The 144,179-nt window shown below is 42.8% G+C and overlaps 3 protein-coding genes and 1 long non-coding RNA gene across 6 annotated transcripts; 2 read left to right on the forward strand and 2 right to left on the reverse strand.

The window, feature by feature from the left end:
* Positions 1-2,529: 2,529 nt before the first annotated feature.
* TMEM67 (transmembrane protein 67) lies at positions 2,530-56,292 on the reverse strand. Its single transcript, XM_019495741.2, has 28 exons — positions 56,051-56,292; positions 48,320-48,408; positions 45,777-45,870; positions 43,586-43,685; positions 42,759-42,828; positions 42,568-42,642; positions 39,102-39,164; positions 37,855-38,009; positions 37,612-37,720; positions 34,598-34,684; positions 32,727-32,792; positions 29,511-29,667; positions 28,206-28,329; positions 23,310-23,415; positions 21,424-21,480; positions 21,230-21,328; positions 20,154-20,252; positions 19,690-19,776; positions 18,446-18,545; positions 14,858-14,997; positions 12,382-12,522; positions 11,815-11,895; positions 10,288-10,404; positions 9,349-9,465; positions 9,135-9,239; positions 8,665-8,767; positions 6,865-7,007; positions 2,530-5,288 (listed from the first exon to the last, which is right to left on the reverse strand). The coding sequence occupies exons 1-28, from the start codon at positions 56,238-56,240 to the stop codon at positions 5,208-5,210; spliced, it is 2,955 nt and encodes a 984-aa protein (XP_019351286.1). The 5' UTR covers positions 56,241-56,292; the 3' UTR covers positions 2,530-5,207.
* Positions 56,293-56,513: 221 nt separating this feature from the next.
* RBM12B (RNA binding motif protein 12B) lies at positions 56,514-62,294 on the forward strand. Of its 2 annotated transcripts, XM_014611669.3 has the most exons (3): positions 56,514-56,618; positions 58,810-58,855; positions 59,554-62,294. In XM_014611669.3, the coding sequence occupies exon 3, from the start codon at positions 59,581-59,583 to the stop codon at positions 61,693-61,695; it is 2,115 nt and encodes a 704-aa protein (XP_014467155.1). In that variant the 5' UTR covers positions 56,514-56,618; positions 58,810-58,855; positions 59,554-59,580; the 3' UTR covers positions 61,696-62,294. The 2 variants fall into 2 exon arrangements, with proteins under 2 accessions (XP_014467155.1, XP_006265108.1); XM_006265046.4 differs by lacking the exon at positions 56,514-56,618 and having other exon boundaries at positions 56,656-58,855.
* A 1,784-nt stretch (positions 62,295-64,078) lies between these two features.
* CIBAR1 (CBY1 interacting BAR domain containing 1) lies at positions 64,079-107,526 on the reverse strand. 2 transcript variants are annotated; one of them, XM_059723880.1, is made up of 8 exons: positions 107,425-107,526; positions 100,513-100,747; positions 95,601-95,669; positions 90,070-90,171; positions 80,884-80,988; positions 78,958-79,071; positions 75,824-75,943; positions 64,079-67,522 (listed from the first exon to the last, which is right to left on the reverse strand). In XM_059723880.1, exons 1-8 carry the CDS (start codon positions 107,454-107,456, stop codon positions 67,415-67,417), a joined length of 885 nt encoding a protein of 294 aa, XP_059579863.1. In that variant the 5' UTR covers positions 107,457-107,526; the 3' UTR covers positions 64,079-67,414. The 2 variants fall into 2 exon arrangements, with proteins under 2 accessions (XP_059579863.1, XP_059579864.1); XM_059723881.1 differs by lacking the exon at positions 64,079-67,522 and adding an exon at positions 68,894-75,328.
* Positions 74,375-86,264, forward strand: LOC109285207 (uncharacterized). Its single transcript, XR_002092867.2, has 2 exons — positions 74,375-74,456; positions 85,354-86,264. It is a non-coding gene; the product is annotated as an uncharacterized LOC109285207 (long non-coding RNA).
* Positions 107,527-144,179: the final 36,653 nt, after the last annotated feature.

The raw sequence follows: 144,179 nt of genomic DNA on the forward strand, positions 1-144,179 counted from the left end.
GGCTTTGACCCCTGCAGTTATTTCATAACTGTATTGTCTGAACCTGAACCTGTGTTGTCTGAACCTATTAGCCTGTTACCTAAATGCCCAAATAAAGAAAAGCAGGGGATGACACCTAACTAATGCTGTGAGAACTTTTGTATACTCATTGAAAATTTGTTTTTGACAAAAATTATGCCCCTTCACTAAAACTCTTCCAAACTGAAAGGATGCTAACATTTTTAAATGCCCTTTCCCAAACTAGCAATTAATGGTATGTATAAACTGAAAAAATGGGGTTGCAATTCTAGCAGGGGTAGGCTTATCTGTTGTAGCTTTAATCTGTCTAGCAAAGGTATCAATATCAGTGAAGATGTGGCAGCCTGGGCTAGCTTCCAGAGCCCACACCCAGGATCCCTAGAGGGCCTGCTCGTTGGTTAATAATCTTCCCAAAATCTAAGATATCTTGTTTTTGCTGCTACTGTTACAAGCTAGATTAAAGACACCACGGGTATATTACTAAACATTTTTCATTTTACATATGGACTTAAACCAAGTTACTACGTTCTGGTGAATTAAATCTTCAGCTTTTCAAAGGGGTATGTCTATTCAGGAAGAACAACCTCTTGATAACCTCATTTAGCTTCTCCAATAAGCAAATTCTCATTTCTCCTAATCTGAGACAATTATGATGATACCCATGGCAGGCAACAAAAAAGCATGCAGCCCCTCAAGGACGGTTCTACAAATACCTAGTGTCTCTCTAAATTTAAAATTACTAAAATGGTTACAATATGATAACATTTTGGAAAATGCTGTTAGAAAAGGAAGAACAAGGCAGGCTAACTTACCAACTGTGTTGAAGAAACTTTGATGCATCTAGAAATTATCAATGATTTTCAACAGTGAATGTTATTGGAGGATCATTAGCACTGTGAAATGTATACTTTTAAGATGTTTCATTTTGTACTTGAATTGTGACTACAATATGTGGAACTCATAGCTGTGGGAGCTTGCTATTTGTTGGTACAGGGAGAGCCCGGGATAGTGATCCCTGGGCTCCCCCTGAACTGGCAATAAGGTGTTATAGAATCTTATCCTGGATCCTACAATCACACCTCCTGCCATGCACAGGTGGCATAGCTTGAGGCATGATTGTGTGGACTGTACATTAGATCTCATTGTGCCTTTACCTGCATCTGTAGAGGGGGCCTTTATGACTGAACTGCCTCCATACCAGGTGACCAGACTGCTTTAGTGCTGCCAATAGAGTTAAAGCAAACCATTGTAGTATATAGTTAATACAAAAACTTAACTTATTAAGCTTACAAAATACAAATTAAGAGGTAAAATAACTGACTAGCTATGATTTAAGCCACAAATAAAAACATTATAGAATACAGAAGTGACTATGTAAAATGGTACTTTGTCAGCAGATCTGTACTGAATCCATTTATGATTTACTCAATACAAAATAAGTTCCCATAATCTTTTATATTTGTTAGTTCTATGGGGAAAACATAATTAAATGAGCTAAACCATAGTCTATCTTGTATATCAACAAAAGAACTGATTAGTCAGTTCTGTTAAGTAATATCTGTGCAAATGTATTAAAGACCATGGGATGGTACAAATACCATGACAGCATAACCGTAGCTTGCAGAAATTTTATTACCAGCCAAAGTTTACAAGATGGTAAAAGGCTCAGGTCACAAGTTTGGCACCAGAGGAAAACTTATTTATATTTATGAAGAATATATCTGTGGAGCATGAAACATTTGTGAAGCATCTCTAAAGCACTGAGAAACAAACAGCACTGTTACCAGATTTGCCTGTCAGTTTGGGGTGTGCTCATTTATTAGGGGTACGTTTCTGTGGTCTCTGTAGTAATATCAGTGTGCTGCTTATGTTACTTGTGTTTCTATATGGAGCTGTATCTCTCCCTTGTGCAAGTCCTCACTCCCAACTGACCTATCTTGCAGGACTCAGGTTCAATGGGGCTGGGTTCCTCCAACCACTGAATCAGTCAAACACACATACACACACAGATTAACAGGGCACACCTGAGCTGGGCTGGGTTATTCAGCATTGACAGGCTAACACCCTCATATGCCTTGAACTCAGTTCATCAGGGCAACAATAAAATGCAGTCAGACACAAGCACGTGGGTTAACAGAGCACATCCGAGTCAAGCCAGGTTATTCAGCATTGACAGGCTGACACCCTTATGTGCTTTGAACTCAGTTCATCCCTTATTTCAGAAGGACAATAATAAATGCAGTTAGACACACACTAACAGAGTCAGGCCCAGCCTGCTCAGACATATCAGCACTTTCAGCTGATACCCTCACACGCCTCAAAACTCAGCACTTCCCAATCTCTTGTCACAATGGTCCTAGTAGTAACTCCCTTGATGAGCAGACCCCACCATAATTTTGGGCATTACAGGGATCTTTGTGTTAGGTAAAAGAGGCGTTGCTGCAGAGCAAATGGGGAGGTCAAGGGGAAGGAAGAGTAAGTGAGGTTCAGACAGAGAGTATAGCAACCATCTTGACCATAAAAGTTATTTATTGCCAGATATATGAACTTATGATGACACCAGTAGTAACAGCCATACAAGAGAGACCAATAAAACAGTTACAATATTACATAGTTGTAATTAGGTATTTGGGGAGAGCTAGCTCAAGTTTGATCAGCAAAAGTCAGGCTCCTGGAGTCAGAGAGAGAGAGAGAGAGACAGACAGACAGAGAGAGAGAGAGAGTTGGGGTCCCACCACTCAGCGAAGCTTGAACCAGTCGTGGTTCCCAAGTGTTTGTTGGAGCTTGCAGACAGGCAGAGCCCTCAGCACGATTGATGAAGGGGTTCCAGGCAGAAAAGGAGTGGAACTGGTGCAGCTTTTGGATCCAAGCACCAGGAAAGAAACTTGAGCTTGAGTAGGGGTTTTTGTAGTGAACTAACAATGGCTGAAGGGAGAACACCAGGTTTGTTTATGGGTAAACAATGGCTCATATGCTGGATAACACGAACTGATCATTCCTGGCTATGGGTGGCATAATTCTGAGGGAGCTCACAATACAGACAGGCAGATTCAGTGTTTTGGGTACCAATAAAGGAGTCATTACTAGAATTGGTCTGATAAATGCTGAGCTGGGTGTGTGTAGACGTGGGCTGATTACAATGGGAGCAGAGATTCCCCCATCATGCAGTGCTCCCCTGCTTCTCTGGTCCCAGAATTGAGTGCGGTCCTTGCCTTGGAATCTCTGTTCTCCATCCTGAGTGCTAATGAAGGTACTTTCCGGTCTCATTTCCCATTTAAATGAGTTGTCATCCGGTTTCATCTCTGATGCAAATGAGACCAGGGTAGTTGCTTCACTCTTATCACACTTGTTTGGAGCGCTTTAGATGCGTCTCCCCCTGCATCTTCATTGTTTTTTGTAAGTCCTTCCTCTAATCAGTTCTTGTTCAGGTGGGTGGTGGGGTGGGGGCTGAGTCCATTGCGAGTCAGACAGGCTGTGCACTGTGCCAGGGTTCCCCAACAACACAGAGCTGAGAGGTAACAGCACAGAACCTCACATTGTCACAGAACCTCATACTTGTTAGGTCAGGGGTAGATTCACAGTTTAGTTAGCCATCATAACAGTTAACTGAGTTACTGTAAAACCAAAAGGTACTGTACCTGGTTTTCAAGCTATGACCTCCATTTTGTCCAGGCCAACACATGTATTGTTATGTGAACTAGCACTAGCTCATACAAGTGTTGCATTTTTCACATTCAGAACCCTTTGGGATAGAATGTGCTCAGTTAAAAGTACTATGCGTCTGAATACAATAATAGACTCAACCATCTCCATGCATAGGCAGTAGTGCACAGAAAGCATGTGCATAAGTAGATGGCTGTGCTAAGCTACATGTCCCTTAACACAGATGTCCCACTGGGGGAGGGAAGGGGAAAAAAAAACCTGAGCAGACTCTCCTAATGTACCCTGACAACTGGAAATTCATCATGCTTTACCAAATGATGGTAAACAGGCTGGACTAGCAAACAGCATTTGTTTTTGGATCGCTAACAAACTTGAGACTTAAGTCTATGAGATGTTAAAGATGTGTTACCACCACAGTTAAAAAAAAAAAATTACATAGCATCTTTACAGGAGTGTCTTTGTGTATATATGGAATAATTGCCTCATTTCAGGGAAGCACACAATTTATTTTAAAATACAATAAATTCTACTGACTTCAATGGGACTTAAAACCAGTTTAAACACTCTTTGGTTGAATAGGTAAGCTTACCTGCATTGGTGCGTTTATAAAAAAAAAAATGTTGTTGCAAGGTCCTGCTGAATTAGCTTATGAAATAGTTACAAAATAGTGAAACTATTACTTCTTTATTGAAAATATATATATTATATTTTTTAAAAGACAGTCTCAGGGAGATGTTTCAAAGGAATACATAGTAGTTGGCACTTCACTATCTCCTGGACTTTAATCTGCCTATAAACCTTAATAGTTGTTAAAAAGCCGCTTATTAAGTGGATTAAATTCCAATGGTTGAAACAGATCATACGGACATGTTCCTCATGTTAAAATCATAAGGGAAAAATGTCAGAAAAGGAGATAACCAGAAAACACGTTAAAAACTAAAGTACAGCAAAAGAGGCACTTATGCAATATTTTTATCCCCAGATCTGAAAACCGTCCTGAAAGGTACATCTCACTACCTCTATTTTGCCAATCTAGAAACATTAATTTGGAATTTTGGGCCAATCTTTTGTTGTGTTCAAACTGAAATATACTTGATAAACATTTTTATAGTAAATTGAAAACAATTCTTTAAGCAATTATGGGAACACATGTAAAAGAAGATTATAACTCCAGTTAGTGTCAGATGTACTGAAATTCTCTCTGAAAAATACACAATTCACACTCTTACTGAAGGCAATAAAAGGATTTTATCTTGTGCTAACAACAGTGCTAGTTTAACTTCCTACAGTGAAGACATGCCAAGGCATAATCTACCATTCCCTTAAGACATGTGGTTTAGTGTCCCAAACACAAATGTATCTGCAAATTGCAGAAAAATAAAAATCTTCTGCATACAGTATAAAATGAGACAAAATTGAATTATTTACATTAAATATTTAACATAGTACTGCAAACTAATATGCAGTTAATAAACCTTTAAATCCATGATTCGCTCTTGGAAAAGGTCTTTCATCAAATGAGTCAATTAAATAAGAAATCTTTCATCCACCAAGGTTTTGGATGCCAAATTCTTCTGCCCCACTGTATTTCGAATAAATCTAAAAATCTAAAAAAAAAGTCATCAAAAAGAAAAACATTTAAAATAATTGAGTTTAACTCAGGCAAAATAATACATCACTTATTCATTGTCACATGTTTGGACTTATCATGACAGTACATCCCTTATTAACAGTGTACCATAATAAAACAAAAAGTTTTTTCTTCTTTTTTTCAAAAGCAATCAAATGTTACATAACAAATATTATTACACCCTAGCTGTTCTGACACTTAAAAGATTAAACCAGGGGCCTGTAAACTGATGATAATGATAACAAATGACCTTGTATGTTTCAGTATTGCATTAATAAAGTATGATACAAGATATTCTTCCAAGAGGGAAAAAAAACCTGGCTACTTATCATCATGTATAGTGTGAAGCCTTGCATGATTGTTAGGGCATTTGATCCCTTATGAGGACAGAAAAGAAACCACAAAAATTTTACTACATCAGAAGTTTCTAAACATATTACTCTCCTTACAATCTAAGTTGCAAAAATCTTTACATCCAGTTAATGACATTGAGTTGTAGGGAGAAAAACAAACACTTTTGTCATGACCCAAAGGTCTGATTTTGTGTGTGCTTCGGCACTAGAATTATCCCCATGGGATTACAGCTTCATTGCACGGTGGAGTTTTGCTGCACAGAGAACCCGCGTGCAAGGGAGAGAGTTCCTGCCACTTTGCAGCTGTCTTTGCAGGGTGCATTTTCTTTGCAGCACAGAAATGCACGGTGCAAAGAGTTCCCGCTCTTCGAATGCAAATTTGTTCACCACTATTGGCTAGTTCTAAATTATTCCCACGTGGCAGCTAGCGATTGGCCTGCTAGCCGTATAAGAGGCTTGAGCGGTTTCCGGTTTCGTGGGGACTCTGGGTACGCGGCAGGGTAATAGAAACCCTGTGTGAGATCCAGAGGAGTTTGGCGGCCTGATCCACCGCCCACCTCTTCCCGTCTTTGTGCGGTAACCTTCCTTAAGATGTATCTACGAGTTCTTTGTGGCGCACTTGTCCTGGACATCCGGAGTTCTGTTTGCGTGGAGCCTAGCAAACTCCACATGATTGTTCGTGTTCTTTCTGTTTGTAACCGCAACTCAAGCAAGTTTTCAGCCTGCACCGCGACCATCTCGGTGTAAGTAAACAATCTTAAAATCTATCATTACGTGTCTGTGCCTAATTCTAGCTTGGCGCCTGCCCTCTCCGACCCGGCATGCCCGGGCTGCCGGCCACAGCCCACGTGCAGCGTGACAAGGGCCGCGGGTTTGCACCCGGCCCGCACAACTTTCATAAAAATACATTCATTCACTTAGGACTTGGGCATACAATTCCCTTTGAAAGTCAGCCTTCAATATCATGCACTATTAATTTTCACTGTTATTCTTGTTTTCTTTTTGATGCTGTTATAGATGTCCTTCATTTGCATGGTGGTAGTTGCATAGTAAAATCATCCATCTCTTTTTTGAGAAAAATTCAATACATTTTTTCTACAAACTGTTTCTTACTTTTCTGATAACACATTCATTATGTGGATTATGTAACCTGTTTTGCTAAGATGTGTTTTAAAAGTTTTTTTTAAATGCTAAATTTACCTCTTGTTGCACATAAGTGAGAGTTGCTGCTAGCACAAAACTTTGGGAAGCCAAATCCACAACAGAGAAAAACAGCATGTCAAAGATGAGAAGTGTGGCCTCATTCCCGTAATAGAGCACATCACTGAATGAATGTCCTTCATCTGCCAAAAAAAGAAAAATGAGTTGAAAATGTATATTAAATTTGGTGACAGCATTATCTATGAGGTTCACTATTACAAATCAGCCTATCTAAACTTATTAATGGAAAATTAGGACAAGGAAATATACCACTGCAGTATTATCATAATATCACTCCAAAAATAGCATACAAAATTTTTAAATATAGTATGCAATACGGCTTTCCACAGAATGCAAGATTAAAAAAAATACACATGGCCAGAGTCACAACTCTGTTCATATATACCCAAATCTGAAAGTCAAAAACCAGACTGTACATAGACCTGTTTGGGTTCCTTATTCCTGACATGCTCAGCAAAGGCCAACTCTGTCCCTAAGTCAGTAAACCAATTAAACATATGCTTAAATGTTTTTGCTAACATTGGGGTCTCAAAGTGTGGACATACACAACAGATAAACCCAGAGATTACCGGTGTTAAAATACAACAGGCATACATGTACTGCCATATGCTGGAGTACGTCGCTCCATGGAGGGCTAAAATTACCCCTCAAAGTCAGGAGTAGCTGTGTGATGTCAATAGCTGTTGTCAACTTCATCCTAGTGTAGCTCTAAACTAGTGGTTCTCAATCTTGTTAGACTCAAGGCCCCCATTTACTAGATTCAAGGCATCTCTCAGAAAATGCAAGCTCTTAGTTTTCACTCATTTTTTCTGACAACAGAAAAATAACAGCAATTTTTCTGTTGCAGACCTCAGAAAGACTACAACAGGTCAGATGGCTACATGGATCCCTATTTGTAATCTCTGGGTTTATCTTGTGAATCATACTTGCACACTTAAGTGTGTTAACCTTACATGGTACCCCAAGGCACCCTTGAAAAGATCTCAAGACATGTCAAGGTGTCATGGCACCCTGGCTGAGAACCACTGCTCTAAGCCAGTGGGGGCCAACTTTTTTGGCAGGCATGCCACAAATTAGCCCTACATCCTCCCTGAATGTCACTTCAATTCCCTTCCCCTGCCCAATCTACTGCTCTATTTTCTGCTTCCTGCCTATTTGCCACTCTGCTGCTGTCCATTCTCTAATTTGTCACGTGCCACACACACAGGTTGCCTGTGCCACTGATGGCTCGCATACTGCAGGTTGGCCTCCCTTGCTCTAAGCAATGCAACTAGGTATTAAATCGGCTCTCACACCACCTTGTGGAGAAACACTTAATACCAACTACTGCTGGTAGGTATCCCTTCCTATTCCTTATCCTTAATCAACATACCTTATTCCCTACAGAGAAATCAAGCATGAATTTAGGCACAATAGTAAGACCATTCTTTGATATCATTCTTTTACATAATTAGGTGTATATATTTCAGCTATTCTTTACTTGGTCTGTAAATACTTTTGAAACTTTTCTTTGCTCCAGTGGTTTACTGCTTCCCTCCCTTCTTAAAAGACCAGTGAGGTTAAACAAAAGTAACTGTTCTACCTGATATTTAAGCTTAGGCTATATCTGCTTTCCTCACCCCCGCAACTTAAGGAAGGGCATTCTCCCCTAATTATTTGGTTAGTCTAAAATTAAAAAAATATAGTTGGGTCCAGCAAAATCCCACTTCTTTTATATTCACTGGCTCATCATAGTTATAGTGCTACTTATAAATAACAAATCAGAAATTAGTTTGATACCATTGTAAAAGATACTTTTTTCTATGGGTTCCATGAACTCCATGCCAAGAATTCGTTCAAGCAGCAACTTGTCTTTTACAATATAATCCATTTCCTTATGAACCTATAGAGGAAAAAATATCAAACAGACAAACAAACAGTATTTCGTATTTCTGGCATTCTCCCCCGTAAGGATCTCAAAATCCTTTACATAGATAGAGTATATCTGTTTAGAAGAGCACCATATATTGAAAGAGCACTGCTCCATTCTACTATAACATTAATACACATTGCAAAAGGAAATGCCAGAGGCAATTTGTGTTGCATTCCTGATCAATCCACTTATTTTCTCTCTCCTGAAAAGCAGCACTGCAGTCCCAATACAATTAACAATAACCAATCTTTACCACATATACTACAAGGTAAATCAGCATTTCTTATTTCTCACTCAGAATACTTTTTCCCTTTGTGTATAATTTCAGTATACATACATGATCAATAAAGGAGCCAAGAAACTTGTTCATCGTGTGGTATGCCTTTGTGCTCTGCTCAAAAGTATTTGCAGATGAATCTAAAAGCCTAGTAGGACCGTGCTTCTGAAAAATAATGTGACAATGAATTTTAAGGGCAAATACATTCTTTGTCTATTGTTTTTCTACGTAACATGGCAAAATCTCAGTGTATTTACCTTTATATTATACTTACTCTTGTTAGGGTTTCGTGAATCCTATCATATTGCTGTCGCATTCTCCTTGAAATAGAAATCTGAAATGTCTGGCCATCTGTGTTGGGTAACAAACCTCTTTGACTACACAGATTTTCCTGCACATTTGAAATTGTAGAATAAAGAAAATATAATCTATGCATAGACCAGAAAGGGCTAGAGCTTTTAATCTTCTCTATCCTATGATACACAGGAGTTTAAGAATCTGAATATCTGCATTCTTTGGCATTGCTGGGTTTACCAAGAGAATGTTAGGCCAAGAAATACTGACTCCATCTATCATTAAACGTAAATTTCACTTTTGGTCTGCCTACAATGTCAAGGTTCTAGAACACCTTTTGATCTTCATACACTTTTAACTTGTCATTACAAGCTTATAGTTTTGTTTCATTCTTTCCCCTCACCTTTGTTCTTTAAATTCTTGGCTCTTTTCATCATTTCCTTTAATCTTACTTAATCTCCCCCCAACAGAACAGATAAATATATATTTTTAAAATATATTACCAAAAAGTAAAAACATACTTCTTTTAAAATTAATTTGCAATAGGCAATTATGGGGAAAATAAGTCAATTTGTATACAAATTGAGATTTGCCTCTTTATCCACATCTCTTTATAAATATCTCTTTACACAAGACCAAAAGATTCTAAGACAGGCTGCAACATAGCAGAAAGATGATACCTAATTAACTGAGAAATAAATATATTTTAGAAAATCTGGACTTTTACAGCATGGACAGCAGTCTTTGCAGCACCAGAACTAATATGCAATTTGTTTTCTCAGGACAAACCATCACACTTCACTCTCCCCACGAGTTCAATACAGTGCCCAAGTGTGCACCCACAATCACACATTATGCATACAATTATATACAAAAAAGTTAGGAAACAGGAATAAAAAGATTAATTTCCTTTTCATACCGCTTCTCTTTTTAGGTTCATATTCATTTCTTCCATATTGGTATCTGCATGTCCATGCACAGACCGACCATGGATATAATATCCAAAGCAGTTGTGTGACAAGAGAAATACTGAAATCTAAAAAATAAAACAAAGAGGCTGAAAAACAAATTTTAAATACATTATTTCTAAACTTTAAAGGCAGTGATGGATACCAACAAAGACAGCCTTACTTCGTGTACAAAACAGGCAGTGATTTAGGACAGTGGTGCTCAACCTATGTGGCCTCCTGGGTCAGATAAGTGGTATAGGGTCAGTCTGCAGGCTGGATCCAGTGTGGGGTTGGTGTGCCAATGTGATCTGGTAAATGGGCCAAGCCCCAGGCTCTAGATCTGGGCACAGCATCCACACTGGTCCATGCCATCTGGCCTGTGGGGCTCCTCACAGGTCCAGAAATTGACTATAGCTGTGGCAATTAACACTTCCACCACTCTCCTACTGCCGAATTTCCAGATCCATAGGAGGACACGTTAAAATGTGTGGCATAAAAATGTCTGGCAACAATTTATAAGCAATATCTAAAGTTTCACTTGAGTCAGAGATCCATTGTCATCAGTTCTAGAGTTCAGATTATTAACCAGCAAGTGCCAAAAGCTATTCTTTTAAAAAAAAGTTCTAGTCAGGAACTTTGAAAAAAAATCTCCAACTTCTATTCTCAGACAAGAGACAAAAAAAATAAGTTTGATTGTTTTAGTTCAACTCCCACTGATTTAGGCAGTGGACACTGTTCATTTATACCATAAAACATGGGTTCTTAAAACCACCTTGGTCTACTCCATGCAGGAAACATGGATCTGGATTCAGTTCTCAAACTCTGAAAGCCAGCAAAAGTTTTATGGAGAAAGTAAATGCATAGAAGGAGGGCTCAAAAATGGAAAAGTGCTCCATGCTAAAAATGGGGTTGTTGCAATGCAAAGTCTCACAGTCAGAGGGTTTACATTGGGGAACTGCGAGGAACTCAGGTGGCAGACACTAAATGAGAATGCAAGGGAAAAATGGCACAGTTCTTAGGAAAGGAAACTAAGGGACAAGAAAAACTCACAGCAGAAACTGTAACCATGAAAATATTAAAGCAGAAAGGGTCTAGAAGGAAAGAGCCCCAAAGTACAAAAAACGCAGAGGTACAATAAATGGGCTCCAGGCTTTTCTTCTGTCCTGATTTGTTATTGCTTGATTCACAAATATGGCCATGAAGAATCAGTTGCAAGAATATTCTAGAGACATATGTCTAAAGCCTTATATGATATTTATAAGTGATCGGTTTTTAGAAAATAAGCGTCATTAAACAAATAATATGAAGTCTTCTTGTAGGACACAGCAAGACAAAACAAAACAAAACAAAACAAATCTGCAAACATCACATGAGTTGGTTAAGGATATTAATTCAAGGAACCTCTAAAACCACACAAAATAAAATTTCTTAACATTCTCTAATCTATTAATCCATTAAAAATACCAATAGCAGGAATGAGAAAATGAAATACTTACATTGCTCATAGAGCATAAATCAACAAATTGTCTTATTTTATCTTCTATGAATCTCTCGTAGAACACAGCAAAAAATATCAACTGAAACAAAAAGAAACAAACTAGAATTTTTCTTATTCATTCAAGAGCTTTGACTTTGTTTTTGTCTACAGTGCAGCTGGCTTAGCACTGTGTAATTCACATATGACAAACTGGAATTGTCAGCTGTCCCTGGGCTCAGTGAAACTGGACTACCAAGGAGCAAAGCTCTAGCAATTGCTTGTTTTTAAAACTTGAAGCCAATTCAACAGGACTGAAAAAAACCAAAGGCGGTAGATGACTTTTCCTCCTTCAGAGAACTGAAGATGACAACCCTAAGATAAGATCTCGTAAGTCTGTGAGATTCTTTGAGAGTCTGACCAAATTTAAGAGTGATAACATGCAAAATAAGCTACATGTCCATCATATGGCAAAGCACCTTTCACACAAGCTTACAGCTTTGCTGAACAGGGAGGGGGTACTGATGTTCTTTAAATCAAATATCTATAAGTGCTTTGATAATTCAAATCACATGTACTAGAACTGTACCTGTAACATGGCAATGACAAGCCAGACAGCAGAAGACACACCAAATCTCAGAATGCAGCTCCAGGGAGCAATGTAACTCTCGCTGCTTCTTGTCAGACTTGAAGAAGAATCCATTAGAGCCAGGTTTGAAAACCCCACAACCTGAAGAGATTAAAAGGAAGTCTAAAAGCCTCATTGGGGTAGACAAATACAGCAAGGAATAGCACTGGTAAAGGCTCTGCTGTTTTGATTGCAACTTCATCTTCTCTATAGTAGTAAAGTAAGTTTAAGTGGGCTTACTTTAGCTTAAGTAAGTAGAAAAATTACAAAAAAGCAGGGAATGCTGATACATGCATTATAACATAGTTCAATTATGTGATCCATTACTTGTATTTATTTTGAAAGCTCAGCTGTCAATAGGCTAATACTTTGGACAACTCAAAAGTGCTGTTTATTGAGAGAATCAATAAAACTTTTCCTGCATGAAGATTCTTCCCTGCTGGTGAGTTAGTGTAAGAATTTTTTTTCAAAAAAAGAAAAAAAAAAAGGATATTTTCCCTAATTCTTTCATAGCCGAATGAATTTTATTGACGCTAATCTAAAAAAAAAAAGAAGGGAAGAGCTACAATTTCAGCCCAAGTGAATGTTATGCAGATAAGAAGCATCTGACAAGTTGAATTAAAAGTGCATTAGCCATCTTAATTAGTTTTGTTGCTAGAGAGCCATTTCTACCACTTGCATGTTACAGACAGAGCAGGTAGCAATGTCTGTAAGTTAAGAGTTTTTCCAACATTTTCCTTTGTAACTCCCCAGTTTCAAATGCTTATAAATCAAGCTTCAATCTGAGACTGTTTGCATATCAGTTTCCTGTGCCAGGCTGAATTTTTGTGGAAAATTTCAGCAAAAACATTCACTTGTCTTTCAGAATGAAGTTAGGAGGAAATGAGTCCTTTTGCCCATGAAGATAAAATACTTTCAATTGTCTCATTGGGATGTTTTGGGGCAGGGATGTGAACTTCAGCAGGAGGTGCTCTTTGGGCCAGGGATTTTGCCATCCCCAAGAAAATTTGCCCAAATTATAAGTCTTTGAGAAAAACCTCAAGATTTGTGTTCTGTAGAGACCTGTTCATATGAACCAACTACATTCTCCCAAGGTTCTGCACTGAATACGATTCAACCCAGAACTGAACATACAAGGGCTGAACAGGACTTTTTTTTGCTTCTGTTTTGTTTGTGCTCCCAATGCTTCTCCAAATGCTGCCTGTTCAATGGCCTCAAAACTTGGTCTTTTCCGTTTACATTCCGTTAACCATGGTGGAGGACTAGACAAACCTCCTAGCAAGACTTCTTACTTGAAAGGTCAAATTTTGAGCGATAAAGTAGTACTCCCCTTCCTGGGTCAGGGATTGTACGTAAAGTTCTCCCTGTGACAGACCATGGGTAAAGGAGTATGGGACAGGAAACTGAACCCAGACTTCCCTTGTGGCAATGAATAGCATTGCCACCAGGTACCTAAATTAGTCCTTTCCTATCTTTAGACACATGCTATAGTGAAAAGTGGAAATACTGCAGAGAAAACAGCAAAAAATGCTAAATTAAACAGAAGGAATGGGAAACATTACAATATGGAAACCAAAATATTACATTAAACACATTCTTCACTCTAGTAATTGTAAGATAAGTGTTCTATGTTTATATTTACAAGAGAAAGTTCTTCTGGCCAAGAGCAGCCAACAGTACCGAGTTGCCAAATCATGCACACACTACTGTGTTTACGCTGGCACTACAATGCCTCACTATGAGTATCTGTCAGCTGAAAGCAAGGTACTTCATAGATAGCATCCCACTGAATCCTGTGGCACCTTCTGAAACCAGGGAACCAGTGGGTTTAGAAACAACACATTACAGGAAGTTGATGTCACACTGACTGGAATGTGGGTGCTTGGGGTCCACCTCCCATAATGCCTTTTTCTTCACAACTTCCTTTATACAGGGATGTCAAAAATAGAAATGACCAAGTAATTTCACTTCCCAGTTCACAAAGATTGCTTGATAGCTACTGCTCAAATTTAATATGGGCAATGAAGGAGACTATTCTTGGATAAGGAGAGCACTAGAAATAGCTTTGTAGATTACTGAATAATTGAATGCATACAGAAAGAGCTGAAAGACAAAATAAAAATGCTGTTATCGCATACAGTATTAGGTAGCTAGAGTTCATGACTCCCTTAATCCATTCAAGAACATTTTACCCATGAATGAGATTTCAATCTGTAAAATAATTAAGGGGGGTCTTTTTTAAACAAGTTCCCATAATGGAATATTTCAGTGATACAAGTGGTAAGGTATACAATGGCCCATACCAAAACAGTGGGTTCTTCTACCAGGTCATCTTTTTCAAATGAATGTTTGAAAGTCACCCATCACTTCTCTGGGGTTGCTAACATCAACAAATGACCTTCATGTTATGGAAAGAATATAAATATTTAAAAAATACCTCCAAAAAGAAAAGAACTGCAAGTACTTGAAAGAGTGGATTTATTTTCCTCACAGTCTGAATTTCATTCCATTCATTGGCTATAAAATATGTCCTCCAGATGCTCACAGGTGCAGTAGCACTTCTAATGCCACCTTCACCTAAAAATTAAAAATAGAGTAAAACTTTAGATTTTTATACTTTGAAGATGCTTCCAGATGAGAGCATGTGATTGTGATGCTACAAGAGACATATGCTGGAACATAAAAAAAAATTCCCCAAGCTGCAAATTTGCAGTATGGGGGCCAAATTAGACCCCTGGCCAGGGGTCAAAAAACATCCCAGGCAAAGAAAAGCAGGGCAGGCCTGAGGCAATGGAGGCTCAGGTCCTCCACAGAGCTGCTCTGGCAGCTAGCCAGAGTGTCTCTACGGCTGGCCCTTGCCCCAGTGCTGAAGCATGCTGCCTGCCTGTGCAGGGCAGGCAGTGTGCCAACTTCCGGGAGCTGGACCAGGGTTCTGTGCCAGGAGGTAGGCAGTGAGGGGAGCTGGAGGAGTGGGGAGGGGACCATGGGGGGACCCCCGCTGGCCCCATCCCCTGCCCACTCCCCCAGCCCCCCCCACCCGGATTGCTACCCTGCCTGCTCCCCCAGTCCCCCCCAAATGGCTGCCCCGCCCAGCCCCATCCCCACCCACTCCCTTACCCCTCCATCGACAGCCATCGGTGGGGGGGAAAGGGCAGTGATTCGGGGGGCTGGAAAAGCAAGAGGGGTGTGGGGCTGGGTGGGGATGGTGGCAGCCCCTGCAGGGGTCATATGGCAGTCCCCGCCCCCCGGCCTCCCACAATCCACCCACAACTACACCCCCGCCCCCATAGCCTCCCACATCCATCCACATCCCACCCCCCCGCTTCTCACCCCAGTCCTGCAAACCCCACATCCCCCCAGCACACACCCTGCATGTCCAGCTGCCAGATAGGATGAGACCTGCTGGCAGAAGCTGTAGCTGTAGGGGCAGCTGTCCCCACATCCTGGTTCGTGAAGGGGTCAGGGGGAGCTCTAACTGCTCTATGGTAAGAAAATCAAAGGCAAACAGCAAAACATATAGATATTTAGAATTCATGTTATTATGATGACAGAGACACGGGTAGGCTTCCAAATTGCTTTAACACTGTAGATATATAGAGTAGGTTCAGATTAGACATCTGTAGGAACTACTTCACAGTTAGGGCGGCTAGGATCTGGAACCAACTTCCAAGGGAAGTGGTGCTGGCTCCTACCCTGGGGGTCATAGATTCATAGATGTTAGGGCCTGAAGGGACCTCAATAGATCATCGAGTCCGACCCCCTGCATAGGCAGGAAAGAGTGCTGGGTCTAGATGACCCCAGCTAGATGCTTATCTAACCTCCTCTTGAAGACCCCCAGGGTAGGGGAGAGCACCATCTCCCTTGGGAGCCCGTTCCAGACCTTGGCCACTCGAACTGTGAAGAAGTTCTTCTTAATGTCCAATCTAAATCTGCTCTCTGCTAGCTTGTGGCCATTATTTCTTGTAACCCCTGGGGGCGCCTTGGTGAATAAATACTCACCAATTCCCTTCTGTGCCTCCGTGATGAACTTATAGGCAGCCACAAGGTCACCTCTCAACCTTCTCTTACGGAGGCTGAAAAGGTCCAGTTTCTCTAGCCTCTCCTCGTAGGGCTTGGTCTGCAGGCCCTTAACCATACGAGTGGCCCTTCTCTGGACCCTCTCCAGGTTATCCGCATCCCTCTTGAATTGCAGAGCCCAGAATTGCATGCAGTACTCCAACTGTGGACTGACCAGCGCCCGATAGAGGGGAAGTATCATCTCCTTGGACCTATTCGTCATGCATCTGCTGATGCACGATAAATTGCCATTGGCTTTTCTGATGGCTTCGTCACACTGCCGACTCATGTTCATCTTGGAGTCCACTAGGACTCCAAGATCCCTTTCCACTTCTGTGCCACCCAGCAGGTCATTCCCTAGACTGTAGGTGTGCTGGACATTTTTGCTCCCTAGGTGCAGCACTTTGCATTTCTCCTTGTTGAACTGCATTCTGTTGTTTTCTGCCCACTTGTCCAACTTGTCCAGGTCTGCTTGCAGCTGTTCCCTGCCCTCCGGCGTATCCACTTCTCCCCATAGCTTTGTGTCATCTGCAAACTTGGACAGAGTACATTTCACTCCCTCGTCCAAGTCACTGATGGAGACATTAAAGAGTATCGGTCCAAGGACCGAGCCCTGAGGGACCCCACTGCCCATACCCTTCCAGGTCGAAGCCGACCCATCCACCATGACTCTCTGGGTGCGACCCTCCAGCCAATGCGCCACCCACCAGACTGTGTAGTCATCCAAGTCACAGCCTCTTAACTTGTTCACCAGTATGGGGTAGGATACCGTATCGAAGGCCTTCCTGAAGTCTAAGTATACGACATCCACCCCTCCTCCTGTGTCCAGGCGTTTCGTAACCTGGGTCTTTAAGAAGCAGTTCGATACCTACCTGGCTGGGGTCACTTGAGCCCAGTTTCCCTCCTGCCCAGGCAGGGGGTTGGACTTGAAGATCTACAAGGTCCCTTCTGACCCTACTTCTATGATATCAATAAAACATTGCCCAACTGATCACTGTCTCTCTTTCTCTCACTCTCTCTATATAGTGGTCCTTTGTTTTAATTGTGGAGGAACATGGATTTTGGAGTATTTTACAGAGTGACTTTGGGATTTTTTTATCAGGGATTTTTCAATTTTCAAATAGGGAACATCAGAATTTCTGCTAGGGAGGCAAGTGGCAGGACCCAGGCAGAAGAGGCTGCTCAGAGTTGGCAACCGGGACCCAGCTGAAGGCAGATGACCTCCTGGCCAACTAGGGCCAGGAGGACATGCTTTGACAGTTGAAAGCAGGACACCACACTGGGAACATCTTCCAGGCAATAGCTGCCCAGATGGCCGGGCAGGGGCACACATGGCCACACAAAGGCCAAGTCTGTAGCCACAGCCCACTGGCAGCTGGCCCAGACTGCCTCTACTGGCTGTGCAGTCCCCATCCAGATCTGGCAGGCGTGCAGCCTTGAGGCCACATGTTGTCGTAGGTGGCAGCAGGTCATAGCCAGGCAGCAGCGCCCAGTGCCAGACTGCTGCAGTGGGTAAAGGATGCAGGGAACTCTCAGGGCTGCTTCAGCAGTCCAGCTGGCACAAGGGGTATTGTCCCCAGGTACCAATTGGCCAGGCCCCAGAAGCTCCAGAGAGCAAGCAGCCCTGAGCTACTTGCCAGGGTGGCTTTTTGTACTGATGGGGCCAGGACAGGGCAGCTTTTTACACTGCTGGGGCCAGCACAGGTGGTGGCCCCAGGCTCTAGCTCCCCCTGGTTGCAGATCTGGGAGGAGCCAGGCAGGGTTATTTTGCCCCAAGTGGCACAACTTGCACTACACCAAAGTGCATGTCTGGGCACGTGCACCAAGGCAAAAAGCCCTGGCTCAAATTTCCACCACTTCTATTTGAACAGCTGCAAGCCCACGTACCTGCATGTGTGGATGCACCCTGAAAGGGCAACATCAGGATTCAAGTGAAGCTAACTATATAAACAAGTTTACGTTCAGTTACCTTCAACAGCTTTAAGTACTTTTCCTTTCGGTCGTTCCCAGTCAATAAAGAAAATATCTACAAGAAGTTGTGAAATGAGTTTATGCAAGAATTGCAGAGCCTAAGAAAAATCACAGAACAGAGTATAAATGCAAATAGGACTGTAGCAGAATTCAGGCAAAGATGAAGAATTAGTTATTACCACCAGGCACTTTTTAATAGAGCAAACAAAAATATTAATACCACTCATCCACACATGAGATTGTAACTTCATTATAAAGTTTGATGATATAATAAAATCTGTTTGTAAAGCATTTGATATTTTTAAGAGCTAAGTATGGCTCATGAAGGGCACTCCATGCTTAATTTTATTCAATTTATATGCTGCCCTTCCCAACAAAGGCTCAGGGTGGCTTATAGGAAGAAAACAGAATAACTTAAAAATGGAAGAGTGGCAAGAGAACAAAAACAGCTTAAAAGTGAACTAGAATATTAGAATATCAAGATAAAATAGAGACCCCCCCCCGGCAAAAAAAAAACAAACCCCAAACAAAAACAAAACAACATTTCATCCTAGCTTTGTTTGGTAAATGCCTGCCCAAATAGGAAGGTCTGGCATAGTTGGCAAAATGATGATATGAGATATCCAGCATTGTCAAGACAATGGAAGCAATGTAAACTACATAATAAAAATGTATTCATTCTGGTCACTTTACAGTGGAGGAAAACTGTTTTCTGATGGTACACTGCAGCATGTCATTATTTCCAGTAAAAACATCTAGTGTAACTGAAACACTAGTTTTCCTCATAGAGAGAGAGATACCAATAGCTGCTGAAGCCTACAACCATACTGGCATTCTACATTCTACTTTAACAATTTATCTTTTTGTTAATGTTTACTTTGATCTCTAAAAGAATGCAGTCCTAAATTCCATCTTACTTGGGTCCTTTTCTACCTGTACTTTTAAATGAATGAGTCCCTATAGTACAGGTAGAAAAGGACCCAAGTAAGATGAAATTCAGGACTGCATTATTTTAGAGTACATACTATACAGTATCATTTGTTTTTCTCCAAAAGAATCATTTTTCTCCAAAAGAAGCAAAATTTTATGGGCAAATGATTTCACTCACAGGGATAAAATTTAAACTTTTTCTTCCTTTCTTAAAATCTAATATTCAAGACGTCTGGAAATAAGGATGATGAAAAAAATACAGAAGTAGTAAAACGAATCACGGCTACCAAAAGAACAGAACAGAATTCTTACCTTTAGAGTAAAAGCACATCCTATATATGTAACAAAATGCTTTTCTTGAGATGGAATTGGTAAAAGAACTGAAACAAATTGCTGTGCCTGTAAGCAAAGACCTGCAATTCAATTATGCAGTAACAAAGAGCTCTCACGTGTCATAACATACTAAATTCTAGAGCTGATTACAAAGTCCTGAAGACTTTTTAAAAACCATTATCCATTGCATAGAATTATGAACATTGTAATAATTTTCCAATTTTTGAAAGATTTTGGCTAAGTACCAAAAAGGTAACAGGTTGGGAAAAGGTGAGCGTGAAGATTTAGACACAGAACACACAATATCATAGATAACTTGCCTCGACAGTCTGGACAGAAATGCAAAAAAAAGGAAAATAAAAGTGTGTGTCAAAACATAAATGGAACATTTCACTTTAAAATTAATCCCTATCAATCTCTACAAATCTGAAAATTGCACTTACTTTGAAGAAAATAAGCCAATAAATCCCTGTTCCCACTGTGATGATAAAGAAAACATTGGCAAGGTCTCCAGCATAGAACAGCAAGAATTTAAAAACAGTCTGTAATTATAAAAGTATATTACATACATTACACATAGTTCTCTAAAACTAGAAATTATTTTATATGCACAAGCTATACACATGAATTATTCATTTGGTAGTGAATATCATAACTGAAAAGTGGTTTCCTTTATAACCTGTTTTCATATGTTCATATATTTCTGATATAGTCCCCTTCTGAAAAGCAGAACTTCTATGCCTGGCCTCTGTTCGAAGGGGGATTATTCTGAAGATTTTGGGAAAAATCCCTTCAGGTATTTTAAAATTATGGAGGACAGTTTTGATGAAGAGCCTTTCACATAATTTTGTTGGGCTATGTTCTAAATGGCAAAAGCAGGGCCCTTGGCACACATTCATTTAAAAGACACCATGGAATGACCAGAAGCACAGTTCTGAGATTGGTGATCAGATCGCAATCATGTCCTTCCTACTTTCCAGTGCAGGGCGAGCCAGGGTTCACGAATGAAAAGTTGAAAGTCGGGTGTCTGCAGATCCAGGGCCATGACCAGTGCTGACTATCAGTTGACTGTCGACTCCAGCCAGGGACCACAGTGGGATCTCAAATAGGTCCTGGTGGATCCAGGGGTTGGGCCTGAAGCTGACAATCAGCTTATTGTTGGTTCTGGCTCCAAAAACTGAACTGGGGCTGATTTAAGACCCTGGCAGAGTCCCTGGTTAGGACTTGCTGCTTATGCCACAATTACCATACTAATCATGGTGTAAGTGTAACACACAGGGGCCCAGGATCCAGAATGGACAAGAAACCAGCAATACTTTGCCCTCCGGTGATCATTCTTTCAAACCACTACTTTATGCAATGACTTTAAAGGGACCTCCAAGAAGAAAACTAGCTCAGCTGCTAGGAGGGATAGAAGTCCTGATTATAACAAAGATATGTAAGAGAAAATTATAACAAAGATCCCCTTTAAAGAGAGAGTGCACTGTGCCCCACATTTAAAACTACCAGCCACTTATACCTGCAAGTCAATTACAGAACTTCCAGTACGCCTCTTCCAGCCAGCAGTCTTAAGAAGGGACCATAAAACTGCCAGCCCACCCAGCACACCCAACGCAATCTAGAATACGAAACATTATTTACAGTTATGTTTTGTCTTTTTACTGATGTTAGCAAAGAACTAAACTGACAGAGGGAAGGAGGGATGTGACTTACATCAGTCTGGATTTGAGCCTCTGATTGACTCATTTCATAATTGACTGAGAAGGAAACCTGCTCATTAAAATACAAAAGTAAATAAAAACATTTAGTAAATCAACTACATTGATACATAGCATTCAGTGTTGCAAGGTTTTCCCCATGATGGTATACCCCTCCAACTCTAAAGGTTACAGCAGGCTTGACATGGCCCCTTCATGACATTAAGTAAATGGAATTGACTTGTGTGAGATGGAAAATGTTAACTCTTAATGGAGTTCAGCCACTCATGATTTTCCAAACATAGGAAAACCAAAAAGAAATTCTTTCAAAGGATCTAAAATTGCTTTCCTTAGTTTATATATTTATCTTAAGAAAAAATAATTGGCCATGGTCTAGAAGACTGTGTACAACTGAGCCTTTATATGTTTAGCTGTGTGACACTAAGAAAAGCTAGAACTAACAAGAATGTGGAAATGTATTATATATTTAATTTTAAAAAAGACTGAGGCAAGTGGCTGATGCCTTGGTTTCTGAAAACATTTGCTATATTAGCTGGGAGAACAGATGTTGTCACTTTAAATGACTTGTAGAATAAATTAGTTCAGTTCAGAAAGTCAAAAGTTAATAAGATTCAGGGTAGATTTTTATGAATGTTTGTGTTGACTGTGCAGGGCTCATGTAAAATTTGTCTAAATGGGACAAATGTGGTGCAAAACTGTAACTGAATCTGGCCCCCAAATTACCAGGTATTTTTAGCTCCCTGTGAACTGGAATTTTGTAATTTCACCCCCTACACTGCCAGCTGTATGAAAGGGCTTTTCTAAATGAGTGCTTCTTTTCCAACAGAAAAGTGACATTGTTTTAGACAACATAAATTGTTCTGTTATCTAGTATTTTCTGCTTCTGCTATTTCCAAACTCCTTTTAATTCCCTCATGCCACTGGCATTTGACGTAGGGAATACTTTCAATAGCGCATGTTTCTAGTCATAATCTTATCAATATGGGAATTGTTTAGGATGACTGAGATGCATGTGGATTATGGACACACAAACAAGTTATAATGATGTATGCCTGGGTAGCACATCCACAGTACCTACCCATATGCAAGCTCTAATACTGTAGTAGAGGGAAGGCAGCTTCTCTCTCACCAGGAGTCAGGTAAACTACCTTGCATTTTGCTACATGGTCAGAGTGTGCCTATAGGGCAGTCCTTATACAGTAGCTGATGTTCACACACTATTTGCCATCTTGGTAATTTATTACTGGCCCCATACTTTTAGAATGGCAGATCTGACATCAGCACTTTCTGTATATTTACTCATTACGGAATAGCTATCTTGCCACATGAAATCTCTCTTTTTCGTTCTTTAATGCTTATTTCTTGAAAGTGATACACTACTAACAGATAAGACATAACACTGATGGGCATTTTAGATCCATTTCCTCACTTTAAACTGGTTACGCCATGAGGTTGACCCAGAATGTCTATATACCACAGCAACCTCTTGTTAATAAAAATCTATTAAATAAAAATAGGCTATTTCTTAATTTAGAATAGTATATTCAATGTATTTAGTTCATAAAAAGTTGCTTCCTTCTAGTCATTCTTCATATGTACACATATTTTTTCTTTATAATCTATTGGCCTTTCACACTATGAAAGCAATCTTGGATTACCATTTTTTTTTAAATGTCTAGGGAACTTAAAGAAAGTGAAAAACGAAAATACTTGACTGATTTGACTAAAAGCATATTACTGATAATTTCAATTTTAACACTGAACATCTGGGGATTTTTTGTTTATTTCATATTTAAGTCTGGAGAATATTTGATTTCATATTTAAGTCTGAGCAGAATTAATAATTCTGTCCAGTTAAGATAATAACAGTGAAGAACCAACCGTCACACTCTGGGTATCAGGATTTTGGACCAGAAGATCAGTGTAGGCAATGGTAATTAGAGGAGGATAGATAGCTCCTCTTTGAGTGTTGGGTACCAGATGAATACTGTAGAAATATAAATAAAAGTATTATTTTTAGTTGGGAAAAAGCATACAAGCTGAAGAGAATATAAAATAGTAAATATAAAATGTGATCAATATAATCAGTAAGAAATATAGCTACAATGTACTTTCAAAAAGTGACAGAAATGCAAAAGGTGCACTTTTTTCCTCTCCACAAAAGAAATTTAATACAGTCTTGATTTTTAAAGACTATTTCCCATATAGAGCCACACAAAACCCCGCTACTTGCTCAGTGTCCAGATAGTTCTGAAAGTATACAAGGGGGAAATCGCCCTTCACTGCTTTCCAGTTTTCTCTTCCATTACATAACAGATTATAAAGAAATGGAGGTGTAAAGGGAAATTTTGATTCTATATGAAAAATCATTTTAGAGGTCCACAGGTATACCGTTTGTCACAGGCAGGGTCCTACAGGAGGGCCGTGATCTCCTCGAGGCCCCTTCCCGTGCTAAGTTGGCCCAAGGGCACTCTCAGTTTCTCGTCCGCCACGTCTTTGATGTTGAAATACGTTAGGGAGGCTGCCTTTTCCGCCCTCTTGGGCATGTCTTGCTGTAGTCTCTGCCCTGTGGACTCCCGGACCCCTTGTGGGTCCTGCTCTACAAATGGGTGCTTCCGGGGCACCCTAGCCTTAGGGGCTATGTGTGGCTCCAAACAGCCCTTATACAACGCCCCAAGCCTCACAGCTGGAATGGACGTTGTCCTGTCCAGGTCTACAATCCCTCTGGCGCTCGGGCCCTCCGTGGCCCTGTCTCTCTCTGCGCCCTCTCTCTGGGGCCTTCTCCACAATGCTGCCCCTCTTCAGTTTTGCCGCCCTCCTCTGGGGCCTTCACTATAGCACCGCCCTCTCTCTGGGGCTCGTCTGCAGTGCCGCCCTCTCTCTTGGGCCTTCTCTATAGCGCTGCCCTCTCACAAGGCCTTCACTATCGCACTGCCCCCCTCTGGGCCTTCACTATAGCGCTGCCCTCTCTCTGGGACTTGGCTGCAGTGCCGCCCTTCTCTCGGGCCTCCTCTGTAAAGTCGCCCCTTCTCTAGGGCTCCTCTGTAAGGCCGCCCCCTCTCTGGGGCTCCTTAGTAATACAGTCCCCTTCAGCAGGGTTCGCTGCAATGCTTCGCCCTTCTCTGGGGCTCACCGCATTGCTGCCCCCTTCTCTGGGGCTCGCCATGCCCGCACTGGGGCTTCTCATTAATGCTCCCTCTCTGGGGCTCGCCACACCCGCACTAGGGCTTCTCAACCGCCCCTCTCTGGGGCTGGGGTCTATGCACCTCGTATGCAGCGCCCTTACTGGCGCTGGGGCCCCCACACCACTGTGGGTCCCTTATGAGGCCTCCTCCAACCCCTAATAGCCTCACTCAAACCACCGGTCATAAACGGCAATGCAAAATACAAGCCAATCGGCTATAACTTAAACAGAAGCCGCCTGGCCATAACAATGCTCAAGCCTGCCAGGAAATACTCCATCCCTTCCATGAGAGAGCTCCTTCCTCTTTGGCAGCTGGCAGGGAACTGCTAGCCTGGCCTCAGCCCCTGGGCTTTATGAGGGCCAGGCCCTGCCCCTTCCGGTCAGCTGACCTTCCCTGGTTGCCCCGGCAACCCACAGCTGGGCTCCTTATTCATTCACTGCTAGGGTCCCTTCCCTAGCAGTTTCTCCTCCTTAGGAGCAGGGCACCTCAGTGCTCTGCGACACTGTTGAATAACCTTCTCTTTCAAAGCCTGTCCCACCACTCTTGAAAGATAAACCACCATCAGTAATGATCCAAGTGGTGCGCAATTAAAATTGACAGCAAGATGCTCTCTCCCAAATTAGATACTGCATTAGGAGGGAAAGCTGACAAAATTATATTGCATAAGAACCTATATAATTCTACATACGACCCTTACACCCTGCAGGAGGCACACAATGTAAACATTTAACAGATGCTACCTAGGATCTCCTTGAATGTCCTCTGGTATTAGGCAGGCAGCAAAATGTCTTTTCCAACTCTCAGCATTTATGTATGCATTATCTGATGCGTCCTTTGGTCTAAAATGAACTTAGATTTTACCCATACATCCCACAAAATGTTCAAGAAAAATTATTTCGCCTACACAGACTTAGGCCTCCCTGAATAGCTAAAATGTGGGCATAATTGTTCTTATAGATGCAAACTTCAGGAAAAAAATATACAAGCACTTGGGGAAGGACAAAGAAACACTTCAGCCTTACAGAACCAAAATAGCATGGATCAGCTTTCATGCAAGTATCTCTTTAACTACGACAGGTGACTAGGGCAGATACCCAGGTGCGGACTTGGGAGGCAGAAAAAGGCAGCTGCTACTGCACCTGTGCAATCACACCAGCCACATGGTGGCAACTGGAAATTGCCATTGCTCCTGTATGTAGCAGCTGCCCCAGGTGCCTGGCTGTGTTATTATACTTCTGCTCTTCAACTTTCTGTGCTGATATTCTGGCTTTACAGAAAACATAGCTGGTAGACACAACAGACTGAGATCTAAAAAGGGGATGCAAGAGTTCTACAAGAATCTTATTTAAATCTTAAGGCAAACGTGGATTGTAGACATAAGGCAATAAATGGAATAGTTGTAGAAATGTGGTTACTGTAGGTTGTCAATCTGTTAAGTTCTTTTGGGTGGAAGGGGCGGAGAAAGTGGGATGAGATGAAATAGCCAAGTGTACTTTGAAAGCTCAAGACCGGTCTGATTATTTTAAAGTGATATATCATTGAAGAAAAATAAACATTTGATGCTATTGGATCCAATACCTCTTCAACTATCCATGTGAACAATCTAGTCCAATTTAATAAGTAGATCTGGCAAGTCAAAACCTAAACGTCACAAAGGATTTTTTGGATTAGCAAAATACTAATGATACCAGTAATTCAAAAAACAAGTTGTTAGCAAATCCATTTCCAAGCACTTGGAGAAGAACAAGGTAATTAGGAAAAGTCAACATGGATTCACCAAGGGCAAGTCATGTCTGATCAACCTTACTACCTTCTATGATGAGATGACTGGCTCCATGGACACAGGAAGAGCAGTGAATGTGATATAACTTGAATTTAGCAAGGCTTTCAATATGGTCCCTCACAAATTTCTTGCAAGCAAGCTACTGTAGTACAGATTGGATGAAGGGACTGTAAGGTGGACAGAAAACTGGCTGGATCACTGGGCTCCCAGAGTAGTAGTCAATGGCTCAATGTCAAGTTGGCAGTCAGTATCAAGTGGAATGCCCCAGGGGTCAGTCCTAGGGCTTGTCATGTTCAGTAACTTCATCAATGACCTGGACAATGGGATGGAGTGCACCCTCAGCAAGTTTGCAAATGACACCAAGCTCGAGGGAGTAGTAGATATGCTGGTGGGTAGGGCTAGGATTCAGAGAGACCTAGGTAAATTGGAGGATTGAACCAAAAGAAATCTCATGAGGTTCAATAAGAAGCGCAAAGTCCTGCTGAGGTGGCCAACAACAATTTGGGCTACATTAGGAGGAATGTTACCAGCAGATTGAGGAAAGTGATTCTTCCCCTCTATTTGGGGAAGAATTTGGAGTACTGTGTCCAGTTTCAGGCTCCCTGTTACAGAAAGGATGTGGACAAATTGGCAAGAGTCCAGCAGAGGGAAAAGGAAAATGGTTAGCGGGCTGGGGCATATGACTAATGAGGAGAGCCTTAGGGAACTGGGCTAATTTAGTTTGGAGAAGAGAAGACTGAGAGGGGCTTTAATAGCAACCTTAAGCTACCTGAAGGGTGGTTCCAAAGAGGATGGAGCTAGACTGTTCTCAAACAGAAGAAGGAGCAATGGTCTCAAGCTGCAGCAAGGGAAGTTTAGGTTGGAGATTGGGAAAAACTTTCACTTGGAGGGTAGTAAAGCAGTGGAACAGGCTACTCAGAGAGGTTGTAGAATCTTTGGAGATTTTTAAGACCCAGCTAGATAAAACCTTGACTGGGATGATCTAGTTGGGGATGGTCCTGCTTTGAGCAGGGGGTTGGACTAGATGGCCTCCTGAGGTCCCTTCCAACCCTAATTTTCTATGATTCTATGGTCGAGGCACTGCAAATGTAGATAGAGACTCTCACACTTATCATGAAACAAAAGAACCAGCAGACTGGGAAGTAGAATTTGCAGTACTGACATCAACTACAGGGCTCCTTATACATGTATTCTGGGGGGGGGGAAGAGAGGCACTTTATTTAGTGAGGCTCTGAGAGCTGCTCCAATTAAAGCACCAGAAGCATCACATGCATCAGCGTCCCCGCACTGAAAAATGGCAGCGGGGGCAGTTTAACTAAAGCTTGGTTGCAGTAGAGCAGTTCTAAATTATAGTACATGCATATGATCCTCTTGGGGAACTTATCCCAGTGAAGAACAAGGTATAGTAGGACACTATTACACTGCCTCTTCAATGCCAAGGATGTACATGCAGCTGGCACAGAAAATAAAGAACTGCTTCTGCAAAATTTCTGCCAGCTGAGTGTTTTCCTGCAAAAGAAGAATACTCTACTGGATCTCTCCCAACATTTTAAGTTTATATTGCATCATTTATTTGGTACAAAAAAGGCTTAGCAAACTTCAGAATTCTACCTGCATTCTCAAGTGATGGACAAAAACCAGAGTGGCCCGAGCTCCCGCAAGATGCATTCAAAATGCATATTCTCATTTTAATGGAAGATACTCCTCAATCTGCCCTAAAGAAATATGTCTCTTTTTTCTTTTAACTCTTCAACAGAAAAGGTAGCACAAGGTATATTAGGACAGATGACACATCCTGCACTTATTCACCTGATTGTTATTCTGCTAGCAATTCGAATGATTCTTGGTTGTTTTTTCAAGTCATTCTCTTTTCCACCCAAGGCATCCACCAAAAAAATTCGACGGGTCAGAAGCCAGTTGTTTCTATTACTGCCTTTGAAAGAAAAATAGCAGTCAGGTAATACTTAAAATTAGTAACTGAAAGCCACAAGAGTGAAATCAATTACACCAAAATAAAAGCAGTATGCATTATTGTATTCATGCACTCTTACATATTTTTTGTTGCTTCAATAGAACTATATTAAGAAATTCCTGAGATTAATCGCTCTGCTAAATTATGTTTATTTTAATGTTCATAACTCTGTTTCCAAGAGTTACCACTATCCAAAGGTCAGACTACTTCCAGAGAGAGAGAGTGCACAAAGAAAGAGGCTGCAGGTAGTTGGTGATCATTTAGTTTCATAGTTGGTAGGGCTGGAAGGGACCTGAGCAGATCGTCAAGTCCGACCCCCTGCCATGGGCAGGAAACAATGCTGGAGTCAAACAACCTTGGCAAGGTGTCTAGCTAGCCTCCTTTTGAAGATCCCCAGGGTAGGAGCGAGCACCACTTCCCTTGGAAGTTGGTTCCAGATCCTAGCCGCCCTGACTGTGAAGCCTCCTGATATCTAGCCTGAATCTACTCTCTGTCAACTTATGGCCATTTTTCCTTGGTACTCCCGGTAGTGCTCGGGGGAACAGGGACTCTCCCATAGCCTGCTGGTCCCCCTTGGCCAGTTTGTAGACAGCCACCAGATGTGATTCTTCTCTGCAGATATTGTTTAGGAGTCCAAGATAATACATACAGAGCCCAAATATGACCTTTATTTTCCATATGTACTACTTCAGACTGAAGCAGCTCCCCATGCCATGTGAGAGAACAGACAGAAAATCAAAGTTAACTAACTCTATTATATATAGACTTCAAATCCATTTCTACATATTAGGATGCAGGAAGGCCCATATACTTATATGATCTCTTTTCAAATTGCCTTCTCCCTTCCCAAAATGAAGTCTTCCATGACCTTTTCAATATTGGCTTAACTATATATAAAATCAGTCAGGCCATTGCAGACCCAGCATATGAAGCCAAAGCCTCTTAATATTGCACAGAAGTGGGTAGGTTTTTGGCTCTGAAAGATTAAGTTTATAATACTAAGACACCTTGTTACAACAATGGTGAACTGTGATATCTTTAAAATGACTTAGTGATTTTTCAGAATACATACAAACTATTTCCAGTGATGATTTATAACCTAATTTAATTCACTGAAAGCATAATTATTATAACATTCCTACCTTGATTCACAAGCATTTCATTGTATTGAAGGTTTAAGTTTAAAACTGGTATAGCCCAAAGATATTGTTGTCCATTATCTTCAGGATATTCAAGGTACACATCATAAAATATTGGCTTAGGAAAACTCATTAAAATCTTGGACACAGAAACTGTACACTATAAAAAATGTGATTAGAAAAGGTCATGTTAATCATCTAACCGTTTTATTCCATATTTTAGAGTTATTTATTATTCCCTATAACTATTCAGGTATCTGCCCCTTGCAACTTGAATGAGACAATGCATTCCAACAATATTTAATTTACTAAAAATTATGGATTTAACTAATAGTTGCAATTTGTTTCAAGGGCAGAATTTCAAACTCTGAAAGCAAAGCTTTGGCTGTTTCCTTTTTCCTCATTTAAAAAAAAAATACTGAAAAAACTACTATGAAAGTTCATAGAACAAAACCTGTATTAACAGAAAGCTGAGTTTGAACGAATAGGCCCTCAAATCAGGAAATATTAAAATGAAAATGAAAATGTTAATTACATTAAAGTGAAAATGTTTTTTCTTTGTATATGTGAATTAAATTGTAGTCTTAAATTTAAACAATCACACAACACTTCTTGGACATACCATTTTTTTCCAATGGGTTTAGAGAAATACCACAAGAAAATACTGTGACATATACAAAAAATAACTGATGTGAGAAAAAACATAGTAAGCTATCCTTATAAAATATCCTGCATATTAAACATATAAAATGAAGCAGTAGCAAAAATTTACTAGCATGTCTATGTCATCAAGACTCATAATTAAACGTTAACTGTCTAATATTTTTCAATATTTCCAAATAGGACTATGGTACTCATTGAAGGAAATATATATATTACATAGTATCATAGTAGCTAGGGTCAGGAGGGACCTGAACAGATCATCTAGCCTGACCCCCTGCCACAGGCAGGAATGAATGCTGGGTTCACAAGACCCCAGACAGGTGATCATCCAACCTCTTCTTGAATTTGCCCAAGGTAGGGGCGAGGACCACTTCCCTGGGAAGTTGGTTCCAGATTTTGGCCACCCTAACTGTAAAATATTGCCTTCTGATCTCTAACCTAAACCTATTCTCCATCAGCTTATTACCATTGTTCCTTGTCACCCCAGGTGGTACTGGGGAGAATAGGGCTCTGCCTATTTGCTGTTGATTTCCCCTGATGAATTTGTAGGCAGCCACCAGGTCCACCCCGTCAGCCTCCTCTTGCTGAGGCTGAACAGGTTCAGGTCCCTCAGTCTCTCTTTGTAGGGCCTGTCCTGCTGCCCTCTCACCAAATGGGTGGCCCTCCCCTGAACCCTCTCCAGGCTGGCCACATCCCTTTTGAAGTGCGGCGCCCAGAACTGGACGCAGTACTCCAATTGCGGCCTGACCAAAGTTGCACAGAGGGGGAGTATCACCTCTCTGGACCGGCTTGAGATGCACCTTTGGATGCATGACAAGGTATGGCTGCCCTTGCTGGCTGCGGTCTGGCATTGGCAGCTCATGTTCATCTTGGAGTCAATAATGACTCCAAGATCCCTTTCTGCCTCTGTGCTTTCAAGAAGGGAACTCCCCAGCCTGTACGTATGCTGTGGATTCCTTCTTCCAAGGTGCAGCACCCTGCGTTTGTCTACATTGAACCCCATCCTATTCTCGTCTGCCCACTTTTGTAGTCTGTCTAAATTTATTTTTAAAATCTAAACATTTAAAAACAAATTTAAAGAAATCTAAAATTTAAAAAATGTTACATTTTTTTTATTTAAGGTGAGTTACTACCTATAAAAAGATATATTAGAATTATAATGAAATCAGTGGAAAAATATGGAAATGTTTAGAAAATATTACTTACATATTACAGATTTAAAAAAAAAAGCCATACAGTACTATATTACTAGTATATGGAACCTTAGATTTGGAATTTTCTAAGATTTGAGCATTTCAACATGCAATATGACCATTTAATTCACAGTTTAGTTTTCCTTTGTCTACAGAAATCTTTTGTTACCTTGTAATTTAAGCCTGAATTCAAAACTATTTAAAATATTAATCAGATATAAATACAATTTTTATGGCCAGGTACAGACATTACACTTTTACTGGTATAAGTGATTAGAAACCAGTCTAGACCCGCAACAGAACAGAAGTTCACCACACATAGGTTTAAAAATGGTGGAGCCTGTTTTAAGATTTGCCACCCTCTGCCTCACCAAAGGGCAAATGTGTTCTCTGTTCATTACTGATCTAAACTACGCTGTGTAAAGAAAATTGTGTAACTTGATCGATTCTGCCTTGGGCTTTTTAAATTTCTGTACCTAGCTAGCCTTTATGGGGTTCCAACTAGTCAATCTGTGACTCAATTTGCTGAATTATAGCAACATGAGTCTTAGTAGGACACACGTTTTCCTAGTCACAATGATAGCAAAGAGCAATTTCAGCAAGCATGGACCAAAGTATAAACAGGCACACAAACTATAAAAACAACACCAAGTTGAATGAGATCAATGATTAACAACAGGAAGTACGATTTTATATCTTTTTTCAATATCTGACCCCAGATAGTAGGACTTCACATTTTTGTTATAAAGGAGCAAAGACAGCTTAGACTTTTACTAAAAATAATTGGATTAAACACTTCAGAATGTAAAGACAAAATGTTGGCAGCAGTTGTAGCTTAAGATTTTCCCAAAATGCAACCAGCATAAACACGTAATGCACTTTTCCAAGAGCAGCTAAACTAATAAATTATATTAATGGATAAATAAATGTATACTAGATTCTGTAGACACATGGAGCATTTGGTAAAAGTTAGCTGCCTCCAAGAAAATCCCAGCAGGTAAAATAAATACCATCTTCCCCATTTACAAGAGAAAAACAGACAAGTTAAAGCTGGAATGTAAAGGATTCAAGTCTAGGGACTTCAGGCTTTGTGCGAGTCAGCATCAAGTGAAAGATTTAAACATTCCCACACGTGCCAAGCCTTGTGCTCATTTTGTCTGATTTTAGTGTACAGACACATAGCATTATTATGAGACTTAACAAATAAATGTATTCACTCTATAACTATAAAAGCTGAGTAAGCAGATTCACAACAGTAAATTCAGTGCCACAACTCAAGGCTCAACTCCCACACTGCCTTCACATACACCCTATTACTGGCAAGATATAAATATTACCATATAAAAGGTTATTTCATGCTTACACTTTGTTGATAAGTTGTTCCAAAAATATAAGCAGCATCCAATCGAGTCAGAGTGTCTGGACAAAGCTATACAAAACCAATATGAGGTCAGACATACAAAAATGTGACAGTCTCAATCTGTAGAACATTTATAAGGACCTGTGTAATTTCTCTCTCTGAAGTTCTAATTAAAGGTTTACCAAGAGATACTGTTTTTAAATTCTGAAGAGAGGAAAACTACATTATTTACCATAATACCTTTTGTGGTCTGAGAAAATTGCCTCGACTTATTTACATTTCTCGAATGCTCTCTATTCTACCACTGAACTTCTTGAACCTTGTGGAAAGAAATGCCCAACCAGACTGCAAAAACATCCTCTTGTGGCATTGAGCACTCCTGCCTAATATTTTTAAGTTACTGCTGCCGCATCCAAGAGTTTTATAGGAATGAGTGGGAGGCAAAGATGGGGGAGTGGCGGCAGAGGCAACATTCTCAGAGCAGCAAAATGTCTCCGGCATGTAACAATATTCTTTTCTTTGAGGTGGATTCCACATTTTCCCCACTTGGAAGCGTAGCAAAAAATGTAGCTCCCAGAAACACAGGCTTCTGATTAAACAAGGACTGAAGAAGCATCTAAGCAAGACAGGAAGCAAACATAGATATCAAATTTAACTATAACTCCAGGAATTACACCTATACTATCCATATCACTTCAGTCCCAAAACATATAACTAGCTAAACTTTTAAATTATGCATAAGATTAAATGTTAAGTAGACACTGGGTATGCCTACATGAGACGTTTACTGTGGAGCTGACTAATTAGCTTGGCAGTAAAATCTCAGCATCTACACACAGACCTATTAGGCCGCAGTAAACTAACAAATACTACCGTAGGATAGTATTTTTAAACACAAGTGCTATTTATGGCAGCATTATTTACTGCACATGCAGATGCTGATGGGGCTGGCTGGGGCATGAGGGTGCCTGTAAGACCCCACACTAGAGCACCCTTGTGACCCAACCAGCCCCTCCGCAATGCGCTGAGCTGGGTCAGAGCAGCCCCAGGCTGGCAGGCTGACCCTCTGGACACTCTGCCAGCCAGGGCTGCTCTGACACAGCTCAATGTGCTGTGATCCTGGACGCACACGTCAATGCAGAGCCCGGGAAGCAATAAACTTTAGCGCAAACTACACCAGTTTATTGCTTCGCATTAATAACACATGTAGACACACCAATTGAGTAAAAATGGCATTCCTCTTACACAGATCCCCAAATATTATAAAGGAATTTACATTTGGGAAATTAACTGCAAATTGACCCAGTTAAAATCTCAAGACCATCATAACATTGAAAGCAGAGTATAGAGTTTCAACTGGGTAAAGAATTACCATGGGTATAATGAATTTGGAGTTAAGCAATAAGATTTAGGTGGAATGGATACTCTACTTCTGCTGTAAATCTGGGAGAAGGTAAAAGCAAGTTTTACCTTGACGGAATACTATTAAAAAATTAGTTATTAAAAACTGCATCTAATTCACCCTTCTGCAGACCCTGTGCATGTTTATGTGTACCCATACCCCAGGAGCTGTCTTTATGAGCGTGCGAAACCCTGCTTTTCCTATGCTCAAGATTTATAACACTGATGGTGGTGTGGAGCATCTAGAAATATGTACATGGAGATTCAAACTTGAACAAAAAGAAACATCTAAAAAGATAATTTATTAGATATTCTAATACTGTAGTCATGATAGGATTGTTGTATAGTAATTGTAGTTATTTGAACATTCATGTGCTATACTAATGCTTCTCTCTTTCACCATTTAGGCTCTTTGCTAAAGGTACCTAGCATTTTATATTAGTAAACTTTTTGATGCACTATATCAAACTTACCTGTAAGACACCTCCTTCCAAACTCTGCCATTTAAGAAAGTTTCCCTCTATGTCATATGAGGCTGCGATAAATTGCAGTTTTATATTCTGACAACAGAAGTGAAAAATAGTTTTGAAAGACTGAAATAAAGTTTTAGAGACTACTATGCTGTCATCCAACATATTCTCAGTATGCCCCATGTAACATTTAATTTTCTCTTTCTTATTTGTAAAAATTAATATTAATTATAATTCTTGATTATAGAAGTGATTAACCTGCTATTGTAATTTACTTTTTGGTGTCTCCATGATCAGCATCTTAAATGATATGAGAAGTAGATTTGATTTGAACAGTACTGATACAACAGTTTTGTTGTAATGTCCCACTTGTTCTGAATTGAAACATTGTGTGGAGGCAGTCTGATGAAGTTCTTCTGGAAGCCAGACAGGGCTCTAGCGGATCTCAGGCTGGTGACTCCAAAGACTGTGTCCAGATGAACATGGCCATGTGGTGTCGCAAACAGATCTGTGGCGTCACACACCACACATTTAGATGTTCTCTGTGCTGTGAGGGCGTGCTGCCCGTGCATGCGTTGCTCTTTTTCCTTGGGATATCTAGGGCTCAACCCCCCCCACCGCCCAAACCTGCAGGAAAAAGACCGCAGAGCAGCGCGCACACAAGCAGTGTGAGCTGTTCAAAAAGCCAGGTTGCCCAGAGCCATGCTGCAGGCTCGGGAAGCCACCAGGACCCCAGGTAAGGTTGCTGGAGCCAGCCCAGTGCTGGCCCCAGTTTCCCCTACCCCACCCAGGGTAACTTGCTGTGCACCAAAGCACGTGTGGTATAGCAAGGTGGATGGCAAGGTGGGTGGCACTGCGTAGGTGGCAAGCTGCGCCACCACTACTTGTCCCTGAGGAACCAAACATCCATACTTGTCTGGATGTAGCCAAAGAGTCCAAAATCCCTGACTTAATAGAAAAATATGGATCTTTCAAACATTAAAGAAGCTGCATTGCAGTATTACTCTAGTTAAAAAACACTAACTGTAGATGAAAAGTTGGTCTGGTCAAAGTCTTTTTTTTTCTGATTCAGCTGTAAAAATTTTAAGACAAACATAGTAATATAATAAAAAAACAGGTTGTTACAACTAGTACTTATTTTTGATGCTTTACTCATATTTTACCCACCTAAATACATTCTATAAACTTCTGAAGACTGCTTGCAAAATATGGAACAATTTCAATTCCTGTAGGAGAAAGGGTGCCTATACATGTGCAGAGTAGGCATTTCCAAAGGTGCTGTAACTTTTGAGCTTTACTTAAAGTTTTTAGGTACAGCACCTTAAAACTTAATAGATATTCCTAGGCTCAGGGCAAGTCTCATGCCTTGCTGTAGTTCTGTGGAGTAGGAGGCAGGGGGTACCAGAAGCTGCACAATGCAGCCTGAGACTCCAGAGCTAGCTACACCTGGAGGTAGCAATTAGTAATTACCAGGGATTTTGGCTTTCTCCATTTAGAAATCCCAAATTCTCTGATTTAAATAAAAAAACAAAAACAAAACACAATTTCCCAAATTCTCTGATTCAACCCCCGCAAAATCCACATTTTCCCGTGATTAAAATGAAATGTCACTCTATATATAGGTATCCATTGAACACAAGGTTTTGTTGATATGTTAAATTGATATTTTAAAGTAAGTTGGAAGTCTACCAGTGCCTCAATCATTATAATAAAATAAATTTTAAATACTTATATATTTTGGTATTTGATTTTGGTTTATCATAGAAAATCAGAGCTCCCCTTGCCCCCTTCGCTCACCAGGATGTGGGTCCGGCTGTGGCTGTCACCCCACTGCTTTGCGGTGCTTAGATGTCTCGATATGCTGGTACCCTGCCTCTGATGTTGCCTCTCACTCCCAGGCCACAGGTCCCCCAACCCTGCCGGTGCCCCTCGCTCCCAACGCAGAGCTCCCCAGCCCTGTGCCCTCTGGTGGCACATGCCGCCCCAGATTTCTGTGCCCATAGTGGGACACGGTGCTGCAGCTGGGCCAGATCATTTCTGGGCAGAAGCCATCTCCATGGCCCAGCAGGAGAGACCCAACATGGGAAGGAGTGCTGTGCCACCATGGCTGCCAAGGTGAGGTGTAGCAGCAGCGGCAGCACAGATTTGTGCCTGAGCTGCTGCCGGGTGCCCAAGGGGTGCCTCAACTTGGCAGCCATGGCAACACAGCGCTCCCTCCTGTGCTGGGTCTGCCCACTGAGCCACAAAGGCAGCTTCTGCCTGGAGCTGGTTTGGCCTGGCTGTAGCCCCACACCCTGCTGTGGGCACAGAAATCTGGGGAGGAATGTGCTCTCTCACCCTCCACAACATGTGGCTAGTGGCCCCCGCAACATCCTGATGGCCTGTGGGCCCCTCCCCTCCCCTGCACAGACTTACCTGGAGGGCCTAGCTGCCAAATGCATACATGTGCGCACATACACGCGGTACCTCCTGCTCCCCCCCCCCTTCTCCAGCAGCCCTTTGCAGGCTGGAATTCTGCCAGCCTACAAGAGGAAATGTTTCTCCTTTAAAGGAAAAATCCATGTTTTCCTCCTTTAAAAGAGAAAATCTGTGGTTCTCTCTTTTAAAGTAGAAAAACACAGATTTTCTCTGGCAAATGGAAAACCCAGATCCCTAATTACTCAGAAAACCCAATAATTACCACTTTGAAAAGCTCCAGTTAAATACACATGCAATAAGGACAAACTAGGTAGGCTGAGAAGCACTACTGCAGTTCACTTTACATGTAAAACACATACGGTGAGGTTTAATTAAGGCATCTTCTGCCATTTAAAAATGTTCTAAAGTCACCCATGTGTATTGGCAGCTTTAGAAGGCTTTAAAAGGCAAAAATCATCACTTGTATAGGCACCCATAAATTATGACTTAGACAATGGGCTGAACAAATGTGCGGTACACAATTAGCTTTAAGAATGATACTGGGTATGAATTTGGCTGTTAAATAAATATAATAACTGCCTATACCACATAATGCTTACCTTATTTGTTCCTTTAAAACTGAAGCCTGTAGGAAACTGGGTTGTATCAAGTACTTGAGACGCTAACCCTGGCTGGTCACCATAGTAGATCCATGGCAGATAGTGTCTCCTAGAAATAATTAGATTTTGTTTAATATCTAGGAATTTAATGTTTATTGTTAGACTTTCATTTTTAATACCTGTTCTATGAAAACACTGATATTGAAAAAATGTGTGGATACATTTATAGAAGAGGTAACATACCAGAAGGATATTGAATGAACAATGCCTAGCCCTGCTGTATTTGTGTAGATATACTGGAACAAACCACATGCATCAGTACTGGCAGAGCTTAGAGAGTTCATATTCATAACACACATATTTCCCAGTGCTTGACATGAAGTTAGATTTGAATAGAGCTGCAAAGAAAAATTAATAAAAAGAATTATATTTAAGGTCCACATTTTCCGGCATGGTATTTAATGTTCTGAGACTTAACCATAAGGCTCTTCTCTCTCTCCTGCATTCTGTCAAAAAATGGTCCAATTAATCAAAGCTGAGCTAATAAGCAGTGGCAGCAGCAGCTACAGTAAGAAAAAAAATCACTGAAGATTTAAATTAAAAAAAAAAAAATCACTGGTATATATAAATGAGACTTCCTTTCCTTTTTTGTGTCCGTGATGAGGTACTTAGCTGAATTTGCAAATTTGTTGGAATGTGACAGGCCACACTGAGCGCTTCTGCTATGCAGCCATGTGCCTTAGCACCCATGCCACCCCAGCACCCATAAATGGGACTAGAATCCCAGGAATTATAGCTATACTATTCATGTTGCTATAGTTCTAGAACAGTGGTTTTCAACCTTTTAACATTTGCAGACCCCTAGAAATTTTGAAAAGGTGTAGACCCCATTAGAAATTTTGAATGATGGTGCAGACCCCTCTGAATTGTAAGTGTGGGTATTCACATACTTTTGATTGATCATAGTCATCTTTCATGGACCCCTTAGACAGTCTGTGAACCTCTAGGGGGTCCACGGGCTCCAGATATTCAATCACTGTTGCAGGACTTCTAAATTTAATGCCTTAACAATCACTAAAGATTTACATTTAAATCTTAACTGTCAAAAAATATTACTTTACATAAACTACTCAGAATCCTCACATTTAACACCATTTTTTAGGATAAATCAAACTCAAGACCTACACATTCCCAAACTTGTATTTTTCTTCTGGGAGTGTATTCAGAAAGGATATTTCACTTGATTTGGAATAAATTTCCTATACACATGTATAGTTCTCACTAGCACTAAATATTGCCTGATATTTTTAAGATTAGTGTATCTTCCCCCCTTTATATATACTGCTATCATAAAATAAGTTTTTAAAAAATAAACACATTCATTACCAAAAACTGAAGTCCAACGCATGAGCTATTTCAAAACTTAGATCAGAGCGCTATTTCTTCGAGGTAAAATACAAGATACATGTTTAAAGCATATTCAAACTCACCCAGCAAGCAGCTGCTGATGCTTGTAGATTTTTTTGAAACCATGCTGAAGTCACTGTTATACCCTGTAAATAAAGGAATGTTTTTGTGCTCTTTATGAACTCTGAATTGGACAAGTAATTAACACAATATGTCACAGTCTGAAAAATAATACTGTGTGTCAACTGGAAGATGAAAGATTTGGCACAATTTTCCTGACTTCTAAAAGTTTTGTTCTTGAGAAAGATCAATTCCAAAGGAAAAGTATATCTTTTGATGATACTAAACATGTCATCTATAGCAAAATAATTGGTTCTGCTTCAACAGATTACATTTTGCCTAAGACATAACTGAATCAAAGAATAAGAAAAAGACACAAGCTTCCAACCAGCATGTTGTTCCATAGGGGCAGACTTCAAGGATAAGGGTCTGATTATATGGAACAGCTTGAAATTACAGGAATTTATTTGCTGAAATTTTTTGTTTTACTCGTGGCAAACAAGGTTCTTTGGTTAGACGTGGCATCTTTTATTAGACCAACTGAGTAGTTGGAAAAATGTTCTTTGCAAGCTTTTGGGTGCAATCAACTATCTTCAGGCTTAGGGAGTCTCTGCTGTTGTTCTGTTGTTTTACTCTTAGCTTTTGATAACTGTAACCATAAGAAGAAAATGCAACTAGATATATGGGGTGGGAAAGTTTTTTTTAATGAAATGTGAACAAATGATGGCATGTGCTTTCAATAAATGCATATACTATTTAGAAGCAGGCATTTTCAGAAAGTGTGACTACAGCTTGCTTTGAAGAAAAACAAATTTTCTATTGCTGTCTTTTCCATACAGTACTATTCAGTTCTGCTTTAACCTATAAAAACTAGTTTGGCACTCCTGACTTCAAGTCCTACTGATATTTTTCCAGACAGCTACCATTTGAACAGGTTTCCACAAACAATATACATTTACGACACTGAAGCTGCCAATTATTCTAATATCAAAAACATTTTTTCTTCCAATGAAAAGAAGATATTTGTACTGTCCTTAGCATTTTCACAAACGACACTGATTTACTACACCCTTCATTAGTTTTTTAGTATTAAAGGGAAATGTGTACAGAGATGATGATTCAATCTAGACCTTCATTTGGATTTTTAAAAACTACAATTTGACACTGAAATGCTTATGATCCCTTATGAACTGTGTAGTTGGGAATGTATAAATTCTGTAGAAAGGTCCTTGGATTCTGTGGTACACTGTTGTGGAGGCCTAGAAATAACAGCAGTAAAATTTAAAAAAATATGGATTTCAAAATGAAAAGGAAAATAAAAAATACAATGAATACATAAGACCATATATTTATTTTTGTATTCACTTCAGTTAACTCTTAAACCATCTCCACATTTTCAGTAGCTACATATTCCACTAGTGGCTACATACTTTGTTTCTGCTTTATAGACTGAGAACACAGCACATGTTGGGATCTCCATTTATGGTGCCATTCCCCCCACAATCTCCTTGTGTGCCACCTTCCCTTCCTTTATGGCACTCACTGCTCCCTCTTTCTCCTTCCTGATGTCAGAGATGTGTGTGCCCTCTTTTCCATCTCTTCCCACAAGAGGCTCAGAAGCTTTATTCTCTTCCCCACCAAGGTTTCTGTGTACCCCCACTCATGTGTGTCAAGCATTAGCATAACAGGGATGGGAGAGGAAGGAGGGGCACCAGCCCCAAGAGCACAGAAATGATATCCCCACTCTCCTAGAGTCTTTGCTGCCCTGTCCCCTCTGGCCACAGGAGCCGAGCTGGAGAAGCTCCCCACCACTCAGCTGTAGGGGCTGCATGCCAGAAGACAGCAGGAACAGCCCTCAATGCCCAGCCCTAGAAGCTGATCAGGGGCAATCCACAGCACATGGTTACAGGAGCCAGGTGCAGGGACATGGCAGGAGCAGCAGGGGTCTTTGAGTCTCAAGGGCAGGTAAGTCTCTCCTACAGCTGGGCAGTGCAGACTGTTCCAACTCAGCTTCAAGGGCTGGGCAGCACAGGGCTACTCCTACGGTGTCCTGACACCTAGCTCTTACAGTTAGTGTGAGATTTCTCCAGCTCAGCTCCTATGGCTAGGGGAGCATAGGGCTGCTCTAGATGCGACAAAGGAGTGCTCACTTTCCCCCTTCTCCACCAAATTTTCCCCAGGGAACTAACATTTAAACTTGCACCTCTGGTGTCAAGGCCCTCATTCTTCCCTGTTTCCAGGAGCTGTGCATCTCTTTCCCTCTATGATCATTTCCCCCACCATATAAACTTCGACATCTCACCCTAAGGGGATTCTGTGACCCACCCATTCCAGTGGTGTACCAGGGTTCCTTCCCCCACCCTCTGTACCAGTGCTTCTCTTTGCTCTTCATTTCATTCCCATACCAGGATCCCAAACTTCCCACACCATGTCAGAGGCTGCATGCACATCATGTTTCCCTCCACATTAAGGACCATTATTCTCCCTCCCTGTCTAGGGTTCAATGTGCTCCTTTTCCCCTCATATGCCAGGATATTGTTCTCTCACCCTTTGGTAGGGGCTCAATATGCACCCCATGCCTAAACCCTTCTACCCACAATTTTCTTTTTTTTCTCTCTTTTAGGAGACTGCTCCAAATTAGCTGACCTGAGAAAGGGCATCTGATGCCCAAAAGCTTGTGCTCCCAGACAATACAGTTGGTCCAAAACAGGGGTTGGTAACCCACAGAGCTATTTGATGCATCCTACAGACATGGGGCTTAGGTAGGATTCAGTGGTGGATGGCTTCAGCAGCGGTTGCTCTTCCCATGTTGCTGCAGGAGCAGCTAGATTCTAGCACTCCTTGTCTGCCCATCTCTAATTGGAACTGGGTCAATCTGACTTGCAGCCTTAAAAGGTTGCTGACCACTGCAGTAAAAGAAAATCACAAATAAAGCCTTGCTTCTCATTAAAACTTAATAAATAGCTCTTTTCCAACTAAGCGGTAGAGTGGTTTCATGGCTGACCTCTGACACTCCCTTACAAAGTGCTACTGAGTGATGATTGATAACTCATGTCCCAGAACACAAAGTATTTTTCAAGAGGTAAATGAACATTATTCCCCTTTTCACTGATGGGGAAATGGAGTCACTGAAAACTACTGTGTCTTGGTAAAGGTCTCACAACAAATTATGGGACATTACTTGAGTTTTGTGAAGTCCAGGCTATAATCAGACCACTTACTGCTCTCCTTAAAAGGTAATAATTTAGCACTTAAGCCATGCTATCATCTATGTAGCAGGACAAAACAAAGCACGGAGAGTAACTAACTAAACTGACTTTGTCTCGTGTATAAGGAAGATAGATGAAAGTACCAGCAAAGAGAAAAGGTATCACTTAAGTTAAATCAGGTAACAGAATTCTACCTTTACTTAAAAAATACTTCACAAAAAAAATTGCATACAGCATATATACAGACAGCTTTATAATGTTTTAGACACAAAACACTTACTAGCTGCCCATAGCGAATAGTTGCTACTCCCTTTGGAGGGAAGTGTCCACTGCTACTAAAGCATAAACCCCCTGTCTGAAAAGACAAAATTAATGAGACATAAAATCTAGTTTAGAACAAAATACATAAAACATGGTACAAGATAATTTTCTTCTTCCATATTTCTACAGAGACTGCTTTGTTATACTTACTAAAATATTTGGCTCTGAACAGTCACAAGACTTGCTTACATTGATGAATGTCTGTTCACATCTTATACACCTATGTCACACAAAAAAAATTGGATGAAGCACCTGAAGATGGAGTTAATGATGGGACTTCAAATGAAACTGATAGTGAGGTATTTACTTCTGATAAAACAGCAAAGTATTTCTTAATGTTAGATTAAAATATGTTTATTCAGTATTGAAGAGTCCATAATTTGAACAAGTAGTAAGGACTACATAATCTCTTCAAAATCTCTCTCAAATAATTCTGGTAATGCCATTCAGATCAAGTAAACAAGGTCAACAGTTTTTTTTATTCACAGCAAAATGCTTAGGAGAGACTTGTACCCATTCCCAATGAAGTCCACAGGAGACTATCCATTGTTTTCAATGGAAGCTGGATTGGAATCTAAAAAAAAATAAATATTCCCATCTAATTCAACTGCCATTCATTTACCATAAAACAATATACTGTCAAGCTAAGAACTGTTTCTGCTCCACAGCCAGTTAGAAAATAAATTAGAGACTTACAAATTTAGGATCCTGGTCCTGCAGGGTGCTAAGTGGCTTCAACTCCCACTGCATGTAATGAGTTTGAGAGTTCTTATTTCCCTTTTTAAACTACTACAAAGCAACAGGGATGGCCCTAGTATATTCAGTAAAACATTTCCCTATTAACCAGAAGTACTAATGATATCCAACAGGATATAGTTTTATTCTGGACAGTGTTCCACGTCAAACAGATTCTCTCTCTTATGAAGACTCATAAGACAGATTCAGTTATATCACTCTGAAGAAACGAGAGCACCTACCTATTTCCTAAGACATCTGAAGTAGAAAAGGATTGTTCACTTCCATCACAGTGTATACATAATGCTTCTTTTAACAATGTTCCATTAACATCCCTTTCCACTACATGAAAAAAATGTAAACATTGACATGTTAAACAATATTCCCTGCAGGTCAAGAACCTAGGTACAAAAATAATGCTTAAAGAACAAGCCTAGGGCAATCCTGTTCTGATTTTCTATTTATTTCAGGCTACATTTTCTAAAAGTCTGAGGTCATGATTTAGTTAGCTAAGTTAAACACATGTATTCCTTGAATACAAGATGCTTTTTTCCAATACTGAAATATTTCTTTAAAAAATGGCCTGTACCTTTAAGGTATGTAAAGATAAATACTCTTAGATACACCACTGAAATTATATAGTTCTAAATGTCTTTATCTGATTTTTTTTTCTAATTTTGAGCCAGAAAATCTAGGCATGTCTTAAATTTAAGGGTATACTTGATGAATGATAGTATTATTCTGCTATGCAGAAGGCAGGGCAGGGTGCACCTTACAGGTTACCTCCTCCAGAGAGGCACAAACTTTTACTAGGCATTTGAATTAATTTAATTATTAGTTTTAACAATGAACTTTGGGCAGAAATGAAAAATGGTTCTTGAAACAGCATATCTGCTTCAGCCCTGACCCAGAAAGACCCCCTCTGCAGGACTGAGAAGATTATATACTAAATTATCATTTGCTTTTCTGCTGAGATGGGCAACAAAGATGCCAAATAATACCAATTAGGGGTGGTATCAGATGCGATAAAATACCTCTCAATTGGCTTGTTAGTACACATTTCACAAAGGGCATGAACAGCCATCAGACAGTAACAGTTTTTTTTATTACTATTGACCTCTGTACCACATTCAAATGGATATTACAGGGATGGATAAAAATCCTACTTTTTAACTCCTCTCAGGTTAAAGTTGGAGATTTTGCTGCATTTGAATTGTTCTTAGCTTGTTCACACAATCTACCAGTTGCTGCCCCTTTGAAACATTTCCCCTTTGAACAGTCCCATGTTGACAGTTCAAAATGAGTTAGCTCTGGCATCAGAAGGAAACTTGCTCCATTAGCATAGACCTTTACAGAGGCTAATGTACTCTGTTTCTAAGACAACACAGAGCTCTGTACTATTGTGACTAGGCTCCCTCTAATATCTGAGCTACCACATTCAGTGCTTGATTAGCTATTTCTATACTACACTGTAGTGTTCAGTGCAGACATACTCTCAGAGGTGAAAGGCTCTGTATTTTAGTGAAAAAAACAGAGTTCTTCTATAATTTTTACTTTCTAATTCTGGGCAGAAGCTGTGCACATCAAGTATGCATACATCATTGCACTGTATGCCACTTTACACTGTATTGTCCTTGCACAAAATACAAGTAAGAGCTAGATGAAGGGCTGAGAAATATTTTGAAAAGAAGAATTTACTGATGCTGAGGAAAAACTTCAAAACTATCTTCAAAAGAACTGCATACTTAAAATTCTGCCGTTCCATTTCAAATAAAAGTAAGCAGTCTTAGGCAGGATTAAAACTAGAGTTGTGCAAATAATTAACTTTCTGGTTAGATGGCCCAGCTCAGAGGAGAACATGTTTTGGATTGACCCCAAATGATTATTATGTTGTTAGTATTACTGCAAGGAAAAAAAATAAAGGAAACTTCAAAATGATCTCTCTTTTCAAAGCAAAAAAACGTTTTTAACTTTTGGTCAAAATTATTCATGAAATTTGGCATGAATTAAGAAGTTTCCAAAATACATATTTTACTAAATAAGCTAGTCATCCAAAAAATATTCAGCCATCTCTAATTATGACAGACACAGATCAATAATAGCAAAGAAGTGAAGTACACAGTACTATACAGACACAAATAAGACGTATACATATTTATATTTTTAAGTGTGGTTGTAATTTTTCCCATTATTAGCATTTTACTCTTCAGACTAAATAATGATTAGATAAAACAGCTTTTCCTGCTGCGAATGTACTTTGTGGGGGTTAGAAAGGGAGACTTAAAAACCAAGATTGAAAAATGTGCATTAAAGCTTGAATGGCATCAGCCTCCTATTTCTTATTAATTTGCTAGTTGAGCAGAATGTGTTATTTTGACCAACTCAGATATCTAAAATCAACACTAACATTTATACTACACATACATTTCTTACCTAAAATTTCATTGTTGAGGCATTTACATTTTCCTTCTGTAGTTAAGCCTTTAGGACAAGCAATACAATTCCACCCATCTTCAGTGACTCCATTCTAAATAAAGTTTAAAATAGTTATAGAATTTTTTATTTTAAAAAGAAGTCTACTAGGGCACCTGGAAAAACGTCCAACATATTTAAGTCATCTGAGAGAGACATTAAGGCATTATTCAGGTTTAACAATCATAAAACTGTCTGAACTTTGTCATATTGAATGAAATAGTTTGAATGTTTGTAATGGTTGCCCATTAGCCAGTTTCAGGAAGAAGATAAGATTTATCTCCTTATCTAGGTCATTGTTTTGGACTAAGTGTGGAAGATCCAGACTTTGCTTAAAGTTTAAACTCTTGAATTTTATCTTTAGAAGTCTTTTACAAAGAGAACCTAACAATGATCCTTAAAGCAAATATCCTGAGTTCCGAGAGATCAAACCCTAGAGCCCTTTGACCAGATTGGTAAGAAAAGGTCACTTGCAGTGGTATGGAAGTTCCCCAAAGTAATTAAAATGATCAACAAAAGAAACTAATTACTAAGCAAAAGAATCTGTTGAGTAAGATCTGAGCCCAAATTTGGGGGTAATGACAGGTTTGAGTAGGAGGAGCCCAAGACGGTAACTCACTCAATAAAAACTGTAACTTACTCTCCCAAATTGGAGGTGACTATACTTGCAGAACAACGAAGGAAGAATCGCAAGTGTAGCCCAGATCAGACTGATCACCTGAACCACCCTCTCCGTGAACATGAATCTCTTAGTTCACGCTGAAGCCGCGGAGCACCTGAAAGGGACTGAAGGAAGGGGACTTAGTCCTATCACTGCTGAGGCCAGCCCATTGAATCATATTGCTGAGGCAAGCCCATTGAACCGTACTACTGAGGCCAACCCGTTAAATTGTACTACTGAGGAATGAAACCATATTTAGGTGTTTGGCTTCTCGGAATTCTAGGATTGTAAGTATATTATGAAAAATAATAGTATTGATTCGAATTTAACTTTTAGTTGTAATTGTAGTTGTTTTTGTAATACTAATTCTTATAGCATTGTTTGGGAAGGAAGTGCATTTGGAGCATTGTTTCTGATATATGTAATTATTGTGTTCTTAATGTTTGTGGTGTTTCTTAAAGCTAAGCTGTGTTATATACGTAGCAAAGAATTTTAAAATAAAATTGTGTTGTATAAATTAAGTGTGTAATCATTGTGAAATCGTGCAATCAACTAACTACTCCCCCAGCCAGTGCATCAAAACGAATCAGTAAATTGTGTGGGATTTTCTCTATTCCATAACCCTCTAGAGACAAACTTAACAAAGATTTGTTTTAGTAGGAGTACATTCAGATGCATGGCTTTGCATTTTAGACTCTACGTGGTGGCTGGTTTACAAAGTGACAAGTAATTAGATATAAAGGGGGGTTTAAAACTTTTTTTTTCTTTGCTTTAAAGATGTTGAATTGAATTAATCTGATCTTAAAAATAAAAAAGTATTGGTTAAAAGTGATTTGTATACAATAGAAAGAGAGAATATTGTCCCTTAAAATTATGCTATAATACTTGGCTTTTGAACATTATGTAGTACAGTTATTCCTAACCAGAGTGCCATGAGACCCTTCCAAGGGTGCCACTTCCTGTTAGTGCTATTACAAGTGTGCATACAGGATTCACAAAATTAAACCAGATATTTCAAAAAGGAATCCAGTGTTAAAAACATTTTGACCTGTTGTGGTCTTTCTGAGTTCTTTACAACCGAAGAACTTAGTCAAAAAACAAACAAAAACTAAGAGCTGGCATTTTCTGAGGGGTGCCATGAATCTCTTGAAGGGTGCTATGAGTCTAAAAAGGTTGAGAAACACTGATGTAGCATTAATACATTTGATGTCCAAAAGCCTCTAAAAGCATTTGATAGTATGAGAGAATGGGCAAACCAAAAAATCATTATGAATAAACTTATGTTTGTCTATTAATTTATTTACATTGGTTTTTATTATTTATTTGATTATTGCAATGCCTTAGAATTCTACTCAGAGACCCCACTGCAATATACACTGTACAAGCTCAGAAAGTTATTCTAATGCCTACATTAAGCATAAAGAATTTTTGTTGGCAATGACATTTTCACAGATGCACAACTCAAAGCATTTAAAACTAGGCAAGTCAATTTTTGGTATGAAAGACAATGTGTTAATACTACTTTTACATGAAGTATTCCCCATTCTGGTTATAAAGCATGAAAAATTGTTTTAAAAAAAACATAAATATGACTTGTGATGATTTGTGTCTTATAGATGCCTGCATGTAAGTTGCAAACATGAAGAAAAGACACTGCTGATATAACATTAAGTTTAATTGCTAAAGTAACATTGCTAAAGTTGAGTTCTCAAGTCAAATCATAATTACATATATTTATTTTTGATTTGTCTTACACTAACTTATTTAATGCTTTGCGAACTATTTAAAACTGAAAAAAAAAGATTGTAATGCTACATCAAAACACATAAAGCTTAATACTTACCACATTTTCAGGGCACTTTTCACAAGTAACAGATGGCCCACCATTATTAGAAACCATCTTGAATCCTGGTAAACATACACATGAAGTACCTAAAAAGCAAGGGATAAATTTTATATTACATACACTATTCCAGTATTGCATATATTTGTTACAGTGACTGTATTTGGATCTTGGGGAACATTGAATTTGCAGCTATATACAAAGCAGCAAAGCTGCTAACCACGAGGCAGAATAATATATTAAAAGTAACATTGCAAGACGCTTAGGCAAGCATTTTCCTAACAACGTGGTAGTGTGTAGGACATATTGCTCATTGTGTAAGGAGAACAGGATGCAGCCCACCAATTATTGATAGGAGATAAAGCAGAAGCAAGACCTTGGAGATGGTGAAGAAAACAGCAAGAAACGGCAAGTGACCGAAAGAACCTGAGGTCATGGTTTTAGGCACGCGTTCATAGCAAATAAGTGAAATGCATAGGCAATTCCATGCTAAGGAAGTAAACAGTAAACAGAGGCAGAGCTTAAGATAGGAGGGAATATGGGTGGAACAAAGGAGGGACAAAGGTGGAGTAAATGTTAATGAGTATGAACCAAGGTGTATAAATGTAGAAAGAACTAATGTTCGTGGCTGCTCCCCAGTTTTTTTGGGATCTCGCCTGAAGCTGTCTCCATTTTGAATAAAGCTGTTGCTAGGAATGTGTGTTGGTGTTTGCTCTCTAAACAATTGGATCATCATCTCCCTAGTTGTTGGGCGCCGCATGGAGTCAGGGTCTAACAATATTATTTATAATATATATGCATAATTCTGGATAGAATTTATTCTAAAAGTTTTAAACATATTGCATAATGCTGGACTTCATTAAGAACATAAAAACTCATCAAAATATGTAAGCTTCCAAGACACTAAAATACTCTCAAACTCCTGATCAGCAGTAATTTTTTTGGAAAGAGTAGTAGTCAAAGTTATGACCACCCTAAAATAATTCCTACTCAGCTGTTCATCAAAATCATGCTATTCATCAAAATCATGTACTTTTTAAAAATTCCTCTCTTCCCTGCTTCCTATTGATTGAAGATTAATATATTGCACTATTGTATTGGGAACACTATGTCCTAAGAATACAAATGTAAATTTAAAGTTTAAAACTATTTAAAAAGAAATGCTAACCAGAAACACCAAAAACATAGGTCTACAAACAGGGCCGTTGTTACAACAGGATGGGAAACATATTACAAATTTCATAGATTTCATAGACATTAGGGCTGGAAGGAACCTCGGAAGATCATCGAGTCCAGCCCCCCGCCCAAAGGGCAGGAAGTCAGCTGGGGCATAGGATCCCAGCAAGATAAGCATCCAGTTTCATCCTGAAGGTGTTCAATGAAGGCGCTTGAACAACCTCCGGTGGCAGGCTGTTCCAGACCTTGGGGGCTCGGACAGTAAAGAAATTCTTCCTTATGTCCAGCCTGAAACGATCTTGTAGTAGTTTGTGACCATTCGACCTCGTCATCCCTTGGGGTGCTTTGGTGAACAAACGTTCCCCCAGATACTGGTGGTCACCCCTGATAAACTTGTAGGTGGCCATCAGATCACCCCTGAGCCTGTGCTTTTCCAGGCTAAAGAGCCCCAGGGCTCTCAGCCTGTCATCGTAGGGTCTGCTTCCCTGACCTCTGATCATGCGCGTGGCTCTTCTCTGGACTCTCTCAAGCTTCTCCACATCCTTTTTGAATTGTGGAGCCCAAAACTGGACGCAGTACTCCAGCTGCGGCCTCACTAAGGCTGAGTACAGGGGGAGAATGACGTCCCGGGATTTGCTTGAGAAGCATCTATGGATGCAAGCCAGCGTTCTGGTCGCTTTACTAGCCGCAGCATCGCACTGCAGGCTCATGTTCATCTTGTGGTCAATGATGACCCCCAAGTCTCTTTCTTGCATAGTGCTAGCCAACATAGCACTGCCGAGCCTATAAGGATGCTGCGGGTTTTTTTTCCCAAGGTGGAGAACCTTGCATTTATCGGCGTTGAACACCATCAGATTCTCATCCGCCCACTTGCTGAGCCTGTCCAGGTCAGCCTGGATCATCCGCCTGTCTTCTGGTGTGGATGCTTTGCCCCAAAGTTTGGTGTCATCAGCGAACTTGGCCAGTCCGCTTCTGACTCCCGTGTCCACATCATTAATGAAGATGTTGAACAGTATGGGTCCAAGGACAGAGCCCTGGGGGACCCCACTGGTCACAGGACACCAGGATGAGTGACTTCCATCAATTACTACCCTCTGGGTCCGACCCCAGAGCCAATTTTCCAGCCAGTGGATCGTGGAGGACCCAAGGCGACAATTGGCCAGTTTCTCCAAGAGACGATCATGGGACACCAGATCGAAGGCTTTTTTGAAGTCAAGATATATGACATCAATCTCATCTCCCTTGTCCAGGTGATAGGTCACCTGGTCGTAGAAGGAAATGAGATTGGTCAAGCAAGACCTACCCACAACAAACCCGTGCTGGCTATCCCTTAAGATGTTGGCGTCGGCCAGTCCATTAAAGATGGCCTCCTTAATAAACTTTTCTAAGATCTTCCCCGGGATAGAAGTCAGGCTGATGGGCCTATAGTTAGCCGGATCCACTTTCCTCCCTTTCTTGAAGATAGGCACCACATTGGCCTTCTTCCAGTCTTCGGGCACTACACCAGAGCGCCAAGAGTTTTCAAAGATCCGCGCTAGAGGCTGGGCTATGATGCTCGCCAGCTCCTTGAGTACCCTGGGGTGAAGATTGTCAGGGCCGGCTGACTTGAAGGTATCCAGCTTCTCAAGATGTTCCTTCACAAAGTCAGCATTAATGGAGGGCAGGGGATCACCCTCACCTGGACTTTTTGCCCAGTAGCAGGCACGGGCGTCCCATGGGGCTGATGAAAGACCGACGCAAAGTACCTATTTAATAGGTTGGCTTTTTCCTGGGCGTCAGTTGTCAGTTGCCCCATCTGGTTTAGCAGGGGTCCAACGTTGCCCCTGCTTTTCCTCCGGCTCCCCACATATCTGAAAAAGGACTTTTTATTGTCCTTGATGCTCAAAGCTAGCTGGAGTTCAGTTGCAGCCTTGGCTTTCCTGGTCTGCTCCCTACAGGACCGGACCAGTGCAGAATAATCCTCCTTGGAGGTGACTCCCATCCTCCATCCTTTGTAGGCCTTTCTTTTTAGCCTCAGGAGGTCTGCTAGGTCCCTGGAGAGCCAGGGGGGCTGCTGTGCCCTCTTGCTGCCTTTCCTCTGAGATGGAATAGACTTAGTTTGTGCATTGAGGATCGCTCCCTTGAGGAGTAACCACTCTTCTTGAACTCCCCTCTCCCTGTGGTCACAGTCCCTTAGGGCCTCACTGACAAGCCTCCTGAGCTTGTCAAAGTCGGCTTTCCTTAAGTCAAGGACTTCCGTGTTGCTGACTGACTTGCCAGCTTTTCGGCGGATGGTGAAGGTGATCAGCTCGTGGTCGCTGTCACCCAGCTTCCCATCGATCACTAGGTTGCCAACTAGGTCATCCCCAGTAGCCAGCACCAGGTCGAGCAGCGCTTTGCCTCTCGTTGGCCCATAGACTTCTTGAGTCAGGTAGAGGTCATCCACGCACGAGAGGAAGCTTTGTGACCGCTCAGATTTTGCTGAGCGATTCTCCCACGAGATGTCTGGGTAATTGAAGTCACCCATGACAACCATGGTCCTGGAGCAAGCTGCCTCAGCCAGTTCCTGGGCAAACTCCTGGTCTAGCTCAGGACTTTGGGTGGGAGGTCTGTAATAGACTCCCACCATTGTGTCCCCTGTGCCGTGTTCCCCACGGATTTTAACCCAGAGGGTCTCCAGCCGTCCACCCTGGTCGCCAATATCGGCTTGCAGGGACGCGTAGCTTTTCTTAACATAGAGAACTACACCCCCGCCCCTTTTCTCTACACGATCCCTCCTGTACAGGGTATAGCCATCTATCCCTGTGGTCCAGTCATGGGTGGAGTCCCACCAGGTCTCCGTTATCCCTATGACATCGTAATTGTTTGCACTGAGCAGGAGGATGAGCTCCTCCTGCTTATTCCTCAAGCTCCTGGCATTAGTGTACAGGCAGACAAGTGCCCCCTGGGGGGCTCCTTCCTTGCCCACAGATTTTACCAGGGCTGGGGCTGGGGTGGGCTCCCTTGAGTGCTGTGATCCGCTGGCTTTGCAAGGATTGCTCAGCGGGCCAGCAGTGGCGGTAGTCCCCCCGTCCCCCAGCGGGCTTAGTTTAAAGCCCGGTGGAGCAGGTCAGCCAGTCTGGCTGAGAAGAGCCTCCTCCCTAGAGGAGAGAGGTGGAGACCATCTCTTCCCAGCAGCTCGCTGCCTCTCTCGCCAAAGAGCGGGCTGTGGTCATGAAAGCCAAAGCCTTCCTGACGACACCAGTGCCGCAGTCTTTGGTTGACCACATAGATCGTCCTGTCCCTTCTCAGCCCATAGCCTGAGACTGGGAGGATCGACGAGAACACCACCTGTGACCCCAGACCCTTAAGCCCCGCTCCCAAATCCCTGTAGCGCCTCATGACCTGGCTGGGAGTGCTCCGAGCCGTGTCACTGGTGCCCACATGAATAAGGAGCATGGGATAGTGGTCTGTGGGTTTGAGGAGCTTGGGGATCCTCTCCGCAATGTCCCGGATGCAGGCCCCTGGGAAGCAGCAGACTTGCCGGGCTAAGGGGTTGGGGTGGCAGATTGGCCCCTCCGTCCCCCTCAGGAGGGAGTCTCCCACAACAAACACCTTACGTTTTGTCTTGATCTAACTTCAAATCATTGAAGTTAGATCAGGAGTGCTCAACCTGCAGCCCAAGCAGCCATTGCATCTGGCCTGTGGGGCTCCTCACCAAATGGAAAATTTGTCAGAGGGGAAGCAGTAGCCATTAATATGCCAAATCCCCAAGCCTGGTCGAAGCCAGGCCACCACCATCCCTGCAGCCTGGACCATGCCTCCTTCCCCCTTCCCACACTCCCCTTCCCCCCCGCAGGGCCAGACTGGGGCTGATCATGCCTCCCCAATCATACTCCTTTCCCTCACAGGGCTGAGCCATGGCCCCCACTTTTCCCAGGTGGGGCTGGGTCACGCCCCCTCCCCCTGCAGGACCAAACCATGCCCTCCCATGAAGCCTCTTTCCCCTTTCTGCAGAACCAAGCTTGAGCTCGGCTGCAATCTGTCCCCTCCTCCTGGACCAGTGGTGTCTGCCCCTGGGAGCTGGATAGGAACTACTATCCAGGAGCAGCAGACCAGGCATTGCCCATGAGCTCCCACAGGGAAAAATGTTGAACACCACTGCCCTAGACTGTTACATAAAAATAATACAACAAAGTTTCCAGGGTCATAGAACCATAGCTTCTCAGTGCTGGAAGGGACTTGAGGTCATCTAGCAAAATACAGGCCACAGGCCAGATCCAGCCCAAAGGATTCTATCCAGCCTGTGGCAGGTTCCTTGGCCCTGCTAGCCCAGGAGCCAGCCCAGGCACACATGGCAGGGCAGTGGCAGAACAGAAGCCAGACTTGATTTCCTGGCAGCCTCCATGGCAGGCTGCTGCTGCCTGCATCTCTGCTGCTGTCACCACTGGTGGACCCAGCCCCACTACCTGGGCACCCTGGTGCATCCACTGCCAGGGATGGTGGATGGAGCAGCTGGGCGGGGTCTCCATGGAGATCAGCCTGGGACCCCCCACAAGCAGGCTATGCTCAGCTGGGTGGATGGGATGGGGCTGCAGGCAGGCAGGAAGCAGAGTCTAGGAGCAGGATCAGCAGGCAGGGCTAGGGCTGGGATCACAGGGCAGTGACAGTGTGGGGTCAGGGGCAGAACTGTGATCTGCTCCCTGCATGTCCCTGTTCCTCATCGCAGGGATGTGCAGGGACTGGGTCATGGCTCTGCCTTGTGCCCTGCCCACCCTTCCCTCTCCACGACACTACTCCCCACCCACCTGTGGTGCCCTCCCATTTGTCCAACGCAGTGCAATGAATGGTCTCCATGGAGACCTTGCCTGCCTGCTCACATTATCTGGCACCCCCAGCACAGGGTGCAGGGTGGACGCCAGGCTGGACAGGATCAACTGCCTCCCCTCCCCTCCAGCACCTCACCAAAACTCCCTAAAGAGCCCTCCAGCCCGAATCATTGTCCCCCTGCCCCCAGATTAATCCATCCCTACTCAGTGCCTGCCTATTCTGCTCTCCCAACTGCACATAGATGGAGGCTATGCTGTCGCTGTGGGCCACCTGCTCATTGTTGCCAAGAGTATAATTATCATATTTGTACGATAATTTCAACCCTTGTACGATCTATAACAGCAGAAGTCTTCAAAATGTATGATAATTTTTGAGGCAGCTAATTGATGCAGCAAATTCTAAACCCAAGTCACTCTCAGGGAGTTTCAACTGACTTTAGGGTTTGCTGCCAGCACTTCCTTATGACCAAGGATCCTGGTTTTCCCTGATTTAAGAAATAAATAAATAAACAAAAAAATTGCAATTTCTCTGATAAAACACCCTGGAAAATCTGCGATTGAAATGAAAGGCCACTTGTCCCCCCAATCCTGCTGGTGCCCCTCATTCCTTCCACGGTCCCCCGGCCCTGCTTGTGCCAATCACTGCCACCCCCACAGCCCCACCCAGCCCTGGCAATGCATCCCCAGCGCATGCGGCAGCAGCGAGGGGCACAACGCCATGGTGCTGCCCCTGCTGCTGCCTTGCGCAGAGGGCATGTCACTAGGGCAGCGCGGATCTCGCAGCAACAAAGAGATCCCTGCATGGCCCTGCCGTTCCCTGAACCACTGGTTCGCACCTGTCGGGCTGCAGATGCTCCAGGGAAGGGCAGCAAGGTGGGAGCCTGACCCTGCAGTGTGCAGCCTGCACCCACCCTGCATATATATCGGGGGGGGGGGGGGGGAAGGGGGGCACAGGTCCTCCCTGTTTCCTGGGAGTGTGCGTAGCGGCAGGAGCTGGCCTTACTCTGCTCACCCGCCAGACAAGCTGTGGCCTCATGCTACTCCCCACCAAGGCCCTGTGGCCACACACTGCAGCCCAGGGCCACACGCCCCATGCACTGCCCGGCTGGGACAGCAGCACCAGCCCTGCCCTCCCTATGGGAGGCCTCTATTCCCCCAACCCTGCACCTACACCTAGGAGCTGCTCTCCAGGCTGCCCAGCAACTATGTGCGCACACACGCACACGCTGCCCCCTGCCTGACCGCCCTCCTCCCACCCGCCCCAGCCCACCTGCAGAGCGCTCTTCGCAAAACTGCAAAATCTTCAGGTTTCTCTGATAAACATGAGAGATCCATGTTTTCCACCGGTAAAGGGGAAAATCCGTTGTTTTCTCCGTTTTCCCACAGGATCCCTGCTTACAACTGCTTGCCTCAAAATAAAGAAATGCTTCAGCGTTGATGACCCAGTTCTTGCTCGCTGCCTGGCTAAGACTTATTTACATACTTATGTGCATATTTTCAGCATACAATCGTTTTTCAGCCAATACAATAATTTTGAGCTTCCAATAGGATCATTTCATATTTAAGACCCGGCAACGCCGTGCCGCTACGGCGCCCTCCCGGGCAGGACCTGTTCTCCCCTCTCCAGCAGCTCGAAGCCGCGGCGCCCCAGAGAAGTCTCATCTCCAGGGCTCCCCCGACGCGCTCAGGGGCCGGGGCCGGCAGCCGCACGGCAGCTCCCCTGAGCAGAGGGCGCGGGCGGGGCGACGCCTTGCACCTCACCGCTCACCCGAGGCGCTGCCCCGCTGGTGCGGCCCGCACGCCCCGCACGCCAGGCTGGCGGTGTCGAAGTAGCGCGGCTCGCCGCAGTCGCGGGGCCGCCGCAGGGGCAGGGAGAAGCTGTGCCCGGCCGAGGGCCCCGCGCCCAGCAGCAGCGGCAGCAGCAGCGCGACGGCGGCCCAACGCCCAGCCGTCGCCATGGCGACCGGGATCCCGCTGGCGGGGGTGGGGGAGGTCCGTAGCCAGACGTCGCTGCGGAGCGCATGCGCGCCGTCTGTAGCAATCACGGCTCCCTATAGGCCGCCTGCGCGCGTCCGGGATGCAACCCGCCTATGCGTAGTGAAACCTGAACCTAGCACGCACGCGCAGTTAGCACCGGAAGTGACGCAACGCAAGCCGTACGCGCCTCCTCCTAGCGGGAAGCGGTTGGAGGCTCGCGCGTCTGTTGGCGGGAAGGTCAAAGGGGAGGGGGTCGCGCCTGCGCGATGCGGCGAGGTGTGGGGCGGCGCCATCTTGTTGCTGCCTGACTTGGGCGCTGAGTGAGGGGACGGTTCCTCGCGCCTGTGTAGTGGGCACCGGTGTGTACGGCGGCGGGAGGCGGCTGCTCGCGCTGGGCCGCGTCGCCTGCTGGCTCGGAGGGGGGCGGGGCGGGGTTCCTCGGCGACCGGCCGCCCCACGCTTGCAGAGGGCCAGAGGCGGGGGAGGGCGGGAGCGGCCTGTTCTCCCCGCCGGCCCCAGCGCCGGCTCTCGGCCCGGGCGGGAACGCGGGATGCGCCGCCAGCCGGCCCGAGCGGGCCGAGGAGCGGAGGACGGGGGCGGCGGGAGCCCAATGGCTGCGCACGGGAGCCGGGAGCCTCGGGCAGCAGGAGCGCGCGGCTGTCGCGCTGCGGGAAAGGGACCTCCTGCTTCGGCGTCGGCCACTTCTCACACCAGCCCCGGGCGCTGGTGCTTCGCTGCGTCCCCCGCTGGCTCCTGTGTGGGGCTCCGTCCTGGCGGCCTGCTGCGGAAAGGAGAAGGATGGGCGGCCCGGCTGTGGCACTGTGGGCCGGGCCCCGTTCCCGTGCGAGGAGATCGCTGCCTGCGTTGTGAAGTGGCATCAGAAATGGAGCTTGAGCTACGCAGGGTTTTAGGCTTGGAGCCGGTGGCTACCTAGGGTTTCACAAAACCCTTCCTGCTCGGTCTCTCTCAACCTCCTCCTTTGAAGGCTTTGCTCAAGTGTTGATCTGTTCATAGGTATTTAAAGAAAAAAGCTTTCTAAGCTACCTGTAGCTTTGTTGGGTCGTTCCTTTAAAGCACTTGTTGCCTTGCATGCACTTGCAGCTGCTGGTTGCATGGATGGACGGCTAGTGGAAGTTCATTGGCTGCACTTGGCTCTTTTTTTATCTGTGGGACAACTTCAGTTTCACTACTGTTGTGATCTTTGTCTGGTTTAAAGAATAGTAGCTGTATGTTAGGCCTGGGATGTATCGCAGGGATCTTGATAGTTATCGTCACAGAAACGTCGCTGATTCTGGGGTGAAGACAGAATATTGGGTAATAATTGGTATGGGAATGCAGAAGGGAAGTAGAAAACTGCTGACATACTACAGACCACCAAATGAAATGCAGGCATACGGATTTGACTTCGAGTCGAAGGTTTGTTGGGAAAATTGGCTTTCCTGTTGAATTCTTCCCTTGCATGTTGGCGTTGCCATTTTATCGATTGAGAAGATAGCTGTACAGATGTGGGAAGCTCTTTATCTAGAAGTGTGATTTTCAGACATGCAGTTGTTTTAGCTTGTAGCTGTTTTTCCAAAACAAGGATGTAACAAATTTAGAAATTGGCACTGGATTTGCCAGTTACAGAAACGTTTTTGGTTTTATTTTTTGTGCTAATTCAGGTGAAGCAATGGGCTGTTCTGGTTATGAGGTGGCTGTGCAGATCTGTCTCTTCCCTGGTCTGTTGCAAGTCTTGCTGCATAATGTTGTATGCTTAAACAGTTGTCAGCCAGAGTTTATTATTGCTAATGATATGATGGTAATTCCATGCATAGGTTTACCTTGTTTCTGTAGGGGAATATGCTATGTAGTCTATGGCTTTCATGCTATAGGAATTGTTTAAAGACCAGGATAAGTCTAAGATTCTCAAGGTAGTGTTTTTGGTTCTGTGATTGAAGGACAGTAGGTATTTGGGGGGAAATACAAATGAGTTTAATTTGTAACTTCCTGTACTCTCCGGAATTTCTGCTTGTTGAATTTTTTTGCTCTGTCTTATGGTTTTCTTCATTATGTGTCTTCAAGAATACCATGGTGGTGAGTAGCATATTCTGTCACGCACTTCAAAAGCAGGTGGATTTCAGAAGAATTGGACATTTAATGTAATCTTCAGTGGGACTTATGCATCTTTCAAGGACTAAACGAAGAGGTTTTTCCTTTTACCTTATTGGCCATTGTTTCCTGTGAACAGTTCAGTGTGGCACAATTGATGACCCATTAATCTTGGCATGTTTTCATCATTTGCAGAAGCAACTTTACCTTTGAATATTTTACTTCTAAATGGATTCACAGGCAAAAGTGCAAGGCATAACATTTTGCTGAATTACATTGTCTGACTTGTATTTCTCTTGGAACAAGGAAGGAATCCTCTCCATAACAACCCAAATCGTGGTTTCATTACAGTGCTTGGCTGTTAATATTAGCTATTGATATGGATGTACAATAGCAATGTGGCACAGTATTTTAACCAGATGTGATATCAGCCATTAATTATGTCTCATTTTCTTTCCACAGTTAAGTTGATTTTACAGAATTTATCAGGTCTTCCAAGCAGAACCAGGTAAGCTGCCTAAAGGCTAACATTTCTCGCTCAGTATTGTCAAAAGACCACGCAAAGCCATTTCTCACAGACTTTATGACTGGGAAATAGGAAATGCTTTCCTGAATGCATTTGGCTGCTGCAAGAAGAGAGACAACGTTGTTGCATTGTTTGTTATATATACGCATTTGTAAGCAGAACTGGTTAGTTGGTAGACAACTTGTCTGAGAGCATAACATTCGTTACAGTCACTGAAATGCTTTTTTGGTGATGTAGGGGTTTTTTTTTTCTTCTTTTTTCCCCTCATCTTTTATTTTCAGTTTTTTCAGTGCTGTGATAGCAAGTGCCTCTAACACAAAGAGAAGACTTTGGTTCTTAGCATCTCTGACAAGTAGCAGCCATGCCAAGAAAGACTTGAGATGGTCCTTATTTATCGTGGATGGTGAGGAGTTGACTCATGTGGATCTTGTTGCCTTTAGATAGGGAATATTGACAGATTGTGCATACTTCCAGGTGGAATAGCTAATGGTTTTGACTAAATCTACTTCAAGATTAAAACAGGATTCAATGATTGTGGTGAACTTGTGAGCTTCTTGCTTGATTTCATAAAGCTTGATTGAATCAGGGATTTTCATTAAAAAGGTGTTAGTTTAAGAGCTTAGATACTGCGATAGATGAGTACTAAAGACTTGCTATCATGTGTACCTTTTTGTCTGCAGGTGATTTTGCTGTGAGTTGAGCGCAGCATGGCTGTAGTCATCCGTTTACAGGGGCTTCCTGTTGTTGCGGGCCCTGCAGATATTCGCCGTTTCTTCTTGGGATTGAATATTCCTGATGGAGGAGTGCATATTATTGGAGGAGAAACTGGGGAGGCTTTTATTATTTTTGCAACAGATGAAGATGCACGACGTGCCATGAGCTGTTCAGGAAGCTTTATCAAGGACTCCCGCATAGAACTGTTTCTCAGCAGCAAAACGGAAATGCAGAATACTATAGAAATGAGCCGGAAAAGGTTTGATCGTGGAAGAAGAGAAACCACATCTGGGTCTAGACGAACAAGTCTTAGTAATTCTGGTGCCTCGAGCGTCGGCAACATTTCACATTTAGTTGCGGCTATTACAAAAGGAATGAGTAAAAGTCCATCAAATCACACAGATGCTGGCTTTCATAGCAATGGTACAAGACATGGTGATTCAAGCATAGCAAACTATAACCAGTCGAGGAAAGAGTTGCTTTCAGGTAACCTTTATTTATTTCTGAGAGGTTTACCGTACTTTGCAACTGAAGAAGAAGTACGTGTTTTCTTTTCTGGGTTACGAGTGGATGAAGTGATCTTCATAAAGCGTCGCAATGGTCTGAATAACGGAAATAGCGTAGTAAAATTTGCTACACCTAAGGATGCTTTGGAAGGACTTAAGCGTAATAAACAATACATTGGCTCAAGATTTATAGAAATAAGTCCAGCCCCAGAGCAATGGATCAAATACTGTGATAGGGCTAGCATGAAGAATGAGATTGAGATTGAGATGGAAATGGATCCCTTTTTAAGTAAAGAGCATTCTCCAGTGAGAAGTTCAAATTATATACATTCAAGGAAGCATTCTCATTCAAGATCTCCTCCAAGGAGACAAAGAACACGAACACGGTCACGGTCACATTCGCCTCATAGCCAGGATTATTGGATACACTTAAGAAATCTGTCTACAAATCTTGAGAAGAGAGATTTGAGAGCTTTCTTCGGAGAGCTGGATATATGTAGTAACCAAATCAAGTTTTTAACAGACAAATATCAAAGGAGAACTAGAGATGCTCTTGTGATGTTAAAGAGTGAAAGAGATTATCAAGCAGCTTTGGGATTTCATAGGATGGTTCTTTTCAACCGTGCTGTGTACATCTTTCCTATTTCTAAAAGATCGATGTTGAAACTAATTGAATCTTATGAAAAGAAAAGATCACAAGAAAGAGATCGGCCTGGGCAGACCGTACTGGAAAAAGGTTACCGAGAGGGGCATGCTGGCCCTAAAATGTGCATCTATATAAGAAATTTTCCATTTGATGTGACAAAAGTTGAAGTGCAGAAGTTCTTCGCAGGATTTGCTATTGATGAAGATGATATTTACTTGCTCTACGATGACAAGGGAGTTGGGCTGGGGGAAGCATTAGTGAAGTTTAAATCTGAAGAACAGGCAATGAAAGCAGAAAGTTTAAATCGGCGAAGATTCTTGGGAACAGAAGTGTTACTGAGACGTATATCTGAAGAACAGATGCAGGAATTTGGTATAACTATTCCAACATCAGCACCAGGTGAAAAGATACACGGTCATTCACAGGCATATGACAGAAGTGAGCATTCTCGTGCAGTTGGCTCATCATCTGGACCACCACAAGGACCACCTCAGCATTCATTTGGTCCTCCTGGGAGCTTTAGGCAGGGTCCTGATTTTAGACGCCCGCCTGACGATTTCATGTGTCCCCCTGAGGATTTTAGAGGTCCCCAACATTTCATGGACTACGGTGGTGATGGCAAACACTTTGGGAGAATGGAATTTGGAAACAGGAACATGGGGGGCTATCCAGAGGGAAGATTTATGTTTGATCCAAGTTTTGGTGGTGGTTCTGATCATGGAGTACCTATCCAGTTAAAGAATTTACCTTTTAAAGCCACCCCTAATGAAATTTTGGATTTCTTCTATGGCTACAGAGTCATTCCAGAGTCTGTTACTATACAATATAATGAACAAGGATTACCTTCAGGTGATGCCATTGTTGCCATGACAAATTATGAGGAAGCAATGGCGGCTATTAAGGAACTAAATGATAGACCAATTGGCCCACGCAAAGTTAGGCTCAGTTTACTCTAAAGGTTAATTGCCTCTAAAATGAAAAAACCTAGACTTCACAGTATTGATGGATTCTTACTGACAATTCTGTTATTGGAAGAAGCAGAAGAAACTATTTCCATAAAAAAAGGAAGTTGTAAATAGTGTCAGGTTCAATTTTCCATTTATAGTTTTTGGTTCAAATTGATGTTTGTAAGGTAAGACATCTTAGCACTGTATTAGGTTAACTTCCTTCTGTGGTGGGGGAGAGCCTAGTAATCTTACTGAACTGTTGATTGACTTTTAATACCAAGATAAAATCTTGGAGCTGTAATGCTTTTGAAGATTTTTAGTGTGCTTCATTTCACGGTCCCATGATTCTTTATATCTTATGAAAATATAAGTGCTGGCTAACTGACATAAGAGACCGTTCAAATTGGGTAACTTTAATGTCATCTTCATTAACAAATTACCTTGCATTTTTATCAAACCTACATATTTAGGATAAATTGTAAAGATGAACAAATTCCTTATGTGCACACTTAGTCTTTTTTGTTTTCCTGTGGTCACAGGTACCTCAAATAGTTTCGTGTTCAAGTTAGCCAGCCTTACAACTTTTTAATAAAATAATTTGCAACTGACTTTTTGGATTACTTGTTTAAGCTTTTTTACACTTACCCATCTCAAATTCACTTAAGTTGGTCATGGGAGCCAGATATGTTTGCTGCTGAGCTAGATTCAGAAATCATCTTAAAGTTGGGTCATCTTAATGTTTCTTATCCATACTTGAATCTAGTATTGGGATTTAGGGATATCTAAAGAGCAAAAATCACTTGTCTAATTATCTTGCTTACGCTGGTGGTTCTCAGGCGGGGTGCTGCAAGACCTTTTTGAGGGTGATACAGTGCTGCTGCCAGGTGGAACTGTTCCAGGAAACTCGTTTCCAGGGGATGCTATACAGACTAGACAGGGAACTCACTGTAGTAGTAGGGAGTGCCATGCTGCAGCTTGGCCTGATGGAAGGTCCCACTGGTGTAAATGGAGGGGATGAGGAGGGGCACAAGCCCCAGGTCCCCTCCACCCTGTGGTCTGTCTTGGGCCAACCTTTTCAGAGATTGGGAGGGCTGGTTACACAGCAGGCAGCTTGGGTGTTGTGGAAGATGTGTAGAGAAATGCACAGGGTGGGGCAGAAAAGAGGGATGTTCTGTGGTGAGCTGCATCACAGCAGGTGGAGGGGGGGACCCATGGTGGGGTGAGAGAGTGCCCACCCAGTTTGAGAGAGACTGTCCCAGGGCACAAGTCTTTATCTGGAAGGTCAAACAGTTTGTGCAGCAGTAACTGCCACTCCTGCCCCTGCTGCTTTAATTTGGGTCAAAGCAACACCTCTCAACACTCCAGTGCTGATTCCCTCAGCTGTGGATTGAGTCACTGACCTCCCAGCACACTGGATGAGCTGTGACCTCAAGTGCCAGCAGGCTCCCTGACAAACAAGGACCAGCATTCTACGAAGCAGAAATGAGCATGCCTAGGCTCTTCTGGGAGCAGTGGGCACTGGCTGAGGCACTTGGTCCCCACTTTCTCAGTTGCACAGCTCTGCGGTTCCGCTGTGCCATTTCTCCATTTCTTGAGGATCCTGTGAGGCCCCAAAGTCAAATCTGTGAAACCCAGGGCAGGTTCGGTGAAGGAAATGCCTGTTACCCTCTGCACCTCCGCAGCATACCAAGGCAGGGGCGCTCTCTCTCCATGGCCATATCTACAGCTGACATGATGGACCGGTTACTAGAAATTGACTAGAGCTATTTCCACTTTAAAGTCTATCCTATATTTTTATCTATATACTGTTTTATATGGTTGAAAACCTCGTAGGAAATTTGTGCGTTACAGTGGGGCTAATATCTTACTAAATTTCAAACAGAACCGTTGGTGGTGGGACTTGGTGATTGCTGTTTTTTAAAATCAGGTTTCTGTGACTGATTCCATGGCCCGGCTCTTACCACGTACTGAAGCCTTCTCTTCTAAAGTAGCATTCAGGTAGGTTCCACATTGACTTTTCAGAAACACTGTACTAGAGAGGAAATAACTTTATCTGAGTTTTTTTTTACTCTGCTCCATGGACAGTGAATTTGTGATGGCTTTCTATGGTCCTGAAATGAGGGTTAGTATTTTAGCAATGAAGAAATGTTAAAGTAGTTGCATTGTAGGGAAGATGATTACCAGAAACTTCAACAGCAAAGAGGGCTGCTGATAAAGATGAGGGTTATGGTAGACTTATGAGCTAGCCTGTTGGTTGGGAGGGGAAAAAGGCTTATGCAGCATTTCACAAGCTGAAGACTAAGCACCATAGAAGCATGAAAGACGCAGTGAAAGTTGCTCTGTGGGTAAGCGTGAAACTTAGTGATGAAATAAATACATGCTTCAATTTGAATGTTGGGATCAGAATAAATTGTTTATAGTGAACAATTTATTGAATGTTACTTACTTACAAGAACATAAACTTATATCAACAGTTCTTAAAGGAATGTAACACCAAATTACTATAGGAAAAGGGTTCAACAGTCAAAAGCAGAAGCTTCTTGTAGACTCATTGCTGACATCCCCATTTTTTCTTAAGTGATAATGCATAAGGAAATGTATGCAGTTGAGTTTGTATTTTGAATATGTTTAACTTCCACACACACTTTTCAATGGAGGAAGAAGTAAATCAAGCATTAGCTCTTATTTTCTAAGATAATGTAAATGCAAGTGTGTTCCTTTCATGTAGTGTGTTATCGCCCCACTCATATGAAAGCTAGGAAAGCAGGTCCTCTTCATAGGACAGAAATGGTTGTGCTGTACCTTCATCTGGAGAAATCTAAGACCGGAGAAACTTTAAATATAAAGTTTTCAGCTGCTACATACACACTTATGAGACCACTTAAGTGTTACCTGGTTTAGGTATCTAACTGAAAGTAGTTTCAATGGTATCCTGGTTTCTAAGAATCCATGCCAATTTATGGTATTTCAAAAGAAATGTAAAATGCTTCATCTCCTTGCTGTTTAAAAGACATGCATTAGAGAAACCTGGCATGCTTTAGAGAGTAAATTATGAAACTGCTTCTACAAAGAATTGTCACCTGAATGGAAACTGATTGCCAAATCTAAGTGACAGTGTCCAGTGTCTAATCTAATACTAAGAAGCTCTATATGTGTTGCACTGTAAATACTTGATAATTTTCTTCAACCTGGACCAGATGAAAAAGTTTTCTATGCAAGTATTTCTACAGTAGTGCACTCGTTACATGTTTAAAAGTCAGAATTCATTGATATGTTGTATAATATACCCTCTTAAAGAAAAATAAATGGCTAATTTTTCAGAGAGACTTTATGAAGTGTCCAGGTTATTATAGGGATTATCATGAGTGGTGTTCAGTTTAAAGATACGAAGTGTCGACCTGGACTTCTTAAAATAGAAAAAAACATGTTTCACCTACATATCGTGGACGTGGCTGTGTTTGTATCTTAGATTTCTAGCTTCCCCAGCTGGTACAAAACTATAGAGGGTTTTTTTTTTTATTGTTTTGCCTTTCAGCATACTGCTGGTTTTCATCATTATCTCTAGCAAATGTTTATTAGTGGGACAACTGCAATACATGCTGTCCTCAGTTTTTGACATTTCAAGTTATAACAAACGGCACTTAAGACGTTTATAAATTGACACCCTGTTTCGACCTTCCAACATGGGTTTTGATTTTGCGACACTGAATACAGCTGTGTCCAGCTGGTTAAGTCTGGTGTGGTGGAAGGGATAGGGAAAGGGGCATATCAAGGCCCCCCGCAGTGAGGGCGAGGCTGGGGCTGTACAGGGAGGCAGGGCTATGCCACCCTGCTGCTTGTGCAGCTGGGGTGGGATAAGCATGGGATGAGGCTGTAGCTCATTGGGAGGCGGGGCTGGGAAAGCATAGCACCTCTTCCAGGTGCAGCCCTGGCCCCGCCTGACCTGCCCCAGATCCGAGGGCACCCCCCTCCCCCCATGCCCTCCTGGATGAGTGGCAGGAGCTGCCAGATGAGCAACTTGCCCCAGCCTGTCCCTCACCACATGGACCTTGATCTGCTCCCCCACATCCCTTCCCTTCCTCCTCCCTTTCCACCGCACCAGACTTACCAGCTGGACACAGCTGTATCAAGTGCATAAAGAAACCAATCTTCCATTTATAACATTGTTTGTATGGGAAAATTGGTTCCAAGTTATGATGTTTCGACTTCAGATGCGGTTTTCAGTAACCAATTGCATCGTAAGTCTGAGGACTGCCTGTATTGTCTATTTGGGAGCTACATTATGTGACTTTTCTTTGTTTGAGGTTGTATTAATTCTGAAACCTTTGTATGGATTTATTCTTTTTCTCCTTGTCAGCTATCCCTGTATTTTTCCTGTTTATCTTGTGTCTTAGGCTGACATTTAAAAAACTAGTTTATATATTTGAATGGACCATCTCTTTTTTCTGAGTTGCAATGTGTTTTAAAATCCACTTTTTTTTTCCTGTGTTACTTTCTGGTAAGGCTTTGTCTCTTCCCTCAAAACAAATACACATTATATCTTCTACCAAGAAAAGGAAATAACATCATAATATAAATCTTCTATTCTGTACCCAAAAGAAAATTATGGTAACATTTTACAATATTTAGTGTCTAGTTAATATATTTTAATTGGGTGAGTCGGTAAGTAAATAATGAAATTTGCATATTGTTTAAGTTCTAATTGATAAAGAGGAGTTCCATTAAAATCTTTTATTTTTTTGCATCGTGTAGATACATGTGGTGTGGTTTCAATATATTCAATTAAGACTAGTAATACAAAAGTTCAGGCTCAATTAAATACTGAAATAATTTTTTGGCAGGCAAAACTTAACTCCATACAATACTGATATATTTATTCAGGACTGTTTGAGAAGATAAATATGAAATCATACTGAAGTCCTGTATTTGTAGTCATAAAAACTAGGAAATGAATAAACTAGTATAAAAAGCAAGCACAAAAATGAATTTCAAGTAAAGACCCAACTTAAATGGCTGTTATGAAGGCACTTTCACCAAAAAGGCAGAGAGCATGGGTAAGATTTTTGATTTGTTAAGACATTTGCATCATTTTAGAGTAGTAACAATCAGGGTGTACACGTGCCCTGAAAACTCTTACACAGGTAAATACCACTCCATTCTAGTATCAGGCTCAGGCAGAGAAAGGGAATGTGTTCAGTTACTTCAAGGCAGTAGTTTCTTGGAGTTGTGTACAACCAGGGGCAATGGTTTGATATAGCTGAATAAGATCTCGGCTCTAAAGGACAGATATGATGGGAATAAGGCACTATGCAAATACAATGACAAACACAGGCTCGGTAGGCCTAGGAATAAAGCCTCCTGTGTTCAGGACTGCCTATCTGCCTAGAAAATATTTAAATACATCAGTAACATTTTTGTTGAATACCTTGAAATCAATATTAGATTTGTATACATAGTTCTTAGGGAAGCTTTTTGGACAATTAAACTATTTCTCTTTTATTTTATGTCTAAGACCTCCATTTTCTGAAGTGTTTCATACCTCCACAAGACTGACTGTCAAAATAACAAATAGACAATCATTCAAAGGACTGAATGTTACTGCCGCTGTCGCCCTCCTTTGTTAGGATTCTTCTAATGGATAGTGTCAGTGAATTACCAACTAATATATAAAAGCCTTAAATGAAAAGCTTTTCTTGTAATTTAAAAAGCACCTTAAAGCAATTATCAGTTATCTCTCTTCCTTGGCAGCTTCTAGTTCCTCCTCTTCATCGTCATCATCATCATCTTCCTCTTCTTCATCTTCCTCCTCTCTTCTTATTCGACTGTTAGAAATTTTCTAAATGTGGTATCAAACAAATAAAAAAAATAATTTTTACTGTTTTATTTCCTTTCCCCACCATGTAACAACTTATCCATGATTTCAAAAAATGTAGTGCCAAAAAAAGATGCCTGATATATAAGTTTGTGGTAGGTAAACATAAAAATGGTATTTTAAAAAAGTTGTCAATCACGTTGAACAGTTGCCAGTAAGAAGGAAATGGTATGCTTGAGACTGTGGTGGCGAGCCAAAAGCAGCCCAACATACTTGAGATTAGATTTCTCATTCACTTCCTTTACAATGGGTAAGCTGTGCAGAAAACATTTTGAAGGTCTTACGAAAATTTGGGAAGTGGGGAAAAGGAGCTTGTATTCAAGCCTACAACCCTTTTCCGTTAAAGCAGTAGTACTAAAAGGTGATTGTATTTGCATCTCCTGAGGAAGGGCAGCCAGCAACTTACAGCTTTGGGAACATAACTGAGTGAGCTTCCACTGCAGATTTTCAAATTCATAGCAGTGCTCTTTCTGCACCTTCCTCCGTTTATCAATGCTACTGCTCCTTTCCAACCCTGAGGTTCCATGCATTTGAGGTAGCTCTTCTCCCCTTGCCTTCCAGTTCCCCAACCATAATGTACATTAAAGGTAGTTACCCATGTTTCCTCTTTAAAAGGTGAACCTAAATTATACTGCAGAGAACTACCATGTAGTAGTTTTAATCCAAGATAAGATGTCCTCTCCCACCACCCTGGATTGGAGGAAATAAAGACCCCCTCACTTCAGATTTGAGTACAAGCATTAGGGGAAAGTGGGGGTAGTGGCTACTGTGACTGGCTGTAAACCCAGGTCCTGGAGTCACAAGTGCACCCTGCTGTCTACCTTCCATGCCACTACTGTTCACCCTGTGTCAAGGTTCCAGCTCTGTTCCCACCTCTGTACTGGGGCATGGAGCACATGGTCACTTTGGCTAGGCAGTGGTGGCAGTGGCAGCCCCAATCCAGGGCGGCTGCTGCTGCAACCACCAGCATGTACTCCAGTTGGGGGTACAGGCACCAAGGACACAGTACTGTGAGGAGGACAGGCAGCAGAGGGGCAATGGGCAGGTCACTTGGCTCACCTGCTGTCTGACCCTCTTACCAACTGTCCCACTGCAGCAGTGGGGGGGAAGGGGGGACGAATTTAAGGTGACTCCATTAATTAGATTCTATACGTGGAAAATTATAACATTTATAAATTTGGATTTGGGTAAAGATGGTATTTAATAGGAACTGGGATCAAGCCTGTAGACAAGGGGCGGATGATTATTTTGGGCAGAGGGCTGCTTACTGAGTTTTTGCAAGCCATCGAGGGCCGCATGACAGGCAGCCCAGGGCAGATGAATATTTATTTTCTAAACTTTTTAGGGGCCCTGCGGGTTAGATAGAATGGCCTGGCAGGCTGCATCCATCCCCCAGGCTGCATTTTGCCCACCCCTGCTGTAGACCAACAATCAAAGCAGGGGTAGGTCTTCCAGAATAAGAAATGCCAAGCAAACTTCCAGGTGAAGTGAAGGTTTTACTTTCTAATGATCTTTGAAGCCATCTGATTTTTCAGTTTTCCCTCAAGAGTCTTGAGTGTTCATCTGCCTCGTGAGCCTGAAAGTTGTAGCTTGGTCTAACTTTGCAATGTAATGGTTTCATTTTCTTTGTAACTAGCTGGAATGACTCGAATGCTGCTTATGCTACACTAGTTTCCTTCATGGGAACACACTAATTTCTTAGTTATGGAAGGGACCTGGCTCGTCAAGTCACTTACTGATGCAGCCAACGATGTCTTAAAACCCCTTTTAATAAATTTATCAAATTCCATCTTGAAATCAAAGAAGTTTCTGTTATTTAAAACTATTAAGAACAAGGGATGCACAATAGGTATGATGTAGCGTTTATGCCATTTGGAGTACTAAGGCTTGGTCTACGTACACTTAATACTAGCATTTAACATTTCAGTCGAGACGGCTTGTTTTACTAGGTGCCTAGTCTGTATGTGATTAGTCCTCTCTGTACAAAGCATAACTAACCACTTGAAGGAGGAATAGGTCTTTAACTATTTCCTCATGGTTAAAGCAGTCAAATAGTGCTAATTTTGTGTGGCAAGCTTTTAAGGTATTTATTTTGAAATCTATTGTTGCTTTCTTGTACGATGATGAAGACAAAGTCTGTTGTTTTGTTTCTGCTAAACTGCTCCCAGACTTATAAGTGTGTTTTTTTTTTGGTTTTTTTTTTTTTTGTGGCTTATCTTCAAAGAATAAAATTAAAAACTGACTGATACCTATTGCAACACAGCTTTATTTATTCCACAAGTTGGCAAAGCAATCCAAATTCAATTTGACAGCATACCTATAAGAAATGTGAGAACTAAAGAACCTTTTTTTATTTTGCATTATTTGTGGCAACAATTCAGTTTAACCAAAACTCCTGCTATTTTGTATTTTTTTTTTTTAAGGGAATTAAGCTAACAATAGCAGTATAAAATTTCATACTGAAACATACTGTTTGAGAATAGTTTATAAAGTTCTGCTATATCTGTAGAAGTATGAAGACCTTAGTAGGCACTGGAAAAAGAAATACTTCTTAAGTCATTATATATTTAAAAAACCAAACACCCCGAGGAATATAAGTTAAAATGGATCCCAGTGAATATAAAAGTTTTAATTTACAGCAGGGGTGGGCAAAATATGGCCCACAGGAGGATTTTATCTGGTCTGTGGCAGATCCCTTGGCCCTGCCTGGACCCAGGCATAGGGAGAAGCCTGCTGTGGTGTGTGTGGCCAGTCCAACCCTGTCTTTGGCTGCAGCAGGGGGATGCTGGATTCAGCTTCCCAGCAGTCCCAGCAATGGTGGCTCCTCCAGCTGCTGCTGGACCTGGCCCTGCTGCCTGCATACCCCAGCCTGTCTGCCCTGCACCCACCACCAGGGGCACCAGACCAAGAGCGGAGGGGTGGGGGTGGGGGTCTCCATAGAGATGCACCTGGGACTAGTGGGTGGGCAGGGAGTGGTGTCCAGGAGCAGGATGAGTGGCTGGTGCCGGGGCCAGGAGTGCAGGGCAATGACAGTGTGGGAACCAGATTGTAACTCTGCCCCAGACCCTAGCTCCATGCTGTCACCGCCCTGTGATTCTGGCCCTGCCCACCCTGCTCCAGGACACCGCTCCCTGTGCACCTGCTTTGTCCGCTGCCCCTGGCTGGGTCTGGTAGTCTACCAGTTGGGGAATTTTGGTGAACTGGTGCAGGGGAGAAATTGAGTACTGACCAAGCCCGCAACAGCTCGCCAAAACTCCCTGAGTGTCCCTCTGGCCTACCCCTGTTTACAGTGTGGTTGGGAAACAACTTAATTCAACTAAGTTCCCTATGTATTATTTCCTCATTAATCTGTATGCACAAAAATCCCCTTTGTGTTGAAGATAAAATAACTTGATCGACTTGCACTCTATATTTTTCACTTGGAAGTGTAATAATGTAGAGATCTTTACCTTGTATGCAAACAAAAACACCTGAAATTTTATTGTGTGTGTCTGTATGTCAAGTGTAGCCAAATAAAATGAATGATTAAAAGTAAATATCTAAGCTATAAAAGCTAGCAAAAAACTTTTTCCTTGTCTTGTTGAAACTTGAAAAGCTTTTGCTTACAGGCTTTATGTACCATTTTAAAATGGAGAAAAAAGTTACAACTTTGTCAGAAATCTCTGAAAGTAGAAACTAACAGAAAGTATAGGTTTAATTACTGGACAAAGTTACATTTCCAGCTTATTGGAGTTAAATATTTAGGAGCACTCTTTTGAATTCTTTTTATATTTAGAGATTTGTTCTTCACCTTCTGTAGCCTTGTCACTTGTGTGAGATAACAAAGAAGTTGCAATAGTTCCTGCAGAAGAAATAAAACTTTGATGGATACTCAAAGATGATGGGGATTTGAGGGGGTTTCAACTGCTAAGCTAAATAGGGTGAGTTATTGTAGCTTCTCTAGAAGGGATGTTATGATTATTTTTAAAAAGGATTTATTTCAGATTTTGGCTCATGCACTAACTAGATGAATAATACATACCCATTATGTTTATGGTGTACTATATACACAGTTTAAGATTATCATACAGTTAATGATTAAGATAAAACCACTAAGTTGGTTTCATAAATCAGAAAAATGTCCACCAACAATTCATGAAAATAGTACTCTCCACTTTCACAGGATATACAGTGGGCAAAATATGACTTGTGGAAGGACTTTGTCTGGCCCACTTGGTCTCTTGGTCTTGCCTGGGCCAGGCACCATCAGCCTGTGGTGCATTCTGCCCTCCCCTGGACACGCAGTGGGACTGGGGCAGCCCTGCAGCTGACTGGCTTTCCTAGACAGCCTAGGCAGTGGTGGCTCCTGGCTTCCACTGCCACTGGCCCCAGCCCTGCAGTAATGGCAGGGACCTGCACACACAGCCCCAACACTGGCCTGCCCTGTGCCTGCTCCATACTGCCTGCCCATGCTGAGCAGCAGCAGCCAGGCAGAAGTTGCTGCTAGGCATGGAGGAAAAGCTTCCCCTTCACTGTTGCAGCTGTCTGTGCCCAGGTTCCTCCACAGCACTGCTGGGAGGCCCAGAGGCAGTGGTGATACCAGCAGAGGAGCTACAGGGCAGGCTGCTTGGCATGGGCAGACGGTCTGGGGTCAGGGCTGTATGCACAAGTTCTGGCTGGTTCACTCCAGCTGGGGTGAATCTGGAGCAGGTGCAGGGTGGGTCAGGGCCAGGGCTGTGCACTGTTGGCAGTGGCAGGGAGGGTCCACAGAGACTGTGGGCTCTGGGCTGTTGTGGGGGATGCTGGCTGGCTCATGGCAATCCCCAGAACTGCCTGTGGCCCACAGGCCCAAATAATTTCCTGCCCCTGACATAACTAGACAAGGTTCCTTGGGTGAATTTGATATCTTTTATTAGACCAACCCAACCTGACATTACACACTTTTATATTACAAGCGAGTTGCAGAGCTAGTTAAACCCTAACTAAAAAGTGGTGACTGTTTCTCTTTACCCCTGCACTCAAGCTCTTTAATAAATATGTCCATTCGTAAGTTTAAGTGGGATGTTTCCTTTTACTTACAAATTTAAGTAACAGCAGCTTTTAATAAGCAACAGGCAGGAGTGCAGAATTTAAATTGTGGAAGCAGAGGAAATAGAAGTGGATCTAGGATCAGAGTAAATATACTAACCATGGCATAGTTAAAACAAACAAACTTATGAATGCATGGGGCAGCCTGGTTTTGGTATGTATTGCTAGGAAGCCAGACTAACGTAATATGACTAAAGCTTTTCAATGAAGGATAAAGAAACATCTATAAGTGCTGGTTTCAGGAGCACTGCAGGCTTAGTTCCACATAGGCTGATCTGCCTGCTGAAACAAGCTCTCCTGTTTCAAAACGTAGAGAATGTTTAGAGGGTGATGAAAAAAACCTTATTGTACAGAAGTACAGGACAAGAAAGTAAAGGCATTATGTTTGCTGCCTACTAGATAAGCACAACAGGGTATTTGTAGGTGACTTGAATGGTATTAGGCACAGCAGCACTGAATCACTAGAGGAAGAAAACGGTGGTCACAGACTTACTTTCTCACATACAAGATACAGTTTGTCTTCCAAAAACTAGCTGCTTGAAATTGTAGTGCACATTATATGCAAGAAGGTATGGTAAGAGCAGTTTCTGAAGTGAAATCATGTTTCATAAGGGGATGCAAAAGTGGCCTACAGCTACTTTTAGCTTCCTCAATTTGGCCTGTTGCTCAGTGCAGCTCAGGTGGACCAGAGTTTCTGACTTAATATGCTAAACAGATTGATATAAACACTATAAATTGAGACTTGATTTAAAAGTAATTGGTTAACATCTGAAAAACATTTTGAATCAGTAGAATGTAATCAGGAAAACCCTAGTTCTAGTAAGTGAAGAGCATGACAAGAGCTTGCTAAGGATCACAAGTGAAAATGGACACTACTGAATTCGTAAAAAATTAGACTGTCATTAAATTTGCAAAATGTGTAAGAACTACCCACATGACAGCTTGTCTTGTAGGTGAAATTAAGACCTTTTACACAAAAGGAAGTTGTGGGGGAGGGAATTTTCACCTGCAACTTAAGTTCTTTGAAAGTTATCAAAACATACTTTTTTGAGATATGCGGACAGTGCTACTTAATATGGTAATGCCTTTGGAGATGTTCACACATCTGCTACTTTCCTTGCTCAATTCTGAATGCAAGGCAAGGATATATATGGGGCAAGGAGCATCAAGTCCTTTTTCAAGCACCTGATCAAAATGACCATGCTAAGGAGTATCTTTTGAAAGTATGAATCATGCTGTAAGTAACAGTAGTATAAATTTGTAGGGATATGATTGAGGAAGGTCATAGTTGCTTCTTGTATTAGTGCAGCAATTCCCAAGTTAGAAGTTACAACCTTAAATGGGGCTGAGAGCCCCATAAATTCAATTGCAAATGTCATGCTTGCCTTGAAAGCCCTGATGATTTAGGAACTACTACCTCAAGCACATCAATGGAATGCTAATGCTCTCTTACCCAAGGCAATAATTCTCAACCAGGGTGCCTTAGCACTCTGGGGTTTCCTGAGATATGCAAGAAGATCAGCAGATGAGTGCAGGCTCAGGACCATCCCTATTTGACCATTCCTTTTCCCCCCACTGCCTTGCTCATCTGCAAGAAGGTAAGCACTGTAATAAGTATATAGCTTTTAAAATGGGGTGCCACTCAATTTACAAAAGTTATGGAGGGGTGTTTTGGGTCTAATGAGGGGTGCTTCAAATATACAGTGATTGAGAATCACTGATTAAGATGTATACCATAGCTTCCTCTGAATGAGGAGGTGACAATTATGATGCTCTTGTTTCAGGTGTGAGGGATGACGGTGTGGGTGCTGCATACAGAATAATGAAAAAGGTGAGTGACTTCCTTCAGGCAAACCAAATAATGCATATATGCATCCAAAGTGTGGAAAGCGGCAAGGCAAGAGGCTCACTTCTTGATCCTTGGTATTTTTATCTTTTTGTTCTAACATATAGGAAAAATCTAAGCTGTAACAGTAAGATGTCCCAGAAATAAGAATAAAGAACTAATAATTAAAATGAACTTGCAGGAACCGGGACTGATTTGTTCCTTAAAATCTGGGTGTAAGGATTAATGAAGGTGGCCAGTCCACTTCCAGTTGTGTTGGAATTGACTGAAACAGATGGAATGCCATTACCTCCCTTTTATTGCCTTGCCCTCCAAATGTCTGCAGTCAGAAATGGAAGCACAGAGGTATGAATGAACTCTGTTTGGCACTGCTACAAGGAAGTCCCACCAGTTTTAGTTGCATTGTTGATGAACCCCAAAAGTAGGAATGGGATTAACTTGAAAAATATCACTTTGTCCCTAAGAACCTTCTAAAATTACACTGTCCCATAATATACACCATGAAATCCAAGGTTTTTAATCTTGCTTAACCTCCATAACAGTCTTAAAATATTTTAATATTACAGCTTTTGAAAGAATTAAGAATTCTAACATTGTATTCTATATTGGAGTGTTCGGGGGTTTTTTTTGTTCATAAGACATCTTAATTCCCTTTTTGCCATGTTATGGTGAATTTTGAGACCTGGTTCAGTCAAACAAGATATTCTGCATGTTTAGATGCGTTTATCACTGAGTGAAATGCATTCTTATCATACTCAAGAATACAGACAATTCTGTTTTACCCAAATTCTGTATTTTATTCTTTCTTGGTAAGGAGTCCACTTGTACATCCTAAAGTCATTCTGATTCAGCTAGTTCTAAAATGAAATATTTAAAATTAAGTGTAGAAGTCTTCTCCACCTCTTGTAGGAAACAAACTGACCCTTATTGTATACAAGGTGGTTGGGATTCTGTACTGACCATTTTTCTGTTATTACCCATATGTTGGCAGAACTGTTTCATGCATGTTGTTTCCTGTCTTTTAACAGTTAAAGGCAGTGTACCTTTAATATTGCACGCAAATTTTAGTAAATTTAAATGGGTTACAATCACTGTTTCTAGGCAAAAGACAGGGAACAAAGATAAATCACTGAACATGTCTGTACTAGAAACACTCTCTCCCTTCCATATGCATGTGCTTACTTACATCATTCCTTCTCTGAACCTCCTGCTTGTAGGACTGGCATTCTTTAGCTTTCATCACAGAAAGCACAAGAGGCAAACAGTGTCATTCTAATCTCCTGAGATAAATTGTTTGAAAGTAAAGTGCCCTCAACTGACAGTGCCCAACTAAGAGATGCTTTCTATCTTACCTGTACCATTCCAGATGAAAACTTTAGTGAGCTGTTTCTCTGAAGGGGGGACTTTGAATTTGCACGGACTATATCTAAACGAGACTGATAGTCTGGTGGATGGAGTGAACTCCGAAAAACCTGTTTAGATGAAAAATCAGTGACTTTAGTGCCATGACACAGAGGACTGAGTCCAGAAGAGTAACACTGTTTAATACAAATAAAATAATGGAGGGAAAAAAACTGCCTTACTAATTTGTCTATTGTGACATGGGGCACATGATAGACAATCCGCTGAACATGAGGTCCTAGTAAGATGCTGTGGCTAAAAAGGCAAATGCAGCCCCTGAAAAGATCTAGAAATAATAGGTAGGTTGTATATCTGGCAGAAGATTCACAAGAATTATTAAGAAATTGGAAAATACATCTTAGAGCAGTGTTTCCAAAACTTGATACTTGGGACACACTTTTTCTGGATTAATATTGGAGGCAGGCTTCACTCTTGCACCCAAAAAGGTATGTATGCATGAATCATAGAATCATATAAAATTAAGTCTGGAAGGCACCTCAGGAGGTCATCTAGTCCAACCCCCTCCTCAAAGCAGAACCATCTCCAACTAAATCCTCTCAGCCAAAGCTGTTTAGCCAGGTCTTAAAACCTTCCAAGGATAGAGATACTACTACCTCTCTAGGAAACCTGTTCCAGTGTTTTGCTACCCTTCTAGTGAGAAAAAATTTCCTAATATCTAACCTAAACTTCCCTTGCTGCAACTTGAGACTGTTGCTCCTTCTATCATCTACCACCACAGGGAACAGTCTTGCTCCATCCTCCTTCGAACCCCATTTCAGGTAGTTGACAGCTGCTATTAAATCCCCTCTCAATCTTTTCTAGATTTAAAAAAGCCCAGTCCCTTCAATCTTTTTTCCTAAGGCATGTCCTCTAGCCCCCCCCCCCCCCCATTTATGTCACCTTCTGGTGGACTCTCTCCAATTTGTCCACATCCTTTCTGTAGTGGGGGACCCAAAACTGAACACAATACTCCAGATGTGGCCTCACCAATGCTGAATAGAGGGGAATAATCACTTCCCTTGACATGCTGACAACACTTCCTGCTGATGCAGCCTAGTATGCCATTAGCTTTCTTTGCAACAAGGGCACACTCTTGGTTCATATTCAGCATAATGTCCACTGTAACCCCCAGGTCCATTTCTGCAGAGGTGCAGCCCAGCCAATCAGCCCCCAGCCTGTACTGGTGCATGGGATTATGATGTTTTAAGTGCAGGACTTTGCCCTAGTTGTTGAACCTTATTAGATTTCTTTTGGCCCAATCCTCCAATTTGTCTAGGTCACTGAATCCTAACCCTACCATCAAGCCTATCTACTACTCCCCATAGCTTGGTGTTATCTGCAAACTTGCTGAGGGTGAGCTCTGCTGAGGGTGCACCCTGCCATCTTCCAGGTCATTGAAGACAATGAACAAAACCGGCCCCAGAACTGACCCCTGGGGCACTCCACTTGATTCCTGCTGCCAACTAGACATCGAACCATTGATTACTCTGAGCCCAATGCTGCAGCCAGCTTTCTGTCCCCCTTACAGTCCATTCATCCAGCCTGAACTTCCTTAGCTTTCCTGCAAGAATGTTGTCACAGACTATCGAAAGCCTTGCTAAAATCAAGGTACATCACATCCACCAGTCTCCCCACATCCACAGAGCCAGTCACCTTGTCATAGAAGGCAATCAGGTTGGTCAGGCATGACTTGCCCTTGGTGAATCCGTGCTGACTGTTCCTAATCACCTTCTTTCCTCCCTGCAAATGCTTAAATGGATTATTTGAGAACCTGCTCCATGATTTTTCCCGAGACAGGTGAGGGTGACTAGTCTGTCGTTCCCTGGATCCTCCTTTTTCCCTTTCTTAACCCTTTTCCAATCATCTGGGACCTCTCCTGATTGCTATGAGTTTTCATAGATGAAGGCCTGTGCTCTACAATCTCATCAGCCAACTCTCTCAGCATCCTCAGGTGCATCTCATCTGGCCCTATGGGATTTGTGTGTGTCCAGCTTTTCTAAGTAGTCCCTAATCTGTTCTTTTACTACTGTTGGCTGAACAGCTCCTCCCCAAACTGTGTTGCCTGGTGCAGTAGGCTGGGAGCTGACCTTATCTTTGAAGACTGAGGTGAAGAAGGCATTGAGCACTACAGCCTTTTCTGCATTCTCTGTAACAAGACTCAGTGAGGGACCCACACTTTCCCTGATCCTCCTCTTGCTACCGACATACTTGTAGAAACCCTTCTTGTTACCCTTCACATCCCTTGCTAGCTGCAACTCCAATTGCACTTTGGCCTTGCTGACTTCATTCCTGCATGCCTGAGCAATGCTCTTATACTCCTCCCTATTTATTTGTCCAGGTTTCCACTTTTTATAAGCTGCTTTTTTGTGATTTAGTTTACAGAAGAGGTCCCTGCTAAGCCAAGCTGGTTTTCTGCCATATTTGCTTGTCTTCCTGAGCATCAGGGATGGTTTGTTCCTGCACCCTCAGCAGGCTTCTTTCAAGTACAGCCAGCTCTTCTGGACTCCTCTTCCCCTCAGGCTGGTTTCCCATGGGATCCTGCCCATAAGCTTCCTGAGTGAGTTGAAGTTGACTTTTCTGATGTCCAGAGTCCATACTCAGTTGCTCTCCATCCTCCCTTTCCCCACTGTTGTCCAAGTTGCCATCCACTACTACATTACCCATCAATTCTTCCCTGTTTGTGAGCAGACCACGAAAATTCTGGACCTGTGGGGAGCCCTGCAGGCTGAATGACATGGCTCCACAGGCCAAATACAAAACTAATAAAGTATAATTTTTGTGGCACGTACCCTGGCACACCCTTTGAAAACCACTGCAAGAGCAAGAGAGAGACTGAAGAAGTCTCAAAGAAGATTAAGGTGTAATTTGGTGACAATCTTTAAATATCTACTATTTGATAGCAGAGCATTCTTCACTTTAGCTAAGGTCCAAGAAAAGTTGGTGCTGAAGTCGAAAGTTAAATGAGTGTCATGAGGACTTGCATGATATCTTTTGCATTTTCCAATTTAGCCACCATTGGTAAATCAATGGTGTACAACTGGGCCCTATGCATAAATTATTTAAAAGCAAGTCTTAATGGCCTTACCTCTAAATCTTCATTTTCATCAATGTTTTGTATACTTTGGTAGGCAGCAGTATAAATTTCTAAAGCTTTTCCATGGAATAACATTTCGATAGTTACAAATTCAGAAAATATATCCTAAAAACAAATTTAAGCAAAAGATTTATTTGCATAGAGCTATACCAATTTCTTATGTGAAAGAATTTTTTGCTTCAAATGCATAAAAATTTTAAGAGAATTACATCTGCAATGTCAGAAACATCAAAATAGCTTAATGTATTTTTCCTATATTAAAGTTCTATATATACTTGGACTAAAGTTTGTTAGGGAGTTGATAAGTATAAATAACATTTGTCAAGCTGCTATCTACACTGCTCCACATTCAATTCTTAGCAAACAGTCTACTAGTGGTACTGGCAGACAATGAAGAACAATGAGAAGCAAATAAATAAAACTGCACAATATACTCTTGCCCTTGACAACATCATGATATCAAGCATGGGCTAATTCTCATATAGGATACAAACATGCTAGAAAGTTATGGGAGATGTCCAGCGCTAGAAATCTGGAAAGGGAGAGAGCAGTACAGGCATTTCAACCTGCAGCTACCCGCTTCTTCCTTGCCAGAGCACAGTGATCCCAATCTGGGGAAGGCATGGAGAATAGCAGCTGCTCCACTCTTTCCTGTCCCTGGTGGGTTGTGGAGCAGTGGGGAAAGGTTTCCCATATCTTCCCCAAACAGGCATCACCCTGCAGCAGCAGCTGCTTTTCTCCTCCCAGTTTCTGGCAGGGGAATAGCAGGGCAGTGTTCCCCTACATGTTCCCCAGAACCCCCTGATCTTGTGAAGGCTTGGGAGGCCTGCAGCAGCTCAACTCCTTCTGATCACAGATGAGTCTAGCATTATAGGTATGCATTCTTGTGGGAGGAAACTCGCAGGGGAAATCTTCCAGGTGTCAATGCAAAAGATCTGTCTGCTGTATGGCACAAGTTTCCTCCAGGAGAAAGTGAATGAACACCTGTACTCTGGCACTTTCTGCAGGAGAAGCAGCAATTTGCCCAGTAGAAACATAATGCCCATACACAAACATAGTTCTCATCTAAATATTTTAAAGATTTAAGCCTGAATGTTCTTCAAACTTGTGTAGGAAGAATTTGTATTGTATTCCATGGTCTGAACAGTGTTAATATACACTGTAAAAACCCTCCTCGCTCTTGAATAATAATCTCCTGCCTTCATGGAATGATTCTCATCCAAACTGCTCTACTGTGTCATCATTGGTCTCTTTTATCATTCTTTCTTATTTGGCCTAGGCGTTAAATTTAATAATAATAGTAATAAAGTACACCACTTTAGAAACTTCAGTAAAATTTTAGGTCACAGACTCAACATTCAGTTATTTATAAATTACGAGCTTCCTTTACTTGTGCTTTATTACTCAAAGAAGACAAATTAAAGCTTCTACCACTCGCAGTCTAAAGATCCAATAACATGTCTTGTAACAGGAGGGGACTTAATCCTATTACCTGACCTGCATTCCAACTTGGGTAACTATATCCTGCCTCCTTATAACTACTGCTGTTATTCAGGCATGTTGATACAAAGTGGTCATGTCATTCTACCCACAAATTCAGCTGTTTATGGGATGGAATGTAGCAGCTGTTTAAAAGTGCAAAGAGGAGATACTAACAAAAAGATAAAAACTATCCAAATGAAGCTGCACAAATAATTAGTTGCTTTTGTGTGTGTGCATCTTCTATAATAGTTGAGCACTGTATCAGTTGTAACTATCACAGTATTTGTACCAGTTTATACATAACTAGCCAAAAGAGCAGCTGATGGTATCTAATTTGTCAAACAAGCAACAAAAATTATTTCAGCATGCAGCCTAAAAAATAACATCCTAAAACTGAAATGCGAATAATAGTTACAAATTTACATAAACATATACCTTTATGTCCTTTATTTTCTGTTTCTCAAAATTGTCAATGGTTTCCTCTAACTGTCGACTTGTTCGGGTTGCATCCATTGAAGCTCTCTGTAATTCACTTTCAGCCTTACAAAATAATCAAACAAAGGTTAAGTTACTCTAATTGATATTTACAAGGTTTTAAGTTGCTTAATTTTGGAAACCCTCAATTAGGTTGTCCTTTTTATGTAAGCACTATAATTGTAGACTTCCTGCAAGATCAAGATACAAATAAAACTGCTTTCTACCCTGACAATATCCCAACAGCATACATGACTAGCTAATTATAAAAAAAACCCCAAAAAACTAAAAACATGTGCACCTCTAACACTCAAGTACTGAGCCAGTGACTTATCAAATGTTTTATGGTAATGAATCTTCTAGAAGAAGTTTGTTAACTGAGAATATCCTGTGATATTAGTATTTCTTATGAACAGTGGTTATCTTCAATGTAAGGCACTCTGCTGCAGTATAATCACCATTTTGTGTATATCACATTCTCAAACCTTTGACCTTGGACGCTTGTTCTGTTGAACAATGTTTACTATTAAATCCAATCATCTTTAGGGATATTCAGTATGTGTGTGTGTGTGTGTGTGTGTATCAAAGTTATATTTCTTAGAAAATAAATTATTATATTAGATTGACCCAAAACTGAAGTTATTCAGAATTTTCAGTGAACTGAAAGAATACAACTAAAAATGAATAGCTGCATTTTTAGTCTAATTTTTTTTTTTTTTAAAGAGGAACTGATTCACAAAAACAATGAAGAGCAGCTGCTGTAGCTCTAGTACTAGATGTCAGAGATTCAAGCCTTGCTACTTTGACTGGGGCAGGAATTTGAACCAAGGTGTCCTATCTCCCAAAAAGGGAGTCATAATCATTGGATTTTTCTCAGTCTTTCCTGTTTTAAACTGTTCCACTTAGCATTGAAATGCCAAGTGTAAGAGTGATGTTGTAGCCATGACCATTCAGAAATAACATGAGGCAAGGATTTCTTAGGGTGATAGCCTTTATTGGCCCAACTGTGTAGTTGGGATAGAGGTGAGCTGCTTTTCCAATTTGGTTAGTTGAGTTAAAGTCAAGATGCCTGCTGATCATAGAACCCAAGTAGCAAAAACTGTCAATGACACCAAGAGATTTATCCTCCAGAGTGATGTCAGGTATTGCTTTTTTTCACCCCTTGGTACATGATCACAAGTTTTGAGACTAACTGCCATCCTAAAGCTATTGCATGATTCAGAAAATCTGCCCAAGAGATTTTGCTGGGAAGATTCACTGTGGGCAACCATGGTGTATCACTTGCAAACAGGAAATCTCAAAATGAGTTCTTTCACCTTGGTTTTTGCTCTAAGCCTTGCAATGTTGAACAAGCCTCCATCTAGTTTGGTTTGAAAATAAATGCCATCGTCAAATGTCCTTGAATTCATTAAGAAGCAGGAATGAAAAGTAGATGTTAAAAAATGTGGGGGCTAAGATGCACCTATTTTACTCCACTGTTGATGTCAAAGGCGTTTGATTCTTTGTTTTCATACTAACGATCAGAAAAGCAGCTAAGAATTTTGGGATATAATGAAAAAGTGCATGGAATAACAAACAACTATCAGCTAAGGTGAAGATACAAATTTAAAAGACTTCTGTGCTGTCATCCATGCTTTATGGTTCAGAACTGTGGATTATGTATACTAGGCATATCAAGAGACTAGACAGTTGCCACATGAGAACTGCATACAATCCTGAAAATAAAGTGGGAAGACAGAATAGGAAACGCAGACTATCAAGAAGAAAAGGTTTTGATGAATTGGCTGTGTCGGGAGAATAGAAGACCACAGTGCCAAAAATATTTTGTATAATGAGATTCGAGATGGCTCTAGAAAGCAGGGTTGCCCTCTGGCAGTACCATGATATGTGCAAAAATTATATGAAGTTGTTCAACACCAACTTAGAAAGCTGTGGGGGAGCATGCAGAATCCCATCCAATCTGGAGGGAATATCTGGCACTGGGTGCAGCTCACCGTGAAGTAGCTTTGATCCAGAGGCTGGAAGCAAAATGAGAGAGAAGAAAGCAGCATGCTATAAATTTGGACTCCAACTGAGATAATATACAGCAAAAGCTCTGTTATATGGCACCCATAGGGAATGGGAGGTGCTGGATAACCAAATATGCCGGTTACCTGAGAGGCGTGAACAGGCGTCTTTGCCTGTTCAGGCTGCCGCCCCTCCCGCCGCCCTTGCTTACCGTTAAGTGTGCCAGGGACAGGGAGGGGGTCCTGCGCAGGCTGCTTTGCCCCGGGCCATAGTGCCAAGTCAGCCAAAGTGGGACTCAGTGAAACCAGAAGTGGGACTTTTGGGTTTGCTGCATCAATCAGCATGCTGGTTAAAGGAGCATGCTGGTTAATAAAGTTCTAGATAACACTGCTTTTACTATATGGCTCTGTGAACCTTGTAATCAGATGTGTCACACCTGAATTGGATTTATCAGCCACTAATGGATTGATCAGGCATCTGATTAGATCTTTTACATGTATGCCATGATCCAGAGGATTGACTGCTGCCTACTACTACAAATGCAAGATATTCTTCTTTGGGTCTGATCACAAAGAACAGTATAGTAAAGAACAGAAGTGGGAAGAGGAGAGAGAAATTTCCAGGGGCAGCAGGTGCAGTTAGCAGAAGAAAAGAAGCTGAGTGTGAGATCAATGACTATTAGAAGGGAGCAGCGCCATTAATTAAGCTAACCATAAGTGTTCATGGGGCCAGAGATGAGAAGGAGTCTATAATCTGATAGATTACCTATGAGGGAGCAATGATTTACTTAAATGTTAATTGGAGCAGGCGCTATATTTTATACAAAGTGAAACAGCTTCAAAAGAAGACAAAGAGATAGGGCAGTCTAAGATAGTGATTCCACTCCCTGCCCTGAACTAGAGACAGCAAGAAAACCTGATCCTAGTTCTCCCACAATTTAGGCAAGAGATGCTCTAACTATGGAGCTGTAGTTTATAGAGTTTTTTTCCCAGCCAAAATTTTGCTGAACTTGGGTCCAATTTATAAATAAATGCATTGCAGCTGTTCAATTGTTTGGGAAAAACTATTCACTGGAGAAAAATGCCTTACAAGAGTATGCACATACACTTGTATATGTTCAGTTACAGGTACAATCTATAGGTACGAAAGCTTACATCCTCACAAAATCCCATAGGATTCTGCACACGTGTCAGGGTCTGCATTTGTTATTCCACATATAAGACTTTGTCCCTGAATATTACATTATATTTAAGGGACACTGTCAATTTGCAACCTAATGTATTTACCAAAATGAACTTAGGAGTAGGTTCACTACTGTAAATACTTTAAGTCTGCTGGTCAACTTTGGTGGCTTTTCAAGCCACAATAACCTTAACTTTTCTTTTCCTTAAAGAAAAGGTTTTTTTTTTATCTACCTGTTGTCAACAAACAGGATAAACTGGAAGAGTAAAACAATATTCACAAAGTAGATACATTTATTAAGTAGAAATTTGAAATTAGAAATTTGGTGGCAAGTTCCAGAAGTGTTATGCAATTTACAAAAAAAAAAGTCTTGCTTTGAAATAGAATAGTTCAATGTATTCCCAAGATAAAGAGTATAATATTTTCTTAAGATCTCTGACACATTCTGGATACACTTCTAAAAATAGATCTTTTTAAAAAGAAGATGAAACAATTATACTTACATTTTTTGATGGAATTATAAACAAATAACATACAAGAGCTTCAGGTTCTCCTTTAGGACCTGGTTCTGCAAAGCTCTGGAGTATTAGCTTAACAGTACACATGCAAACAATATTTTTCATGTTCAGTAAAGCATTTAGCACATGCTTAAGTATTTTTCCAAATCTAGGTTTTAATGAAGTGCAATAATAATTTATTTCCAATAAATTATGTTTGCATAAATACTGTTCTGTCACCAGAAGTACTTAATAAGCACCAGGTATTTTAATGTTAATGTTATTACTGTTATGGTAGTAACACGCAGGTTCTTTTAAACAGATGTGGGCAGATTTTGTATACTGCTATTTGTCTTTATGGTAGAATGAAACAGGTCTCATTTGCAGTTAAAATAAAAGTTTACTCTGATGCTTCCTCTTTTGCATTTGATACCCACCTGTGACTGAAATAGGTAGTAAAGGAAAAAAGATATTTTACTTCCATATATTATTAAGCTCTTGAAATTAATAACTATTACAGTGACTTGTTTGAAAGCATCCCCATCAAAATGTTATTATGCCAGATAAAAAATAGTTTTTAAAACCATATTTTCCTGCATACAATATGCCCCAGAATATAATATACGCCTTGTTTTTGAAAGACAGAATGATGAAAAACAAGATTTTCTTAAAGTTATGGATGCATAGAGCAGTGACAGAGCCTAGTTTTTAACTGATTCGCCCTCCCTTTTCTGTTTAACTACAGCTGAAAACCTAGCTGGTGCTGAGGACTGGTTCCATGCGTAGATCTATGACTTGAAAGAGTCTCCAAGCAGAGGTGACCCGAGCAGGGTACGGGGCCTGTGGCAAGTCAGCGAGTGGGGATAGCGAGCGGCTGGACGTAGAGCTGCTGCTGCTCTGCCCGGCTCTGCAGGGCCCCCCAAAGCACGGGGCCTGGGGTGGTTACCCCAGTTCATCCCCCCCCTAGGAATGACCCCATCTCCAAGGCTGTGGAAGAGAGAGAGAGAGAGAGACCAGGAGTAGCTATCAGACAGCAAAATTGCCAGAAGAAACATTCACTTGATTAGTGGAACACCATGACTACTAAAAAGGAAAGATGATTGTTAGCACTGCTGAAGTGAAGAACAATGAATCATTAAGACAACTGATTCCCTCAGCTGCCTGAATGATAGTGCGACTCCTGCTCTACAGTGCAGCAGATGACAAAAGTAGGGGGCTTCTATCCCAAATGAAAATCGGATTCCCTGCTTAATACAAACACCCCAATGTTAGGGGGGCTTTTTGTGGGGGGGAAAAGGGGCATGTTACATGTGAGAAAACATGGTATACTATGTATATAGTTTCTGATACAACATGAAAAATTACAGTTAAAGTGCACATTCCTTCTGCAACCTGCCAAAAACATTATGCTACAGCAGAGTTAAAAGTTTCTGCATACTGGGGCAATATTGCTACCTCCAACAGTAATTAATTATTTTGGTAAGGTTAATCTCAAACTTCCCATTATAATAACATCTTTTTGGTATTGTACAAATTGAGCCTGATTTAGCCATTCAGAATGAAGTTTTCCATGCTAGGTATTTGCTTCATGCTGAAAAGTACGTGTGTGTAAAATTTCAGCTAAAACAGCAAAGAACTAAATGTGGTATGTATTAATCTTTGTGCTGATGAAGCATCTTTTGACCAAATCTAGTTGGGTCATGTGGGCAGCCTGCCTTACCTGCTCTGGCTGTGCTGCCCATGGGGGAAGAGACAGGGGCAGGGAGCCGGGCTCCACACTCTGGCCTCAACAGCTGCTGCTTCCTGCAGGTGGCAACCAGAGCTCAGTTTAGGCACAGTTCCTCTGAGTACCAGAAAGGCAGGAGAGGGACACAGCACCACTCTTGCTGGACAGGGCAGGGCACCTGGGGCACTGATTCATCCCCTTAGACACTGCCTCCCTCCCGCCTTTCTAGAACAGCAAGACAGCAAGAGTGGGGAGAGCTGCAGAATGCTGCTAGTGACTTCTCTAAATCAGTGCCCCACTCGCCCTGCCCTAGTTACACTGCTGCCCAGATGTACACATAATGCTAGGTAAATCCTGGAACGTTAGTCAAAAAAAGAAAATGATTAGAAAATAAGAGGGGAGGAAAGTAGAGAGAAACCTTCTTATCTTTCAGTTTAGCAGCCTAATGGTTAGGGTACCTGCCAAGAAACAGGAGATCTAGGGTGCCTGTAGATGCGCATGGACACTGCTCTGACCTACTGTAATTAGTGCGCCAGAGCAGACTCGATTAATCAGTCTGCTGAAGCATACTAATTAGTGCGCTACAGCAGCCTCCACATCTTGTGTATTCAGCATCCCCACGCTTCAAAATGGCAGTGGGGGCACTTTAACTAAAGCTCATGCAATGTCCTGCCCCCAAGTTCTAGGCCTCCTTCACTCAGAGGGGCTTAGCAGGAAGTGTGAGATTCAGGTTCAAAGTGCTCTAACCACCAAACCATAGGCTAGGTCAGCAGTTCCCAAACTCTTGACAGATTGCACACCACCGATTTAAAACAATACAACCTTAAGTACCACCAGCAAATTTTTGTCATATAGAGTAATTATAATAAATCTGTTAATGCATACCACTGACAGGTTATCTGCGTACCACTGGTGGTACACGTACCGCAGATTGGGAATCGCTGGGCTAGGCAATGCCCAGGGTATGTACCGATCTTTTTGAAGTTGGACCAGTAGGCAGCCAGGAGGGGAAGACAGGTGGGACTAGCTAGAAAATAGCATGCTAGGGTGGAGGAGGGGATGGCTCAGTAAGATGGTTACTGCCTTGAGCGGGGGAGGACCTTGTGTTGTAGTCTCCATCCCTAATGGCTTTTCTGCACTTTGCATTTCATAGTTTCATAGTTGGTAGGGTGGGAAGGGACCTGAGTAGATCATCAAGTCTAACCCCCTGCCATGGCAGGAAAGAGTACTGGGGTCAAATGACCCCACAAGGTGTTCATTCGGCCTCCTCTTAAAGACCCCCAGGGTAGGAGCCCGCACCACTTCTCTTGGAAGTTGGTTCTAGATCCTAGCTGCCCTGACAGTGAAGTAATGCCTCCTGATGTCTAATCTAAATCTACCATCTGCCAGCTTGTGACTGTTATTTCTTGTCACTCCTGGGAGTGCTCGGGGGAAGAGGGACTCCCCCAATGTCTGCTGGTCCCCTCTGACTAGTTTGTAAATGGCCACTAGATCCCTCCCTCAGCCTTCTCTTGTGGAGGCTGAACAGGTTCAGGTCCCTTAGCCTCTCCTCGTAGGGCCTGCCCCGCTGCCCCAGATCATGTGAGTGGCCCTTCTCTGGACCCTCTCTATGTTGTCCACATCCCTCCTGAAGTGCAGCGCCCAGAACTGGACGTAGTACTCCAACTGTGGCCTGACCAGTGTTGCATAGAGGGGGAGGATCACCTCCTTGGACCTGCTTGAGATGCATCTGTGGATGCATGACAAGGTGTGGTTGGCCTTCGTGACTGTGTCCCCACACTATCGGCCCATGTTCATTTTGGCATCAATAATGACTCCAAGATCCTTTTCTGCCTGTGCACTGACGAGAAGGGAGTTCCCCAGCAGGTATGCTGCTGGTTCTTTCTCCCTAGGTGCAGTATCTTGCACTTGTCAGTGTTGAAACCTATCCTGTTCTCATCCGCCCACCCCTGTAACCTGTCTAGGTCTGATTGCAGCCTATTCCTCCCTTCTAGCGTGCCCATTTAATATTCATTTGCTAAAAATTAGAGGTGCACTGATACATCAGTCCAATATCGGATCAGTACCGATATAAAGAAAACTGGCTGTACTGGATATTGGTCCAATAATTTGGCCAATAAATGTCCATGCTGCATGCAGCTGCAGTGCAACACTCAAGCAGTGAGGAGCAGAGCTGGCAGTGTGGAAAGCTGCCTCCAGCTGGTAAGTCCGGTGTGGTGGAAGAGGAATGGGGAGGGAAGTGGTGTGTGGGGGTCAGATCAATGCCCCCCGCAGTGAGGGGGCGGAGGCAAGGGCAGGCACTGCCCCGCCTGGGGTAGTGGGAGGGGTGGACCATGGTTGGGGGGGGGAGGGGGGGGTCTTGGTTCCCACTGCTGCTTGCACCCCAGGAGGACACAGGGGGTGTATGTCCCCCAGATGTGCGGGGGGGATGGGGCAGGGCAGGGAAGGCTGGAGCTGGAGCTATGCAAGGCTCTTCTCAGTGGGGGCTGGGCTCAAAGTGGGCTCTAGCAGCACTTCGAGGATGCTGCATCCACTCCAGATTTCGCTGCTACTCCTCTCCCAGCGCTGCCACTGCCAGTTGCAGCCCTGGATCTTCCTGGCATGTGGATAGATGCAGGCCGTTGAGCCGGGGCTGCGCCAGGCAAAGACACTGGGAGCAGAGCGGCGGTGAAATCTGGGGTGGAGGCAGCATCCTCCCTGTGCCACTGGAGCCCGCTCCATGCCCAGCCTTCACCGAGAAGAGCCCTGCGCAGCCCCGGATGCAGCCCACCCCACCCTGCACAGATCCAGGGGGCAAATGCCCCTCCCATGCCTTCCTGGGGTCCAAGCAGTAGTGGAAGCTGCCCCCCCATGATCTGTGGCTCTGTCCCATGCCCCTCCCCCCCCCCCCCCCCGCAGCACCTGCCCCCTTCCTTGCCATGGGGGGGGGGGGGGGGTGTTGATCTGCTCCCCCACACTCCTTTCCTCCTCCTTCCCCTTCCACCACATCAGACTTACCAGCTGGAGGCAGCTGTATCAGAAATCGGATTGGTATCGGCCGATATGCCTCCTTAAATATCAGCTATTGGTATCAGCCCCCAAAACCTCTATCAGTACACCTCTACAAAAAATGGATAAACAGCTATAGACAGATTCTGTTACATTACGGGCAAGGGTCCAGGGCTCTCTCCCTTCTAAGGAAACACCCATCTCCCTTTAATGTAGGCCCACAGTTTCCCCTCCTGGCAGCCCAGTGGGACAGCTTTCAAAAGGATTAGCTCATGGCCTGGCATAGAACACTATGGTAGGAAGTAGGAGATGTAGGTTCAAATCCCTTCTGGGTAACAGGGGGTGTCTTACTCCCTGGGCACGTGCCCTAGCTACTGGACTAAATGTGGGGAGCCCCCTTTTTATTTCTTGCAAGTATATACGTACCTGGGCAATCGTACTTCACCACAGATAGAAACAGAATCCAAACTGTATGTACATGCCAACAGTTACACTTATGTGACTATGCAAGTTTTGCTTAGGCATGTAAAATTGAAACAAGATTTACCTCAAAGTTCTTTCTAATGAACAAATACTAATATAGCAGGGGTTAAACTACAACTAATTGTCACAAAATATATAGAGTAAGGACTCTGTGATTCGTAACTGCTTTATGGGCAATTCCTACCACATCTCTTTCTAAACACATTGCTTTTTTTCTTTTTTTAAGGAGAATCAATTATTTCTTATTATGAATAGAAAGGATACAATAATGTGTCGATCTGATGGATTCCGCTGACGAGTCTTTTCCAATTGAGACAACTGCTTAGCTTCTCGATTCTTTGCTGTTAAAGTTGCTTTTAAATCATCCTGCAAGTATATTTATAACAGTTTGTACATTTAAACAGAGCTACAGGAGTATGAAATATGTATGTCTGCATTTAAGTTTAGTCCATAAAGCCGGGATAAAACCTTTTGCTTTATATCAGAAGTGTCAAACATCAGATGTCCAACTTGCAGGCTGGATCTCGTCTGCAAGCTCATTGCTACAGCTGCCAGAGCCCACTGCTGTTAACACCACTTGCCTCCCCTACCAAGCAACCCTTGTTCACTGCTAGATATCAGGGTTTGTAGTCACCTCTGGCAACTAAGATCAGCATCAGGGAAAAAGAGAGGGGCAAGCAGCAGTGACACTAACTCCCGGGGGTTCTAAGTTGCATTGAAAAACAGAAGCTCCAGTAGCTATGGGGATTAATGCTACTACCACTGCCACCTGTGGGTCATACAGCTCATGGAAAGAAAGCCCTGTGGGAAAGCCCATGATACCAGGGCCATACAAGTTTTGGTACCCCTCTACCCAGGGCCACACAAGTTTTGGTACCCAGGCACTAAACCAAACCAATTTTTTACAGAATCATTCCTGTTAAACACTGAGCACCTACCAAGAGACAGGCATATATCACTGGGCCCTGACAGTGCTCGAACTCCATAGGTGGATCCACTGACATGTGGCATCTTCTAGAGGTTAGCTATTAACATCTATATGAAAGCCTCTATGAAAATTCTGTTAGATTACTAAAATGCCACCATTCCACAATCGAGAAACATGATTGTGGTTATAAGCCCACCTTGGTTCAGCAGCTAAGTGAAGGCAACAATTAAAAATAAAAAAGTGATAAATAACAACTGGAAAAAGAGAAAAGTAAAATAATGGGTAAAACTATTCATAATTCAGGGAGAAAAATCTAGAGAGAACAAGGTTAAGGACAGTAACAGTAAGTATATTAGAAACAAAAAGAAGTCCTAGTAATGATGCAGGCCCATTACTAGGACAGAGTAACACAGCTAATAATGATAGAAAAAAGGCAGAACTCTCCATAGGTATTCAATAAGTATTTTCTATCTGTTTTTGGAAGAAAAACTGCTGATGTGCTTCTATCATGAGGCTGTGTGATAAATTTCAAGAATTATAAAGTTGTGGTAAGAATATCTCACTCTAGGCTGCAGTAAACTAATTTACAAGTACCATCCTGCTGCGGAGTAAAAGACTCTGAAGCAGCACGTGTAGACCCTGTCCAGGCTGGCTGGTGCATGAGGGTGCTTCAGTGTGGGGGCTGCCTAATAGCTAGCCATGTGCTGAAGCTCCCTCATGCCCCAGTCAGCCCCTCTACCAGCCAGGGCTGCTCCAACCTGGCTCCACATGCCGTGCATGAATAAGCTCCGGAGCCGATTGCTCTGGAGTTGATTGCTTCTGGGAGCACATTCAAACAGTGTGCCTAGGAGCAAAAAAAATCTCTGGAGCAATGAGCTCCAGTTTATTCATGTGCACTAACTGCACATGTAGACACATCTACAGTCCATAAGCTTTTGGAGGGGGATGGGGGGGGGGGGGGGCACAGAAGGGAGGAAAGAGGGGAAGAGAGAGAGAATATGAATGAATGAATGAATGAATGAATGAATGAATGAATGAATGAATGAATGAATTGGAGGCTGTTTTAGATTATGAGACCAGCCCAGTTCAAAGAAAGTTAATCATGAAAAGGAGAGAGATTCAAAGGAAAAGCCATGAGAAGCAGAAGAATGCTGGACACAGAGGCCTAAAGAATATTTAAATTGATCTAAGCTAACTAAAATCCTCTTAGTCTGTGGCATGAATCTACTTATTTAAAAAAAAAAAAAAAAAAATCAATAAAAGGACAAAAATCTACAGTATCACCTAAAAACTGGGTTCAAATCATATCCAGTTATGGAAGAAGATTGTGGCAACCTGTGGAGCCATTGCATCTGGCCCACAGGGCTCTCCATACGTCCAAAAATTTGGCAGTAGCGGACTGGTGGTCATTAATATGTCTACCTTCCCCCTGCCAAAACAAACCCCGTTAGCTGCACAGTCGGAGCCGGCCACATCCCCTTCTCTCCCCCATGGAGCCAGGTTGGAGTCTGGCCACAATCTCTCCACAGGGCAAGGCCACATTCCCTTTCCCTCTCTGGGGCTGGGTTGGTGGCCTGGCCGTGCCTTCTTCCCTCCTGCTGGGGCTGAGTCACACTCCCTTCTCCCCAAAGAGCCAGGCTGGGGCCTGGTCATGTCCCTTCCCTCTGTGCAGGGCTGGGTTGGGGCCTGGCCACACCCCTGTCCCTCTGTGGGGCCAGGTCAAGCTCCTTTCCCCTGCCAAGCTGTGTTGGGGCCAGCCTGCTCCCTCCCCCTCTTTCCCCCCATGCAGCCAGATGGTTCCTGCCATGCTCTCCTGGGTGCCAGACTGGGAGCACTAGCTGGATCCGGCCCCTTGGATAGACCTGGCACTGCTAATCTGGCCTGCTGGGCAAGGAGGTTGGGCACCACTGATATAATACATATGTAAGCCAAGTTGGTACAAGTTTACCAGGCCCTGAAGTAGATAAAAGTGTTGCTCTGCCCATGTTTTAGCTGTTTTTCCCTCTGTTCTTGTGTGCATTTTTCTTAATTTCTCTCAAGGTACAGGATTGCTGTACAATGACAGCTACACACCCAGATCCAGCCATTCTCAACTAACTGTCTCTTTTCCCCAAGAAAAGACAGTTATACTACCTTTATGCTTTAAAAGACTGTCAACTATGGGGTTTTTTTTGTCTAATAATGCCATCATAAAAAAGGGAGTAAGGAATATTATTCAAATAAAAGCCATATGAACAATGTATTATGGAGTAAAAGGGAGAATGGATTTACCTTCAGCTGCTCTGTAATAATTGTATGCTTTCATCCCATGAAATATGGAAGCTAAACCATAAACTTTCCCCTCTTTCACTGAGGGCTAAACTACTTTCGTTTAAACTTCTATTAGTCATAGGGTAAGAACATGTACTCAGGCCATTACCACAGAGCAACTGATGCACAGAAAATTTCCACCCCTATTTACTCCCTAGTAAAACTGTTCACTAATTTTAAGGGCCACGTGCCTCATGACAGCAGAAGACAGAGTTCATACAAAAGTGTAACACATGTTAGCCAGATGAGACTCAGAAAATCTTAACACTATATGGGTCCAGTTTGGTGAAAAACAAATACAGCACCCTGGTGAGTGTCCAGCTTCACCTTGGCTACATGACAGTATGAAGAAGTATTTTCCAATAGATAAGTAACTGAAGAACATCTATCAGGAATAGACACTTCAGATAACTAGGCCCAGATAACTTGCACCAAAAAGTCTTAAAATATCATTCTAATACATTTTTGGATTACTAGGAAAATTTCTAAAGATGGAAGAGCATTAACACCATGTCAATCTTTAATAAATTATTTAGATTCTCCCTCTTCTTCTAGAGGCCAGTTATATTGATAGAAATAAACCTTCCAGAAGAAGCAGTCCAGAATATTGGTCTAAAATGCTGTGGGTTCTTTTTCTATGTGTATACCATTAAGTAGTAATGAAAAACTGCCTTTACTGCTATACTGCCTCTTTTGTGGAGTCTCATGAAAATCAATTCTCTGTCTTGTCCTATTCAACATCTGTATGTAGCCATTGTAAGAACTTGTTGAATATGGACTCAAATGCTGGCTCTACGAAGATGATACTCAGCTCAACCTCTACATTATATATGATTATATTATTATCACCTAAGTAGTCCAGTGTTCAGATTACAACAACAGAGGCATGAAAAACAGCTGGCTGAAGCTGAATCCAACCAAGAGAAATGTTATGGAGGTTGGCAGAGGAAAGCATTCTGAAGAGTTTGCATCCAAGAGGAAGCCTCTATTGACTGAAGGTGCCAGCCAAAAGCTGCCTATTGAAGTTTGCAGCTTAAGTGTACTCCCGGGCTCTACACCCACACTAAATTATCACCTAGCAATATCAGGGAGTAATGTTGTCTAATGTATCTGATTGCTTAGGATACCAGGAAACTTAAAACCATCCAAGATTGGCTGAAGTTATTCTCGACAATATCACTTTTAGGTTGGATAACAATGCAATATACTTGAGCATGAAGCCTTCAGTGCTCAGGAAACTCCTGTTGGAACTTTCTCTACGTCTTCTTATAGACATTTGCCACTGTATAAATAACACAAAACCTCACAATCAATCCTCTTTGTTTCTTCATATATATCCCTTAGATTTTGAATCAAATTCAAGGTCTTTGCCCTTAATTTCATGATGCCCAATGGCTTGTGTTCAGGCCATGCATTAGATTTTCTAAAGACATATAGTATTCTTCACTTATAGGGCACACTCGAACTTTCTAAGATAAGGGTACAGCTGCAAAGCTCTTCTATGGAGGAAACAGGTAAGCTTCTGAAAGAGCTTCAAGTGAAGTGAACTTTCATAGGAACAAAAAAACTATAAAAAAAAATCTTACCACCTTTCCGTTTAATTGAAGGGCGCTTTTTTGACAGAGTAACTCCCTCTTCTCTCTCGTATGTATAAAAAAATACAAAATAAAATATTCTATTGCATATGATTCTCCCTCGAGGAAAGGATGCAAGAAAAAACGTGTGACAGATGATAATCAACTTGATACTGGAAAGAGCTCAGATACCTGAGTGGTGATCCTTGTATAAGAAACTGCGTATAACACTATAGAGTATACCAAATATGGACTGTTCTGTATACATGCGACATGGCATCCTATGTAGTACACTCTCATGAAAAGCAAACACCACTTTACTATGAAAAAAAAAAAATTATTCTTGCTTGTGTCAGTACACAAAAAAAAAGACATTAGTGTACTTCTTATGAAAGTACCTCAAAACCCCAATTTTTTTAACCTCAGAAATTTTAAAGAAAATCATAGACTCCAAATCATTTATACTTCCCCTTTTCATGCTGATAGTCATTCCAGAAAGGAAAGGATACTGGATATTACAGATCTATGTGTTTCAGCCAGGAGCTTCTTCACTAGTAATTACTAACAAATATGAAGCTTGCTTGTAATTCTAAAGGGTTTGGGATGTTCTTATATTTCCCCATTTGTTTCACTCATAACTTTTACATTCTCTTTTTAGTCAAACTCCTAAAAGTATCATATAAAACACAGGGCACTTAATTTAGAAAATGCAGTCTGCCTGAATGTATACAAAGCTATGCATCAGTTGTTAATCCTTTGGGGAACTGGACTCCCTTTCCTCAATTTCTCTCTTCAACCTTATCTGCTTCACTTATACCCAGCCAAAATTCAAAAGTATTCTTGAGTCACTTATTTGTATTTTTTTTACACTAACCATTTTAATAAGAAGAACACATCAAATTAGTTTAGGTTAATGATATTCATAAAGACATAAGAATATACTGAATTTTGAGACTAAATACTGTACACCTAAATTTACCTACCCTTTTAAGTTTTACTATGGTCCCATAACTTTTCAGAGGTTCAACAACTTTGGCTTCAAGCCTTTCAACCTATAAAAAAAGTCAAAGAATCATTTAAGTCCTTCATACATGAAATGCACAGACCTATTTATTTACTTATTAGGTTTATAACCTGTTCTTTCTAAAAGGCTCAGAGCAGCTTACAATAAACAATCCACTTACGTATAAACAGAAAGAAAGATTATGCAAAATGTTGATTCTATTTTACAAGAAGTTTAATTCATAATCACTGAAGACAGAGGTTTTAAAGCCTTTTGCAAAATCAAAACCAGAAACGCTGAACAAAAAGTGATTTGTACCTGAAGAGATGGGTTTAACTTATTCCTGGTGTAAATTCTTTCACTTCAGTGGCACTAAATCGGGATGAATCAGGCCTGGGAATTGTTACTGGATATATGTGCAATGTTAAATCTCAAATTCTACAACTCTTTTTTTAAGAACTGAAAAAGGAAATCTATTTCTTTTAAATGTATTTGGTAGATTATTCAATTATTCTTTCCCCTGAGCAATTTAAGAGATTTCTTGAAAGGCATGGAAACAGCAAACTATGTAATGAATATACCAAAACTATTGTGCTAATACTATTTAATGAATTAACAGATACTTATAATTGTGATGTCTTAAACCTGTCTACAGAGGAAAACAGCTGAAAATGGGTAGGTATGTAATGGATTAAGACTTCTGCTTGTCAAACAGTAATTTTGTCTGATTTATTAACTTTTCCTTTTATTTCTCCATCTATTTGTTTATTTGATTTCCCCATGAGCTCTTCAGGATAAGACCTGTCTTATCCAAATGTCTATAACAAAGCATACTAGAACCTGGTCACTGGGCACATCTACATGAGACGCTACATCACTGTAGCTCGTTGCTGCGGCGATATAGCATTGCCAGGCACAAACCATGACAATGATGCTACTGTGAGGTAGCAGCTAAAAATAACCATGCGGTGACAGGACTGGGCAGTAACGCTGGCAAGTACTAAATGACTGCACAGTAACAACTGTGCAGCCAGCCGCTTGTGTAGACATATCTACTAAGTGGTACCCATTATAATAAAATATATCTGCTAGCAGCAAATTCCTGGGCTGTCGTATTTATTCCCTCATTTACAGTGACATTTTTTGTCAGACCATATTTGCTTCTAACATATCCTTAACTTTGATGCAGTCACATAACTAAGGTGGGATGATGATGGCAGCTGCCCTGGAGAGGTTGCGGGGGGCAGTGGAAAAAAAACGGCCACCCTAGCAGCCATGCAATTGTGGTGGCAGCAGCCAGAAGCCACCACTGCTCTGTGTGGCAGCTTTTTTAGGCACCCAGCCATGTCATTACATCTCTGGTTTGATGGAACACGTTAACATTTCAAGTAAAATAAAGAGAGTGTATTGTATGCAGCCGAGTTCCAACTCCATGGCAGTCCAGATAGAGTTCAAGTTAAAATAAAAATATGACCAGCAATTTTTAAAAAAAGATATCACAGAAACAAGACATACTGACAAATCCCATGGCAATTAATAGTGCACAACGCTTAAAATGAAATAAAAACTGCTTACTAGCCATGTGACCCAGATTTGATACTATCAATCATCTCAACAGTTCCAGATTAAAATCTGATATGATTTAAATATACATTGGTAACCAGACCTTCTAGAACAGAAAATGTTTAACCTGATCTTTACAGATCTGAATCCTATCTTCTCTTTGTCTCTGAAATTTTCCTTTCATTCTTCCCCTTTTCCACTCAAAAGAAACAAGATGTAAAACTTGAGACCTGCAATACTCCCTTATGAAAATGTTTAAAAACTGAAGGGCTATTTTTATCTTGTTTTTCTGCTGCTTTTATGAAGTAAAAGAACTTTAGTACCTGGAACTGTAGTTAAAGAAAGAAACCAGTAGACCTTACAAGGAAATGTCACTTTCTAGTACTGTTATTATATAAGAAAGCTGCTGTTTAAACTGATCACCAAAATAAGGGAAATTGAGATTATCATCTGATTTTTTCATGCAGAGATGGAAATTACTTAACTACTCTTGGATTCCTTTTCTTTGGTTTCCTTTATCTATTTGATATTTGTTTTGCCCTGCATCTCCTCAGTTAACTATGGGAATAATGGAAACTTATTTGAATGGAAGAAAAATTATTCTAAGGACTAACTACTAAGGGCATTTCTGAAGATCCCAAAAGATGTCTAGACATGAAGTCTTCATTGAAATAATGGATTTATAGAGTTTAAGGCCAGAAGAGATCATTACATCATCAAGACTGACCTTCTGTCTATCACAGGCCATTATATTTCACTGTATTTCATTTACCACTGTATTGAGTGCATTCATTTATGTTTGGCTCAGTGTAAGCAAGTCACCTACACACTTATGGAAATCCCAGTAGATATCCATCTACATCTTTAGGTTTTAAGTATCATTAAAAATATGTCCTAGATACATTGTGAAAGGACCATATATAGCATTTGCATTACCAATTCCTTTTAGTGAATAATAAGAACCAAACATCTGAAACCTAAACTTAAAAAAAAAAGAATTGGTGCTATATAAAGACAGCTTGAAAGGTTTCCTTTAAAAAAGGTTTTTCCCCTCTAATTGTTTTTTTATAAACATCAAGGATATCAACTAACAGATTCCTCTTTCTAATTAAAGTGCTTCTTGGTGTTTCAAGTAAGTGAAGTGAATGGTTTCTAAGCCCTCTAGTGAAGGGACAAGGATACCCTTAAAAAAAGTGTTTTCATTAAATAGGCATTAAAACAAAACAGTACGTGCAAGACTATCTGAATAAAAATCATTTCCACATTCAATTAGGCCTCAATTCTTCAGTCCAATCTGCAAAAGTGGACTTTTCAACAGATATAGATTCAATGATGTCAGTGGAGCCCTAGGCTAACGCACAACTGAAGACCTTAGTTAGGTTTCTTATTCTTGATATGTTTGGTGTTATAAACCTACTTCTTTTCCAGGTTTCTATATATTTAAAAAATAGCAAAAGAAAAATTACTTAAAAGCATATCTGGACCTTCTCTGTGCTATAAGGAACAGGGGTATGTCCAAAAGAAAGCAACTCTTATGTTGCAGTTCACCTTTAACACAACAGTAGTTTTGTTTAGGGTGAATTTATGTAAATGAAACAATATGATCTAGTGAAATATAGTCTGATTAGCACAGTTTTGAACTAAGACCTGGATCCTGAAAAATAAGGATGTTTAAACTTTATACACACATGTTATCCCACTGACACCAATGTGACCATTCACATGTGCATAATTAACCTGCCTAATTCTTTGCCATGTGCCCACCAGATCTCTGTATGGGGTGAGGGCAGGTTGCCCACTGCAAGCTGGGGCTACTGTCAGTGCTGGGCTCTTCCCAGAGGTGGAGTTGAGCTGGGGCTGCGCTGGGGGCATATGGCAGTGTTGCTGGGGGAGCGGGGAGAGAGGCTACAGTCATCCCAAAGTTCGCCACAGCTCTCCTCCCTGTGCTGCCAGTGCCAGCCCTGAGCACAGCCCCAGCCTAGTGCCCCTGCCAGGAAGAGCCCAGTGCCATCCCTGGTTCCAGCCTGCAGCGGCAGCCCAACTTCACCCCACACACAGATCTGGGGGCCACACACCCCCAATGGCTCCCCCAGTGGTGTGCATAGTGGCGGGAACCACATCCCTCTCCGCGCCCCCCGGATGAGCCGCTCGTAACTCTGTCCTGTGCCCCAGCTGTGCAGTGCCTGCCCCTGCCCCAGCCCCACTCCCTCCCCTACCACAGGGGCCTCGCTTTGCCTCCTCCACACACCTTCCCCCTCCCCCTCAGACTTACCAGCAGGACTCTGCTCTGCAAGCTGCTGGGTGGCTACATGCATGCTGTGACTGCGCGCGTGCACATGGCATTTATTGGGAACATTATTGGCCACATCAGCCAAAAAAAGCCAATTGTCAATAATGTCAATTTTCCTTTTATTGGTGCTGATATGATATGGACCGATGTATCGGTGCACTTTTAATACAAATGTCCTGATCAACAGATTCTCTTAAAAGGATGACAGATTGTCATCTTAGATACTTGCTAGATGGCTCAAGCCACAAAACCAAGATGCATATTTTATTAAATGTAACCTATGGCCTAATAATATCCAATGACTTCATCTCTCCCCTCCACTGAAGATGCAACTCTCATACTGTAAACATACATGTGAGTAGTTCTCCTGATTTCAGTGAGACTATTCACAACACATGCTACTGGGGCTTAAGCCTCTAGTGAGGTAATTTGCAGGACAAACTGTGAAAAGTTTGGGGCTTATTTGGCTATATTATTTAGGCTTAATGTTTTAGCTTGGACTTAACCAAAAAAGGTACATGCCATAACTAGGGACCTACTCAAATCACGATTGTACAGATTTCACAGAAATTACAAAATCAGGTGATCTCTGAGAAATCCGCTGGGGGAAAATAAAAACTTACTAAAAATAAGAAGCTGATTCCCCAGTGTGAACCAGTAGTCCTCCTGGCCATACAGCCTGGCACAAAAGGGGCTGCCAGCATAGAAAAAATGGCTGTTACCCCTGCTCCTCACCACAGATTGGCTGAGGGCTACCTATTATACAGCCCCACCCTTTTCCACCAATCAGTGGTAAGGGATGGGGCCTCATGATGGACAGCCCTCTGAATCAATCAGCAGCAGGGGGTGGGTTCCCTTGGTCAGAGGTGTGGGAGGGGGGAGGAGGAGGCCCTGCCATAATAAGCCCTTGAAAATGGGGGCCAGTCTCATGATTTGCCCACAAAAATCAGCTGGCTGTCATCTTGAGTTGAGTAGACCCCTAGTCATAACAAAAGCAACAAAAAATTTGCAAGCACAACATAGAACTTAAATTTTATACCTCTGCCTGTCGATAATCTTGAAGTTTGGCAAATTCATCTGCAAAATTTTTCAACCCAACTCTTAAATTTGGTGTCTCTGTAGCTGCATATGCATATATTTCGTTCACCAGCAGGTCTGCTTTGTCTCGTAGTCTGGCAGTTTTACGTACATATGCAGCAAATATTTGGCACAATTCACCAAAATGTTTTTCCACATTTGAAACAGCATCTCGTATTTGTCTCGTCTGATTGTCTCTAGAGAATAAAGAAAAACACAAGTGATGAGAAGCAAAAAGTAAATAAAACAAAAGCTATAACTAATGTAAATGAGAAAGTTAAATAGTACTACTATTATAAATGAATAATTCTAGTTTTAAAATGCTGTACTACTATAGAGCACTTTGTCTTTCACATTTTAATTTAACATTCTGATGTAATGTCTGCTTGCCTAAAAACTATGAATGAAATAATAAAATTATCAGACATTTATGCCCAAGATCGTAAAACCAAGTTTTAAAGGAAAAATGCAGTAAATGAAGACCCAAAGCAGATTCTTTTACATACTTGAGAACGTTCTCACAAAAACCATTCTCCCTCTAGTTATAAGATATATTATTATTGGCAATAATTATCATTAGTATTGCAGTAATACAGTGGTTCCCAAACTGTGGTACACGTACCACCAATGGTATGCAGATGACCTGGAAGTGGTACTCAGAAGGTCAGGGACAGGGGCTGCACACACCCAGAGCCCAGCAGCACCCTGCTCCACACAGCTTGCTGCACATGGCCAGGAAAACAGCACTGCGTGTCGAGCAGCACCCAGTAGGTAAGCGTGTTGGGGGATGGGGGGGGGGACAGATCAAGGCCCCCATAGTGAGGGAGGTAGAGGGGCAGGGGCTGGGGTGACTGGGCGCCTGGGGTGGGTGGTGTGACGGTAGGAGCCTGAGCGGCTCATCCAGGGGTATGTGGGGAGGGGGGTTCCCCATCATTGCACGAACCCCAGGGCAGGCATGGGGGGCACATGTCCACCAGATCTGTGCGTGAGGCAGAGGTGGGCTGTCGCTGCGCACTGGGCTTTGCACCATGCTGCCGTTGCCTCGGGAGCCTCGCATGATGCCATGTGTCTTCTGCGCACTGGCTGCACTGCATCCCAGGCCACCCAGGGTGGCAGGCATATGGTGTCCTATGCGGCTCCGGAGGCAGTGGTAACAGTGCAGACCACAGCGGCAGCCCACTGCTCCCCAAGGGTTTTCTCCCCGCGGTCTGGCTGGCCCTGTCCCCATGGCAGGGCTGGCACAAAGGTGGCCTGGGCCTTTCCAGGGACATGGGGGGCTCCCCCCACTGGGTGCACCCCAGGGCAGGCATGGGGGGCACATGCCTCCTGGATCAGTGAATGGTTGGGTGGGGTGGGGTGAGCACTGGGTCTGCACCACATGGCACTGCCTCTGGACCTGCACAGAACACCATCTGCCTGCTGCCGCCAGGTAGGCAGGGGCACTTGGCCAGTGTGCAGCAGGCAGATGGCATCCTGCACAGGTCCGGGGGCATCAGCAGCAGTGGGGGGGAGGGGCAAAGGGGCTGTGCACACTCTAGGGCAAGCATGTGGAGAACATGCCCCCCAGATCCAGATGGAGGCAGGATGCGTGCTGGATGCTGGGCTCTGCACTGTGCTGCTGCTGTCGCTGTGTCCGGACATGCACGGCGCAACATCTGCCTGTTGTGCGCTGGCCAAGTGCCTCTGCCCACTCAGTGGCAGTAGGCAGATGGCATTCTGCGCAGGTCCAGGGGCAGCGCCACGTGTTGCAGAGCCAAGCAGGGAGCCCGCCTTCCCCCGCACATGGATCTGGGAGGCACATGCCTGTCATGCCTGCCCTGGGCACACACACAGTGGGGGGAGCCCCCCTATGTCCCTGGAGAGGCCCATGCCACTTTTGTGCCAACCCTGCCGCAGGGACAGGGCCAGCCAGTCCGAGGGGAGAAAACCCCTGGGGAGCAGTGGGCTGCACCTGTGCTATCGCTGCCTCTGGAGCCGTGTGGAACGCCATATGCCTGCCACCACCGGGTGGGCTGGGATGCAGTGCAGCCAGGACACAGAAGGCACATGGCATTGCGCGAGGCTCCCAGGGCAGCGGCAGTGTGATGCAGAGCCCAGTTTGCAGTAGGCTACCAGCCTCTGCCCCACACACGGATCCAGGGGGCGTGTGCCCCGCTATGCCTGCCATGGGGTGCGTGCAATGGTGGGGAGCCACACCTCTCCCAGTGCCCCTGGATGAGCTACCCACTACTCTGTCTCACTATCCACCCTGGCCCCAGGGTCCTATTCACTCCTGCCCCTGCTCTACTTCCTCACTGTGGGGGCCTTGATCTGCCCCTCTTCCCCCACCTTTCCCCCTCCGCAGACTTACCTACTAGGCACTGTGTGCGTCTGTGTGCATGTCTGTCTGCGTGTGTAAGTCTGCCTGTCTGTTACTCTCAAGTCACAGCCCCCCAGCCCTGCTGCTGCCCCTTACTCCTGACCCACAGTACCCTGCATCCTGCCAGGGTGTATGTGGATCCTCTCTGTTCCCAGGCTCCAAACCCCACACACACCCCTACAGCCCTGCATACTTTCCTACTAAAGACATCCCCAAAAGCATCTCTGGATGGGTAAATTTATTTACACTGCCTTTTTTTCCCAATTTACAACCATTACTGATAAAACTGATAAAACAATGTTTTATGATTACTAAAGGTTTTGATGTTGTTTTAATACATAGTCTGTTACCTATATGTATGAAAAATTTGCTGGTGGTACCTAAAGCTGTACCATCAATTTGAAATGATACTCAGTCTGTCAGACTTCGGGAATTGCTGTAGTAATAGATAAAATTGCCCAGTCAAAGGTAAAAAAAACCTATCATACCAGGCACAATATATTACCATATGGTGACAGTCTTGTTTCCCAAAGAGTTTATAAATAAACAACTTAGACAAAGGGCACGGGAAATTAGGCAACGAGACTAGATTTTTAAAGGCATATTAGGGCACTTAAAAAAGTGGCACTCAAACTTTTGAGCCCACAGGCCAGATGAGGCACAGGGCCCATCATGGGCTGGACTGGATCCTGGGGGCCTAGCACCACTTCCTCCCACACTCTACGATTAGGTCCTGGGGGTCAGCACCACCCCCTTGCAATCCCCATGTACTGGGATTGGATCCTGGAACCCAGTGCTCCCCTACCTGGCCCTACATGCTGGGATTGGCCACCACATCCAACATACAGGGCTCGTGGCTCTTCATGGGACCAAAGACTGGCAGCAGGGGAGGAGCACCATCACTTCCACTACCAAATTTCCAGCCCTGAGGAGAGCCCCACCAGCCAGAAGACATGATACCTCAGGCTGGATCTGACCTGCAGCACAGAGTTTGAGCACTCCTGTCTTAAAGAACAGAGATATACCTACTTGTTTTTAAGTACTTAAATACCTTTAAAAATGTGTGCCAGCCAGGTTAAAGTCCAAATCCTGCAAACACGCATGACCTTAATTTTAAAGATTAATCGGTCTATAGGAAGTTTAGTTTCTGACTTCATAAACTTGGGCACTAGTGACCCAGTCTAATGGTTAACAACCTAGTGCTCTTTCTAGGGGACTTGTTGAGAAGGGATAGACTCTTGATTTTGGCCATGAAATCCAAAAGTTATAGAAGCTGAAAATGGAAGAAAGTAAACCTACCAAGATCCATCTTTTTTCTTTGGGGTTACAGAGTTGACTATAGCAACTGCACAGTTAAGAATCAGGACAGATTTGTAGTTGAATTGCCAAGTTTTAATAAGTTTGTAAAGTAGGAAAACAAACATTAAACATAATCAACACCACACTACTTGACATTTTTTTTCTGAAGGTATGAAATAAAACTCTAATATACAGGCAGTCCTTGACTTACGACGTTTTGAGTTACAACGTTTCATACTTACAATGTTTATAAATTGACACCCTGTTTCAACTTTACAACACCAGTTTCGACTTACAACACTTGATCCGATGCAATGCCATGCCAATGAACAAATTCGCCGTGTCATTCATCTCCCTGGAGAACATCTGTCCAAACTTCCTTGGACACATTCTTTAAGAAAGCAGACAAGACTACAGAAAAAAAACCTGCAGCCAAGACTCCTGAGAAGACTCCAGCCAAGAACCCTTCAAAAAGTACAACCAAGAGCCCTTCAAAAAGTCCAGCAAAGTCACCTCTCACAGAAGTCCTTCCAAATCAATATGATTGCTATTTACAATATAAATATTTTAATGTAGCTATATTACTCATCTATAATTGAATGAGTACAAAATTCTGGGGTATTTTTGATGAAAATTGGGTATCAGGTCTTGGTTCAGGAACCAATCCCCCATTTATAACATTGTTTCTTATAAGAAAATTGATTCTGAGTTACAAAGTTTCAACTTAAGACCCAGTTTTCAGGAACCAATTGTGTTGTAAGTCCGAGGACTGCCTGTAGTGGTAGCCAGATCAGTGGCATGGGGCTGGTCTGTGGGCCAGATCCCACATACCCTGATCTGGACCTGTGCCTCCCAAACCAAGCCACACACTGCCCCGATCCAGAACCATGCCAGCCAATCTGGCCACATGCTGCCCCGATTTGGACCCATGCTGCCATGATCCGGACCCACATCTCCAGATCCAGCCATGTGCTGCCCCAGTGCAGACCAGTGCTACCATGATCTGGACCCATGCTTCCTAAACTGGCCACATACTATCCAATCTGAACCCACGTCAGCCACACATTACCCTGATCCGGACCGGTGGCACCCAATTTAGTTGAGCACCATCCAATCTGGACCCATGCTACCCCAAATCCACACTTGCACCTCCCAATCTGGCTGCATGCCACCTAATCTGGACCTGTGCCACTAGATCTAACTGTGCACTGCCCCAGTCTAGAACTGTGCTATCAGATCCAGCCATGCACCACCCAAATCTCAACCCCCCACTACCTAATGTGGACCTGCCCACCCACAATCTGACCTGTATACTAGCTGATCTGGTCATGAGCCATTCCAATCTGGCATGCAGGACCATGTTAACTAGCCTGTGGGGTTTCCCATGGGTTGGAAAAATTGGCAACAGAGTAACAGTAATTAATACAGCAACTGCTTCTCTTCTGCCATATTTCCAGACCTTTGGGGAGCCCCACAGGCTGGATGACACCATTCTGCAGGCCATATCTGGCCCATGGGCTGGGGATTGAGCACTCCTGCTCTAATGTTTTAGAAGTCTGGGTGGATTACAGAGTAAATCATCCAGGATTTTACTCCATAGTAAATATACTACATAGCAGTAAGTGACATGCAAACAGCTCTCACAAGCTAAATACCTGCAGTCAGTTCCGTTAAAGGACTGAGGCACAAGGTCAGAACCTGGTAACTAGGTGGCAGGAGAGTCAGCTTGTAGTGAGCAAAAGGCTTCCATGAGATGACATTTACTAGGATAGTAGGGACCAACACCCAAACCCTTCCTGAGTGCCACTCTGATCCCTTCCCCCTGCCCAACCAGATGTTCTGCTTTCTGCTCCCTGCCCTGTTGCCTGTTCCCTCCCTGATCTGCTATACACACATGCATACACACGCTGCCCTTGTCATTTGTGACACACATGCTGTAGATTGGACACCCCTGTACTAGGAGACCAGACTTACTGCCATTACACTAGTATAGCTCAAACCAGAGGTCAGCAACTTATGGCCACAGGCCAGAACCAGCCCAGTGAATGGGTGGCATAGAGGTGCCCCATGCTGCCTATCCCCTTCTGCTGCTCTGCCCTGTCTACACTTCCCTCACTGCAGAGGGATCGGGTATCTGCTGTCAGAGTGAGTGAAGCAGCTGTATACTTCAGGGGATGAAGACTAGTGGCCCATGCCAGCAAAAGGTTGCCAACTCCTGACTTGTACCAATGGGTAACTTTCCCCCAGAGCAGAGTAGCCTACACTGGATGTAAAAGTAAGAGTGGGCACATGCTGAACAAGAGAGTCATGTCAATCTACTCAGTGCTATAGCAATGAAGTTTGGCGTCAGGGGCAAAGCCCGCAGTGGCAGCCTGCCCTCGCCCTGTGCAGATCTGGGGGGCACCACCTCCTCCCCCCCATGCTTGTCTGGGAGTGCACACAGCTGCAGAAGCTGCCCTCCCCCTGCCTCCCCCAAAGGAGCTGCTCGTGGCTGTCCCACGCTCTCCCGGCTGGGCAGTGCCTCTTGGCGCCCCTTCCTTTCTGCATCCTGGGCACTCACCCCCCCTTGCTACGGCACTGAAACTACTCCATGATAAAAGTGTGGTGCATCTGCATCCTGAGTGACAACACCCAACTTAAAAGAAGACAGACAAACGAAAACTTCTCTTCGACTTCACTGTTCAACAATGTGGAAAGTCCCGAGTGTAAAACCAAGAACAATCCACAGACCTGCACCAGGGGCAGGCTGTGATACTACAGCAGGAAGCTGCTTGTCAAAGGGGGCAGATTTCAACTGACCCGGGTCTCTCGAAAGCTCCCTTCAACCTCCAGAGCACCAACGCCTGCCTACATGTCACTTGCTGGAGCCATTAGCAAAACTCCAACTTGCAGCAAATGGGAATGGTGCAGCCCCGCCTTGAACGAGGGGCAGGGGCAGGGGCAGGGGCACGGGCAGGGGAGGGGAGGGGAGGATGTCCCTCGTCCCGGGCCCCGAGGCAGGTCCAGCCTGGGCGGAGCGCTGGGTTCAGCTGCCGCCGCCGGCTCGATGCTGCCCCAAGGCCCGTGTCCGAGCCCCGCGGGGCAGGGAGGGGGGCGCAGGGGGAGCCCGCGGCGCCGCACACACCCAGCCCGGCCCAGCCCGGCGAGCCCCGCGCTCCCGGCCCCGCAGCCGCAGCCGGAGCCGCAGGCGCCGGACGGGGCAGCAGCGGCCGTTACCTGGCGTCCGGCCCGCGGCCCAGCATCATCATGGCGGCGGCGCGCAGCCCTCTCGCCCGGTTCCCATGGAGACCGAGCCCCGCCCCGGGGGCGGGTCCTGCCCGCGCGGAGGCGGCGCTGGGAGAAGCCGGGCCCGGGTTTGGCGGGCTGGTGCCGGCTCTGCTGGTCCAGCAGCATGTTGCGCCGGGCTGCGGACAGGCGTGGGGTGCTACCGCCTTGCCCGGGAAGCCGAGGCTGAAGGCAGAGCAGCGGCTTGGTCCCCGCGCGGTATCCTGGACCCTGTGGGGGCACCAGCCCCCTGGCACGGCCCCTTCACGCTCACCCGCGCTTCGGCCCTGGGGCGGTGACCCCACCTGCGGTCCCGCGGGGCCCTGGCTGCAGCGCGCCCCGCCCCGCGTCCTGGAGGCGCTCCCCGCGGCCGGGCCCAGGGCTGCCAGCCCCGACTCTCGCGGGAGGTTTCTGGGCGGCCAGCACGCCCGCCGGCTCGCGGAGGTCAGCTACGGATCACGGTGTGTAGCGGACTTAAGGGCAGGAAGGCAAATGCACATTGCTATTACATTTTAAAACCCCACTGTACTACTATATAAATCCGATCCAGCGTTTCATATTTATTTTAGTGAATGTCAGTCATGTCACTTATCTCCCAGGTGCCCCTCAGCCGTCTCCTGGAGATTTATAGCTAATTCCTGGAGGCTCCAGGGCAATCCTGGGGGGTCCGCAACCCTACCCAGGGCCTCCTGCTCAACCTCCTCTTGACCTTGGTCAAGGTGGCCATCTACCTGACCTGAAGGAGGCTCTGGCTGGGAGGGCCCCCAAGGACTGCAGGGCCTTTTTCCTGCCCCTGGTGTGGACACATCTCCAGGCAGTTTCACTGGGAGTGTCCATTGGCTCCTTGGACTCGTTTGAGGGCCTGTGGGCACAGTCAGGTGAGGACAACCCACAGGTTCTGTTGTTTGAATCAACAATCTAGACCAGTTCTAATTTCCACAAAGATAAATTGCCCTTAATGAAGAACTTATCAATTACACTTTCAGGATATCTTAGTTAAAAGCAGAATAGACCAAATAATGTATTAACAATTGAAAGAATTGTTAATGTATTAACAGTTGAAAGAAAATCTTGACCAAAGGCCAACATTACTAGGCTAGAGCCTTATGCCATCCAGGTTACCACTATTGGTTTGGACAGTGGTGCTTCACCCATCCAGCTGGGCTGGATGAGCGGTACAGAGTCAGTCTGTGGGTCTGATCCAGTGCAACAAGGTTGGTTTGTGGGTGCAATCCAGCATGTAGAGCTGGCTCTATGCTGCCCTGACCCCATGCTCCATCCAGATCTGGCCATTGTCAGCACGCATCATCTAGCCCAAGGCGCTCCCCACAGATCTGGAAATTTGGTAGTGGAGGAGAGGTGACAGTGTTAATTGCTACAGCATTTACAGTTGCACCCCCATGGGGAGCCTTGTGGATCGGAGTCAGCCTGTAGGCCATAGGTAGAGCACCATTGGACATGATATGACAGGAAGAGTTCTCTTATCAGGTTCCTAGCTCCACACCTGGGATGTCTTTCTTGTTTTGTGCTTCTTGTTGAAACTATAAATGCAAGTCATGTAACTCACCACATTGCTATATGTTTTCTTTTTGTATCTCTTGTTTTCAGTGATCTACAGAAAAGCAAAACTTTCTCTTTCCCACTTGAAGCTTATTCTCACCTTAGTTGCATCAGCTTCCCTCCCCCCACCATTTATTGGTAGCTTAACTATTTTGCTTCTCAGATCATACTTAATTGCCAATCATCTAATTTATCGCATCCTTGTGAGTTTGTTTCTTAGGCTAGAAACAGACAACCTGCTGATTGTACCAGATGTTGACTTGAATCAAAACAGCCTTGATTGTCCCAGGGCAAAATAGGTATTTGAAGTGGAACAATAAGCACATAGGATTCCAGGATATATATATTTTGTCCCAGGGTAAACTGTTTGTCTGTTTTTAGCCTTATTCTTTGGGATGCTACAGACATACTGCCCACTGTCCCACACTAAGTACCTGTAAAGTACTGAGAGAGCCCCAATTTTCCCAGGGTAAAATGGTTAAGATGTGAGAAAATTCAGAAGGTTATATTCAAATCCAAACTTTGCTTAAAAACAGCATGAATGAACAAGAACCAACAAGTAGTCAGAATTCAAGTTTTAAACTGTGCTTTATTAAAAGTTCACAGTTAAGCTATTTTTTTATCTTAGGTAAATCTGAGAGCTTGTTTAAAGAACTTAAAATGCCTGAAGGCCCCATTATTTCTCTTTATGTTTGTAATTACCTGCCTGGAATGAAAATTACAAATTACATAAACTAAAATATTACATCATATCATTGCATCCTCTACTGAAATCCTATTTGCTGTCTTTTTAAGGCATTTGTCTTTACTATATCTCAGTAAATTTTCCAGTTCTACCTACAGGTACCAGTAACTGGGCTTTGTGGTTATGTGGCGCGAAAGAGCTTTCTGAAAAGGCTGCTCTGACCCATGCTCCTTGCAGCTGATTTAGCGCCCCTTTGTAGGTAAGAAGTAGCTGGTGGATTTTTTTTAAGGCAAAGGTGAGGGTAGTAGATTCATAACTCTTCCTATTTTACTTTAAACAGTGGAACACAAGGAAGCCGTCTTGATGGATCAGAATTCTGCAGGGTAAAATAGGTGCCCTTCCTTTGTCCAGTCCCCATATTCTGCAAGGAGTGGGGTGGGGGTTCTGCAGGATCAGTCCTCTCAAGGGCTGCAGAGGAAGGTCTAAAATTTGATTTTTTTTAAAGTCAATTTTAGCTTTGCATTTGACAGTAGGAATCAAATGTAACCCTTGGGGAATATTTTTTTTCCTCATTCCCCAGCAGTAGAATGCTATTCCCAGTAAAATGCTGTATCAGGACATTAACACTTATGATATTGAAATCAATATTTGCTGCTGCTGAAGTGTCAGCCTAGTATGGAATAATGGGACTGTTATTGGTATGTGATAAGAACTGCCACTTGGTGGCATCCACTGCATACTCTTATTTATTCAAATGCTATATAGCCAACGAGATTAGAAAATCTTGTAAACTCAGTTTGTCATTCTTTATGGGTACTGAAAACTGCTAAAATTGAAGTGTTCTTGACCGTTTTACTTGGGGCTTGGCATATGCCGAAACCACCTTTCCTTGGTATTGATAACCTAATGCTGGAGCAGCTAACATTGACTGACACTGAAATTAAATCAAGCTCCTTATTTTCATGGTTCATCTTGTCCTATTCTGGGAGATCATATGACTATCTTATGCCTAGAAAAGCTGGATCAACACTTGATTTCCAGAGCTTGACTTGGCATTTACATCAATGTAGGCAGGAATTAAGTCCAAATTAGTCAAATGATGGTGAGGAGAAAAGGGAGAAACATAAGACTAGCTGTGAGTAGAATGAGTAGTTACAAGTAGTATTTGAATTCGAATTCACACATCTCAAAGGAAGTACTGTACTAGATTGCTCTGGGTGTCATTGAATATTAACATTGTTACTAAAGGTGGGCTTTTGTTTCTCTTTCAATTGTTTCAGATTGGGCATGAAAAATCAAAGCATCTAGAATCACTTTTCTTTTTGGAAGCTTTCATAAATAACATAATTAGCATAGTATGAAGGCTTATATTGCAGTTGGCAGTTTGAGGAATAGTACTGGGACAATATTTGTACTCTTGCATATTTCAGCTGAAATTTTTCAATTTGTGTTGATAGCATTCAACACTTAATGCTACCCTAACTACATATAATCTCTTGCCCAGTTTGTACTATATTATGAATATAGTAAGATAATTCCACTGACACAGGGGGTTTCATTTTTAAGCATCCACTTTCAAACTCTACATCTCCTTTGACTTCAGAGTTGAGGTTTTTAGGAAGAGGATTAACAAGTTTGAAGATAATTCCATCAGGTATTCTTGAGTCATTGGAAGCTCAGGGGAAAGCAGACACTTTTCCAGCATATTATTATTTTTCTTCCCCCCTACCCAAAAAACCCCCAAAACAAAACTGAACAACTTCCTTCTCTGCCAAACTTGATAAGTACATAGTCTTTCTTAAGTGGCCTTCTTATTATGTTTGTGGAGAAAACACGTATGACATAGTTTTTCCAGTGAGATGCAGCTTCTTCTGAGCATGCCGAGTCTGATTTTAAGAATCTGATAAAGTCTCAGTTCTTCTGCATCATCATCACAGTGTGCCAATGGCTTAACATGACCAGTGGCTTCAAGTAAGCTTGTCCCTAAATTATAAAATATTCTCTGGTGTTCAAAAGACACTAATTTTCTCTGGAAAACAGGTTTCTTTCATCAAAGAAATCATATCCTCAAGCAATTTTTTTTTCTTGGCAGCAGTCTGATTTTTGAGTTTGTAATGAAGTATGCCGTTTGAGTTGTGACTAATTTTACTTTTCTTTTTGTAGATGTGACAGTTGACCCTCTCTGCAAAGAGAATATACATAGCTTTAGAATGTAAAATGATATTAAATAAAGAAAAATAGTAAAGATATACAGCTCCACTTGTCAGAGCAAGAGCTTTGAATTTAAACTTGACACAGAGCAACTAAAATCAGAAATACACTCTGTGTCTAGACAACCTCCACCATTTTCACCTCCTCTTCAAGTCAATTTATATCTGCCAAAGTGTTGATTTTCTCACATCGGGATAATTTTTTTTCTTCAGTTACAGCTCTGCAATACATCTGACTTCACTAGGTTTACACAGGGGCAACTAATATCAAAATGCCAGGGAGATGCCTTAGTGAACATAGAACAAGTTGGGTAGTCTTGGCTCTACAATTTGCAAGATGATTCCATGATTGAGCATAGGGATAATATCCCTATTGTTCCCAGGAAAAATAATGAAATGTACCATAAGAGTAACATGAAGCATGGATGTAATATGATTCCTGAGAATACATTGGCCTACTATAATTGTAATAGCAATACATGATTATATGACAGGATCCCATCAGATTAATCAGCCACATGTTAGTAAACTCTGTGAATACTGTGAACAGAGAAATTCTGAGAGAACTTGAATTTTTTCATATCTTTTAATTTCTCCTTCTTCGAGTCCCCAGTCCAGTATTCAATGAAATAAGTGAGAAGTAGTAGTGGATGAACTTTATTAATTAGTCTCTTTTAATTTAAGAACAGAGATGTTTTATAGATTGTAATGGATGTTTACTACTTACCCAGAGTACTTAAACCATTTCCATATTGTTTTGCACTGCTGTCACATACCTTTTTTTTTTTTTTTAATTTTTACTTAATTTAAGGTAGTTGAAGATATCAAGAGTGTGTTCCATAATAGTACAGCATATTCAGTAACCTACTACTAGGGGGCAGCAAATGACTACTTTTCAGTAACAACAGAAAATAAAATATTCAGGCAATGTACTGTTGACATCCAAGGCCCCAGTTCAGCTCACATGTTAGCAAAGGGGACTTTTCTATTTTTCCTCAAGAAGATCAGGATTAGGCCACTTCCCTCAACCATGCACTTTTAAGCATATCTAAACAAAAATCAGACTCTGGTTATCAACCATTCCTTTATTGCTTTCCGACTCTAGCGATAGAACTATCATGTGCCCTACTAACATTCTGAGAACCCAGTTCAGTTGTTAGAAAACAGAAAATGACAATTATAATAGTATTAATCTAAATATCAACTCACTGGTTTTCTTTTCATTTTTTTTTTATCTTGTGACATTTAGAGAAATATGAAGACTTTTATCCTTCTGCCTACACATTTTGACTCAGGACCAAAATAAGAGCTGGGGAGGGGACGCTTTCTCTAATGGACATAAGTGTGGATAAATGAAAGAGTCTGGCTTAATGCAACCAAGAGAGAGAGAGAGAGACATTAGAAGTAAAACTACTATTTAAAAGATGACAAGATACATTATTTATTTCTATAGTCTTGCTTGACAAAACATCTGAAAACTCACTGTTTTTAAAAATGTATGAGAGTCTTTGAGTTGGCAAGTTTGTAAAGATTTTTGATACTGAGGATAAAGATTTAGGAGTGACTTTCCACCCCCCTCCCCCAGTGATTTCTGAACTAAGTATAAGTTGAAGGACTTATACAACCTGTGATGGGGCAAACTCCCAGGCCTGGTCACAGTACCAGCCCACCAACCTGTCTAGGGCAGTCTGCCCAATCTTTCCTGCCACACCTTTGTTGTAAAGTAAACTGGTGTTACAATATAAGCAGGAGGCTGCCCATTCAAGACCCCGATGCCTAGGGGTTTACACACGACTCTGACCTGCCCTATCATGTTCCATGCCTTGCAGATGTCATCCTTGAGTTGCTGTTTGCTCCGGCTTGAGGCCAGGCCAAACTCAGCCCCTTGCTAGGCCTCACACATTCATCCCATCATTCCACCCCAACGAGCCTCATTCACACCACCTGCTCTCACTGGGCCTCTTACTTGCTGCCCCACACAGGGCCACATTTGACCTGCCCTGCTCCCTTGAATGGCTCCCATAGGCCATCAGGCTAGCATACTCAAACTCCTTGACTGGCCCTGGTGCAGCTTTTCAGGGCTCTCCCTTGACTCTCATCTGAATGGTGACCAGCCAATTCACCTCGCTCTGGAAGGAATTCTGACCCAAACTGCTTGCTGGGTAACTCCTCATTCACACCCTCTAATGTGGGCCAATTACTTGCTCTCTTGACCTCAGGCCCACTCTACTTCAGGCCTCAGGCATCCAAAGACTTACCTAGGCCTAACTGCCCCCTTCCTGGGACCTCAACACATACCCCCCTTCTTTGGTGCCTTAACACTCCACCCCTTCGCTGGGGTAACTACTCTGCCCCGCTCACTGGGGCCCACACTCTGTCCCTATGCTGGGGTGTCAGGGTATTACACCCCCACAGGCTCAGGTGGCTCTCCGTAGGCATACCTGGCCCCACTACTACTGGGGTCTTACACCCCCACGGGATCAGGTGCCTCTCAAGGTGGGCATACCTGGCCTCACTACCTCCAGGGTCTTACACCTATATGGGCTCAGGTGCCTCTGCCTAGGTGTGCCTGGCCCCACTACCCTCCAGTCTTCATGACCCACCAGATGGTAGGGGCTGGAGTTATCAGGCTCCCCTAGCTGCCTTTCACTGGGGAGGTAACTGGCCTGGCATTTCTGGGCGACTATCCCACCATAGACTGCCCCACCAAACCACCCTTCCCTGGCAGGGTGCAGTTTTAGGTCTTACCCAGGACCAAGCAGACCTGTCCCTACTGGGCTATGTGGTATTCCTGGGCTGCTCTCACTCCTAGGTCTCCTATGGCAGCCTCCTTCCACTGGCTGCCACCTTCATAGCAGCATGCACGCTGAGTAGCCCCTACCTTCTGCTGGCTGTGATGTCCCCCTCCTCAAGAAGACCTTTGGCCTCCAGGCCAGATGGGGTGGCAGATGGCTCTTTGCAGCCCTGGCCTGCCCCTCATGCTGGGCTCAATTGCCCTTTGGTCTTTCAGCTCTGGCCCCGTTACACTGACCAGCTGAGGGATCAGAGAGCTAGCCTAGCCTCTGCTGCCCTCTGTGGACAACAGGGATCCCCTTCTGGGCCACAGCACATGGCCATCTCCCCTTGTTCTTGCTTAGAGCCCTGAAGATTTTAATAAAGCAGCCTTTCTTTCAACTGTGCTCACCCCTTGCTCCTGCCAGCTCTTATCAGGGTCTTGCCTAGCCCCTGTGCAGGCCCACAAGCTGTTAGCCCCTTTGCTAGGCAAGGCCTTGCTGTTACTAGGCCCTAGCCTGCTTCCTGGGGCTCAGGACCCTACTGGGTCTGTAGGAACCTGCTGCCATCCCCATAGTTCCTGCCTTACCACCAAAGTGTTCCATGAGCAGCAGCTCAGCCAGGTGTTGTTGCTCCTTTGTCTGCTTGCAGCAGACTGCTGCCTCAGCCCTGAAAGCTGGGATCTAAAATAGCTGCCTCATCAGGGCTGGTCTGCACCTTCCAGCTGCCTGCTCTCAGCCCTTAATGTGACAGAGCACTGAAGGTGTTCCATCACACAACCCTTCATTACTAACCATCCACACGGTGATTGAGGAATTTTTTTTCTAGTAATTTTGGAGGTCCTTTTAATTTTCTCTTGATTGGAACAGGATGACTATATTCCCTATCCCAATCTGTAGCCATTTCAGCTGAGATAATGGAAGGTGCCATAGATACCTATACAATTAGGTTCTGTGCCCATATCTCTCTCTCCTGAGATGTGTTTTAACATTCAGATCTTCTGAGCAGGCAGCTTCAGGCTCTATTTTTAAATCAGCTTGCTAGGAAAATGTTACACTTGCCCAATGTCCACATAGGAAATTCATGCCTGGACTAGAAGCAGCTCCCCTGTAGATAAAAGTCTTGATTTTCACTGGATGCATCTACACAAAATGCTTTAGTGCATGTTAGACTAATCTAACAGTAAAGCATCAGTGTCCATGTGTACTGGACTTACTGCACAGCAAATCAGGCTAATGTGCCATTTGCTAGTACCAACAAATACAGGTATTAGATTAATGGTGCATTAGCTACTGCATAGTAGCACACATGTAGTTGCTGACTGGGAGCAAATTGTTCCCAGTTAAGCTAGGCAGCAGGGGTCCACAGGTGGGGGGGGGGAGGTGAGGAGGCTGTCCATGGCTCTGGCACTGCTTAGCTTCCAGCTCCCTCTTGGAGCCAGGAGCTGAGCACTACTGGGACAGGAGAGCTCTCTGTTCCTGATCCTGGTGCTATTCAGATCCTGGCTCCCCCCAGGCATAGGTGGGGAGCAGGAGCTAACTGGGGAGTGCTGCATGTGCAGCAGCAGGGCTGAGGGGACAGAGAACTCCCCCATCTCCTCAACCCTGCTGCTGCCTGTGCAGAACATGCCCCATTTGGCTTCCACTCCCTGCCCGTGCCTGGGGGGAGCCGGAAGCAGGTCTAAGGAGGTGATCTTCCCCCTCTATGCGGCACTGGTCAGCCCACAGTTGGAGTACTGCGTCCAGTTCTGGGTGCCGCATTTCAGGAGGGATGTGGACAGCGTTGAAAGGGTTCAGAGGAGGGCCACCTGCGTGATCAGGGGGCAGCAGGGCAGGCCCTACGAGGAGAGGCTAAGGGACCTGAACCTGTTCAGCCTCCACAAAAGAAGGCTGAGGGGGGATCTAGTGGCCTGTTACAAACTAGTTAGAGGGGACCAGCAGGTATTGAGGGAGTCCCTGTTCCCCCGAGCACTACCAGGAGTGACTAGAAATAACGGTCACAAGCTGGCAGAAGGTAGATTTAGACTAGACATCAGGAGGCGCTACTTCAGTCAGGGCAGCTAGGATCTGGAACCAACTTCCAAGAGAGGTGGTGCTGGCTCCTACCCTGGGGTCTTTAAGAGGAAGCTAGATGAATACCTTGCTAGGGTCGTTTGACCCCAGTGCTCTTTCCTGCCATGGCAGGGGGTTGGACTTGATGATCTGTCAAGGTCCCTTCCGACCCTAGAAACTATGAAACTATAAGCTGAGCAGCACTGGGAGGGGGGTGGGAGGAAATGTGGGGGCAGAAGCAGCACCAGGACTGGTGGAGACACAGGTGGGAAGCAGTGCCAGGGGTCTGGAGCTGCCCCTGGCTGCTGCAAGGGGGGAAGAGCAGGGCAGGGGGGCAAGAGCAGCACTGGACTGAACTGTTCCTTTTGGGAGCAAATTTGATCCTGACAGGGGAGTACATGTAGATGTGCTCCTGGGAGCAGAAAATACAGGCACATTAATTGCACATGTAGATGTGCCCCCAGTCATTCCATTCCTGGCCTTGAGACAGACTTTAAATTATATTTGTCCTGCTTTAATTAGAGATGCTTTAAGGTTGCTCTAATAAACACTTTGCTTCTTGTGGCTCCCTAAGAAGCAGAGAATAACAATAATTTAATGCTTTCTTTTGTCAAATCCCAGTTTGCCCCCTTCACTGCATGCCTGGTGTAGAACACTTCATATCAGCAGTACAGCATATTTGTGCCAGGTGCTGCCAGAGTCTTAAAAAGAGCATTTAATTTAGCTGGGAATTGGGCCCTGAATATTATAACACCAAAGTGTGTACTGTGCTTCTTTGTATAAAGAAAACCTAATGTAAATCATACTTAGAATCTTTGAATTCCATGCAGTTGGAGCCCTGGAAGGGATTAATTTCTGTGCCAGTTCTTGAGCACAGGACAATGCTCAGTGGGAACAGAGTGAGTTATTCCTCCTCTACCCTGTGGATATTGGGAGTCATTTTGTTCTCCAGTGCAGGTTACAGCCCCATGCTCTCTCTCTTTCTTCCTTCTATCATCACTGTCTGCATATTTCTCTAGTGAATATCTCATTGGGTTTAGTGGCTGCTGTTACAAAGAAGGTGTCAATTTATGAAACAGTACTGAAAACACATTTATTTGGTTCACAATATGTTTAGTTCTTAATGTGTTTTCAGTGCCAGTTCATGGATTTCTGTAGTTGAAAACCATTTTGACCAATGGTTCAATTTCTTAATGGAGGCAAAACAAAGACTGGCCCATAGTTTCAAACCTTTTTTTTTTTAAAATCAGGTAGTGAATAAAACATAATGCAGGAAAGATAAACATTTGTAGTTTACATCTGAAATTTACAGATGCAACATAGAATATTCTGTGTAACTTAGTGTCTGTAAAATATCTCAGAAATGCTTCCAAAAAACAGTCAAGAGGTGAAATGCTTATACTAGATATCTTTCAGGTAGATTACATGTGGAGCTACTGTAAAATTGTCTCCCCACAGGAAAAGATTTTCTTTTCCTATCCCTCAAGTTATAGGTTTTATTTGTGATAAAAGGTATACATTAATAAAAACAATGACGTTTTCACTGGTTTAGTTGTTATATATCCCTCCCAAGATGAACCGCAAGACTCACCTGAGACTTAGAAGAAGTCTAGTAGTTCGCACCAATTTAGTTCCATCAAGACAGCTGTCAAGATGCACACGAACCTATAAAAAAAAAGACATATCGCCTGTTAGGATTGATGATACGTGAGTGGCGACGTAACATCGGGGTGGCACTAAGACAGGGTATAGGGGAGGTTGGAGCCCCAGAAGAGACACAAGGCGGGTTGCCGTTGCCCAGTGGTGGTGGGAATTAGCACTTCCCAATCAATTTCATCTTAAGAACATCAACACGTGGCAGGCATGAGTTGGGACCACTGCTATGGAGCACAGGCAAGTGATCACGAGACCGATGGTTAGGGCCAAGAAGGTACTCAGGTATCATGCACATAGCTTTAACCAGGCCAAGCCCTGACATAGGGGACTATGGGTTGGGAGCTGAGAGGTGTTCTTTGCTTGGACATGAAGCATCTAGGTCCTCCTCAGCTGTGGTTTTCTCCTAAGCATGGCATGCCTGTAAAGAAATCAAACTGCAAGTGGTCTTCCCATTACTGGGAGAAGTTGCAGTTACATCCAGCTAGCTTCTATGCTGTTTAAAGAGCCAGGTGCTTCACCATGCTTCTTTAGGCAGACTTCTATCCACCAGACCCCATCCTATACACACCTAGCAAGGACAGATGAAAATTCTCCTTGTGGACCCTGCTCTCCAGTAGAAACCTTCTGCTGGGCAGGGAATGCAGAGGGAGAAAGCTCCACAGTTGCCTCCTATGTGACACCTCCTTGATTTTTTGGGGCTTCCTACAGCTGCATGTGGTATAGCCAATTTACCCCTGCCTTATATCCATGTGTCTTCAGGTAAGAGGAGCTGCAGTGTGATGTGGAACTTGTAAGTTTGGCTCAATAGTTAGAAGAGTCTGGCTTGGTGCAAGATGAAGGTTTGGTCCAGCAGGTGGCCAGCCAGCTATGCATCAGAAGAGCACAGTGCCCATCTGCACAGCCACATTGCATAACATGTTGCTACTAGAAGTTCTGTGCTGACATGGCTGGTGAGCGTTATTCACTATTATGGCGTTAAGTGGCCAGGAAAATACATTCATAGGCAATTCCTGGTATGCTGTAGTACTTGTGACAATGATTCATTTGAAATTGAAAGATTTTTTAAAGAGTTTTTGTGTACTACTTCCAACAGGCTCATGCACTATAACTGACATACGGCGTTGTGACAGGGGCCAAAGCCCCGAGCCAGGGGTCTGCGGCAGTGGCAAAAGCCCCTCAAGCAGGGGAAGCATGGCAGCAGCAGCAGAATTGCTGCACCACAAGCAATGCTGGCGACACTGCTGGCAGCAGCCCAGCCCCACAAGACCCAGGAGCAGGACGGCGGCCGTGGGCTGCAAGACATACCAACAACACTGTGGCATCCCTCACCACAGCCAGCAGGAGCCCAGAGATGGGCTGAAGAAAAAAAGCCAGCACTGGCGTGGACGTGCTTTGTAAGTGCATGCCAGCACCAACTCGCCAGCCGGAGCAGCGAGGCGGCAATAAAAGCCCCATGCTTTGGTCCAAGAGGGGGACCAGAAGGAAGTCCCCAGTGGCCTAGGGCAGGCCACAACCACAGCGGAGAACCGGAGAGCGACGGTTGGTGGCAGCCTCCATGTGTTGGAGCTGCCCCCATGCACTGACTCGGTGTAGTCAGTGCACTTACCTGAAGAGGATACCTGGAAGCCCAGCTGTGGAAAGGCCCAGAGGATGATGACAGACCTACAGGATGGGATGAGAGCAATGACTGGTAACAATACGGTGTCCCTGCAAACATCAAAGTAACAATGGGTTGGCACTAGGTGGGGTGTAGGGAAGGTGGAGCCCCAACATCCTCGTGTTGACAAGTGACCTTAGTAAGAATCCACTGAGCTGGGAGTAACACCAATCCCAAGATTAAAATTTTCATCACAGATGTGGCAGGTGAGAAGCTTTGATGGTCTAAGTAACTGGTGCTGGGGCCAAACTGTTGGCCCGCAGGACTATGGTTGGCTCTGGGCGGCTAGAAAAGGCTAAGCAAGGAGCTCCAGACAGGCACAGCAAGTTACAGGGGTGCAGTTTGGTAACCTCTGAATTAGATAAGGTAGGTGCATTAGATAAATTATGCTGACTGAGCTAGATTCTGTACTCCATAAAGTGAATTGTCAAGATCCCATTGACTAAGGATCCTGATCCTGCAACATGGAGTACATAAGTAGACTGCCAGGTCAGTGTGGAGCTTTATCAATATTAGTGATGCTTTATGTAGACACAGACACGGATGACTGGTGCCTCCTGAGTCAGTTCCCCCCTCCGCAGCTGATTGCACTGACCAGGGAGGGGTCCCCCCGCAGCCAATCACACCGACCGGGGGGGGGGTCCCCCCATGGCCAGTCATGCGCGCCGGCCAGGAAGCACTTTTCCCTCTAAGCTGGCTCTAAGAGGGAACGCTGCCTGGAAGTGCCAGCGGCACTTCTGGCACCCCCACTCCCCAGCCAGCACTCTCGGGGAGGGCACCAGCACTCCTGCCTGCCCCCCCTGCCTTCTGCTTAAGTACAGAACGCTACTGTGAGGGGGTACACCAACACTCTCAGGGGGTGCACGTATGCCCCCATGCACCCCCTATGCATTGCCACTGGGGACAAAGGTACACCCAGATTTAATAGTTCAAGTTAAGAGCCTTTTTAAAAAGCAAATGTAACTTTTAGATTCCCAACAATGTGGCGTGTGCAGCACTTGTAATCAGTTTGGAAGAACTGGGGGATTGTCCTCTTTTGATAAGAAGATAATTAACTTCTCATGAATTGACACCAGACTGAGGCCAAAAAGCATCTTGATCTAACTTCTTTACTGAAGGACAGATACATGCATATCTGAAAATATCCTCTCTCTTTCCTATAAGGTTATTTTTTAACCTAGCTGAGAACAATTTTGGCTTTGCCCTGAGTTTGGTATTAAAATCTTGAAAAGGTGCCGAGACTGGCATCCTCTCATTCCTGGATCCATGTGTCTGCACTCTGTAGATATAATTCTTTGCATTAAACTGGAGCTTTTATAAAACCCTCAGAGGGCAATGACCATAATTTACAATTTAGGTAACTAAGAACAGGTAATATTAAGTTCTTAGAAAGTACATTCACATTGTTTGTCCTGTTGTCTAGATCACAATTTAATTAATAGAGAAACGCTTTAATTAATAGAGAATCCAAAATGTAAAGATTTAAGATCCAAAATTTGCAAACCACTCAATGTTGTTTTAGCCCTGCTCCTACTCAGTGGGAGTTTTAATACTGTGATAGATTAATACCTCTTTCTTCTGAAAATTCCATCTTACTTTTCTTTTCTGGTGACTGAGTTATACTCTTCAACAAAAACAAGGCACAGGACTGAGAACATTATGAAACTTATCCTTAGTGGTGGTGATTCTGTTGCACTAAATCCTGTTATCATCAGTCCAGTACATTAAAGCATAAGGCAGACAGAGGTGGAAAAGAAGTGGTGAGGTCTACCTTTAACTTGAGAGTTAAATGGTTTCTTCTGGTACCATAATCAGGAACAACAATTAGCATTTAAATGATTTTTACTAAGGCTGTGTGAAACTTCAGTTACTGATTCGATTTGGAGGAGATTTGGCCTGATTCAATGGTTGAATCTCTGAATCGAATCAGGAGACCCATTAATCTCTCCAAATCAAATTGGAAGCCTCCGATTCGATTCGGAGAGATTCGATGATTTGGCCATAGACACAGTTTTAAATGTTTTTTCTATGTACCTTGAGATACCAGGTGCAGCTCGTGAATGCTGAGATAGTGGGGCTAATGGAGCATCCCCCGTGCACTCAGTACTTCCGGTCCACTTCCGGGTCTGCTGCGGGGTGCACAGGGGATCCTCCTCACTCCCCGGCTCAGTAACTGGTGCCTCCTGGGTCTGGGCGGCCACCCAGGGTCCCCCCGCAGCTGATCACTGAGCTGGGGATGGTGTGGGAGGGGATTCCCTTGCATGTTTGGCAGCTGACCTGGAAGTGGACTGGAAGTACTTCTGCTCCACTTTTAGGTCCGCTGCCGAGCATGCAGGGGACCGCCCTCCACGCTCCCTTGGGACGCTTCATTCACCCCACCATGTCAGTGTTCATGAGCCATGCCTGGTACCTCAAGGTATGTAGAAAAAACATATAAAGCTGTGTCTATGGCTGAATGACTGATTCTCTAAATCAGAATCAAATCTTCAGATTCAGATTTGGCCAAATCGAATTGGGACAGTGATCTAGATCAGCAAATTGAATCACTGTCCCCTGAATTGGGCCAAATCCAAATTGAATACTGCCCGCTTCGCACACCCCTAATTTGTACTAGGCTTTAGAGTTATCCCTGCAGTGAGATGGATACAATAGTTCAAACCTTTTTTGAGGACCATATACTCCCTTCTATGCTTGATCCATGAGTAGTTCAAAAAGATTGGATTGACAAATTCTATCTACAAATATGTAAAAGAAAGTACTATTTTCTCTTTGCTTTTTGGTAGCAATTGGAACACCTGTGCGTCTTTTATGTAGGATCTTTGCTTCTGTAGATCAACATTAGTCACATAGTACTCCTCTCTTTTGAAGGTGCCCTTGCCTTTCTCTAAACATCCACCTTCAATTGGAGTCTCTTTCTTCAGCATGCTTCCTAATATTAGAGAGAAGTATTAAAGTAGTTCTGTTGCTTGTGGCATTTCTTTCCTCTATTACATTTTGCTCATAAGTATTTATAGAAAGTCATCATGTCTCTTTTTCAGGCTGAACAGACCCTGCTCCCTTAAGCCAAATTTTCCCAGATTTTACTTTCCAAACCTTTGATTTTTTTTGTTGCTTCCCTCTGAAATTTCTTCAGATTATCTGTGTTTCTGAGATCTTCCTCAAGTTGAATGTAGTCCTACAGCTGAGACATACCACTGAACAGAATCATTACCACATGATATCCCTGTTAGAGACAGAGATTTGAGCTAAGGGTAGTTAATAAACAGTGGTGTAAGTTTTGTCAGAAGTTGTCCTAAGCTGCTGACTGTAAGGTAATTCTTTTTTCTTCATGGCATGAATCTTTTCTGCCCCCATTGTTTCAGAAAGAGCTTCTCCTTTGGGGGAAGGCTGACTGTGTTTCTATTGCCTCCCTGGGTTTTTGGTGGTTCTGGCTGTCATGACCCAAAGGGTATGATTTTGTGTGTGCTTCGGCACTGCAGAATTTCCCGCCACAGGGAGTTTTCTTTGCACGGTGCAGTTCTCAGTTGCATAGAGAAAACCCCGGTGCAAAGGAGTTCCCACCACTCGCATGCAAATTTGTGTCCCACTATTGGCTGTTTCTAAATTATTCCCACGTGGCAGCTAGTGATTGGCTTGCTAGCTGTATAAAAGGCTTGAGCGGTTTCCGCCCAAGTTGGAGGAGGAGAAAGAGAACTTCACATCCATCTCGTGAAGAACTCTAAGCGCGCTGTGGGGCCTAACAAACCCCGCGTGTGCCTTAGAGGAGGATATAGGGGCCTGATCAACCTCTAGCCTCTCCCTGTCGCCGCCCGATCCCTTGACGTACCCTTCCCTGTGCACTTTCGTGGAGAGTCACCTTTTGGACTCTCATCGTGGTATCCAGAGCTCTGTCCGGGTTTAAGAGGCTCGAGTTTTCTACGGGTCTTGTTCGTGTGAGTTTTCTTTTCATTTGTAACTGCAACTTAAGCGAAGTTTTTCCTGCCTGCACCGCAACCATCTATGGTGTAAGTAAAATAATCGTTAATCAACCGCTACGCGTCCGTGCCTAATTCTAGTCTGCTGTGCCGAATTCCCCTACCCATGTGCCAGGGCTGCTGGCCACAGCCCGCCGCGTGCCCCCGAAAGCCTCGGACTGCTCCTGGCCCGCACACCGTCTAAATTTATTGATTGCTGGGGCCTTAGGAAACCAGTCAGTAGAGACTCCTGCAAAAACATCTTGCTGTTTCTCTCCCTGCTTAGTATATCTACCGTAGCAACTGCTTCTCTCTGGTTAGTACTGCCCACTTTGGGTGTTATCCTGGCCAGCGGTCATCATGCTGTTTAAGAGATTGCAGGTGCCATGTTGCCTCACTTCTGTCTTTGGGAGTCTTCTACCAGTGTCTGTGTAGTTTTGGCAGAAAATTAAAGGGGAATCTTTGTTCTATTGCCTTACCTTGTGCAATAACCTCACTTTTCTACATCTTCATTGTATTAATTATACCACCTTACAACAGCTTACATTAATTTTGCTCAGTGTACACTGACTGAGCTGTTTGTTTGTAATTTACACCCGCCAGTTATGTCAACTGTGAATTTGCCTAGCAGTGTTGGACTAAAATATGGACAGAGGAATGGCATGTACTTTTTGGATCATCATGTCCAGTTTCCTGCTATTGAAAGTAATGATGTCAAATAATCCTTTTACATAAAGTTATCAGGCTTTGTATTAAAAGCAGTTAATTATTTTCCCTTGCTACTCCTTCTAGAAGGGGTGCTCTAGAAGCTTATGCCAATTTAGGAAGCTTATTCTAACTGTCTAACTGTCAGTCTAAATTCATGGCCACTTGCTTATTTTTTTTTTTTTGTTGACAATATTGTCTCTCAGTTTAAATAGCCCTTTCCCTCTCATGGGTTTGCTCTTCTAATGTATTTACAGAAGGCAATCAAAAAACCATATGTGGACAAAGAAAACCCGGTAGAGCTAAGTGGAAGGAGATGCTAAGGAGCCATTCTTTTCCTGGTCTAATCCCCAGTCTGGTTTCAGTAGTCTCAAGACTATTCTAAAATATACCAGCTGTCTGTGACCATAAGGGCTGCTCTAGCAGCCAGGGATTGCTGAGGGATGTCTCAGTGATCCTTTTTGCTTTTGTTTGCACAAAGTCCAGGCAGAATTGGAAGGAATCTTATAGTCATCAAGTCCAGTCTGCTTTGCAGTCACCTCATCATATAACCTTTCTCACAGAATTATAGGGAAGTAGTGTTGGAAGACACTTGTAGAGGTCATCTAGTCCAATACCCTGCCTGAGGCAGGATTGTCCCTACCCAAACCATCCCTATACAAATCCATTGTCTAACTTCTAAGTAAAACTACACAGCCAGACCTGACACAACACAAGATATAATGCCCTAATCTGTCACAGATAAAACAGGAGAGGGCCATGGCAGCCAATGTCCAGATGCTGCAAAAGTTGTTAGAATATGCTCAAGGGATCCAAGGAAGAGGGCCATGCTCCACAATACAGAGGAAAGAAAAAACCTCCATAGTCTGTACCAATCTGACCATGGGGTTAAATTCCTTCCTGATCCCAAATATGGTGATCAGTCTGACCCTAAGTGGAGGGGCAAGACCTTCTAGCCAGGAACCTCCAGGCTTAAGTCCCAGCAGGAGCACTGGCACACCCCTATTAAGACAAGACCCAACAATTCCCCCTTCTCTCCCAAACACGTGTAGCATCAGGAAGGAAAAATAATTCCTTTTTACCCCACTTAGCAATCAGCAAAAGCCCAGAAGCATGGCAAATACCCGATTAAATGATCAAATTCCCAATCACAACCAGTTAGGAGCCATGTAGGCAAAAACCTGTTAGAAAGCTATTCCAGAACCTTACTCCTCTGAATGTTGGAAATCTTTCTCTAATTTCCTGCCTGAGTCTGTTTATTATCCATGTATACCCATGTGTTCCTGTGTCAGCATTATCCTTTAGCTTTTTCTTCTTCCCTGGTGTTACCTCCTGACCGGCTTAGGGTATGCAATTATACCACTTTTCAGCTTTTGTTTTTCTCAGATGATCAAGGTGAGCCCTTTTCTTCTTGTAAAATAGGTTCTCCACTGTCCTCATCATCCTAGTCCCAGTATTGATTCCTCTTCCAGCATGAATTTATCTTTCTTGAACATGGGTAACCAGAGTGGTAGACAGTATTTCAGATGAGGTCTTGAAGAATGGCATTAATAGTTCCCTTACTCTACTGGAAATGCCTTACTGCATATAGTCTAAGACAGCATTTTTTAATGACACCATCACACTGCCACAGAGTCATCCTATAAGAGTTATGCCTGCAGAGTCATCCTATAATCAACTAATACATGTAGATCTTTCTCCATCTCTTTCATTTCAACAACTTATGACCACTACCTGATAGCAAAAATAGTTATTAGTCCCTTAGTGCATGACCTCACACTTTGTATTATTAACTTAATCCCATGCATGTTATTCTAGTCCTCAGGGTCATTCAATCTTTACTTTATGCCCAAGTGTATACCAGGCACCTCACAATACAGGGAAGAAGTGATCACTGCCATGAGGACCTTATCAAAACATAACTATATCTAGGTGATATCAAGATGGGCTGGGAGAGATAGGATGAAGTCATATCAATGAGGTAACAATGCAACAAGGGCTAATATGCACTACTATTGAATAAAGAATATTTTGTTTTCTAACTAAAATAAGACAAGGGAAGAGGAGAGTGGTTTTGTAGATCAGCTCAGGAAAAGGACCTGATATATGGGAAACAGCTTGAAAAAACCCCAGGAATGATTGTGGGGGAAGCAGAACTAATCAAGGCTGAATTCACTGGTGGAGCTGATAGTGTTGGAAACAATGCAATAAAACAGTAAGCTGGATAGCTAAAGAGAAGCATCTTAATGCAGGTCATAGCAGGTGAGGATATGTAATTTGAACTCGCTGCAGCGTAAGAGAAGGATAAGAAAGAAGGTTGAAGAGAATATTGGATAGTGTGGTGAATTTATGTTTCTTCATGTGTGGGATTGTGGAATATAAAGGGTGTTATTTAGACTAAAGACAAAATTTTAAACTGAGGAAAACATCTGTAAAGGTCTCTTAGTTGATAGGAGCCACTATAGAATATTTGAACACAAAATATTTAAATGCTAGCAGTTAGACAGTGATGAACAGAGAGGAAATTCAAGGCTTGCAGTTGAAAGGTGGGCTTTTGTGACTGCTGAAGGTGCATAGAAAAAACCTCTCAGGACACCAGATAGGGATGGGAAAAGTCTGAGCTACTAGGAAGATGTAATGTGGAACAGGTTTGGAGGATATAGGACCAAGCAGTGTCTGACTATGCAGTTTGAACTGGGATCTGCAGTAAGACCTCCCTGTGCTTGAGAAGGGAAAGTGAGCACCTCTTTAAAGTAGGTGAATACTAATTGAGATCTTTATGATCTCTAAAGTAAATGTTAAATAGGTTTTCAGTGGAACTGTATCTTAAATATTATGAAAGGACATGACATATCATGTCTTATCTACATTTCATTCTTAAGCATAACATTCAAGGGGGTGAAATCTATCGTATAATGTTTATTGTTTGAGATTAAAAAAAGAAAAAAGTAGAACATTAAAATACGTACTAGATCTATGCAACTTTATGTTATTAAAGATTTTAAATTACAACTTGATATTCCCTTTCAAATGGTTCATAACCTAGAAAATATGACATATATTTAAAAAATTGATCACTTAAAAGATGGTGAGCTTTTTTACATAATATAGAATGAAGTGAAACAAAATAATTTAACCCAGTACAAGACATTGTCAACATCTCTTTATTTTTTGAGCAGATGTGTGTAAATCTAAATATTTATTTTTCCTATCTATTATCTGAAGAGAATTTTGAAATCTAGAGAAAGAATAATGGCTTAATATTTTGGTTTTGTTTCCTAAGTTTTGGTTTTTTGTTTGAAAACCAAATAGTGAATTTGGGAATATCAGTGGCTAAACATTAAAGTGACAATTTGTTATAATATTCCTTTTCTTAATTGTAGAAGCATTATTGTAAATTTGTCAAAAAATCATTGTTTCAGACAGGCAGAAAGCTCTAATGTCTTTGTGAGTGACTGAAAGAAAAGTCACATGCTCCTGAGTACTAGAGCTGGCCTGAACCTGCATTAGCAGCTATGGGAAGGCTCCAGTTATTATCTGCGCTATATATATAAAAGGGTTGTTTTTCCCTCTTCTATCTCCCATAGAGAAATCCAATGTGCAGCCTCATCATTACTGAAGCTGCTTCAGGCCTTATAGATTAAGAGGCTAATCTAAAACTAACTTTTTATTTGTTCCAAAAAGGATGGAGCAAGTCCTGACTGCATTCTGAATGGTCTGTTGTATATATTTTAAAAGGGAGAGAGTAATATGTTAACATTTCTCCCCTCTGTCTTCCCTGAAAAGAAGGAAGGAGAAAGTCAAATTATGCACCATATTTAGACTTGCTTTACAGATTTTAGAACTAATTTGGTTAAAAGATTGTCACTAGCTCACAGTCTTATCATATGGTAGAGTCCAGTCAAATTGTTCTCATTTTGGTTAGTCTGTACCTTAGATCTTACTTCCATGTTTCCATGTCCAGATTTTTACAGGACTTTTTGTTTTTCTTTTGTAACTTTCATTCATTTCAACATAGATCCAGTGTCAGCCTTGGTTCACAGTTGCCCAGAATGTTATTCAAGTACATAATCAGAGTTTACTGCTGCCTCAGTTTCCCTTCTTTCATTTTCCAAGCTCCAGACTTGTGCAAATCTAATAACATTGCCAGTCTTAAATGGAAACTTATATCAAACCAAATCTTTTCCCTTCCACCCAGTAGTTTCTTCACCCGCTAGTTAGACTTGACAGTTCTTTACAAAGCCTTGATCTTGCTGCTTGGTGTTTCCTAATCTCTTTACATTATTGTTGCTCAACTGCAGGCATTTCTTTTCGTTCTCTTTGCTGCCAGTTACTTTAGCCAGGCTTCCATCTACCATCCTCTCTAGATCCTGCCCCTGATATTTTTTCCCCTTTCTAGCTGTGGGTGCAGACTCCTCTCTTACAGGAATTTCTCTTCCAAGCAATAATTTCCTCCAAGTAATAATTTCTCCTCTGGTGATCCTTGTTACCTGCTTCAGTCATGTGTCCAAGGCTAAATCCATCATTTAAGTCCTAGTAATTAGGCAGAGTTGAAGCTTTTCTGAGTTCTTTAACAAGCCAGCCCATCTTCTAGGCCAAAATCAGGAAACAGAGGAAAAAAACAGGAAGCTCCACATGGTTCAACCACCTTTTACAATAGCTATGGGTGTGAGTTCGGATGTGCTGAACAGAGAGAAGAAACTATATACCTGGTTTAAAAAAATCCACATTGCCTGTCATTTGTGACAGCTGAACTATTTTGAAAAATAACCCCAAAGCTAATCTTGACATCTACAGATGATAAACTTTAGACTGATGTTGAGAAGTCCAGACTGAGCCAAAAGGAAAAAAAAGTATTTCAGTGTGCAACAAGCAAGAGGGAAAAACCATGTTAACTGCATTTGGAAGTCTTTAAAAATGACCTTGGGCATCCAGATTAGTGTAGGAGACAAATGAATTGTGGACATGAGACGCAAGCTCCACAAATGATCAACAAGAACCATAACAAAAATAGAAATATGTACTAGACAAGAACTATAACAAAAATAGAAAGGGAAAAAAAGATGAAATTTGAGGGAAATGCAGAGAAGAGGAGCTGAACAGGAGTGATTGTGCTTGTCTTGGAATGGGCTGTTAGCCGGTTATAAAAAATAATGGATGCAGCTGGATAAATTATTTAGGTTGTAATGAATTTTGCAGCTGAGATGGTAACATAAACCACTTGTCATTAGGACCCTTTGACTTGATTTATAGCCTGGTCAGCCATCCATCTCTAATCCTTACCTTCCAAGTACTGTACAGTACATTTCTGAAATCTCACCCTCTAAATTGGAGAAGTCACTGGAACAATAAGGGAAAATAGAGAATTCTTTCATGTTCTAATATTTTTGTTATCTTGTGTGAGTCAGCTTGTGTGGGAGTTGTAGTTCTTTACAACACCATTTGTTAACTCTGTCCTGGAAGTGAAGTTTAGCTTTTACAGTGAATGCCTGTGAAAGTTGTCTCATCTAAGTAAATCAATTTACTTTTAAGTCTTTGCAACCAATCTGTTCTTACAATCTCTTTGGTATTGGGTTAAATTCCTCAGTGTTAAATACATTGCTTATCAGGGCTTTTTGCCTACGTTATGAAGGCTGTACACACACACAATGTTGCTAGGCTTCAGTCTATTAATTGGTGGAATTTAAAGCTGAATACAGACGGTAAGCCTATTAATAAATGATGGATAGGGAAGTACACTGATTCTTAGAGGGGAAAAATATATGTATAGTGTTCTGTGGAGTTTTAGATAAGACTGGATTTTCATCCCCATGGAATTTTTATATATACTTGCAAATTAGACTTAATATACATATGCTACAGAAAAGGACAAATGCAGTAGAATGAAAGTGCTCAGTTTTTTGTGAAAAAAAATGGAACTATCCTCATTAAGATAGCAAATTAAACAATAAAGAAAATGAACATCCTTTGGCTAAAAATAAATGAACAAATAATATGAACCAAAAATACAGTCTTTCCCTCTAGTGTAAGGTAATGTAATGAGACATTTTGTAACATCCAAATGTGTAATTTCAGAACTCTGCACAGATGTTAGATATGCTCTATGAGGGGATACATACTATGGCAGGAACCAAATTATTTTATGAAAATGCTAAAAGTGAGTTAAGACCACAGTTCAACAGTACCGGGTTCCTGTGTGAGTTAGATGTGTCTCCATGTAGAAATAATCATAAGACACTGCCAGAAATTGGAATGGATTTCACTTGAAATATATGTGGGTAAGATGCTTGTGTATGAGATTATAGTGTACATCACTTTAAATAGCAACTATTATAGTAGGATATGAATTCACATGGAGGTCTAAGGTGGTAGGAGTCTTTCTTTAGAGATTTGGTTAAAAAAGCGGAACCACATTTTGAATTCTTTATGCAGGTTTAAGATATGCATTATCAATGAAGACAGAAATTATGGTCTACCGCAAATCAAAGGGAGGTATGAATATAGAAGTCTTACAGGATTGTCTGTTTGATGTTTTTGTTTTAGTTGTTCCTGTCATCTGAACCTGAATAAGCCAGCAAAAATCCTGAGGATTTTCAGTTTGCATGAAGAGTCTCTCTCCTTCATCTTCAGATTCTGAGGATCTCTTCCTTACCACAGGGCAGCGCTGGCCACATTGCTATGCTTCATCCCCTCAGAGCCATTGCTGGGGATTTTGTGGTCAACTCCACTCCCTGGCTCTCAATTCCATTTTAGCATGCAACTACTTTAGGTGTGGACAGATGCAATTTTCATAGATTTCATAGACATTCGGGCTGGAAGGGACCCCAGAGGATCATCGAATCCAGCCCCTTGCCCAGGGGCAGGAATTCAGCAGGGATCATAGAATCCCAGAAAGATAAACATCCAAAGGTGTCTTGAAGACGTTCAAAGTGGGTGCTTGAACCACCTCTGGCAGTAGTCTATTCCAAACCTTGGGGGCTCGGACAGTAAAGAAATTCTACCTTATGTCCAGCCTGAAATGGTCGCGGAGGAGTTTGTGACCATTCCATCTTGTCATCCCTTGAGGTGGTCTGGTGAACAGACGTTCCCCCAGATCCTGGTGAACACCTCTAATAAACTTATAGGTGGCCACCAGATCACCCTTGAGCCTGCGCTTTTCCAGGCTGAAGAGTCCCATGGCTCTCAGCCTCTCGTCATAAGGTCTGTTATCCTGACGTCTGATCGTGCGTGTGGCTCTTCTCTGGATTCTTTCAAGCTTCTCCACATCTTTTTTGAATTGTGGAGCCCAAAACTGGATGCAGTACTCCAGCTGTGGCTTCACCAAGGCTGAGTACAATGGGAGAATGACGTCCCGGGATTTGCTTGAGAAGCATCTATGGATGCAAGCCAGCGTTTGCTCGCTTTACTAGCCACAGCATCACATTGAAGGCTCATGCTCATCTTGTGGTCAATCATGACCCCCAAGTCCCTTTCATCTGTAGTGCTAACCAGCGTAGCACTGCCGAGCCTATAAGCATGCTGCAGGTTTTTCCTCCCAAGCTGGAGAACCTTGCATTTTTTGGTGTTAAACACTATCACGTTCTCATCCACCCATTTCATGAGCCTGTCAAGATTTGCCTGGATCACTCTCCTGTCCTCAGGTGTGGATGCTTTACCCCAGAGTTTGGTGTCATCGGCGAACTTGGCCAGCCCGCTCCTGACACCAATGTCTACATCATTGATGAAGATGTTAAAAAGTAAAGTAAATAATTGAAATGTTTTCAAGTAAAACACTTGCAAATACTTAAAAAATGCTTTGCATACAAGGTTCTTTGGGTAAATCTGATATCTTTTCTTAACCAACTAAAATAGTTGGAAAAATTCTTCTTTGCAAACTTTTGAGTACAGACACCCTTCTTCAGGCAGAGGATGCTCTCTCTGCCTGATGAAGTGTGTTTGTACCTGAAAGCTTGCAAAGAAGAATATTTCCAACTGTTTTTTTGGTTTAAGAAAAGATATCAAATTTACCCCACGAACCTTGTCTGCCTATGTCCATAGACCAACACGACTATAACCGACACCCCTAAAAAATGCTTTGAAACCCCTGTGCCTTTTTGGCTGGAACATTTCAATGCTGCAGCCTCTTCTCGAGCTGGACACTTGGCTCTAGAGCAGCCTGCAGTAATCTCTAGCTCCACTGTCAACTCCTTTCTTCCCCTCCTCTTGCAGAGACAGAAGGCAGAGGGGAGGAGATAGCCAAGGAATAGGGATATAGTAATAGGGAATGAAATCCTTCTCATAATTTTTAAACTAGCTTGTAGAATTTATTATAGAACTCTTCAGCTGAACTATCATTCTTAAATTATTTGTTCATTTATTGAAAAAACTAGCCAATTGTCTATCAGGCCTTGCCCCCCCTCACCCCCCTGGTCCCCGGTGCCCTACCATCATGGTGGCGCTCCACCAACTCCTGTTCGAACCCTTGTTTGTGCTCTGATTGGCTGTTTGTCAGCCAATCAGAGCATGAATAAAGCATTACAGACAGACAGACTTAGGCTTTTATAATGTTAGAAAACTGTAAATCTTGAGTCAATTGTATAGAACTTTTCTATAAACGTTACAATAAGTAGATCTCTTATAAGAAAGAAAGCACAGGTACAAAGAACTACCATTTTATCCTGGACTATATGTAGTTCATTTTAGTATCTTTTAACATCATATTCCTTCCTAAGTATCTTTGTAGGTATTTCTTTTACCTTTGGAAAATTATCTGGCTCCTTAATTGCATTTTTTCTTTTGGAACTGTTGTTTTGGTCTTTGTCAAATGGTCAAGGATGTTTTCAGCCGAACACAGAGTGAAGTCACAGCTAAATAAACAATTAGCTAATGATTCTATTTATACTAATTGGTCTACAGACAGTGTTAGGTTATATGTTGGGCTATTTCATTTATAAGCAAACTTTGTGCAAATTGTTATTTTAATTACCTACCTTTCTTCTCACTGAAGCATAATGACTTCAAATTCCAAGTTAACTCTGTAGTGTAAAGTACCTGCTACTGTTGATAAAGATGAAGGAACTGTGTATGGATACATAACATTTTATATCTTTGTTGTCCTTTTTCATCTGGCAACTCAGCAGTGGCAGCAGAAGCAGCTCTGGCTCTGGCTCTGGCTCCAGCTCCAGAGCTGCCACTGAAGCTGCCTGGCTTGGCTGGGGCTAGAGGCACAGTATATGCTCTGTACTCCTTGCCCTGGCCAGCGTGGGGTCCCAGTTGGATCCAATGCTGCAAGGAGAAGGTAAGTAGTGGGGGTAGAGGGAGCAGAGGCTGGCGGGGGGTAGGAGGAATCCTTGTCTTGGATTCAAGTAAATCTGGTATTTTGGATTGCTTATCCAGTTTAATCAAGATCATTCTTAATGCTAATCCTACCTTCTAGAACAGGGGCGGGCAATTATGGGCAGTTTTATTATGGGCAATTTTGGGCAGAGGGCTGCTTACTGAGTTTCAGCAAGCCATCGAGGGCCGCATGAGAGGCAGCCCAGGGCAGATTAATATTAATGTTCTAAAATTTTTAGGGGTGCCATGGGCCAGATAGAATGGCCTGGTGGGCTGCAGTTAGCTCCTGGGCCACATTTTGCCCACCCCGGGTCTAGAACATCTGCAGCTCCACCCAGGTTAATGCTATCTTCCGATTTTCTAACTGTACATATTTGGTTAACTACTTCTGCACTTTTTTGGTTTGTCTGTGAAGAAAAGGGACAAATATTGATGGTTTGGGAGGTCCATTTTAGTCTTAATGCAGCTTCTGTTATCTTAAGGCAAGACAATTCTTAGAAAGGGTTTCAGGGTGATCATTTGAGGAAGGAGGTACCATAGGTTATATTGAAAAATTACAATAAAAAACCCAAATTGACAGAAATAGGAAGGTTTTTATAGGTTCATCTTTCTTTCTGAATGTCATTTGTGTAGATTTGCACGGATTTTGCCCGGATCGGCCATTTTGCCCACCCCTGTTATAAATCCTGGGGTGATATTCTTACTCCATTAAAGTCAATGGCAAAACTCTCTTTGACTTCAGTGTAGCCATGATTTTGCCCATGTTTTCCAATGTAAGGGACTTTTTTAAAGGGATCTAAATTTTTAAGATCTGCAGGAGATTTTTAGTTGAATAATATGGAAATTATAAAGGATGAAGGGGAGCATGATTATTAAAATATCTCGTGTTCTGATTTACAGCAGATCTAGATTGATCAAATTTACATGTTTTGAGGCTAATCCTTCAGGGCTCTAGTTTATTTATCTGATTGTAGTCTCCATGCTTTGGTTTGCTAACTTTCATTTCCAAAATATAGCTGTCTTTTCTTTTTCTATTAAGTCAGTTTACCCTACTGTATGTTTGATTGCAACAATGATGTTTCACTGGTTCAAACAATTTGAAGTCACGCTGTTACTTAAATCGGTGCAGCTCTGTGTGTGGGCCCTCTCCTATATTGGTTCAAACCTAATTTGTATCAGTAATTTACTGGTGCAAACAAAGACAATATAAGACAGGTTTAAACTGATGTGAGTTTAAACACAAAAAGAGGTGCCTTTATTTAAACAAGTTAGGTTGAATTAGTTTAGCTTCTATGTTTAGATACAGTCTAGGAATTCTTTTTCTTTTCTATACAAGGAAATAATAATGGCACTCTTCAGCACTGTGCAAATAATCAGTGGGCCCAGTGCCTAAGAGTGTGGGGCACCCATAGTTGTCAATGACTGCAGTGCGACAGTCCTGCTTAAAGCAGCAGTAGGAAGGACATTCATGTTGTGGGGAAAATCTTGTGTGAAGTTGGTGAGTGTGATGAGGTACTCCATTGGACTGCCACAGAAGAGAACTGAAAGGCACTTTCTTAAGTGTCCTTCATTAGTAAGTGAATATGCAGCTGAGAGAGGTTAAATACTTCCTGTGAAAGTCTGACCTTGAGTTGTCATTAGCGACAATTATTTTAAATATCTATCCTGTGAGCGTAGCTACGGGTGTTTTTGGTAACTTTAGGTGGGAGGTTTGGCTTGATGGTTAGTACTGTCCCAGGTTTTAGAGAGAGAATAATACCTCTTGGAATCATTGCAACTGGCACTAAGCAAAGAAGAGTTATTTTAATGAAGTTTGAGTAACTGAATGCAGTTATTGTGCTTGTTTAGGGGGTGTATGAAACTGCTGGGAGCCCTGACACAGAACCTTTGCAACCCTGCTGTGATCGTCATCTCTTAAATGGAGTTTTATAATTGGAATTGTGCGGATAACATAAATAAAAGGGTGGTGATTTACCTTGTTTTTCCTGTTGTGGTTTTGTTTCCTGGGGTTTTATGGCATGGTTGTATGACGTCTCTGTTAGCAGTCAGTGGGTAGTCCACTCCCATTAAAAACTAATAATCAAGTGCATATTATTGTTTCATTAAAATAATTTTCTCTAATTGAATTCCAGAGCTGGCATAATACTTATTTAGCTTTTTATACAATTCTATTAAGAGTGGGTTTTTCACTTGTTGTTTTATTTGGATAACTTGGGCTCCTTTCTACGCTACATAATTATTAATGAAGCCCTAAGTTTAACACTGATTCTTGGCAACACGAGTTACTGTCCACGGGCCAAATTCCTTGCTGGTCTAAACAGCCCATTAACATACTATGGAGTTGTGGTTTGTGTTATAATTTCTCTTGTTGGTTGACAAAATGCGACTGTAATATATATATATGCCAAGAAGTAGGAAAAGGCAATCCTAATTTACTCCTTTCAGAAAGTAAGGCAATTAATTGGATTTGAATCCGAGCAGTTTCCTTTGGGAAGAATGTCCTGCATTCAAAAGCTTGTCTAACTCTGTTCCAATTACATAGCTGGTCCAATAAAAGACATCACTCTAAGAAATCCTTGCCTCTTGCAAAAATAAAAAAGGCTAACTGTTATCATTATACCCTTGCAAAGTGATCTGTGCAGAAACAGAACTGCTAAAACATATTCCAGGTTTATACTGGGAAAAATGAAAGTGGAATTTGTCAAGGAGAGGGAAGAGGTAGAAAGAAGATAGATGGTAAAGTATTCAAACCAATCTTCCTGTGTAACTTTTGTTTGTGAGACGAGATTCTAGGTATGTCTACATTACTATTGGCAGGTGTGACTGTAGCATTTGTTAGCCATACCTGAGCTAGCTTTAATATCTCTAGTACTGGTAACAATATCCAACCTAAACCTCTCTTGCTGCAACTTGAGGCCATTGCTCCTTGTTCTGTCATGTCACCTCTGAGAACAGTCTAGCTCCGTCCTCTTTGGAACCACCCTTCAGCTAGTTAAAGGCTGCTATCAAATCCCCTCTCAGTCTTCTCTTCTGAAAACTAAATAATCCCACTTCCCTCAGCATCTTCTCATAAATCATGTGCCCCAGCCCCCCAACCAGTTTTGTTGCCCTCTGTTGGACTCTCTAACTTGTCCACATCCTTTCTATAGTGGGGGGCCCAAAACTGGACACAGTACTCCAGATGTGGCCTCACCAGTGCAGAATAGAGAGGAATTAATTACTTCTCTCAGTCTGCTGGAAATTCTTTTACTAATACAGCCCAGTACGCTGTTAACCTTCTTGGCAACAAGGGCACACTGCTGACTCATTCATTTTATTGTCCACTGTAACCCCCAGGTCCTTTTCTGCAGAGCTGGTGTTTTTAGCCAGTTAGTCCCCAGGCTGTAGCGGTGCATGGGATTCTTCTGTCCTAAGTGCAGGACTTTTCACTTGTCCTTGTTGAACCTCATGAGATTTCTTTAAGCCCAATCCTTCAATTTGTCTAGGTTACTATGAATCCTAGCCCTACCCTCCAGCATATCAACTACTCCTCCCAGCTTGGTGTCATACGCAGACTTGCTGAGGGTGCAATCCATCCCATCTTCCAGATCCTTAATGAAGATATAGAACAAAACCAGCTCCAGGACTGATCCCTTGGGCACTCTACTTGATTCTGGCTGCCAACTAGACATTGAACCATTGGTTATCACCTGTTGAGCCCGATAATCCAGCTAGCTTTCTATTCACCTTATAGTCCATTCATCCAAACCATGCTTCCTCAACTTGTTTGCAGGAATGCTGTGGGAGATGGTATCAAAAGCCTTGCTAAAGTCAAGGTATACCACATCCACTGGTCTGCCTGCATCCACAGAGCCAGTTATGTTATGATAGAAGGCAATCAGGTTGTTCAGCATGACTTGCCTTTGGTGAATCCATGTTGACTGTTCCTAATCACCTTCTCCTCCAAGTGCTTAGAAAAGAATTATTTGATGACCAGATCCATGATTTTTCTAGGGACTGAGGTGAGGTTGACTGGTCTGTAGTTTCCTGGATCCTTCTTCTTCCCTTTCTTAAAGATGGGCATTATATTTGCCCTTTTCCAAATGTCTGGGACCTCCCCCAGTTGCCACAAGTTTTCAAAGATAATGGCCAGCAGCTCTGGAATCACATCAGCTAACTCCCTCAGCACCCTCTGATGCATTGCATCCAGCCCCATGGACTTGTCCAGCTTTTCTAAATAGTCCCTAACCTGTTCTTTCACCACTGAAGGCTGCTCACCTTCTCCCCAAACTGTGCTCCCTGGTGCAGTAGTCTGGGAGCTGACCTTGCCTGTGGAGACTGAGGTAAAAAAGGCATTGAGTATTTCAGCGTTTTCCTCATCATCTATCTCTAGGTTGCCTCCCCCATTCAGTAAGGGATCCACACTTTCCCTGACCTTCTTCTTGTTGCTGACATGCTTGTATAAACCTTCTTGTTACCCTTCATGTCCTTTGCTATCTGCAACTCCAGTTGCATTTTGCCTTTCTGACCTTCATCCCTGCATGCCTGAGCAATACTCTTATACTCCTCCCACGCTGTTTGTCCAAACTTCTAGTTCTTGTAAACTTCTTTTTTGTGTTTAAGCTCATTGAAGAGTTCTCTGCTAAGCCAAGTTGGTCACTTGCCACATTTGCTATTCTTCCTGCACATCAGGATGTTTTGTTCCTATGCCCCCAGGTTTCTTTAAAATACAGTCAGCTCTCCTGGATTCCTTTCCCCCTCAGATTGGCTTCCCAGGGGATCTTGCCCATCAGTTCCCTGATGGAATCGAAGTCTGCTTTTCTAAAGTCCAGGGCCCATACTCTGCTGCTCTCCTTTCTTTCTTTTGTTAGGCTGGGGGCTGACTGGCTGGGCAGCAGCTCTGCAGAAATTGTCCTGGGGGTTACAGTGGACAATAAGCTGAATATGAGCCAGCAGTGTGTCCTTTTTGCCAAGAAGGCTAACAGCATACCGGGCTGTATTGGTAGGTATGTTGTCAACTGGTCAAGAGAAGAGATTATTCTCCTCTATTCAGCACTGGTGAGGCCACATGTGAGGCTACTGTGTTCAGTTTTGGGCACCCCACTACTGAAAGGATGTGGACAAATTGGAGAGAGTCCAGAAGAGGGCAACAAAAATGGTGACGGGGCTTGGGTCCATGACATATGAGGAGTGGCTGAGGGAACTGGACTTATCTAGTCTGCAGAGGAGAAGACTGAGGGGGAGTTAATAGCAGCCTTCAACTACCTAAGGGGGTGTTCAAAAGAGGATGGAGCTAGACTGTTCTCAGTGGTGGCAGATGACAGAATAGGGAGCAATGGTCTGAAGTTGCAGGAAGGGAAGTTTAGTTTAGATATTAGGCAGAATTTTCTCACTAGGAGGGTAATAAAACACTGGAACAGATTACCCTGAGAGGCTGTGGACTCTCCATCCTTGGAGGTTTTTAAGACCCAGCAAGACAAAGCTTTGTCTGGGATGATCTAGTTGGGGATAATCCAGCTTTGAGCAAGGGGTTGGACTAGATGACCTCTTGAGGTCCCTTCCAACCCTAATTTTCTATGATTCTGTGATCCTGAACTCTATCTATCTTGTAGCCACTGCTGCCCAAATTGCCATCTGCTTCTACATCCCCCACCAATTCTTCCCTGTTTGTAAGCAGTGCATCCGGAACAGCATGGCCCCTAGTTGGTCTCTCCAACACTTGCACCAGGAAGTTGTCTCCAACGCTCTCCAAAAACTTCCTGGATTGCTTGTGCACTGCTATATTGCCCTCCCAGCAGATGTCAGGGTGATTGAAGTCTCCCATGAGAACCAGGGTCTGAGATCTGGAAACTTTTGCTAATCAAACTTTCAGATCTCAAATAAAATTTGTAGTAGTAAGTAGGCAACCGTTGATTTTCTGAATCATGGTTTAGTGAGGTGCCTGATGAATCTGCTTGTATGGAGTCCTGCGACCATCACACCAGGACCTTTGACACATATGCCTAGGCAAGAATATGGAGAAATGGAGGCTGCTGAAGACCTATCAGCCCCGCTTTAGACCACCCTATATATACCTTACTCTGGAGATTGCAACATTATCATATTTTATAGGATGACTTCCTCCTGCTGTGAGTGCAGGATCCCCTTCCCCTCCTGGCCATATGTGCCATCTACCTGCAACATGGGCAGCCCTGCATTTTCCTTCATCCCATACAGAGCAGGCAGCCATGCCCCCTCCCCCACTGCATGCACAACACAGACATCCTGACTGCTTGCTGCATGTACAGCTTGGGCATCCCACACCCCTGCCACTGTTTCAGTGGCCCCCATGAGTGGGCAAAGAAGTAAAAGCTGGAGGAGGGGGTGGGGGGAGTCCGAAAAACCCAGCTGCTGCAGCAGGAACAATGGTGGAGTCAAGGGGCTGGAGTGGTGGATGGGAAGAAGGCAGTGGGCTGCCTGCTAACCTTTCAGGGGCTGCCAGTTGGACAACCCTGATATATGGTATCAGTGCGAGGAGGATAGGAATGGACTGCAGAGATAGATGCATATATAATATAAAGTAAATAACAAGCAATTTCTGAATTATAGAGCTATAATTTCTCTTGGGAATCTGGTGACTACACAAACCACTTCAACTATGCTCTTTTGGTTTATGACATTACTGGAGCCTCTTGATAGAATTATATCCTCATAAGTCACACATATAGTGAATATTCATGGTGTGTGTGTGTACAGGATTTATATAAGTGATTTATTTGTGTGTCAGAGGGAGCATGGGTATACACAAGTGCCTGGCAAGAAATACTGCTGTACATTTTGAAGCATATTTCCATGATGTCTGAAAAGTATGTTACAAACACAACCCCATACTGTTTCTCAAAAATTAAATGGATAGAAGTTAAAAAGAAAATATCCAGAGAACAACTAACAAGAAATGTTTAAGTATATCAGATCAGGAAAGCTATTAGAGGTCTGACTGGTAGGTACTTAGGCTATTGAGAAGTTAAGGGAGCAATTTGGAAGGATGAACTCATTGTGTAGAGTAGGGGTTCCAAACTGTGGTACATATACCCCTGGGGGGTACTCAAGACATCTCTAGGGGGTATGCGGGAGAAATTGTATAATGGATTTAATTTTCATTATAATAATAATTGGCTTAATAATAAGGGGTTAAAATATAAAATGAATGCTGGTAGGGTATGTGGGCAGCTGGTAAATCTGGAAGGGGGTACACAATAAGAAAAAGTTTGGGAACCTCTGGTGTAGAGAACAGAGTTGCCAACTCTCATGATTTTTGGTATTGTTCTTAAAGTCTGCTTTTCGGGAATGAGAAAAACTTAGCTTTTTTTTTTTTATATACTAGCCAACTGCCCATCAAGAATGATGGGTGGGCGAGGGGGGGGGGGGAAGAGGGATAGCAGTAGGGATAGCAAGGGGGAGCCAATAGTAGTAGGCAGCAGCAATTTGTGATGGCAATAGATGCAGTGGAAATGGCAATATAGCCAATAGCAGTAGGGATAGGCAACAACAGTAGGCAGTAGGGAATGGCTAGAGCCATAGGGATAGGCAGTAGGGCAGTGCTTTGCACCCTTTTGTCCTTTGTGGACTCCTAAAATATTCTGACTGGAGGTGCAGCCTCCTTTGGACTGTAAGTGCAGGTGTCCACATGCTTTTCCTTGATCACAGTCATCTTTCATGGACCCCTTGGACATAGCTGGAGAAGCTGGGCCGCTGCGGTGCAGGGGCAGGGAGGGAGCAGCAGGTCTGGGCCGACCTGGCGGTGGGGTGGAGATGGGACGAGTGGGCTCGGGGCTGATATGGGGAAGGGGGGATGGGGGAGGAGTGGGCCCGGGCCCGAGGGGGGGAGGAGGCCCGCTACTTCCCTCCTCCAGCTGCTGCTGCAGGTGTTGGGCCAGGCCTGCTGTCCCCACCCCTGCATTGACTAAAGGGAGCAGGGCGGGGAGGGGGCAAGGCCTACTAGCCTTGCTCCCTCTTCCATCCACTCTGTTGCCACCACCTCCAGGTGGGGAGGGCAAGGCCAGCTGTGCTGGCCTCACCTCCCCCACTCCGTCCTCTGTGTCCCCACCATCATGGCAGCAGGCTGCCTTCTGTCAGAACATTTCTTCATGCTCTGATTGGTTGATTGTCAGCCAATCAGAATGCGAATAAAGCATTATGGACAGACAGACAGACAGACTTAGGCTTTTATAATATTACAATATTTTTATATATATATATAAAGAGTTACGTTCTTGAAGCATAGACTTTAAGAACAACACCAAAAATCATGAGAGTTGGCGATACTGAAATAATTTCTTTGCATAAATCTTCTGAGAATGCATTAGAGAGATACTTTGAGTGGACTTACCCCTACCAAGTAATAACATATAATATGCAAATAATATCAGAGTTTGAATTTTCAAAAGAGGAGTTGCAGGAAGCAATTAATTAATTAATGAGCACCAGGTTTCCAGTACTGAACAGTACATCATCCAAGAACTCTAGATGAAGCTAAGAATGACTATACTGCTAACACAAATATATGTTCTTATTAAAACCACCAACTATGCAGGAGGATTGAATAATGACAAATATTGTAGCTTCTGTTTAAAAAGTTCTGAATAATCTTGGTAACAACAGTCCTACTGTGGGATTGTGGATCAGATCCCAGTTACATCCTATTGCTAGTGCAGGGAGCTTCCCCTGCACTGGCAAAGTAAAAAACTGGGTTACCAGTGCATCAGGCTTGGAACACTGGTCAGATGATCAGGGCTCCCAACCTCTGGAGCACAGCAGAGCTCCGGATTGTGGGCGTGCTAGTCAGCTGCCTCTGCTCCCAGCCTCAGGAGTGTACTGGAACTCTTGAGTTTGTAATTGTTTCTACTTTGTACTTTGTATTAATTGAAGATGCAGCATATACTTCAGGTAAGCAGTCAAGAATGCAAATGTAATTTAACTCCCTTCATTTATTTTTTTCACTCCTCTTCCTTTTTGTTTCTTGTTTCACAGTCTCTGATTATCTAAGTTGTCCATGCCATCTATAATAATTTTTCCATTTATATTGACTTTGTTCTGGGTTGTGTTTTTTTTTTTTCTACTTTCTAATTCATGATTTTTTTTCTCCCCTATTTCTTTTTAGGAACTTTCTTTCTGTGTTTTCTGTAAGTTTCTTCTTTGAAAGCTCATCATTGGTAAGATATAGTTCTGTTGTTTTGAAAAGGTCCTGTTGGGTAGGAACAAAAATTATTGATACTCTAGTCTTGGTATTAAGTCAGTCTATTGGGGTTATGCGAGTTCAAAGATTATTAAATTTCTGCCAAAAATATGGCAGGCTTCCTATAGGTATATATAATTCTTTAATGTCTACAGTATAACTGGATAATGTTAAATTTGCCCAAACCCAAAGTCTAATACATGTATCTGCTCTAAAACTGATTCTTTTTTTTACCATTGCTTTTATTGATCTGTATTATATTACAAACAGACAGGTGCCAGCAATCTGAGTAGTGATGCCCCAGCGAAATCTTCTGTAGATGAGGATACACCTGCCAGAAGAATTTGCTAGAACATACAATGTTTTACTCTACAAATTCATATAATGCCTATTTTTCTTGTTTAAGTTATACCTGGAAATCTAGTCAGATACATTTAGAAAAGTAAGGTGGTAGGCACAGCAGCTAAGAGGCCTGAATCTCCTCTCTCTGATACTGATTTTACAATACTGAGCCTCCATTGACTTCAGTGGTGTTTCTCAAGATTTACACAAGTGTAAATGAAAGCAAAATCAGTATCACTTGTCTCCATTTCCATTATTATCTAGAAATAATACATAAAGATATTTGTATGTCATTTTTGCATTCTCAGATGTTAAGGACATGCGTTTCTTTTTTCTCCCCTCCATCCTTCCTACTTTTCTGATTCATGGATTAGATGTTGATAGCCCTTTTTTCAATAACTGGCTTCTTACTTTTCAGCAGCAGTTTAGGGATGCATCTGGATGCCTGGGTCAAAGTGGAAGCGGTAATTTCTGGTTTACTATTGGAAACATGTGGTTGCTGACAGCAGCTGCTTACTTCCCTGCCTCCAACTTGATGCCTGGGCAGTTGTGCCTGTTGCCCCTCTAGTTACATCTCTGCTTTACAAGCAGTTTCACTAGGAGTTTTG

This window comes from Alligator mississippiensis, chromosome 3 (genome assembly GCF_030867095.1).
Source record: "Alligator mississippiensis isolate rAllMis1 chromosome 3, rAllMis1, whole genome shotgun sequence".
NCBI classification, from domain to species: domain Eukaryota; kingdom Metazoa; phylum Chordata; order Crocodylia; family Alligatoridae; genus Alligator; species Alligator mississippiensis.

What these genes read in the sequence shown, in the direction of transcription:
- TMEM67 (XM_019495741.2), bottom strand. Translation starts at nt 56,240, where the DNA reads ATGGCGACGGCTGGGCGTTGGGCCGCCGTCGCGCTGCTGCTGCCGCTG. An exon ending in GCTAGCAGAATAACAATCAG is followed by an intron (nt 23,416 to 28,205) that starts GTGAATAAGTGC and finishes ATATTTCTACAG; the next exon opens with TATTCATCTGGTACCCAACA. An exon ending in CTGATACCCAGAGTGTGACG is followed by an intron (nt 21,481 to 23,309) that starts GTTGGTTCTTCA and finishes TTTAATGAGCAG; the next exon opens with GTTTCCTTCTCAGTCAATTA.
- RBM12B (XM_014611669.3), top strand. Translation starts at nt 59,581, where the DNA reads ATGGCTGTAGTCATCCGTTTACAGGGGCTTCCTGTTGTTGCGGGCCCT.
- CIBAR1 (XM_059723880.1), bottom strand. Translation starts at nt 107,456, where the DNA reads ATGATGATGCTGGGCCGCGGGCCGGACGCCAG. An exon ending in AAGATTATCGACAGGCAGAG is followed by an intron (nt 95,670 to 100,512) that starts GTATAAAATTTA and finishes CTTTTTTTATAG; the next exon opens with GTTGAAAGGCTTGAAGCCAA. An exon ending in CATCAGATCGACACATTATT is followed by an intron (nt 80,989 to 90,069) that starts GTATCCTTTCTA and finishes TTATTTTGTAAG; the next exon opens with GCTGAAAGTGAATTACAGAG.